Source organism: Xiphophorus couchianus, chromosome 17, assembly GCF_001444195.1.
Source record: "Xiphophorus couchianus chromosome 17, X_couchianus-1.0, whole genome shotgun sequence".
Taxonomy (NCBI): domain Eukaryota; kingdom Metazoa; phylum Chordata; class Actinopteri; order Cyprinodontiformes; family Poeciliidae; genus Xiphophorus; species Xiphophorus couchianus.
This window is the reverse complement of record NC_040244.1, coordinates 5,378,454-5,522,632: the sequence shown is the minus strand read 5'-3', so window position 1 is coordinate 5,522,632 and position 144,179 is coordinate 5,378,454. Positions and strand designations below refer to the sequence as shown.

The following is a 144,179-nucleotide window of genomic DNA, read 5'->3' as shown; positions in this document are numbered from 1 at the left end:
TGATTAAATCAAAGCTAAAGGAAATGTGAGAATGATGGTCCAAAACAATCCTAATATGTTACATATCCAGGCGTTATGTTGACTATCCAGGACGAAAAAGGGAAACCCTCTGTCCTTGTCACTCTGTGAAACCTCCAGGCTCATGTGTTGGTGCTCAGCACGTTGCTGTTTGTGTAAAGTGGCTTTACTGGGATTTACAGAGCAATTATGAGGTTTGGTCTTCTTTTAGATGCACAACCGTCTGGATGTTGGGGTTGGAAATATCAGCCTAGCCCTTTGATCCGGTGTCAAATATGTTGTTAACTAGCAGATGGAAATGAAATGGGAGATTCAGTTTCCCAGATGGATGACTCTGAGGATGACGACAATGAAATGTAGATTTTTTGCTCATAGATTAGAGCATTCAATTTATCCTTAAGACTAATAACAATGCTGAGTGCACTTTTTATTCCTCCAGTGATTATTTCCTAAAACTATCCAATAATTGAGATAACGATAATTTCTACTCCAGGATTTTCAACAACAACCCAGGAAATTCAACCAATTTAATTCACATTTATTCCTAAATCCCAGCTAAACATCCCCAACATTTGGAGTTGAATCATTCTCCACCTCATGATGAACTATGAACATTCAGAGAAGCAGAAATGTTTTTATGGTTAATTTTGCAGACACACACCTGTTCTCACTTTGTTTTATGGCCCAGATAAAACGTTGATCTTTACTTAAACCATCAGATAACGGTTTGAAGTTCAGCCACAGAAGTTCTGCTGGTAATAAATTTAACAACATCCTTGTCCTAGTTTTACATCCTGACTAATGTTTGTCTTTTCAACTGACTTTATGACCACCTGATAAAAGAGCTAAAAACATTGCGTCAAAAGGAAAGTGCATAAGTTACATGCGTAAGCAAGTTGAAACTTCAGCAACTCCAAAGCACTAAATCGAGAACTTTAATCCAACCGACAATTTAATCCTTTTCAGGTCTGGAGGAATTAACTGGATGCTTCCTCATCAAAACAAAATTACCTTCTTGAACAAATTGACCGGACAAAGTTTACACATCACCTGTATAAAGAAGGTGGCAGAAGAAAATACCTGAATCTATATTTCTCATTTAGCGTTTCTGATTGGCTGATCAAGCCACTATGACGGCTCCTTCCCCCAAAGTTCCTGGTTCTGCCGGCAGCCGAGTACCGGGACGGAAAGACAGAAACACAACCCAAGAATCCACAAGAAGCTTTTAACCAGCTCAATAAATGTTTGGTTGGACCTCTGGAGTTGCTAGGTAACGGGCTAAACCTTGTTGGGGTTGCTAGGTAACGGGCAGTACCTGCTGATTTGTGACGTTACATTCTGGAGGTTTTTGAAACGACTCATTTTCCAGACACCAAAAAATATTAATTTACTGCCAAATAGACGTACAAAAACATGCAAAATGTGAATTTTACATAATAGGTCCTCCTTAAGAGTATTTTATTCTCCTTCATAGCAACCAGTTATGAACTTAAACTGTAATAAATAATTTATAAATTATTACAGAACACTAAGTCATATCTGCATAAAAAGCACAAATCAGAACAGAAATTCAATTTGCCAATCATGGCATTTAACATTCACTGATTATTTCTGATAATCGTATCAAACTATGTTGGTTCTATTTTGTTTTGTTTTTTTTGGGGGATAATTTTAGGGTTTATTATGTCAGTGAGGTCTTTCATTGTTCAATTTATTCCCCTTTGGTCATTATTGTCATTAAAAAGCTCTTTCAATTGTAGTTCTTTTGTTGAGTTTCTTTCTACATTTTGTTTTACTCTCTTATTTGCATTTCCTTGTATGTCTAGTTCTGCTCCTTCTGTGTTAAACATTAAAATAATAATATTCCAATTCTGATATCAATAAAGCAGCTTAATTAGTCTCCTTCCTCCACAGTTTTCCAATATTCTCACTCAGTCAACCTTTCTACTATAATTAAGATTTTCATTTTTATTGTTCCAGGCTGGTTCTTTTCAATCTGTTCCCTCATTCCTTTGTATTTTCTGTTATTAAATCTCTCCCAGTTGCTCCAGAACTCCCGTCTCCAAGCTTCACAAAACCTGAAAAACAGCTTCCAGGTTTTAAAAACAAAGGACATCATTTCACATAAAAGTTACTTACACGGTTAAAGTGAAACATGTCAGGTTTCAATGTGGTTCTAAGACAACAAATGTAGCTCAAGTGTTTATAAAGAAAGTAAAAATAAGAGTCAGTTTGGTAATAAAGACAAAAATGAAACTTTTAAGTTACATTTCATCACAATAACATGATCCTAACTTATTAATTATGATTTTTAGAATATGCTGTTTCTCCAGACTATTTATGGTTATCTGCCCAGTTGCTGTTTTTTCCATTTGAGTCAGTTATCATTTTATTTCACTCGAATTATTTTATACTTCAGGAAGTTTACTGGAATTATTTGCACATTAAACCAACATCAGGAAGTTAGAAAAACAGAACCTTTGTATTTATGCTTTATTGCACTAACACACATTATATTTACAATCAATGAGAGTTTAAGTTTAACTAACTTATCAGATGAAGTTTTCATACTAGCCCTGCAGACGTTCAATAAAATAAGAGCACAATGTTCCTGTTACTTTACATCCTGCTTAATGTTTGAAATTTGCTTAAATCCGCCCATAAAATATTAGAATTACTCATCGTGCCTCGTGTTACCAAACAATGGCTCGGCTTATTCAGAGGCCCTAAAATCTCCTGCTGTATTAAGTCAAATCAATAATGATCCCATAAACAAGATAACATGCCTGGATAGGGTTTATTTAAGAAAATGTGTGTGGGTGTGTGTGAGTATGCTTCAGGTTGTTTTGTTTTTAAGGAGGCGATAAAACTGTAAGCGTCTTCAAACTCCAGCGGATTAAATCTTGAATGTTTAGAAATCCAAACTTTTATTTTCTATTTACTTTTATTTCCTGGGTGCATCTCAAGTAAAAGTGGAAGTACATCAACATATTTTTACACAAAGGTAAAAAAGTAACTGATAGTATCTGGTTAAAATGTTACTCAAGTACTAAATAACTGATCAGGACATCTGATTTAATATTAAAAATTATATTAGACAGAGAAAAATGTAAAGTTATGTCCAAATTATTATAGTTTAAATACTAAAATAAAAATAATAATACAAATAAATAACATGATTACAAAATAACAGATTCAGGCAACAGTCTTTAAAGACTATAACTAATACTGATACAAATATACTGTATGTTAATATTTCCTGTGCCAAATAACTCAGCAGGTGGAAAATAACATTAGAAAAACAAAAAGTCTTAAGGTTTAAGCTGTAGTTGTGTCTGTATTTCATGTATTTTTTGTTTTTTTATTCACTGAAGTTACTCAACTAACTGTAAAATGTACATTTTCTCCAGAAACTTACTCCAGTAAATGTAACTAAGTACAACCACTTCTGATCTTTAGAAAAGAGGAAAATGTAAAGAAATAAGGGAGTAGATTTTCTAAAATGACAGCAGAGCAAGAGGAAATATGACATAAAATAATTTATTTTATAAAACAGATCCGAATCCACCAAGAAATGAATCTGCTCATCAATCAATAAGTGACGGAGAAACTTCAGCACCACCAACACGTTCAGATCCTGACCTTTGGTTGACCTCACATAATTGACCGTATAAATAAAAGGAAGAGCGCTCTGAACCCTGGGGCAGGAATGACATCAGGACGGTTCTGACCCACACAGTATGTCAGTTCCATAATATCCTCGTCATGTACGAGCCAAGCTGACGCCGCAACAACTGTCACAACTGATACAGGAAAAAAGAATACCGATGCATTATTTTGGTTCTTTTTCCATTTTTTATACTACAAATAAAAATACATTTTCAGTTGATTGATTATTACTATTTAATTGGAGAAAATATGTGCCAATATATTTATTTTGGGAGTGAAATCTGGGATTTGTGATCGACTTTACTGACCTGAAACCAATTTATTAATAACCTGAGGGTCAGTGTCCACTGAAAGTTACAAACTTTAACTTCCTGGTTGATGTATTGTGATGTTGCTTCAATGTGTCCCCATAATGTTCTTTCCTTATGATGTCAAGTATTTTGTAAAGTGCACCAGTCCCTCCTGCATCAAAAAATCCAACATGATGATTTTTTGTTGCTGATAAACCATCTACACAGGTTATTTAGGGCTCTATAAATATGTTTCTGTGCAAATTTGGAAATTGTCATGTAAATTTGTATAAAGTTTTATTTCTAACTCCAGAGTGGTGTGACACTGAAGATAATATTCTGGTTCAGCATACCAGCGTTGAGTCATACTCCTCCTAAAACTGGGTCATTTCCTCAGATTTGCACCGTTTGCCCCAACATCTTGTGGTTAATTGAGTCTGGCTGCAGACGTTTGACCTCGTCTCTCTGGGACCAGGAGGCCAAACTCTTAACATCAGAGGACAAACGGGCTGCAGAAGCTCCGCCGTATAATCACACTCATGGACTCTGTGTGGCAAACATCTACAAAATCAGTTATTAGCCAACAGCCACTGCTAAAAAGTTACGTAAAGCATTAATCAGCTAATGCGCAGCATGGTATTTAGCAGAAGCTAATGCTAAAGTGCTACAGCGCTAAATTCAACAATATTAATATCCACCAACCTGAAGAATCCTTAACTGTCGCAAACCAACTTCAACACAAAAGTTGAACTTTATTCAACTGGAAGTTGACAAAACAGCCAAATAAATGAGAGTTTTAGAATTTACATGAAAATATTCATTATGGGGAATGTTAACTTAGCAAACATGCTAAGGTGCTAAACAAAACATTTATGAAATTGCGCCCACCACTGATGGACAGATATCAGATACCAGATTTTATATCGGAGCTTCCACAGTCGAAACAGTTGCTCACTTTAGGCCATTGCTTTCCATTTTAATGCAATAGTTTATAAAAAGGTCCAACATAAAACTGCCTTTTAAAAAAAATATTATTTCACGGCTAGAAATAGTCGGTCTCACCTCGACGCATGGCTCTGGTTCTGGAACCAGTCTCCTTGAGAGGGGCTGGACATACTTCCACTCTGGAGTTGCCCAGGGAGAGAGACGTCGGGCAGGAGTGGGCATACTTGTTGCTCCCCATCTCGGCGCCTGTACGTTGGGGTTTACCCCGGTGAACGAGAGGGTAGCATCCCTCCGCCTACGGGTGGGGGGACGGGTTCTGACTGTCGTTTGTGCTTACGGGCCGAACGACAGTTCAGATTACCCACCCTTTTTGGAGTCCTTAGAGGGGGTACTGGAGAGTGCTCCTCCTGGGGACTCCCTTGTTCTGCTGGGGGACTTCAACGCTCACGTGGGTAATGACAGTGAGACCTGGAGGGGCGTGGTTGGGAGGAACGGCCCACCCGACCTGAACTCGAGCGGTGTTCTGTTGCTGGACTTCTGTGCTCGCCATGGATTGTCCATAACGAACACCATGTTCAAGCATAAGGGTGTCCATATGTGCACTTGGCACCAGGACACCCTAGGCCGCAGTTCGATGATCGACTTTGTCATCGTTTCATCGGATCTGCGGCCGTATGTCTTGGACACTCGGGTGAAGAGAGGTGCGGAGCTGTCCACTGACCACTACCTGGTGGTGAGTTGGCTCCGGTGGCGGGGTCGAAAGCCGGTCAGACCTGGCAGGCCCAAACGTGTTGTGAGGGTCTGCTGGGAACGTCTGGCGGAATCCCCTGTGAGACGGAGCTTTAACTCCCATCTCCGGCAAAACTTCGAACACGTCCCGGGGGAGGTGGGGGACATGGAGTCTGAGTGGACCGTGTTCCGTGCCTCCATTGTCGAGGCGGCCGATCGGAGCTGTGGCCGCAAGGTTGTCGGTGCCTGTCGCGGCGGCAACCCTCGAACCCGTTGGTGGACACCTTCGGTGAGGGATGCCGTCAGGCTGAAGAAGGAGTCCTATCGGGCCTTTTTGGCCTGTGGGACTCCGGAAGCAGCTGATGGGTACCGGCGGGCGAAGCGGCGTGCGGCTCGGGCGGTTGCTGAGGCAAAAACTCGGGTGTGGGAGGAGTTTGGAGAGGCCATGGAGAAAGACTTCCGCACGGCTTCGAGGCGATTCTGGTCCACCATCCGGCGTCTCAGGGGGGGGAAGCGGTGCAGCACCAACACTGTTTATAGTGGGGGTGGTGTGCTGCTGACCTCTACTCGGGACGTTGTGGGCCGGTGGGCAGAGTACTTCGAAGACCTCCTCAATCCCACCAACATGCCTTCCACTGAGGAAGCGGAGCCTGGGGACTCTGGGTTGGGCTCTCCAATCTCTGGGGGCGAGGTCGCCGAGGTGGTTAAAAAGCTCCTCGGTGGCAGGGCCCCGGGGGTGGATGAGATCCGCCCGGAGTTCCTTAAGGCTCTGGATGTTGTAGGGTTGTGTTGGTTGACGCGACTCTGCAATATCGCATGGACATCGGGGGCAGTTCCCCTGGATTGGCAGACTGGGGTGGTGGTCCCCCTGTTCAAAAAGTGGGACCGGAGGGTGTGCTCCAATTATAGAGGGGTCACACTCTTAAGCCTCCCTGGCAAGGTCTATTCAGGGGTCCTGGAGAGGAGGGTCCGTCGGATAGTCGAACCTCGGATTCAGGAAGAGCAGTGTGGTTTTCGTCCTGGTCGTGGAACACTGGACCAGCTCTACACCCTCAGCAGGGTCCTGGAGGGTGCATGGGAGTTCGCCCAACCAGTCTACATGTGTTTTGTGGACTTGGAGAAGGCGTTCGACCGCGTCCCTCGGGGAGCCCTGTGGGGGGTTCTCCGGGAGTATGGGGTACCGGGCCCTTTGATACGGGCTGTCAGGTCCCTGTATGACCGGTGTCAGAGTCTGGTCCGCATTGCCGGCAGTAAGTCGGGCTCGTTTCCGGTGAGAGTTGGACTCCGCCAGGGCTGCCCTTTGTCACCGATTCTGTTCATCACTTTCATGGACAGAATTTCTAGGCGCAGCCAAGGTGTTGAGGGGATCCGATTTGGTGGCCTTAGGATCTCATCTCTGCTTTTCGCAGACGATGTGGTCCTTTTGGCTTCATCAGATCGTGATCTGCAGCTCTCGCTGGATCGGTTCGCAGCCGAGTGTGAAGCGGCCAGGATGGGGATCAGTGCCTCCAAATCCGAGGCCATGGTCTTGAGCCGGAAAAGGGTAGAGTGCCTTCTCCGGGTCAGGGGGGGTGTCCTGCCCCAAGTGGAGGAGTTTAAGTATCTCGGGATCTTGTTCACGAATGGGGGAAGAAGGGAGCGGGAGACCGACAGGCGGATTGGCGCAGCGTCTGCTGTCAAGCGGGCGCTGTACCGGTCTGTCGTGGTGAAGAGAGAGCTGAGCCAAAAAACGAAGCTCTCGATTTACCGGTCGATCTACGTTCCCACCCTCATCTATGGTCATGAGCTTTGGGTCATGACCGAAAGAACGAGATCGCGGATACAAGCGGCCGAAATGGGTTTTCTCCGTAGGGTGGCTGGGCTCTCCCTTAGAGATAGGGTGAGAAGCTCAGTCATCCGGGAGGGACTCAGAGTAGAGCCGCTGCTCCTTCACATCGAGAGGAGCCAGTTGAGGTGGCTTGGGCATCTGGTCAGGATGCCTCCTGGACGCCTCCCTGGTGAGGTGTTCCGGGCACGTCCCACCGGGAGGAGGCCCCGGGGAAGACCCAGGACACGCTGGAGGGACTATGTCTCTCGGCTGGCCTGGGAACGCCTCGGGATTCCCCCGGAGGAGCTGGAAGAAGTGGCTGGGGAGAGGGAAGTCTGGGCCTCCCTTCTGAAGCTGCTACCCCCGCGACCCGACCTCGGATAAGCGGAAGAAGATGGATGGATGGATGGATGGATTATTTCACATTAGTGTGCAAAAGACAAATGTTAATTAAGAACATAAACATCATGACGTGGTTGAAAGCTTCGGCTGATTTTTGCTCTTATTGTTGATCGTCCCCTCAGGGCCAATCAAAGCTTTAATTAGGCGTTTAATTAACTCAGCAGGTCCGCTGTGAGGGAGCATCATGGACAGTTCTCCTGACTAACAAGGTGAGACCTTCATCCCTGCTGACCGTCAGCCGGTCTGACCGAGGCGACGGGCGTCTATAAGCAGCTCCATCAGGCTGTAAATCAATGCGTGTAACGTTTCACAGCCGTCCTGAGGAGGCGACTGAGCATCAGGATCCCTGACGACTCAAAGTCAGAATCAACTCAAATCCAGCAACTAAAAATGGAAAGAGTAATAAACCAGCAGAGACTCCTAATCTGACACGTTGAAGACGCAAACAAGAGGTAAATTTATCACAACATAATTGTTTCATATCAGTCGATATCAATAATTATTGATTAGTTTATTTGTTTTAAATATGAAATACTTTTAAATACTGAAAAACTGATGACATAATCTTTTCTGTTTTATCCACAGTTTTCTCTCCACACCGATTAAGAAATTATTTACAATAACTCTGTTTGAATTAAGAGTTTGAATTAATGTAAAATGTTTTTAATTTTAAGGTCAGTAACGTGTTTTTGAAATATGAAATTTGAGGCTCAATGCCAAAAACTGAAACTCCTGGTTACTTTACAGGATGTTGCTAGGTAACCAAAGAAAGACAGAGAGAGATTGAGTGAGTGAGTTGTTGCTAGGTGACCAGAGAGTAAGTGAGTTAGTTGATGCTACAGTCTTATCTCTCAAACTCTGTGAAAAATAACTAAACTTAAATAAATGTGATTGCAACTTCCTGGAGGGATTTATAGATTACCACTGTTTACTAACAGCAAGATAAAGATGGTACACTAAAAAGCCTGAATCAAAAGTTTAAAGTTTGGTTCTTGTCAAAAAAAAATGTTAAAGAAGAAATGCAGAAATAGAGTTTGAACATAAACATGATGAAAGCTGCTTGAAGGAAGCAGTTTTGGGGTTTAAGGATGACATTCCAGCGGAGTCAGGAATCCTGCATGTCTGAAAGAGGCGATGGAGGATAAATCCTGATCCCTGCTTGGTATGCAAACACACACTCTGCTCTGTCTGTTTAAGTCAACCAGACTCCTAAAGAGATGTGACAAGCACCTCAGACGGTCGTGACTCATGGAGCTCTTTAGATAAAATCACGTCCGAAAGCAGAGGACGACGCAGGATTGGCCTAAACGTCCGATCGCAGCAACTCCATCACTTCCTGTTTTGTGTCATGCAGGAACAGGCAGCTATAGATACGTTTATTATCACTTAGGTTTTACTTTTATGGTCTCTACAGCGCTGAGATGAAATGGTGTTTAATATTGCCATACTTTGCTGATGTGAAAAACAAGTTTGATTTATTTAGGTTTGTCTGTCTGTATGTAGAAAGACATAAAGTGGTTAAATAGAAAATTATTCTCAAGGTTACACTTAAAAATTAGTTTGTAAAGTTTAATAAGTGTTTAAGGTTTTTACATTGTTCCTGACAATCATTAAAGCCTAACTGATAGTTCTAGGATGGATGGATGGATGGATGGATGGATGGGTGGATGGGTGGATGGATGGATGGATGGATGGATGGATGGATGGATGGATGGGTGGATGGGTGGATGGATGGAATGTTATTTTTATTAAATATTGACACTATGTTTCATAGTTTGAACATTTTAAAATGATTCACATCTATAGAAAATAAATGTAGAATTTAAAAATATTTGGAGTTTTTATCATTGGAATATTATTGTTCCATGAAGAACATTCAGCAGTCTACTTCCAATTTTAACCTGCTGGTGGCGCTGTAGCGCTCTGCCAGCCAGTCAGACAGATTTATCTTCAGGAATATTTCTACACATTTGGTCTGTTTCTGGTTTTAGTCCAGTTTTCTCTACTGAACTCCATCAGCGGCTCTGATTTGAGCTCGAATGACGGTCAATGTTTACATGTTTCCATGAAAGTGAGGAGGACTTTTGTTTTGCAACAACCAGCAGGCGAGTGGTGTCACACGGTGGAGGGAAAGGCTTTCCAGGATCTGTCATCCGAGCCGGCACATTGTTTTCCCCGTGGCGACGGGAATGCTGCACTGGTGCTGCTGGGAGTTGTGGGAGTCTAAACTTAGAGGACTGAGCGCATGCTGCACCTGTCCTCCGCCCGTCAGCCTGCTGGTCACACCTACGAAGAGCTGAGGAAGCTGCTTCGTCACAGCTGAGACGCCGAGGCGTTCGTGGGCCGTAGGACGTTACAGCAACAGTCACCAACCCAAACAGACTCTATAATCAAACCACAAATCGTCTCGATGTTGAAACTACGGCTGAAAAACTTATTACGATATAAGTGTTTCATATCAGTCGATAGCAATAATTATGTATTATTGTTTTAAATATTTGAAATACTGTTTTCACTTAATCCAGTTTTCACTCCAGAGGTTGCTTTTTTTAAATTTATTTTTAAGCTCCAATGAGGCACAGTGGTGAATTGAGGCCTGTCACAATAATTAATAAATCAATTAATCACTTGAAAGATTAAAACAAACTCAATAATTTCCATTTAAAAAAAGTCTTAATTCTGGCGCTTTAATGTCAACTTTTGTTGAAGGAATATTTTGTTTGCAGATTCTTGAAAATGCATTTTGTTTGTTGTTTCTGTTGGTTTGTTTATTTATTTTGGATATTTAAAATGTATTCCATTTCCAGTGTTTGATTCCATTTCCAATCTCTGATAAACATTATTATGTCATTACTACCATTCTATTACATGAAGATGATTTCAAAATAACAATATTATCTTTTATTGCGATAAATTCTGGAAGAATTTATCATCCGGCAAAATTTACTGTGACGGGCCAAAGTGAAACCTTAAACTGCTGCTGCTCAGCAGGGTGTTGCTAGGCAACCGAAGTTGTGGGGGAACTTGAAACTGCTTTTTACCCAGCATATCGTTGCTAGGCAACCAAACAGTGAGAGAGTTAATTGATGCTACTAACCCCATTTAGCTACTAAATAATTAATTACATGATAAATTAAAGTAAATGTTGATGAATAATATTTTTTAAGGGCAATTTTGTCTACAAAGACGTCATAATACGTTTTATTTATGGTTTCTGTTGTGTGTGTGTTTTTTGTTGTTGTTTTTGGCTGTTGTGTTTTATTTTGGATGTGTAAAACATCTTCAGGTTCTAGTGTTAACTTTGCAAAATGAAAGTTTATTGGTCTCTAAGTGATCAGATTTCCATTGCATCAAACCAACAACATTATTATTGATTATCACAATAATTCTGGGACAATTTATTATCCAGTAAAACACGTCATTGTATAAGTAATGATACTTAAAATGAGCAGAAGCACTTTACTAACCTTTATCTGTTAAAGGTGTTCTTTAATACCACCAGTTATGGTTTTAATCATGTATTTTTATATTTATTCTTAGATTTGGTATCTCAAAAGGGATGCAGATGAGAAAAATCAGTTTGGTTAAATCTGTTTGATTATACTTCAGAGAAGATTAAATTAACATGAAAAAAATCACATGTTAGACTTTAATCATAACTATTAACAGAGCATCAGCTCTATTAGAGGACGAGTTATTAATGTATTTCTGACAGGTGTGTGAGTTTCACGGAAATGAAGTCGTTCATATTAAGACAATATAAATAGTTTGAATTTGCTCTACATTTTGGGCCAAACATTACAAATGTTGACAATAAGTTTGGTGACAGAACCAATTAGGCAGCTCAGCGCTGAGTCATCATCGCCTCAGCAGTAACAACAGGCAGCCAGAGGCGCAGAGCAAAGATAAAATTAGATGATAATTGTTGTGCTAAAGGCTTCCCATAAGTGGCGTCATACATCTGCTGTTATTTAACCTCCCTCTGCTCATATGCATGACAGCATGTCGCTGTGAATTACTGCGCCGCTTGAAGGCAGCAGACACCTGGCTGCACCTGAGCTGCAGCCTGAGGGAAGCAGGGACAAACAGCTACAGGCAGGTTTTTACATCAACGTGGGCATGACTGTTTTAATTCAGCCACATTGGAGGGTTTTCCAGCATGAATACCACAGGATCTCAACTAAATTCAAGTCCAGACTTTGACTAGGCCACTCTAAAACCTTCTTTTCAGACTGCAGAACATTTTTCCTGAGGAATATCAAGGTGTTTTTTTGGAAAATGTGAGACGGGCCTTTGTGTTCTTTTGGGTCAGCAGTGGTTTCAGCTGCTCATGAGTGACATGGATTAAAAATATAATATTAGTTTTTAAAAATATCAGATCCAATTTCTACAATGGAGAATTAGGGCCAAGAAAACCAAAATATATATAATTATGAAAATAAAGTTGAAATAATACAAGAATAAACTAAATAATATATTACAATTGTCATAATAATATTGTTCTAATATTTTGCCTTTATTCTCATAATTTATTTTTTTATTATTATTATTATCACCTTAATATTGCGTCGTAGGTTACCGATTTTAATTTTTTTTTAAATTCTTGCTTTCTTTTCTGAAAAGAAATTACAAATTAAGAAAAAGATCTTGAAGACGTGGTTTTTATTTCAATCATTTCTTTGGTAATTTTACCTGAAAAAATATCTTTAAAAATATTGTTTTAACCAGAAAAAAGCTTCTGATGTGACCACTTCATTCCATGCAGTCCTTTCTTCCAAACAGTTGTTTGCATGATTGTTTCAAACTCCAGCTTTTGTTAATAATTTGATGCTGATGTCCTAAAAGGTTAATTTATTAATTATTATCTGCAAAAGTTTTACCAAAGTATAACTTCACAAGATGCTCAAAATTCCTTGTTTTATTTATTTTTTTGTGCAGGAGTTCTCGGAGAATTACTACCTTATCCTCCTAATTAAAAAGAAATTAATAATCATAGCCTGGCCCTAGTGTTACATGACAGAATTGACATGAATTCAAACTCCAAATAAATAGAAGCTATAAAAAAAACGCTTGTCAAACAAGATGGCCGCCCATGAAACGTGTTTTATGTTGAGTAAAATGTAAGTAAGTGAGACAAAAATCAGAAGCTAAATCTGTCAGTGTTTTATGAGAGCATTTAAAGGGGAACCATTAGTGTTTAATTAAAGCTGATGTGAGAATCAGTAGATCAGATCAGACATATGTCTGTTTTTATTTTCTATAACAGAGACAAAGGCTGGTTTTAAAAGGCAAAATGCTGAGTTATTCCCCAGGATCAGTGCAGGAAATAAAATGAGGTCTCAGTGTTATCCCCCCTCCCTCCACTTCAGCTGCACGTAATTAGGTCCTTGACAAGGACGCGGAGTCCCCCATCTGAAGACTCTCCGTCCTCTCCAGCGTAAAAACGATTTGACTGCGTGACAATAAAAGCCTCCACACATCGTCCTCCTCCTCCCGACTCAGCAACATAAACCTTCATGTTCTGTTTGGCCACAAACTCCTCCATTTATTACAAACCCTTCATCACATCTGTCACTCTTCTCCTCTGCTGCAGAGGCCTGGCCAGCTGTCCATCAGCAGCAGCTAAGACAGAAAGACAAACGCTGCTCATCACCAGACGCAGTTCCGGCTCATCAATCAGACATTCTGCTCGCCTACATTACCCAGAATTCCAAGCAGAAATGCCATGATGAATTACATCTTCTAAGTTTTCCTTTTTCCCACAAATAAATCAACTTTGTTAGCTGAAACCAAGCAGAAACTGACTCTGATGTAAACCCAATAGTTGGTTTATTTCATCATTCTTGGCCAATCAGAGTTCAGCTGCTGGCCAAGCAGTAAAACAATGTTTGGCCTCAAGTTAAAATTTACAGAGGATAGCATTCACCTCTTTCAACATGCTAAACTTCTCACTAAATTTCAATATTATTGTAAATTACAATAACTAATTATTACAATTTGTAATAATTCAGCAGGCTAGGCTTGCTAACATCACTTAGCATTGCTAACAAAAATTGAATTAGCATTCTCTCCTTGTCTAGTGTTTAAAAACGACTTAAGTAGTAAAAATTTCTCGAAATAATTTCTAATGTCATTTACAAATGTTTCTGAAGAAACAAAATGAAGCACAGCTTTGTTAGCATCAGTTAGCATGTTTACAATGTTAGCAGTGCTGACTCAAACTAAACAACAACTGGCAACAGAAATTAAAATTAGTTCATTGGGGATCATTTAACTTTGATCCCTGTAAAACTCTATAAGTTCTTGAAGAAATGTAGATTTTTTTTCTTGTTGTTAGTAATATTAGCCTCAAGCTACAGTCGTCTGCAAAAGTTTGAACAGCATTCACACTTAGCAGAAGCTAAACTTTATTTATAGTAAATTTGTTATTTGAAAAACGTTTAATATTTTTATCTTTATCAGTGCTATTAAAACACACTAAAACTGCAGTGCAATGCATTCTGGGTAAATACAACCAAACAAACATGCTGGACTAGCGCTAACAAAAGAGAAATCCAATAATCGCTAAAATCTGACGCCATCCCATTCTCATTTACATTTGGTGAAGAAGGAAGTTGCGATCAATGTTTTCTCCAGAAGTTTCATGTTATTTCCTTCAGTAGTTCTTGGTGCAGCGCCCCTACAGGCGAGGAGGGGAACAAGTTTCCCAATGTGTTTGGTTGGTTTGACAGTGCATCATGAAAGAGAACCACAGCAGCTGAAAATGTAACAAATTTTGCAAGTTTGGTCCATAATCAAACCAAATCTACTGGACTATTGAGCGTGAAATTTCAAGTTCAAAAATACTTTATTTAATTTTCCTTTGGGATCAATAAGTGTTGCAGGACGGTGGACTAGAGTTGGATATCTCTGGTCTGGTGTTTCTGGAAGTCATCAAGAATACTGGTCACAACCAGCTCAATAATGATTGGTTCAAATGAAAAATTTGTTGGATAATAGTGCACAGATGCACTGTGTATTGGAGTCAGCTGTAAAAGGCTTTTTGTGTTCAATGACAGGCAGCTAAAAGAAATATATATATTCAGTGAGGAGGAAAAGAACTTCAAGGTCATTTCACTGAGTGAGAAGAGGAAAACAATTCAGGGATAAAAATTCCTTACATGGTGACGCCAAAGCTGCTCAAGAGAGGACAAATAGTGCAAGTTTCAGCTGCAGGAGACCACAGGAAGTCCTGAACGTCAGCGCTAGCACAAAGGGCGAAGAACTGTGACCTGAGGGGACCCTTCAATATGTTTCTCTATGATCTGTTCGATAAACTGTCATTGGGATATGTGGGATATTTGCGGAGCAGTCAGCAGACGTTCTGCTCCAAGTGATTCCTCCCTTAAAGACCTTGAACTACATGTTTGATGCTCTCCTCCTCCACATGCTGCATCGCTGCGGAGGACTTAGGTCACCTCTGATAGGTCCTCTGTGTACAACCTGTGTACAATCTATAAACAGGAACACAAAGAGACTAGATGCTGACCTTAAGGTACAAGATGTGACGTTGTTATCAGAAGTACAGGAAAAGAACCTGAGCCAGGTTTTGGACCAGTTCAAGGACAACAGTTTCTACACAACATCTGTTAAAACGTTTGAGTCTTAGTTCTGAGAGAGCATCGGGTAAGTTAAAAAAATTAACGTCTAAATTCCAGGAAAGTACCTGAAAGTTTTTATAAACAACCTCTTACTTTGAAAAGCAGAAAGCAATTCAGAAAATCTGTCATTAAACCTCCATTCAGGCCTGAACAGCTCTCAAAGTTAGTGCGCCATCTTGGATTTAAACCACAGTCTCCATCTGCATCTCCAACCAACTTCAGCTTCACATCCTGTTGCATTCACTGAACCTTGGAAACTTTGATTGTTTTCTGCTTTGGCTTTATTGACAGTAAATAAATTAACTTTTATAAAAACCTAAAACTTCCAAGCAGATTATCTGATGTTTTTCTTTAGAACAAATGAATCCTAATTAACCGGGTCCATTTGGGTCATAACTCATCCAGCTCCGTCTGTCAGTGTGACCTTCTTGTGGAGACATTTTATGAGGTAATTAGTGCAGCTTGCAGCTCGGCCTCTGCGCTGGAGAGGAGGGAGATAATCCACCTGAGTAGGTCTGAACTGTAGAGATTACTTTTATTCAGAAAAAAGTTATTTAATGGGAGTTCTGGACCAGAACTCCCATTAAATATTGAATATTATCTTAATGTTTCTTTCTTAGCCACGTTTTAAATCTTTTCAGTTCTTTCAAAGTGATTTCTGGTCCAATGTTTCTCCATCCTCCAGAATCGATCCTCAATATTTTCATCAGAAGGAAAAATATTGTCTCTGGATACTGGATTGTGATTCTCCAAAATAGACAGAGGTGTTCACACCTCTTAAACATTTTCACATTTTGTCACATTTCGACCACAAACTTAAAGTATTTTGGCAAATCAATGCAAAAAAATGCAAATACGTGAAGTGGAATAAACCTGGATGATTATTTTCAAAAGATTTAGTGAACATAAACAAAGTTGCTTCATTAAACTTTGAATCTCAGGTGATTGGAATAAATTAAAAAAAATTAAAATATTGGCATGTGAATCAGGATTGAGAGTTGGGAGTCAAAAACTTTACTTGCATTAAACAGCTGCCTCAGCCTTAACTGATGTCAGATCTATACAGCGAGTCATTAAAAGTCGCATTTACAGCCATAAATTAGCACAAATATCGCAAATATTTCCAAATTAATACCACAAACACTTTGATTTTTATTGCAAAAAATCTAAAAGTATCGCGAAATCCTGGAGGGACTGAAAAGATAAAATATTAATTTTAGGAATTCATTGATATTTTAACAGTTTGTGAACAAGTTTTATCAATTCATTTTGGCCAAAAACAGAAATGAGTTTGACACCCCTGGAGTAAATGCAACCCAACTCTGCCAATATCTGATTGGTAAAATTGGTTTTTATATGTTATTCACTTAATCTGACTGAGTTTGAATTACTTTGCAAAGAAGAAAGAACTGAATTTCAGTTTCTCGATGTGTAAAGTTGTTAAAAACCCAAAAGATTTGCAGCTGTAGAGCCGATTCCAGAAAACACCGACTCTGGAGAATGGAAAGAAATAAAAGCCACACGGACGGATGGATAGGTTGAGATTTTTCCTCGTGAAAAAGCAGGTCACAACTGTTTTTCCAACTATTTAAAAGGAAAGCAACAAACAGGGTTAAAATCAACAGTTTTTCCTAGAGCATGAATGCAGCAGGAGATGGAAAAATCTGGTCAAATAAAACTGTTAATGAGGAAAACTGTTCAGAAGTGACATTAAAGGACCTGCGCGCTGCGCAGAGGAAATACTCAGTGCAGTTGTGATCAGAGGTTTATGTGTCTACTACCTCTTTATAATTGCCTCTGACTGGGGTCATCTCACTGCGGGTAATTGCAATAATTACCTTCTTTCCTGTTTGTTCTGCACCAACTTTCAGCAGAAACAAAGAAAAATATTCATATCTTCTTCTTCTATTTAATAGCTGGGAGTTTCAAGTACAAAAACAGCTAAATTAATGTTTTATATTTTAAAAACTGAGACAACAGAACAACGTTAGGATGGTGACGCTTTCAGTGCAGCAGAGGAAACTGTTATTTTTCATCTCTGAAACATTTCAGAGCGCGGATAAAAACTCCGCTTGGCTGCATCGCGTAGTGCTGCTACCTCCGGCGGCATTTTACGTTACCACGGTAACAAATTAATCAAAAACAAGAAGCCAAGAGCGGTCATACAGCAGAATAAAAAAAACACAAACAATGTGGCCGATCCGTAAGGGCCAATCTGTTCAGTCTGATTCTACGCTTTGTGCTTAGTATCTATTTTAAATTATATTTTTAGAATTTATAATTGCACTTTCTGAACCATTTCAAATGTTTGTCTCAGTTTATTTTTACATGTTTGACAAACCCATTGTTCTTGTCAATTTCAGTTTAATTATTTTACATTGCTTAGTTTAGATTATCTTGCACTATTGACAATAATTATTAATAAAATAAGAGTTATTAAAATGTTGCTAATATTTCCTATTGGAAAACATTAATTAAAAGCAGAATGAATAAACTTTTATCTCATAAAAGGAGAATTATTGACCAGATTAATTTTTAAAATGTGGTAATATTTGACTCATTCATGATTCTTTTAGTAATTAAATCCTTTTGTTCACCATAACCACAGACTAGTAAAATATGGCTAAAACATCAAACAAGTCTAAATGTAAAACTTCTCATTTCCTTAAATTATTTTAAAGAAAATTAGTTAGGATATTCCAATCAAAGTTATTGTAGACAGTGATGGCTGTTGGCAGGAAAGATCTCCTGTAGCAGTCTGTATTACAGTGGATTTCAAGAAGCCTCTGACTTAAGACACTTTGCTTTCCCAAGACAGTTAGCAAATAAATTTATAATTCAGTACATTTACGTCCTGAGTTTAAAAAATGAAATGTTTTAAGTCAGTTCAGCTGTTTTTCTGTATCGGTATCGGCCGATAATAAACCTCAGGTATCGGTGCATCCCAGTCTAACAGGAATATAACAGAAATCACAAATGTAAAGTTAAAGTTTTTAAATGCCAGAGGAGCGTGTTTTTACGCTCTGTTTGTTTCTGAGCTGAAAGCAGAAACATCCTGGCTGTGATGGGATGTGACAGGTCAATCTTTGCCACTCAGCATCCATCCCAGGGAGGTCCGCCCCAGGTTGCCACGGATACCGGCAGTCTGGCACGGTAGGAAAACACCTCCTCCTCTTCCTCGCCACCTGAGGGAGCGAGGCTGAGAATTAATTTTCCTTTGGACCTTATTTCTTCTTCCTGCTCGGCGGCAGGAGACGGAGGCGATAAGCCGGCCTCAGTTAGCCGCTGCGGCCGTGATGCAGCGCTGGAATTACCTTTAACTGCTCCGCTAATGTGAAAGCGGGATGATGTATGTGAAGGTGATGACGGGGGCAGCAGCGGCGTCAGGCAGCTCTTTTACCCCCATGCAGGGTGAATAATAACCACTCAGGTCAGCAGCAGCGCTTTATTTCAGCTCACCTTGCAGCGTCCTGCTGCGGCCGCCTGAAGCCCGCAGATAAAACCAGAACTGAGTCAAACAAGGACCCATCCTGCAGCTCACCGCACGCTGCTACGAATCATTCAATCTGTCAATTATCAACTTCTGTTCTTCTTTATGGTCTGTAGATTTCACTCAGAGGTGTTTTTGGTTAACTTGAGCTGCAAAAACACAAAATCTTACCATTTGTTGTTGTTTCTATTTCAAATACTTCAGAACCCTTCAAACTAGACAAAACCAACTCAAAGTAACTTTTCAGCAAGATATGGGAGCTGGTTTAAGTCAATAAATCCAAAACATTGTTAAAAAAGTACAAGTTGCCCTAGCAGATTATTTAAATGATCATAAGAGATTTTTCCCATAATATATGACAGGGCGTCAAACTCCTTTTCGTTTTGGGCCAAATCAAGATCATGAATTCTCTTAGAGGGCCGGTTGTGCCAGAATTGACAAAACCTGCTTAAAACAGTTTCTTAAATCCATTTCTTAAAATTAAATAATATTACTGAACATCTTTTCAGTTCCTCCAGAATTTTACGATTTTTGTGAATTGTTTGCAATGAAAATCAAAGTTTTTGTGGTACTAATTTGGAAATATTTGCAATATTTGCACTTATTTATGACGGTAAATGCGACTTTTTATTACTCGCCCAGCCCTAATTTCACACCAGGGGCCTCCATGTTGGTCTCGTCTGTCTGATCCCAGCGTTCCCAGAGCGTTCGGATGCTGCCGCTCCAGTGATTGATGGAGCTATTCTTGCTGTGATGACCCGTTACGTAAAACCCAGTCAGACCCTAAAAATAAGAGCTGGCTTTCCAGGACGTTCATTGTTTGTTTTAGTGCAGCAGCAGCAGGAATCCGAAGCCCCCCGACTGCCCGGCCTGCCATCCAACGCGCGACCCCTCCCACATTAGTCACATTAGAGCCGGGCACGTGTGGCGGTGCATGAAGGTTATTGACGTTTGGCTCAATGTGACGACGGAGGGAGGGAACCAGGAAGTGCTCGGTTTCCAAACAACAAATAGGAACCAAGCAGAGAGCCAATTAGCAGACAGCGATCCAAAAGTAAATATAAAACGACGACAGAGTTCACAGATCTGAAAGTTTGCAGAACTTAAATGAAGAAACCTTAAATCTTTATTTTTCGCATTTTAATTTTCTGTTTTATCAGTGTTTACTCAGATTTTAGACTTTTTAAGACCATTATGAATGACATTTAAAACCTACATCATGTCAGAAATTTCCAAAAAATATTGTATATTTCATAAGTAGTGCCTTTTTGCACATAATGGATGTAGCATCAAACGTGAGTCAGTGGCAAGACAGACACAAAAAGACAGAACCCTCTAGTAAGCTAGCTAGCTAGCTAACAAGGGTTTATTAGCAGCTAGTTAGCAGTAGCATTAGCCGCCTCCAGTCACAGATATATTTGTGTCCGACTGAAACTTTTGCCTGATAGCAAAATCCAACAACAAAAATAACAACATAGAAAATATGAGATTTTCTAAGTAATTCTGCCAGAAAACTGCAAAACTGCTGAAACACTGAAAGCGTCAGAGTTGCTCTTATGTGTCATTGAGCAAAAATTGTCAACCGACAGCCCGCAATATACTGTCTTCAATAATCTTTTTTAATGGAAAAATATTATCAAGGATAGAGGAGAAGCAGGTCGATCAACATGTCAATACTTTTAAAGGGGCAGTAAAATGTAAAATCTATTTTTTTTAGCTTTACATCATATTATTTACATTTTTCCCTCATCCGAAACAAACCTGGAGTGCTGCTTTGATTTTTTCAGGCATGTTTGAGAAATCCTTTAATCTTCACTGCAGCCATTCAGTTGTGCAAAATGTCTAGGTGGACTTAGCTCCGCCTTTGAGACGTAGCTCCTCCCCCACTCAGCTCCTTCAGACTAGCCAGGAGCAATTAGCAAACACCTGGGGTAACTGAGCATTTGATGAGCTCATTATAGGAGCTACATCTCAGAGCAACGCTGGTATAAATGTTGTTAAAGGGTTAATAGAGGAGCCAGATTATGATGACTTCCTGAAGGTGGAGTTTCAAAAAGAGACGGAGCTTTTTAAAGAGACAGAGACCCAATCTCATGGCGTTAAATTACAATGTCAAATTTCTTTTAAATCATATTTGATATATGCAGCATTTTTATAACCAATGAAAGCAACACAGTTACTTTATTATGCTATAAAATGTGCCTAGAAATGACATATTACTGCCCCTTTAAGGTTTTCATCAGTTAATATTAAAATATGTTGGGTTTTTTCACGACCCACTCAGAACCACTTTAGATTACGTTTTTAAAGTGAAACAAGAAAAACAACCCAAAGCAAAATTCATATTCATCCTTTCAGGAACAGGAACAAACATGATCCAAATGTCTGTTTGTGTGGAAAACCTTCAGTTCCTGAGGTCGACGGCGTCTCATTTGGTCTCTGAAAAACCCGTCTTCAAACCTGCAACTCCTCACATGAATAATCGCCTCCATTAAGGCAGGAAGCTGAGGCGCAGTCATTGTTTGTGCTGCTTCCTCTTGAAAACACGGTAATGACACCCTGACAGTGAATCATGAGCGCATTGAGCGTGTGATTACAATCTTCGCCACGCATTCTAACGAGCCCGCCGTTACGCCGCAGCGCTGTTTCCATCGGTTGTGATTTTATACGATGGCGCACGCGCTGGTCTGATGGCTTCACCGGCCGTGCTAACGGAGTCGGGAGAGAGGTCACGGCTGCACGTGTGAGGAAGCTTTTTATAACAGCAGCACACACTGATTTATTTCAGGGATTTGCAGAAACAGCAGGGCTGAAGGTGAGGACGACCAGACAGAAAACATGATCCTTTTCATTGATAAAGACTGGATGGATTGATCGGAACAGCTTTGACCGATTGGTAAAATGATGCAGATCTGAACCCAGAAAAATCTACACAACTGAACCTCAAATGTTACCTGATGCAGCAGGAAAATATGTCATCTCTCTGCATGCCGGCAGTCTGTGGGTGACCTGGGTAATTTCCTAATGTGTCCCAGTGGAAAGGAGCGATTCCTTGGTGAGCGCTGAGGTCACCTTCACCTGCAGATGTGTCCAGAAAGCAAACAAGGAAAACCAGTTTACTGCTGCGCCACAGCTGCACAGATGTTGAGAGGAAAAAACACTTGAAACTGAGATTCATCCACAAGTTAAAGTAAACCTTAGATAGCAGAGGAAAAGCAATTTTTAGTTTTTGGAAGTCTTTATGCTTCTGTCATGATGCCTGTGTTTGATGGTGGACCCAAATGCAGAGGTGGTAGATGAGGAATGTTTTAATAAAAAAATGATCAGAACTTACAAAAAACAAAGAACGTAGGGAGCCAGAGAAGAACAAAAACATAAATCCAAGGGAAAACATGAGCAGAGTAAACCAGGGAAGAGACGGTTTACCCAGGAGGAACCAGTAACTGAGAATGAGTTGAATATAAACTGGGAAGGTTGATTACTGAACAAGGAGCAGATGGCTGATTAGAAACGGATTGCAGGTGTGAGGAGAGAGAAAGAGAAGAACTAAAGAATAACTAAACCTAAGGAACATAATAAACCAGAATCATGAAGGAAAGACTGAACTAAAGTAAAATAGGGAATAAACTAATCTAATAAAGAAAAACTAAGGAATACAGAATAAACAAACCTTAAAACAACACAGGATCCTAACAGCTTCCTGTTCTATAATGTTTGTTGCTGCTATGAACTAAACTGAAATATCTGGAACTGCAGTTGAGATGCCCATCCATCCATTGTCTTATCCTCTGCAGGAACATGAGGGGCTGGCGACTATCTCCAGCAGTCATTGGGCGAGAGGCGGGGTACTTCCTGGAAAGGTCATCAGTTCATCACATACGCACAAACTCACACCTAAGGGCAACTTTAGAGAGACCAACTGACCCAACAGTCAGTGGCTTCAATTGAACCTTAACACCAGAAGAGACAAAGTTTTTCTAAACACAGCTGTGATAACAGGAAATCCTCCTGCAGGCCTGAGTTACTGATACTGAACAGAGAAACTTTAAACTTCACAGGACAGCAGACTCTGACCTCAGTATGGATTATACTGAAAATAAAAAATATAATTTTTCGATAACACTTATATCCATATTTGGTTTCTATGATAGGAAAACTCTTTTTGTGATGTTGTAGATACCAGGGGCCATGTATGGTGAATCAGTGTAACAAACCGGGACTGTATCAGATTTTACTCAAGGTCTGTGTGCATCTTGGTTAAATTATTTTTTCATTACTATTATTATTTTTACAGATTACAAGCAGATAACTTGGAGTAAACATTTGTTAATGGAGAACGTTGTTATTCCCTACTGTGATTATTGTTTTCTAACAACGTTCAGTTTGTAAATAAAACATAAACTTTTTTATTTGTTATAATTATTAATGCTGGAGTTCCACAGGGTCGTGTATTCAGCCTCTCCAGCTTTTTAACTACCATAAAGCCAGACTGATAACATAAATGTTTGCTTTATGTGGAAAAACATATCCATAGTTAACTCATGAATAAATGCAAATTATCTTAGCCCTATTTGAGTACTGCATTTTACCTATCATGGAGGAAAATTAACAAAATCAAAATATTTTGAATGGGATTAAAACAAGGGAACTAAGCAGAATGAAATGATGAGGAGTTTAATGTAGAACTATAATATTCTATAAATGTAATGTAAATTTAAAAAGACTTATTTGTGTGCTGTTTTTATGATTTATTTGTTTGATACAAACCTTAAAAAAAACAACAGAAACGTCTGACCTTACAACAAGTTTTGTTTTCCTGGGGAAGATTCCTTCAAACCACAAAGCCTAAAAGTCTGTAAACATTCTTCTCTAATTTTACCTGATTTGATTATGAAGTAGCTGATCCCAGATCAGTGTCTGTCAGCAGAGTTTAAATGAAATCAAAACGAGGGAAACCGCTCAGCTGCGGCGGCTCATTTACACTGGAGTGTGGGATTTCACCAGTGGGGAGGTGTCCCACTTTACGTCCAGTGTTCAAGTCATTCATGTCCTAATTCTATTTCACGCTAATTCAGTCTCATGTATGAAGCGTCTTCACAGCAGTCAGCATCTGCTCCTGACACTCCTGAATTATTGCTCAACATCTCTGTTGACGACGTTTTCTAAAGTAAATCTGGAAGTCTGTTTGAATTAAAGCAGCTTTTTATGAAAGACCAAGAAAGCAGCACTTATCTTACCCTGAGAAATCATGAACGAACCTTCAAATTCTGCCTAAATATTAATAAAATGTGGCTGTGGCACAGCTGAACCTTCATCCTACATAAGCTGGAGTTCTGCAGAATAAACACAACAAGCTTCTGACCATTTTTCAAACCCAACTCCTCTAAGTCACCCAGAACAGCATAGTTCAAACCTCCGGCTCTCTAACATCCATTATGGTGACAAGGATAACTTTTTCAGGCTGGGAAAGTCCTCTCTGCTCTGTTTGGATATGAAAAGGGGCAGATTTAATATTTTAATCCCAGAGGTGGGTGAAACAGTCCAGGAACAACCTGAAGACGAGGTGACTGTGTTGGAGTGTCCCATAAACTTTAAAGAGGCCAAAATTATGATAAATCACAAAAATAAAACGAGTTCAGGTCTTATCTGTGGACAGAACGAGGAATAATCAAGAGTCATGGCTCAGCTTCAGTTATTACTAGAACCTAGAGATCAGGCCCAAACTCTGGGTTTGAACCTTCACAGACGCATAAAGACAGTTACAAAATCAGCCTTCTGTCACCTGAAGAACATTTCCAGGGTTGAAGGACTAATGTTGCAGCAAGATCTAGAGAGACTCATCCATGCATTTATAGTTAGTCGCACTGATTACTGTGACAGGTCTGCCTAAAAAAACAATCAGATCCAAAACTCTGCTGCTGGAGTTCTGACTAGAACCAGGAAGACAGAGAACATCGGCCCAGTCTGAGAGAGCTTCCAGTAGACTTTAAAATACTTTTATTACTCTATAAATCACTGAACAGCTTAGCAACCTTCCAGACTTCTCAGGTCTGGAAGAAGCCGCATGGAGAAGCTGCATTCAGCTTCTATGCACCACAAATCTGGAACAAACTTCCAGATAACTGCAAAACAGCTGAAACACAGAGCACCCACCTGTTTAGAGCTGCTTTTGAACCATAATAAATGGAACACTGATCAACATATTTGATGTGTATTGATGATTTTCATGAAGTTTTCTCAGATTGATGACTGTATGACGTTTTTATGACTCTTTAATTTTATGTTTTTATGATGTATAGCACTTGAACTGCAAAAATGTGCAACACAAATAAACTTGACTTGGTGTTAAGAGTTGCCCCTTTAAGGTTTAATCCAGATGTTTATCGTTTCCCAGCGACCTGAAACATTGTCTGAGCTGGAGTCCATCAGGAATGATGGACCGGAGTGATGTTTCACCAACATGTGGAGGGAAATGTTTCAAACGGCCAGCTGGCACGTGTGTGTGTGTCTGTGTCTGTGTCTGTGTGTGTGTGTGTGTGTGTGTTGATGTTGCTGGCGATGAGCTCACAGGATGCTGGGAATGAGCCGGTGTGTTGCTGCAGTGGCTGCAGCCAGCTGGGGTTGGGATTTCACCATGAGTCAAACGATTTGGGTCGGAGTAATGAGACAGACACACGGAGAGAGGATGAGTAAGAAAGATTTTAAAGTGGACTTGGAAACAGGAAGACAGGTTGCTGCACCAAATTCCCTTGAAGTTTCCAAAAGGTATAAAGGAGCTAATAAGCAGCCGGAGCAACCAGCGAAAACTCTCAGTTTTGGTTTTCCGTCTGGCTTTAACAGACTCCTCATTGGTTTTGGTTTCAGTGAAGTTTCTGCAGATTTCACCAACTCAAATTTAAGACTTTTTAAGAGTTTAAGGATCATTATGAATGGAATTAAAGACTTATATCTCCATAAAAATGTGAAAATACTTTTTAATTTACACATGATAGAAGCTGAGTTAGTTAGCTAGTTCGCTAATTAGCAAGGGTATGCTAGCATTGAGTTAGCGGTAGCTTCACTTGTCTCGAGTCAAAAAACGCAATGCAGATATCTGAGTGCAACTCGAACTTTTTCCAGACAGAAAAGTCCCATGAAAAAAAACAAACATAATATATACAAGATTAAATAGTCCTGTCAAGACAAAATGTATGTATTTAAGGTGAACTTACTTCTTTTTTAAGAATTTAAGTCCCTAATTGTAGATAGGTGAAACCTTGAGATTTTTGCAAGGTAGCATTTAAAGCTCTGCACTTGAGAAAAGAAACTTTAAAACCAATTCCAAAATGAAATGTAGTGAATATGGAACCCGGTGATTTGACCAGACTGGTAAAAAGAGCATTACAATAGTAATAGTTGTAATGCTAGTAGACAGTAGTAGGTGCCGCGACACAAAAGCATAAATAATTTTCTGTACCATTACAGAAAATGGTACAGAGCCTTGTGTCGTATTTGGGAAATATTTTATCCCCAATGTGAGACGCAAACCCTGATGATGAGTTAAATGTGACTCCTAAAGGGTTTAAACTGAAATTTACAGGGAGGAAGGGAGGAAAAGTAGGAGGGAAAACATGAAGGGAAACCTAGATGACAGACAGACAGACAGACAGACAGACAGACAGACAGACAGACAGATAGATAGATAGATAGATAGATAGATAGATAGATAGATAGATAGATAGATAGATAGATAGATAGATAGATAGATAGATAGATAGATAGATAGATAGAGGGAAGGAAAGAAGAAAACTATTTACAGTGTGATTCTGAATAAAACCTGGAAATAAATTTTTTTTTCCAAACTCTTTTCCAGACAAAACCCCAAACTGGAAAACAATAAAAGATACTACAGATTTATATTTATACAGATTTATATGTATATATCCAGTAACATAAGCTACACTAACACTAATTAGCCACATAGTTCAGATTAAAATCTAACATGATGCATTCAAGTCTGACAGCATGTGTAAAAGTTTCAAGGGTGTAAAACCTTTTGCAGTGGCAGTATCTGTATTAAAATGAACTTGATGCCGTTTGTGTCTCTGTTCCTGCTTCTGCTCGTTTCTTCAGTTATTTTCTGAATGACTCCCCCCCTCCTCGGGGTCAATCCATGGGAAAAGAAAGTTTTCCTGCAGCCCTGAGAGAAATCCAGTTATTTTCGGACAACACGTCACCGGTTTTAGTTGCAGCCCAGAAACTTCTTTCCATCATCCAGCTCGCTTTCTTCCCTCTCTCTCTCTCTATGAACTTGTTGCACAGCTGTGTTGTTCCCCGTTCTCACGCACGGCGCCGCACGCCCGCAGCGGCGCACACATGAGCGGGCAGCTTGAGGAAACGTCAGCAGGTTTCGGCTCGCTGCGTGACATTGCGGTGCCCGTTTTCCTTTCAGCGAACGACTCAAGGATGGACGCGTGACGCACCGAGCCACAGGTATTCATTTAGCGGGGGATCGTTGAGGATTTCTGCGGGATTTTTTCAAAAAAATGTTTGCATGAAATCTCTTCCATTTTTGGAGGTTTATTCCTCAAGATGCATGGTTATTTTTTGGAGCGTAAACAGCGACCCATGTGATAACCTTGAACCAACAGGTTCATTACGCACGACACTTTATGTCGGAAAATACAGTTTTTTCTCAATTGTGACTCATTTATGGTCATGAAATCAGATTAATCTCGAGCATATGTGCTTGCATGTGTGTTTTTATTTCCTCCTCAGTGAGGGAGCGTGCACACACGTCAGCTCGGGGAGGGCAAAGCCTGCTTAAAATGCAGCGAATGTGACAGCCGAGCCCACAGTCCAGACTACAGCAGCGCCTGGACTGGAAAGGTGAAGCGGGGCGGGGGCGGGGGGCACCAGCAGCATGACCGTGGTGCCCGGGGAGAACCTGGATGAGACGGTGGCACTGGCCGCGCTGTCCGCCCAGGATGTGTACGACCCGGAGCGAGCCGACAACCAGGAGTGCTGCGAGCGGGTGGTCATCAACATCTCCGGGCTGCGCTTCGAGACGCAGCTGAAGACCCTGGCCCAGTTCCCCGCCACTCTGCTGGGGGACCCGCGCAAAAGGATGCGGTTCTTCGATCCGCTCAGGAACGAGTACTTCTTTGACCGGAACCGACCCAGCTTCGATGCCATCCTGTACTACTACCAGTCTGGCGGACGGCTCCGGAGACCCGTCAACGTGCCGGTGGACATCTTCATGGAGGAGATCAAGTTCTATGAGCTGGGGGAGGAGGTAATCGAGAACTTTAAGGAGGATGAAGGGTTCATCAAGGAGGAGGAGCGGCCGCTGCCTGAGAACGAGTTCCAGCGGCAGGTCTGGCTCCTGTTCGAGTACCCCGAGAGCTCCGGACCCGCTCGGGGCATCGCCATCGTCTCTGTGCTGGTCATCCTCATCTCCATCGTCATCTTCTGCTTGGAGACCTTACCCGAGTTCAGGGAGGAGGCCCGGATCTTTGATGGGATGATTCCGACAAACGGCACCGCGGGCGCCGAGCCACAGAACCCGTTCACGGACCCATTCTTCATTGTGGAGACGCTCTGCATCATCTGGTTCTCCTTCGAGCTGCTGGTCCGGTTCCTCGCCTGCCCCAGCAAGCCCGCCTTCTTCAAGAACATCATGAACACCATCGACATCGTGGCCATCATGCCCTACTTCATCACGCTGGGGCTGGAGCTGGCGGAGCACCAGGGCAACGGCCAGCAGGCCATGTCGCTGGCCATACTAAGGGTCATCCGCCTGGTCCGGGTCTTCCGCATCTTCAAGCTCTCACGGCACTCCAAGGGGCTGCAGATCCTGGGGAAGACGCTGCAGGCCAGCATGCGGGAACTGGGCCTCCTCATCTTCTTCCTCTTCATCGGGGTCATCCTCTTCTCCAGCGCCGTGTACTTCGCGGAGACCGACGACCCGGAGTCGGGCTTCAGCAGCATCCCGGACGCCTTCTGGTGGGCCGTGGTTTCCATGACGACGGTGGGCTACGGCGACATGTGTCCAGTGACCATCGGTGGGAAGATCGTGGGCTCCCTGTGCGCCATCGCCGGAGTCCTGACCATCGCGCTTCCGGTTCCGGTCATCGTCTCCAACTTCAACTACTTCTACCACCGGGAGACCGAGCACGAGGAGCAGTTCCAGTACACGCACGTGACCTGCGGGCAGCAGCAGGCGCCGTTCGGCGAGTTCAAGCGGAGCGACAGCCGGCCGTCGCTGTCCAAGTCCGACTACCCGGACAGCGAGGACGCGGACTCCGTCAAGTACACGAACTGCAGCCCGCACAAGGCGTACGGCGGGAAGCTGACGGACGTCTGAGGCGCCTTGTTTCCGCCATCAGAGGGAATGTTTTCAGTTGGATCCCCTCTCCACTCCCGACACGGTCTTCCATCCAGCAGGACAACTGATCAGCCTCTGTAGCACTTTACTGTCATTAGTGAGCAGCTTTAAGGTTTACATTCTTCTGACACGGGACCAAATTAAAACTCAGTTTTAAACTTAAAAAAAAAAAGCCTGCGAGACAACACGCAGGGTTAGGAGTAAGAAAAAACAAAAACAAGAAAACCCTCATTGAATTAAACACAACAAATCTGACGTGAAGCTTTTTCCAATACAACACCGCCATCGTGTGGTCAAAGCGGCTCACTGCGCCGCCGTGGCAGATGCAGTTTCCATGGCAACCTTCCAGACTTTTCTGTTGTTGTCTGGTGCAGGAGCAAAAAGTGAGGAGGCTCCAAACCACCATGTTGTGGAAACATCCATGTTATTAAAAAAAAAAAAACAACACAAAAACTGAGATGCTCAGCAGCTAATTACTAAAGACAAGTTAAAAGAAATTATTAACTACAATAAAATACTAAGATTATAGTTACAGCAGCAATTTAATACATTAACAGTTCAGTTTTAGATGTTTCAGAGCTCAACCTCGTCTATCGTGGATATAAATATGTTCAAAAAGATAATTTAAAGAAAAATATATAAAGTAAGACATTAAAATAAAAAATCAAGTATTAACAGAAAATACTAAATTATATTCACGCTTTATAGTTGTACAGTAGCACAAAAAGGTTAAAAATAGAAACATAAATTGTAATACGTAAATTAAAATGAAATATAATTTTTTTTAGGGGATTTTAAGATAAAATGCAAATCAAGAACTAGTTTAAACTATTAAATTTAATCTATTTAAATGAGTTCAAGTCTGAAAAGCTATCAAACTTTTCAACAAATCATTGCACTGCTAAATATTTTGGGTTCTAAAATAATAATGAATAATAATTTAAGTTTAATGCACAAAAAAACAAGAATGCATGAAGAAATTGGGAAACAAAACATCATAGGATTTTCCTTTAACGGAGTTAAGAAATAATATTTTTTTAAAAATCCCAAGCTCAAATAGTTTTTCAAAAATAAATTTAAAGTATTTAAAATAAAAAGATCAGTCTCTTGCTTTCATAGAGATCCCCAGCGGTTCTGATCCATACCTGATCCAAGCTGAAGGCCCTTCAGTGTTGGAGCTTCCTGGTCCAGCTGCACCTGGACTCACCTGGACAGCGGGCGGAGCAGGCGGAGCTGCTGGAGACAAAAACAGAGGATTTTTAACAAGCTGACGGAGTAAAAACCTTCGCTGGAGTTTATCAGACTGATGGATGCTTGAAGGAAAAGTCCGACGGCTCTTCAGCTCATACAAACATTCGGTTCTGGTCCCACAAGGTGAGCCATTAAACGTTGTGTTGTCACTTCCTGTCTGGCCAAGTGACAAATTACAAAAAGACACAAAAACAGCACACAACATTTTAATCAGTAAGCAAATTTAGACAAAGATTTGGTTTAGAAACCCAGAATCGGTCCCTTCATTTGGCCAGATGGGGGCAGTACCAATTAATTTTGATCAGTTTATTTTAGTTCCTCCTGTTGTGTGAAGAGAAAATCTGCAATTTTTTCATTATGATTGTTTCTTTAAATACTGTAAAGTTAAAATGCAGAGAAAATAGAAATTAAACCTGATATTAACCAAGTTTCAAAGACAAAACAAAAGCACAACTCCAGTCTAAAACATTAAGATCTATCATGGAAGTACTTCAAAATAAAGAAAAGCCACCGGAGCTGGTAAGAGGTTCAGACTTCCTTTTATACGCAGATGTTCTGATCAAAACAACAAAAACAAATAAAGATTATCGTTATTTCATGAAAGAAAATAGCAAGAAATAAAAGCAGAAAGAAAAAGAAGTTGTGAAGTTATGCAACTCAAATTCATTAAATTAAAAATGCAAAAGGAGTTTTTTGTTTCAAAAGTTTTACGAAATCTACAAATTCCTAAAAATCCAAAACATTAAAAAAAAGAAAAAGCTTTGGACTGTTGCCTTAGTAAAAGAAAAAACACAACTTCAAAATTGGGGGGCATCAGTTTATTTCTGGTTGGTTGGTCAAATTTTTACTGTTTGGCCTTGTAGTCAGGGGGCCGGTCAAAGTCATTAGAAGGGCCGCAAATGGCCCCCAAGCCACACTTTGGACACCCCTGACCAAAGGGATTTTCCTACAGGTTTAGTAGTAATCAGGACTAAACTTCCCAAAAACACAGTTAATCCATAACTTAACAAGAGCTTAATTCTGTAAATTAATACTAGCAATAGAAACTACTTTTTTCTTTTTTATTACTATTATTAGTAGTTGTTGTTGTAGTAATAATAGTACTATTGTGCAGCGGTAAATATAAAGTTTGCAGCTTAGCAACAGACAGGCATTTAAACATGTAAATACTCGTTTATCATCAGCTAACTCTGTAATCCAGCCAAAACCAGATAAAAAGGGAATCTCAAAATGTTTACCAACACAGAGGATCAGCTCAGCAAAGATAAAACTCAGCAAAATGACTCCAAACACAAAATTACTTTACTACGATGAACGGTAGATACAAAAAGACACAAAAACAGCAGAAGAAGCACAAATGAAGTTTGACCGTCCAGTAAATCCATTAAAACATGAGAAAACAAGTTAGTAAAGAACCGAATACAGAGCAGGATGATATTAACTGTTTGAATGATGTTTTATTCACAGCTGAAAAAAGATTCATAGAGCTGCATTCAGATTTAAAATCTGGACAAACAGAAACCTTCAAAGTTTCTGCTGATTGTTGTTGTACTACTGTCGGCCTGCAGGTGGCAGCAGAGGCTCTCAGCAGAGTTTTTAATTCTGTTTCAATGTGAACACTTTTTAAAGCCTTTTTACGCCTCTATTTAACTTAGAATAATTTTCCAGCAACATCAGCAGACCTTAAAAATCCAGTATAATAACATTATTCATACTAAACAGTGAAGTTGTTGCAGGAAATCACCAGAGTTGTGATTTATAATGCTCCGAGCTGTGATGTCTGTCCCGTCACCTGACCTCATGGCTCATTAAAAGTCATGCAGAAGTTTCAGAAGTTGGATCTGAATCTGCAGGATGATGAGAGGAAACAGGAGCCGATCAGGTGGAAGATCTCAAGTTCAAGTTAGACGGAGAGGAAATGAGGAAAAGAAGTAAAAGTGACAAATTGCAGAAAGACAGAAAGAAAAGGAGGACATCAGTCGGTCATGTTACGTAACACAGCGTCTCCGTCCTGACAGCTGCAGACGTGACAGCTCCAAGAAATATTAAACTAACTGCTTCCACCTGGAGGGATTTACTGCAAACCTCTTCCTCATGTGAACCAGAGCAGGCAGCTCCGCTCTGACAGCTGTTGTTAGTGTCCGTGTCCCCGCTGTCCCAAAGCCTCAAGGTCTCACCTGGAAAACCTCTGGAGTCCAGAGGAGACGATGCAGGGACAGACAAACACACGTTTCCACATCCAGCTGATAAAATTCATCATCAGAAGCTTCCAAACTTCATTTCTACTAGCAAAATAAATACATTTGTAAATATATTCAGAAAAATCACAACAACAGGGTTAATTCTGGTCTGGATCACGTTATTAAGCAAGTGTCTCATTAAAAAGCACAAATTAAACATTAGAAAACAACCTACATTAACTATTTAATCCTAAATATGAAGCAAATCTGGGAAAAATTAGGAGAAACTAAAATGTTCCCATAAAAACTTAAGAGGAATATCACATAAATATTCTCTAACAGGAAAAATAAAACCAGAAAAAAAGGAAGAAATGGCAGCAATTTAAAATAATAAAAACAGCTAAAATAAGAATCATTAAATTTATTGTAAAACACAAGAAAAAAATATTTAATTAAATAAAACTTAATTAATAAGCATTACAATGGTAAAATAAAACAAAAAAAAATATAACAAAAAATTAGAACCATGAAGATATCAAAAATAAATTTCTTTTGGCTTTACAAATTCTTTTATTTTTTATTTATTTTTTTATGCAGCAATTTCAAATAGAGATCTAAAATATGGGGCAAAAACATAAAATTTTATTTAATTAAATATAATTTACAGGAAAAACATTAAAATAGTCAAATAAAACAAAACAAAAAAGAATCTAATGAAATAATTTTTCTAGAAATGAAACATTATTTAAAAACATTTTCTTTAGGCTTTACCAAAAAAAGGAAAAATATTTATTAAAAAAGCTGCATTTTTCTCAAGTACAGAAAAGAAAATTATGAAAATTATTTAATGAAATAAAATTATCATTAAAATGTTTTTTAAAAGTGTTAAAACAGAGATATAAAGTACTGTAAAAAATATTTTAAATTATTTAATGAAATATAATAAAATAATAATAACACATTTAAAATAAAAATATATTTTTAAATAATTTTAATTTGTTTTATGAAAAGAAAAATCAACCATTTTCCCCAAGATCCTAAAAACTTTCTTTGTAGCTGTTTTATTGCAGATATCAACGTTAACTTTTAACTAATGATGGTGCAAAGAAAAACAGAGACAAAATCTGTATTTTCATCACTTTTTAAAAAGGTTTTAAAAGACAAATCACAACAGTGACATAACATCAAATGAATCAAAAATCATTTTTCTTGATTTGTAAGAAAGTTCAAACTTTTATCCCTTTTTTAATCTGCTAAAATGTGATTTGTTCCAGTTTTTATTATAAACATTAAATAACTTTATTTTAAGAAATGTAACACAAATTTATACTAAACTTAACTGGACAAACTGCTGCTTTATAAACTGCATATATAACATCACTGTAATTTAAATGTTAATTATTATTTATTTAACATTTTAACAAAGCAAATTACAATGTTTGCTTAGGTTTCCTTTAATCTATTTAAGGAAAAAACAAAATAAATGCAAAACGGTGCTCAACTTTCTCTGCATCACCAAATGTTTCAGTTTCCAGTCAAATTAAACTTTTCATCTCCGTTTTTTCCTGCTGAGCCTCGTGGATTTATTTCAGAATAATTCAGAGTAAAATCAGACAGACAGTGCAGAGCCTTCAGTCTGTGTTTCATTCAGCCGCTGTTATTTAAAGGAGGCTTGATGAATTACAAACACGCAGGCTTAAACTGTCTGAGCAGCTGCTTAGCAACAGGATCACAATAGCATGTTGTTTACATATGCGGCTCCTGCAGGTACAGACTGAGTGCAGCGCCTCCTGCTGGCTGAAAAGTTTAGCTGTTTCTTTTTTACACCATGAATAATATTAAAATCTAATGAAAATCAGAGGCAGGAGTCAATTTCCTGGTTTAGAAAAATGATAGAATTCTATTCGCTGTCTATCTCCATGGCAACAGTGGACACTCCAACCTGATTGGGTGATTTTCAATGCTACTTCCACCATATTGTTTTGCTGTAGCGACGAGAAAAGACACATTGAAAGGATCAATTAAATGTTTTTATGAATTGATTAAAGAAAAATCGATTGAAATCGATTAGGAAATATTTTTAAAGATGGCCGACAAGAACTGGGTGAATCTGAGCAACACGTTGCAGGACGGCAGAGAGGCAGCAAAACCCAAGGAATGGAGGGATGAAGATTTAAACAAGACAGGAGAAGATAGAATGAACGAAAAGGTGAAATAAAAGTCTAAAGTTAACAATTAAAGAAGAAATGGGAAAAAATGACCAAAATTTCAACAACAAATAACCACAACGCAAGTAAGGAGGGGACAGAGGTAGGACAGGAGGAAGGAGAAATGGAGGAAGGAAAAGAGGGAAGGACAAAATGGAGGAAGAGAGAAAGAGAATAAAAGAAGGACAGTGGTGGAAAGAAGGAAGGAAAGAAAGGAGTGATGAAGGAAGGAAGAAAGTCATAAGGATTTAGGAGGAAAACTTTGAGGCATTAAGGACATAAAGAGGCATCAAGAAAGGAAGGAAGAAAAAGAGACAAAGAAAGAACAAGAATGAGAAAAAAATGACAGAAATATCTTTCCATGCTTTAAAAACACAGAAATATTTGCATATTAATCAGATAAAAACTTGATCGAGTTCAGAAAGAATGGCAACTATAAAGCTTTCATCTTTACAACCAGCAGCAGCTAAAAGTTAAATTAAAATATTAAACACATTAAACAAAGCCGACGTCGACGTCTTTCTAAAATATTAGAAATCGTCTCAATCGATCGTATTTCAGCCTCTGCGTGTTCGTCTCTCAGCATCTATTTTTAGCTTTACTACAAAGAATTGGTGCAGCAGTGCTTCAAGATGCCAGCAGATAAAACCTGTCTGCAGTGGAGCACACGCAGCGTACCGCATGGAGCATGGAGCACACAGCACCAGCACCAGCATGCAGCACCAGCACAGAGCACCAGCATGCAGCACCAGCATGAAGCACCAGCACACAGCACCAGCATGCAGCACCAGCACACAGCACCAGCATGCAGCACCAGCATGAAGCACCAGCATGCAGCACCAGCATGAAGCACCAGCATGCAGCACCAGCATGCAGCACCAGCACACAGCACCAGCATGCAGCACCAGCATGAAGCACCAGCACACAGCACCAGCATGCAGCACCAGCATGAAGCACCAGCACGCAGCACCAGCACACAGCACCAGCATGCAGCACCAGCATGAAGCACCAGCATGCAGCACCAGCATGAAGCACCAGCATGAAGCACCAGCATGAAGCACCAGCACGCAGCACCAGCACGCAGCACCAGCATGCAGCACCAGCATGAAGCACCAGCATGAAGCACCAGCATGAAGCACCAGCATGAAGCACCAGCACGCAGCACCAGCACGCAGCACCAGCACGAAGCACCAGCACGCAGCACCAGCATGAAGCACCAGCATGCAGCACCAGCATGCAGCACCAGCATGCAGCACCAGCATGAAGCACCAGCATGAAGCACCAGCACACAGCACCAGCATGCAGCACCAGCATGCAGCACCAGCATGAAGCACCAGCATGAAGCACCAGCACACAGCACCAGCATGCAGCACCAGTATGCAGCTGGTTTCCGGCTCGGACCGCCGGCCGCCAGCGCGTCCCGCTGCAGAGCTGCACTGACCTGGGATCAGTCTGACAGGACGCAACAGAAAGCGTCAGTAAACGTCCTGAACTGACGCAGCGTTTCACAGAAACAGCAGAATCAACGTCTGATTTCAGGTTTTACAGATAATCCATGGTATGTTCGTCAAAATAAAGACAAATAAAAGCCAAAAAATGTAAATTTTTTCTCCATTTTAAAGAGTTAAACATGCAAACAAGATGAGAATTAATTTTAGGTGTAAACAGCAGAAATAAGAGAAATAAATAAACCTGTCACAATAACGCTAAACTGTCCCAGAAATTATTGTGATTAATTAATAATAATAATTTTGTTAATTAAAAACATTTAATAATTTAAGTAATAAAATAATTTAATTAAACCAATTTAATTATTTATTAAGTAAATAATATTTATTTAAACAGAAAACATCATTTAATCTTCCATCTTTAAGTCTAAACCACTGATGATGATGTCACTGAGGACAGCCAATAGCAGCACAGCTGTTTATTTCAATACATAAGACTAATCAATCCAATTGATCTGGAGATCAGAGGAGTGTGAATATTGGTAATACTACCTCAAAAATATCCACAATGACCAGAATATGAGGAGAAAATATCCAAATGGCGACACATCTGTGAGGCTCGTTGGCGCCGCAGCGTCAGTGACAATCAGTATCAATAAGTATCAATAAGTGATTTGATCTAACGAGGAGGATCAATTCATCAGCTTCAGCTCAGATTGGCTGGATTCTTAGAGGAAAAGCTCTGCATGTCAGATCATGAGTCATTTCCGAGGGTAAATTTTTAATCAGTGAGTGAATTCAATAATTAAGCAGTTTGAGACGACAGTTTAACTGTCGACCCAATCAGACTTTTCTGAATGTGAGAACAGGAAGTGAATTTTTCACTATTCCTGAGATTATGACTGGCTGTGGTGAGGAACTCACAGACTTTTCTAAACTCAAAATATCAGATATCAACACCATAATCGTTTGACCTCTTTGCACCATAATGTTGTTGCAGATATTTGCTTTGTGGATTAAATGCAGAAATCAATCAGTTTGCATTAAAAACTGAAAGTAGGGATATTAAAACTGGCACTGACATAAAAATGACATCCGATATTAATACTACTTTCTAGGGCTGCAACGACTATTTTAGTTATCAATTAATCAATAATTCTGGCGATTAATCAATAAATCAGATAAAAAATTTACATTCTACAGATTTTCATGAACTGCTTAGGCCTTTTTTATACAATATTAGAAATACATGAAAATACAAGAATAAAAAATAATTCAATACCTATTTTTAAATAGAAAAATAAGCATTTTAATACCTAAATTTTAATAACATACCGTTCTGAACTGGGTGAAGCTAAAACTATGACATTTGAAGAGTTCTGAGTGTTTTTTTCATCTTACATGCAAAATATTTTTGTACAGTTTTGGTTTAATTACTGCTCTAAATATGTTGGTGCCTTTTTTGAGTCTGTATTCTCCAGTTTATGATTAACTGATTACTAAATAAGTTAACGATTATTTGAATAATCGATTAATCACGATTAATCCAGTTAGTAGTTTCAGCTCTTCTGCTTTTCTTTCCTGATATCATATATGTTATATTTTCTTACAATTTCAACTCCTTGTACAAGCTTTAACTGTTCATGCTAATTTATTGTGCATCACTGCATAAAAACTAATTTTATTTCATTTTTTAGTTTTTTAATTATTATTATTATTTTTCTCCTGGTCGAACTGTTTTTAGTCCATTCCCACCAAGAACTTTTATTCTTTTTTTGAAACTTTGTATTTTGTAAAGTTTAAAGTCCAAAGTTGCTGCAGCAAAAATATAGCTAAGAAAGTTGATATGGAAACTTAGCGACCTTCAAATCTGCCTCCTTTTGCTGCAGTTCTAATAAGATAGAATATTTACCATCTTTCATTAAATGATTCTCTTTCCTCCTCTTTTTCAGGGAAAGATTGACGAACCTCACTAACCCACTCCAGCTGCCACCATCCTCCTCATCCTCTCCAGCTTCTCTCCTCGGATGAAGAAAAAAAAAAACAAAGCTTGGATTAAATACAAAAACAAAACTTCACGAGAAACTCGGCTTACTCTCGGATTTTTACAGAGCACAGACTCTGAGGTACGAATCAAACGTTACTTGAATCATCAGCTATGTCCTGCGTATACTTAGATGTTGTTTGGGAGGTTTCTCCTGTTGCTGTAGAGAACAAGAACTTGTTGTTGCTGTCTGTATGTCGCATATCATATCCAAACCAAATCACTGCATGCTTGGAAAGTAGAGCATGTAAACAGAAGAAACGTGGGAACAACATCGACAGCTCGCAGATACGGAGAAGTTATCCTGTCAGACAGATGACTTTAGTTTTTTAAAGTATCATACTATATATGTTTTATACTGGGAGGTTGACATGGTGAATTATTTTGTAGATTTTTAACTTTCTTTTTTTTTGCCTTGGTGAAAACAAAGCAGCTCCAGCAGGCAACTCTGATGAACATGTCTGCACCAGTGGGAGGAAAAATGGGGGTAAAAGTGTGAAAATGCATTAAATCCAGACATCCGTTTATATCTGAATGTTTCTGTTTGGATCTCTGATCAGAATGCTGTATTCCTGATTTATCACTACCTCAGTGTCATCTCACTGAAAAAATAAGCTTTAACACCTGAAGGACTGATTATTGTCACGAACACCGCTCAAGTTATCTAAAATGTTCTCAATTTAACCTCTAAAATATACAAAGAACTAAACTATAAAGATGTTTTCACCTTGATATCAGGTAGAAAAGCACATTTAGAGAAACTTAATGAGCCTCAGATGTCCAGCCTGGGTGAGAAAAGTAGCTTTTTTGCACATTGTTTTGTTTTTGCATTTTCTATTAGGTTAAAAGGCAATAAGGTCCTGCAGAGTGGCTCTGCCTGTCTTCAACATTTAACAAGAAATCAGTCCAGCACAAATTTGAATTTTAAATATATCTGAAATTTGGGAAGACAAATAAACTGGGGAACTGTAGCACTTTTTAATATTGCTCAAATTTCTCTCAAATTATCTAAAAGATTCACATTTATTTGGAGCACGATGAGCTGCAGGTGGAAACAAACCCCCAAGATGGCAGTGTTTTTCTTTGTGGTTCATTTTTAGCTTCTTAACTTTTATTTCAAAATATTTGAGATTTAAAAATATAAAAACAAAACGACTGACACATTTATGTGTCAGTCATAAATGTTAACTACTTTCGGTTTCCCTCTGCAACGAAGCTGAAAATAAATAAAAACTCATTTGAGAAATATTGGATCTAAAATGCTGGGAGAATTTTAAGCTTTTGTTAATTAAATCACTGTTTCTCAGCATAATACTGAAAATCAGATTGTTACCAGGGATTGGACGTCGCTGCTAACCCATCACAGTGATGCCAACATTTTGTTTTGGATAAAGATCCCACCCAGAAACTGCTGACACTCAAGAATCACAAAGTTACTAAATTGTGACGTTGCTGATATACATCAGTGTATCATCAGCGTAGAAGATGTTTTGGTTTTACAAAATCAACATTAAGGGTTCCTATTTTAAAGAGCTTGGGATATTGCAACACATGAGGAGTTGCTATGGTAACTTTAACACAGAATGACGTCCATACTTTGACACCAAAGATAGGCTGCACCATGGGGGGGGGGTCCTTGTAGGTTGTTGGAAATCCAGTGGGATTTATTAAGAAACACTTTCACAGTTTAAATTTTATTATCATATTGGTAACCTATTTCTGAAGATGGGCATCTGAAACAGGGCGGGCCATGACGGCCTCGTGCCTGGGCCGAGACCCAATCATGGCCGTAGCTCAGCATGGCATGTTCTGGCATGTAGCTGCATTTTGATACAGTTTAGGACAGTTGTGTTAGCTTGTGGTGCCAACATGAGGATATGTGGTAAAATCAATGTGGAACAATGCTGCTGATGGTTAGCCGAAGATCTTGGTAGAGCATGAGTGGTTCTGATCATCGTCTTGGTGAGGTCACACTTTGGGGATGCAGTGTGAAGCATTATATCTTCGTTTGTAGATGTTTTAAGCATCTACAAACTTTTTCTGCAAGGCTGTGATGGTTTATTGTCGTGATGTCAGTGTATCCTTGAAGTCCAAGCATGGCTTGGCTATTGTCACATGAAACAGAACTGGCCACGATGGCTTCATGCTAGGCTACAACCAAAATTACGGCGATGTAACAGTGGTGAAGTGTGAATGGGAATCTGAGAAAGTTGTGCAAAGTCACAGCCCAGAATGTGTAGCAATCATCAAGGTTTCCCCCAGAAAACCTGGTAAGCCCGGTTGTTGTGGCGCTTGGCAGTCATAGTCAAGTTAGGCTAGGTTATGGCTGACAAGATAATGAAGACCATAATAAGATCTTCATCCAGAGCAAAGTAGCCCTAAGGGAAGTGAGCCAGCATCTTCATTGACCAAACACGTTTAGACACTGATTAATGTCAAAGTTTGGTTGAAAAGTTGTTGGGATGAACAAATAGTTTTCCAGATTTTCTAAATTTGAGTTGAAGGAACGATAATTATACAACCATAAAAGTTGCCCAAAGACAGCAGCTTCTCTCCAGAGAATCAAACATTGTACAGAAAAATTGTAAACTTTATTGTATTTTTTTCTGTCAAAAATCTGAGCAATTGTCACGCAAAGTTTCAAAGCTGTGCAGAAATGTTATCACAAAGTTTTAATGGTAAATGTTGATTTATGTTAGAATGTTGTCTTTAGTTCTGGATGTAGGAATAGCGCCACCTGCAGCTCATCAGCTCAACTTTTCAAACTGCTAAAACCAAACAAATTCAGGAGTTTCTTATATATACAGCTGTGGAAAAAATTAAGAAATCACTTAAAATGATCAGTTTGTCTGATGTTGCTATTTATAAGCATATATTTGAGTAAAATGAACATTGCTCTTTTATTCTGTGAACTACTGACAACACGTCTGCAAAATTCAAAGCAAAAATGTTATATTTTCTTGCAAAAAATGAGAAATAGTCAAAATAATGAAAAATATGCAGTGCTTTCAGACCTCAAATACTGCAAAGAAAACAAGTTCATATTCATTTAGAAACAAGAATACTAATGTTTTAACTCAGGAAGAGTTCAGAAATCAGTATTTGGTTGAATAACCAGCAGGTTTTCAATGGGGTTCAGTGCAGTGGGCTCTTAATTCTTCCAGAGATGGATATTTGCTGAACTTTTTGGATTCATTTGGACTGAAAGGCAGGTGCTGTGGGTTGAGACAGCGGACTGAATCCAAGCTCTCGCTCTCTTGTTGAAGGTTTGGTGTATCGACAAACCTGCGTCACTGCAGCCCACATAAACACAGAAGTTCATCCACTCTGCAGCGTTCGTCTGGCCGTCCCTGCTTTTCTGATGCATAAAAACAGCCGAGGGAGATTTCAGTTGGACTGAAGCTCTGACTGATGATTAATGTGTTCTGCATACTGTAAGTGCAATAAAAATGCGACGTTCCCCCTGCGCGTGCGGCAGCGTACCGATTATGACAGACGGCCGTGGCTGCGGTCAGACTGTTCATCCTGTAAAACAGCTGCTGTTTCGTTTTTCAGCTGAAAACTTCAGGTTCATCACCGAGTCATTCTCATCCTCCAACAGGAAGCAGCAATAGATTCCTGCAATGTGGGAACTTTGAAGTGGAAGGAGTGTTTGCAAAACGCTTTACTATGATTTCTTCAGTTTTTTTTTAATTCCATTTGTTGATGTTTATTTTTGTGATCTATGTTTGATAAAAATAAATCCTTAATTCTGATAAATCTCCATGTGTTTCACATGACAACACATGAATTTTCCGTTTTGTGTGTGCATTTTCTTTTGGCATTGATGTGTAAATGAGTACGGCTGGATTTAAAATGGTTTGAATCTCAGTTAGAGTCATTCGTTCTGCGGTTAGAAGAGTTTCACATTTGGCTGGAAACAAGGCAGAGTAATAGAAAGTAATTTATTCCCTTTAAAGGGGAAACTTCTTTTCACCAACTATTAAAAAGTTTAAAATATTATAATTATGAAAGAAAATGTAACTGAACCAACACAAGAGATTAAGTCATATTAATGCAATAAATCAGCTCTTTTTCTTTAATTACATAGACGGACTAATTGGAGAAAATGGTCAAGCGATTTAGTTTTTAAATTATCTGATCAATACTACTTAGTTTTGCAAATAGGAAAAAAGCTATAAAAACCAACTAGGCTCTATGTGGAAAAGAAACTGTCCTCTAAACCAATTACCATAAACTACCACCAAGAATTTGTGACTTTTACATTTCTGAAGAGGAATCCTGGTTTTAATTCAGCCACAATTCAAAAGGCAGCAGTTTATTTAAGTTTATTCTCCAGTTCCACCAAACTTTTCAACCACATTGAATTTGGCATCTCAGTTTCCCAGGTTAACTTTTTTTTTTTTATCAATGTCCATTAAGGGAATGCTGATTTGTAAATAATTTAATTAACAATCTAGTAAACATAAAAATCTTTTTTCTGAAGCAGAACTGAATTTGAAAAAGTGTTTAAAGTGCTTCAATGAGCTGAAATTGAAACTTAAAAACATTCCAAAATAAGATAAATGAATGAAATAGATACAAATTTAATTATAAGAAGAAATATTTTATGGATTAAGCATCTCAAATTTAATATTTCATTTAAGAATAAATATTTAATTTGAGCACTGGTAATGATTTTCAGACAGTTTAGAGCTTAAAATGATGAAAACGTTTTCAATTCTTCTTTTAAGTTTCTCTTCTCATCTGTGCTACATCTACTCTGATTATCTGACTAGCATAGCCTAGCCTACCCTAGGCTAGCTAGCATAGCATATCGTAGCTTAGCCTAGCCTAGCCTGTCACATATAGGAATATCTAAACCATTCCCAGGCAGATCTCCACCATCTCTGACTGGTTTAGACCATAAAATGGATCTGGTGTGTGTTTGTTGTTCATCTCCATGTATCAGTGACTTTTTTTGGCTTTCGATCTTTTGATCGCAGCGGTGCAACCTCTGATTGTTTTAGCCGCAACTTTGAGAAATTAGGTTGCAACTCCAACAAAATTGGTTGCACTCTAGAGCCTTGACGGTATATAAATTGACATTACGTCAGAACTTAGACTAGAACACTTCAGAATCTCAACTGACTGCCTGTTTATTCTGCAGAGTATTTTAGCAAAGTGTTGAGGATCAACATGTTTTCTAGTAAATGTCACAAAGTTTTTTGTTTTCTTCTTTTGCAGAAGTTTTCACCTTTAAGCCATTTTCAGTCTAATTAATATTAATAAATCAAACAGTGATCTCAACTCAGGCAGGTTTATTTTGGATAATTTGTTGATGCTATCTTGGAGTAATTTTGGTAATTTTTCACATCAATGGATGGCAAATATTTTTCTCATCTTTTTGCACATTACTTCAGATTATTGTGTCGCTTTTGAAATTGATTAATCTACTTAATGTCGTCATGATTAATGCTACAGTAGGGAAAAGATACTGAACCAAAATGTGATAATCACATTTTCTGATTTTAAAGGAGGGCAGTTACTTTTTTCACATCGTCACGTTGGTCTGGATAGCATTTTCTTTTAAAAAGGTAATAATTTTTTAAATAATATCCTTTATTTACTCTGGCCATTTTATCAAACTTGGCATTTTATTTAAAATGAAGCTTTACCTCTGGATATAGATACCCTCTGATTTATTCAATGTAAAAAAATTTGTTAAAACAACCATAAAATTCAAGCATGAATGTTGAAACCAACATATCAGATGTAATTGAATTCACATTTACAGCATCAGATATTGCTTGATGGGACTATGGTGCCTCCAATGCAAAATGGACGACTTTAAACTCCTTATTTAAACTGAGCTGTTCATTAAGTGGCCATTAATGCATAAGGTAAGTTAGGTTTGTACATTTATTGTGTGGTTATGGAAAAGACGCCCCTGATAAGAAACCAGCAGTGCTCCATCTATATGCAATAACACATAATGAAAATATCATCAGTAAATTTGTCTGGTTGTTTTTAACTGTGCATAAAACCTTTATAGTGCCTTAATCAGAATCTGTTACGAATATTTTTAATTTATCTCAAGTACTATAAATAATAAAAGTGCATCATGTTAGCACTACAGTGATGCAACCGACTGGTTGAACATAGAAATAATGTATCGTCGATAAATGTTTGAATGTACAGTATTCAGTCTTCCTGTGTGACAAAGTACAGAAAAATTAATCGCAAATACTTCCCAGAGAAAATGACAGTTTAGGATAATTTTCAGGATATCTGATTATTCTAATTATACGTAACTTTTTATGTTTAATTGACCTGAATAAAAAAATAATTAAAAACTGCCCATATTTTGGTTTTTAACAACATTGTTCTATTGCTTCAAGAAAAACAATGTTAGACCCATGCAGGCATGAGTGTAACAACTTCAGTGTATTTTCATGTATTTAATGATGTTCTCATGCTTTGGTCCAATTAATGCAACAGAAAAAAACATACATATTAATATTAATATGCATATACATAACATATAACCTGTCTGCAAAATCTCAAATTGCGTCCTCTGTGTTTTGCTCTAATTATAAATATTTTTGTTAACCTGAGTGTCTGTGTATGTTTCTGTATGACAGCTATAATATAATAAAAAAAAAAAACGGAGCGTTTCAAAAATGTAATAAATGCAAACGGCTTCAAACAAACTGTATTATGCACAACAGAGTCATTCTGAATCCTAGTTGTGACTATGTTCAATGTGGCCTTTACTTTCTCTTTCATGTAATGCAATGTTGTAAAGGGTTTGTATAATATGATGTTTATCAAAGTTACCAAGGCTTTATGTTTTTAAAAAATATGTTTAATAAATAAAACAACTGTGATAAACTGTAAAGCATCTAAGACTTTATTTTCACTAAACAGTTTGCTACAGTGCCTTCAGGGTTTTTTAAAATTATGTAACTTTACAAGTTAATTGTGTTAAACGCAAAATTTTGTTTAAAAAGTACAAAGTATCATGTAGAAATGCAATTAGACATCATATGTAGCAATGTCACACACATCTGTTATGATCCATTAAGCTATAAGCTATTGCTCCTACTTAGCACCTTTTAGCATGTGCTACCTTACAAACTATTAGTACCACTTGTTAGCTTGTTAGTACCCATTTGCTTTATCGCTCTTTTTATCATGTGCTCTTGCTAATTATTAGTGTTAGCTTGTTAGCATTTATTGACATGTAGCACCTGCTAGCTTGTTAGCAATTAGTGACATGTAGCACCTGTTTGCCTGCACTAGTTTAGAAGCTACTTACACCACTTAACACTTGTTAAGATCGTTTAGCTGATTAGCTTTTTAGAGCCATTTTCTCCATGTTAACACTCATTAGCATGTTAACTATTGGTGCTAAGTAGCACTTTTTATCATGCCTAGTACCTGTTAACATCTGCTAGCTTGTTAGTTAACATAGCACCTGCTACCATTCATTCGCTTATTAATTATTGGTATGGAACATTTTGTATAATGTGCTACTTTGCTAATTTTTAGTGACACCTAGCACTTGTTAGCATCTGTTAGCTTGTTAGGTAATAGTGGCATTTAGCACCTGCTAGCACCATTAGTTAATTATCTCTTGGTGCTAAGTAGCACTGTTTGATCATGTGGTGCCTTGTTAGTTACTAGATCCACTTAGCATCCGTTAATTTGTTAACAATTAGTGACATGTAGCACCTATTTTCCCCCTCTAGATTATTAGCTGCTTATGCCGCTTAACACCTGCTAGCTTGTGAACTATAAATCTACTGATTCCACTGCTTTTATTCTAATGTTGTGAAATAAAATCAAATACATTTGATTATTAAAAGAATAAATAATCTAATCCAACCAAAATATGAGTGGGATATTGAGATTAGTTTGACCAAAAGAGGTGGACAATGTTACAGTAAATAAGTGAAATTACATTTCCACATTTTTAACATCCTACCAGACAAAATGTGTTATCTATAAACCCACCTAAATGTATCTGTTTATTAGCTGCATTTGTGGACAGCTCTGCAGTCCTGTGGCCCATGAGAGCAATGAAGTCATTTTGTATTCTAACTGCTTGACTCGTGTTTTCAGAGTCAAGTAGATCAAGCTGATAACCTGCTTCCCTGCAACCGCTGTCGTCCCTGTCCTCATTCAAAAATAATGACTCCGCTGCAGGGAAACTGATCCATTACGTAACAATCGGGCGCCGAGGGACTCTGAAGATGGCAAGTGAAAGGAAAAAACTCTGCACAGCTGAGGCTGAAAAAGAACCAGGACTACTGACCAAACATGGAAGGAGGACCTAAAAGTACTGAGCAGTTTTCATAAAATATTGAGTCTTTTTTGTAAAAAAATAAAAATACTTTCAGTTGGATGTTCAGATTTTATGTTACATTTAGTTTTTTTTCATTATTCTTCCATTGAAATAGAAAAACATCCATCCATCCATCCATCCATCTTCCTCCGCTTATCCGAGGTCGGGTCGCGGGGGTAGCAGCTTCAGAAGGGAGGCCCAGACTTCCCTCTCCCCGGCCACTTCTTCCAGCTCTTCCGGGGGAATCCCGAGGCGTTCTCAGGCCAGCCGAGAGACATAGTCTCTCCAGCGTGTCCTGGGTCTTCCCCGGGGCCTCCTCCCGGTGGGACGTGCCCGGAACACCTCACCAGGGAGGCGTCCAGGAGGCATCCTGACCAGATGCCCAAGCCACCTCAACTGGCTCCTCTCGATGTGAAGGAGCAGCGGCTCTACTCTGAGTCCCTCCCGGATGACTGAGCTTCTCACCCTATCTCTAAGGGAGAACCCAGCCACCCTACGGAGAAAACCCATTTCGGCCGCTTGTATCCGCGATCTCGTTCTTTCGGTCATGACCCAAAGCTCATGACCATAGATGAGGGTGGGAACGTAGATCGACCGGTAAATCGAGTGCTTCGTTTTTTGGCTCAGCTCTCTCTTCACCACGACGGACCGGTACAGCGCCCGCTTGACAGCAGACGCTGCGCCAATCCGCCTGTCGATCTCCCGCTCCCTTCTTCCCCCATTCGTGAACAAGATCCCGAGATACTTAAACTCCTCCACTTGGGGCAGGACACCCCCCCTGACCCGGAGAAGGCACTCTACCCTTTTCCGGCTCAAGACCATGGCCTCGGATTTGGAGGCACTGATCCCCATCCCGGCCGCTTCACACTCGGCTGCGAACCGCTCCAGCGAGAGCTGCAGATCACGATCCGATGAAGCCAAAAGGACCACATCGTCTGCGAAAAGCAGAGATGAGATCCTAAGGCCACCAAATCGGATCCCCTCAACACCTTGGCTGCGCCTAGAAATTCTGTCCATAAAAGTGATGAACAGAATCGGTGACAAAGGGCAGCCCTGGCGGAGTCCAACTCCCACCGGAAACGAGCCCGACTTACTGCCGGCAATGCGGACCAGACTCTGACACCGGTCATACAGGGACCTGACAGCCCGTATCAAAGGGCCCGGTACCCCATACTCCCGGAGAACCCCCCACAGGGCTCCCCGAGGGACGCGGTCGAACGCCTTCTCCAAGTCCACAAAACACATGTAGACTGGTTGGGCGAACTCCCATGCACCCTCCAGGACCCTGCCGAGGGTGTAGAGCTGGTCCAGTGTTCCACGACCAGGACGAAAACCACACTGCTCTTCCTGAATCCGAGGTTCGACTATCCGACGGACCCTCCTCTCCAGGACCCCTGAATAGACCTTGCCAGGGAGGCTTAAGAGTGTGACCCCTCTATAATTGGAGCACACCCTCCGGTCCCCCTTTTTGAACAGGGGGACCACCACCCCAGTCTGCCAATCCAGGGGAACTGCCCCCGATGTCCATGCGATATTGCAGAGTCGCGTCAACCAACACAACCCTACAACATCCAGAGCCTTAAGGAACTCCGGGCGGATCTCATCCACCCCCGGGGCCTTGCCACCGAGGAGCTTTTTAACCACCTCGGCAACCTCGCCCCCAGAGATTGGAGAGCCCAACCCAGAGTCCCCAGGCTCCGCTTCCTCAGTGGAAGGCATGTTGGTGGGATTGAGGAGGTCTTCGAAGTACTCTGCCCACCGACCCACAACGTCCCGAATAGAGGTCAGCAGCACACCATCCCCACTATAAACAGTGTTTGTGCTGCACCGCTTCCCCCCCCTGAGACGCCGGATGGCGGACCAGAATCGCCTCGAAGCCGTGCGGAAGTCTTTCTCCATGGCCTCTCCAAACTCCTCCCACGCCCGAGTTTTTGCCTCAGCAACCGCCCGAGCCGCATGCCGCTTCGCCCGCCGGTACCCATCAGCTGCTTCCGGAGTCCCACAGGCCAAAAAGGCCCGATAGGACTCCTTCTTCAGCCTGACGGCATCCCTCACCGAAGGTGTCCACCAACGGGTTCGAGGGTTGCCGCCGCGACAGGCACCGACAACCTTGCGGCCACAGCTCCGATTGGCCGCCTCGACAATGGAGGCACGGAACACGGTCCACTCAGACTCCATGTCCCCCACCACCCCCGGGACGTGTTCGAAGTTTTGCCGGAGATGGGAGTTAAAGCTCCGTCTCACAGGGGATTCCGCCAGACGTTCCCAGCAGACCCTCACAACACGTTTGGGCCTGCCAGGTCTGACTGGCTTTCGCCCCCACCACCGGAGCCAACTCACCACCAGGTAGTGGTCAGTGGACAGCTCCGCACCTCTCTTCACCCGAGTGTCCAAGACATACGGCCGCAGATCCGATGAAACGATGACAAAGTCGATCATCGAACTGCGGCCTAGGGTGTCCTGGTGCCAAGTGCACATATGGACACCCTTATGCTTGAACATGGTGTTCGTTATGGACAATCCATGGCGAGCACAGAAGTCCAGCAACAGAACACCGCTCGAGTTCAGGTCGGGCGGGCCGTTCCTCCCAACCACGCCCCTCCAGGTCTCACTGTCGTTGCCCACGTGAGCGTTGAAGTCCCCCAGCAGAACAAGGGAGTCCCCAGGAGGAGCACTCTCCAGTACCCCCTCTAAGGACTCCAAAAAGGGTGGGTAATCCGAACTGTCGTTCGGCCCGTAAGCACAAACGACAGTCAGAACCCGTCCCCCCACCCGTAGGCGGAGGGATGCTACCCTCTCGTTCACCGGGGTGAACCCCAACGTACAGGCGCCGAGATGGGGAGCAACAAGTATGCCCACTCCTGCCCGACGTCTCTCTCCCTGGGCAACTCCAGAGTGGAAGTATGTCCAGCCCCTCTCAAGGAGACTGGTTCCAGAACCAGAGCCATGCGTCGAGGTGAGACCGACTATTTCTAGCCGGAACCTCTCGACCTCACGCACTAGCTCCGGCTCCTTCCCCACCAGAGAGGTGACATTCCATGTCCCAAGAGCCAGTTTCTGCAACCGAGGATCGGACCGCCAGGGTCCCCTCCCTTGGCCGCCACCCATCACACAGTGCACCCGACCCCTATGGCCCCTCCCACGGGTGGTGGGCCCATGGGAGGGGGGGCCCATGTTTCCTCTTCGGGCTGAGCCCGGCCGGGCTCCATGGGTAAAAGCCCGGCCACCAGACGCTCGCCATCGTGCCCCCCCTCCAGGCCTGGCTCCAGAGTGGGGCCCCGGTGACCCGCGTCCGGGCGAGGGAACGCCAAGTCCAATGTTTTTACTCATCATTGGGGTCTTCAGGCTGCACTTTGTCTGGTCCCTCACCTAGGACCTGTCTGCCTTGGGTGACCCTACCAGGGGCATGAAGCCCCAGACAGCATAGCTCCTAGGATCATTGGGGCACTCAAACCCCTCCACCACGATAAGGTGGCAGCCCATGGAGGAGAATAGAAAAACAAACAATGAAAATAGATCTCTGATGAGTAAATTTATAAAATACAACTAGTCAGGTTTCCTGAACACAACACTGAGATTAGAGGATTTAACTGCCACCACAGTCACCAAATCCAAATCCACTATAATGGTCCTGGATGTTGTCTAATGGGGTGAAAATCTAAAGCAACTTGTGAAAATATGATGTTAATATGGATTAAAATCTCAGAGGAATGTTTTCAACAATTTGTTTACTATATCCTAAGAAGAATGCAAAGGTGGATTTGAAAGGAAAATGGCATCCAGTGAGTGAAAAGAACATGGAAATGGCTACAAGGGAGAATAATTGAGAATAATTAATTCAAAATAATGAGGGTGTTAATTCTTAGTTATTATTTAAAATATTGGTTACTAAGAGTATGTTTACGCTGCAGGTCTTGATGCTTAATTCCAACTTTTTTTTTGACGAAGTCGTTCATACTACTAATTAAATGCGACTGAAACCAGATCCAAAAACGAACCGCATGTCACAATAACAAATGTTGCTCAATAAATTGTCATAAATGTTGTAGCAATAAACTACATTGAAAATAACCATTTTCAAATAATATAATGGTATTAAAGGCATAAAAATGCAAGAACACCTTCCCAAATATCAATAAACTTTAAATTCTAATCAACATTTAGCACTAAAACTGGAAGACATTTTAAATATCCAAAATAAATAACAATCCAACAGAAACAACAAATACCGTACATGGATTGTTTCTTAGTTGAGACCAAAACACCAGGCTGAATCTTCAATCATCCAGTTTTTGGGAGACAGAGAGAAAAGAGAAAAACCATAAATCATGCAAATTGAAATCGTTGAGGGTGTTTTAATTGATTAATAAATTGATCAATTGCTTATTGAACAGTGACAGAATATTTATCTAATGCTACTGCAGCTTATGATTCTATGTTTTTAGAGAAAATAAGCAAATCTCATCACCAGCATCTGTGCTGAGACTTTTCTGCTTTTCAATGAGAAGCAAATTGAAACTTTTTGACTTCATGTTAAAAACATCTGGAAATTTCTCTAATAGAGAAGCTGATAACCTGCTAATCTCTAATAGAGAAATTCACAGATTATTTATGTTTTAATAATCTGTATTTTGCTGTTTACCAGCCTGCAGGAGGAATTCGTTTCCCTGTTCTCCTGTTTAATTCATTACTTTTCTTTCCTTCAGGTGTTTCTGTGATCGGACCCGGCTGGAAAACAGAGGCTGGCCGTGTTAAACAGGGAAAAGCTTCATCCTCCTGCTGCATGACTTCATGTACCTCACATGTTTTATTCATGCAACAAACTCACAATCTGCACAGCGCGCTCACTCCTGCTGCTCCTCTGCCTCAATTTAGGCAAAGAAAAATCTGAATATCGATATTTGACACAAACATAATTAGTCTTGCTACAGATACTTATAACTTTAAGACCTAAATAGCAGCAGAAGAAGAATCTGTCTGACAATAAATCAGATTAAAAGAAATCAAACTAGAGGTCAGTTGGGATTGCTGAAATAATTCTGGCTTTGTTAAACATAAACAAAAATATGTTTTGTTATTACTTTTTTAAAACTTATGATGTTAAATACATCAAGATTACTAACACTATCATATAGAAATGTGTGAAGATGTTGGATTAAACTGAAAAGAGTCTTTATTCACAGGAAAACAAGTCCTGTAACACTAAATATGCAACTAGTAATCAATTATTCAGACGATTAATCAATTAATCGTATAGAAAAATTGGCAGATTCTGCAGCATGTAGCCATTTAAGCATTTTCTTATACATCAGAAATACATTAAAAGATGCAAACGACATTCCTATCGGCATCAGGAATGCTCATCTGAAGCTTATCGCTAACGCTGCGATAACCGTTATTCCCAGCCGTGGCCCGAGCGCCAAAGACTTTAATTCCTGTATGTCAATAAACTCTTCTAATTGTCGTCTTTTCTCCGTCTGAGTCTCTCCAGATTGAATTGACTATTTCATTTCCAATACTGCAGTTAATGATTAATCGATGATTAAATTAGTTGACAATTATTTCAATGATTGATTAATCACGATTAATCACAATGAAACTGATTAATCTTGAGAGAATTTCATTTAAATAAACAGCTGCAGCTGCAGCAAGTGTGTTATCCGGTTGCTGCTGGGTGATCCGTGGTCTGACTATCATCAGCTGTTCTAGATGTACCATTTCTCTGCCCGTCTTCCCCACGGTTGGCGTTGTTTAGCTTTTTTTTTTAAGCGCTGATCAGCTGTCAAACCTGCCAGGACGCCTCTCCTTCATCTTCATCCTGCTCGGATCCTGGAGGAGTCTCCTGCGGCAGCGTTATGTCACCCTGACATCTAAAGTGCCTGGATCGATCCGCCCGCTGACACCCAGCCCCATTCAGGTCAGCGTTATGGTGATCAAAGTGTCGTTTCACCACCGATGTGGCCATTTTATGGTTTCTTTATTTACTCAGAGCTGTGAGGGTGTTAATTTACACCCTGCTGATGGGCTGTAAATTATTTTTAACCCAACAAGCCGTGCGGCTCTCTGGGGGACACATTGTTTGGCACATAATGGCAGGATAAGTGGATTTACTGTCTGTGGGGTTCTGATAGTTTGGGATTTTTTATTGCAATTTGACATTTTGACTAATTTAATCAGTTTTAATTTAGGTTTAGAGTAGGTTAGCTAGCTATTATTAGTTAAATATTGTTAAATTAGTTAAATTCAGTTTTTTATATCTTGGTTAATTTTTAGGTGCAAAGTTCAAAAGGATCAAAGTTTTGTGATTATTTATACATTGATTGGGTGTTCAATAATCAACAGAAGAGCAAATTTTATAAAAAATGTATTTAATCATTGTTGAACCAACTGACTGTTTTTTTTTCTCATAATTTTTACTGTTGCCTTTTTGCACACTAGCGTAAGAGCAACCTGACAGACACTGATGTAAACTGTGTTTAGTTTTATTTCATTTTGGTATTTTCTTTGTCTAATTTAGTCCGTTTTAGTTAGTGTTTAGAGTTGATTTGCTAGTTTTATTAGGTAATATTAACTTAATATTGTACAGACTTTTTTAGTTATCGTAGAAGTTTTAGTTTTTGATACTTTGGTTAATTTTTAGGTGCAAAATTGAAAAATGTCAAAGTTTGTGATTATTTATACATAATAATTGGTGCTGATTAATCAACAAAATATAAATATAGTATAAAAAATGATTTAATTATTGTTGAACAACCAACTGATTCTGGTGTTTTATCCCAACTTTTGCTGTCGCCATTTTGCGGCCTAGCAGAGGTACCGCCATAATTTGCAGACAGTTGACCTAAACTCCTTGTCTGAGGAAAAAATATATATTTCATATTAGTACCAAAGGCTAATAAATAAATTTATAAACACAAAAGCAAAGAATATCATCTATAATTCGAGTGCGTTTAGTTAGTTTTATAAACACATTTCATTTGAACCATAATAAATGATAGTGACCAACATTTTGATGTGTAATGACAAAACGTGGCAAATGTAATGTCTAAATTTTTCACTACTATGTGACTTTGTATTTTTATGTTTTTATTATTTAAAGCACTTTGAACTGCCTTGTTGCTGAAATATGGGGAATTAACTTGATTGATTGATATAGTTCCAGCTTTAGTTTTTACCCATTAATTACATTTTTATTTATTTCAGTTAACAAAGATGTCTTCTCAATTTCAGCTTTCATTATTTCTTCATTTTTAGAGCCTGCATTTTCCAGAATGTCAAGGCGTCTTTTAAATGTTGCGTTTATGATGAAACATAGTGACCCCTGCAGAAACGGCTGAAGTTAAACCTCAGAAACACAAACCTCCATCATTAGCAGCTCAGCTCGGTTAATGTCCCCATCACCCCCATCTGTCACTTCGCCTGCCTCTCCCTCTTCGCTGGCTCTTCCGTGACGTGACTCTAATTATAGCTCCCTGAAGTCGGGCCCCGGCGGTCCCTCCAAGGGCCATGTGTTGGTCTTGAAGGGCGTTGTGTGAATTGGCCTCGCTCTTTACCCGCTGCATGCTACGGGGCCTATAAATAGTGCAGAGAGGGCAACTCTGCATAGGTGTTATATAAGCATCCAGTGTGTTTATGAAAGAAGACAGGGCTTGCTTGGTACATTCATAAGTCTTGCTGCAGCTGCTGCTTTGTTCACTCACCCATGTGTGAAGGGAATAAAACTTTGCATGAATAAGAGTTTGGCCAATAGTCAGATATTATTTAAAGGGGATGCATCACCTACGGAAGCCCTGAAAGGCAAATTAAAATGTTTTTTAAAGGCACATTTTCTGTTATCTAGAAGCAAAAAAAATCTAAAATACTTTTAATATTCTTGTTTATTCTTTTCCTCACTGAATCTTTTTTCTGAAAGGCAAATCAAAGTTTTTTTTAATTTAATGACATACAGCATAAAGGTGCAAAAAAAATTTAATAACTCTCCTAGTTATCCTAGGACTAGGATTCTAGTCCTGAATCAATTCAAAATTCTCAAAGTTTGATTTTAAGCCCTATATATGGTTCCCACAAGTCTGAACTGGAAGTGATCAGCGCCATCTTGGTAGGCAACTGAAGCACAAAGCATAAATGAGGCATCATGGCTTCCAGACCAACAAAAAGAAAACATATTGACCCTCTTGATCAATGTGCAAGAGAAATATATATAAACACAATGGCTGCTCTCAAGATCAGCCCGTATGAGACGGATAATGGAAACATGTCAGACGATGCTGCCTCCGATCTCCTACTATCCATGTTGTTCTTGTGTGTACACCATGCAGGAACTTCGCAGCCTGAAATCCGTGGACACATAGAATGAATGTTTAAACGGATTAGTCAAGGATGTACGAACTCTTTGTGGGAATAACAAGGTTCTGGTAACAGGCAAAGAAAATAAATGTAGTAACAAATAAGTCGGCTACATGGCTGTCTTAGCTAGCAGATAAAAGCTACATCGCCTAAGCTAATTTTGCTAGTTCGGCTGTAAGTACTATAGTAAACACCACAGATATTTATCTTAGTATTACATAGAGGTGGGTGGAGCACTAGAAAATTGTAACCAAGTAATACATTGTTTACAAGTTAAATGGGAACAAGGTGAGAGCTAGTTCTAAGCTTGTAACTTGTTTATTGTTAACATAGCAACTCCATGGCAACTGCCATGACAGTCAGTTACAATACCTACCAAAATGGCTGTGAGCTATAAACCTCCCGGAAGTGTGACGTCACATGAGAGCTATATATTCACATGGAATTAGTTTTACCTGGGAATCACATGCTGCACTGCGTTTGCCTACCAAGATGGCGGCTCAGTGGTGCAAATCACTTCCTGTTCAGACTTGTGGGAGCTCTATATTTGTAATTATCGCGGAGAATATTTGCGTTGGTAATTCCATCCGAATTGGAAATGTCAGTAAATGACCCACCTACTAGATTTAATTAAAAACTTACTAAGTAAACTTACTTAATAAAAAAATGATGGGATTCAATTTTTTGCAGCTTTGAAACACACTGATCTGGTTTCTCTTTGCCTGTCCTGTGGTCATGTTTGGTCTCACTGGAGTGGATTTTTAACTCCACCTCTCTTAGCTGCTTTCCGTCTTCTGAATCAACATCTGCTCTTCAGCATCTTCATCAGATTAATATTTAACAAACCGCCATCTGATTTTTCTCCCGTCACCTTCTGCACGCCTCTCCACTCGGCCTCCTGGGGTTTTCCTGAGCAGAGCCGCGAGCGAGGAGATGACGGAGTAAGGAGGACGAGTTGATGGCAGCAGAGAGGAAGAGGAGGGTGATGAAGAGGGGAAAAAAGGGCTTAATGAGTGTGTCGCCCCTCATTCAGTGATCCAGGCACGAGGCAGGAGATGACAGGGCTGCGTGTTGCCACGGGGGATGCCTCGCCGGTTTGCATGAAGCAGAAGCAGCCCCTCTTCCTCCTCCTCTTCCTCCCCTCTGCTGCTCATCTGAAGGAGAACAGCCCAAACCATTAAAACATGACACTGGGAACACTGGAATCTAATCCAGAAACAATTATGTAATTATGCGTTAACGATTAATGCAGCAGGAGAATAAGAAGTCAGAAAGCAACATGAAGGCTTGTCACCATAACAAAGCTTAACAAACACTAAACTGTCCCTGAAGTTATTGTGATGAACAATAATATGGTTAATTTGAGACCATTTTTAAGTAACATAATGCTAATAGCATAACAATACAAAATCAATAAACTGTAAATTCTAAAAAACATTTAACACTGGAACTGGAAGACATTTTAAATACCCAAAATAAATAAACAAAACAACAAAAATAAATAAAATAAATTATAAAGGCTCTGTAAACAAGATAGTCCTTCAAAGTAAAGATCTAGTAGAGTAAATTGACCAGACTTTAGACTTTTATCCTCTGGTTTTAGGTAGAAAGAGAGAAGCTATAAATCATGCAAATGGAAATTATTGAGCTCCTTGTAATTTATCATTCAATTAATTGATTTATTGCGACACATAAATAAGCAGTACAAACTAAAATAAATAATAAATTGTTGCTGTACTTAATGACAAGTGATCATTTTTTATCCTGAAATGTTAACTGTGCTTAATAAACTTGTTCAGTCGAGTTATTACCCTACTAAATTTTCTTGATGTAGTTAAGTTTTCTGCAGTGTAATTACATGTTATTATGTAGTAATTACATGGTGACTCCTGATACAGACGGGTGTCCAAAGATGGCAGAATAAATATATTTCTTAAATATTAAATAATATATATTATCTGATATGTAATTATTGATATCAATGATATGTTTTTCAGCCATATTGTCCAAGCCTAGTTTTTCTTGTGTCCTAGTCAAATTTAAATAGTGTGGCCTGACCTTAAGCAGGTTGTGGTTACTCAATAATGTTACCCTCTAATAGAGCTGAATTAAAACAGTTCTGCTTAATAGAGCGGGTTGAAAATCCTCCACAAGGATATAAACTGTTAATTTTCTCCCATTTTTACCAATGAGTGCCTCTCAGGTGAAGAATCTGCAGCATGGAGGAGATATTAGCTGAGTTATGTCAATCAATCAATAAAGTTGATTTGTATAGAATATTTCAGCAGCAAGGCGGTTCAAGGTGGTTTACATAATAAAAACAGAAAATTACAACATTATGAAGAAAACACCACACAGTCAACAATTGAACAAACTTTACATTTTGATGAGTCCCATCACCAAAATCATTTGAATATTTTGGTCAATGTTTCATTTTTATGGTTCAAAAGCAATTCTAATTTAAAGGAAATCATTGTTTCGGCTGTTTTTCAGTTTTCTGGAAGAACTTTGTGGTGCACAGCAGCTGAATGCTGCTTCTCCATGTCATTTCCTTCAGTGGTTCTTGCTGCAGCGCCACCAAAGGCGAGCAGGGGAACAGGTTTTAAAAATGGTTTGGTTTGTTAGACTCAATCCACTATGGAAACAAACCACAGCAGCTGAAAATGGAACAAATGTTTAAATTTTGGTTCTGGTTCTGGGGATGCAGAACCAGAATAACTGAGTGGTCTGGAAGGTTGATACAACAACAGCCAATCTTTAATGTATTTTGGTGCTAAGCCGTTCTTTTAAAGTCTATTCTCTGACATCAGGGATATTTTAGAACTGCTCTATCTTCCAGGTTTTATGTGACGATGCTTTACAACCTTAGAGTTTCCATTTGTTTTCAGGGATTTCAGGCATCCATCTTTAGTTTCAGCAGCTGTAACCCGACACTCGGCCGGTTAAAGCAGAGTAAACCTCTCTTTTGTAGAGCAGCGAACCGACCGGATCATATGACTGGAGATGAAGTCATGGTGTGTGTCTGTGCGACGCGTGAATATGTGTGTTCAGCACATTGTCGGGTTGCGGCGCTCAGATGTTCCCTTCCACCACCTTGTCAAGTTTTCACATGTCGTCATGCTTCCCTTCACAGCTGAGTGTGAGCAGGTGCTGTCCAGCTGCTCTGATCCCCGGTGTTTAGAAACTACCGCCATCAGCTGTGACTCCCCTCCAACCGAAAGCTTCAGAACCAGGAGAGCTCAGCAAAAACACTAATTATGATAAATACAGACGCTGGGAGCAAGACAAAAAATGCAAAATAGCAAAAAAATAATGAAGCAAAGACCAACTAAACATGTGCCTCAATTATAGTAGGCAGGGCAGGATTTAGACGGATGTGGGTCCCCAGGCTGGAGCCAGTTTTGGTCCCATATCCACCATAAATATATTTCACAGATGCAAATTACAATACATGAATAAGTGCACCAACACGTAATAAACGAATTAATGAAATGTTGGTTTCAAATGTCTGGCAGATGGCTTCATGCTAAAGAATGTATTATGACTTCATAATCTTGGGTCTATGACTTTCCTATGAGTTTGCTTGCAAAATATGCATTGGTAAAAAAATAAAAAATCTTAGGCTCCCTTAGGGCCACTTGGGGCCCTGTAGCCCCTTTTGAAAGTCTGGCCCAGATGTTGGACCCCAGTAGAGTCAATTTGATTGGGGACACAAATAGAAACATTTGTTTCATTTCGGTTCGGTTTCACACTCCACTGAGTCAAATGAACCAAACTATTTGAGAAATCTATTCCCCTCCTTGCCTGTGAGGGTGCTGCACCAAGAATAACTCAAGGAAACGACACAAAAACTTCTGAAAACACTAAGAGCAACTTCCTTCTTTACAAAATGTAAACAAGAATGGAGTGTAGCCGTTGTAGGATTTCTCTTTTGTCTTTGATAAAAGATCACGGGTCATTTCTCATGTGCTAGCACAAGGCTAGCACATTTGTTTTGGTTGTATTTACCCAGAATACCCTGCGGTGCAGTCCGTTTCCTGCTGTTGGAGCAGTCTCCAGTTCGCTTGGTGTTCACATATGCATTCAAATCGCAAGAGTTATTTTTAACTGAACTGACACTGAGGTATGTAGGTGGACCAGAGTTCATTTTTTTGTTTGATTAGCATTCAGATTTTCTCAAACGAATGGAACTTTCTAGACAAAAAACTGGAGTTCTATTAAAGCGAACTAAATAGTTCTGGTGTGAACTAGGGGTTGAACGACTACATATTTTTTAAGGTCGACTACATCATGATAATAGTCGAGTCGATGTCGACTAGTCGCGGTGACGTCATAGTGACGTAAGCGCAAAAACCCTTCACAACTACTTGGAGGTTTTATTAGCTATTTTCACGGCACACACACACACACACACACACACACTCTCCCCTTCTCCTGCTGTTACTAAGTCTATTATGGAGATTCTTCGTGAGCAGCGGGGAAAAGTTTGTTGCACAAAGTCGGGTCTGACTTTTTTTTTCTAAACACCGGCTGATGCTGATGATCTCTGGATAGTTACTATAGGAGTCAAACTATCACACTGACTACATGGTGCTTTTGGAACATCACAAGCCAAACTTGTTATGAACGGATCCCGTTTGGTTACAGCTGAATTCAACAAAACCACCTGCTTCTCCTCCGCCCGATGCGTGGCAGGAAGCTCTGCTGACTCAGCAGATTGAACGATTTAAGATATTTTCTAGTCAACGTCAACATGATAAAAGTCGAGTCGATGTCGAGTTGACTAGTCGTTGTGACGTCATAGCAACGCAAGACGCAAAGCTTTGGAGTAACGTACAGGCTTTATTGCCCGTTTTCACGGAAAAATACGGCATTTACACAGAACAGCAACAAGTGAAACAACAAAACATCGGGATAGTTTATGATAAATAATAAGTTGCTGGGAAACCAACATTCAAAAGGAAACGCACATCTTTTAGATGGCATGTAAAAACAATAAAAAGAGGTGGCACGGGGGCGGTAAATAAAGTTCACTCGCTGTCAATATTCTCTTCGCTAAGAGTTGTTGGGGTTTTTTCTTGGTTGACATGTAGGAAAACAAGGGCATCAACATGAGCTGGATGAAGGCTTGCCCACTTTCTCGTAATGGTATTCCCAGTGAGAGAGAAAATCCTCTCGCTGGGAGTGCTGGTTGCCGGAACAGCTAAATATTTTCTGCTGAGGTTTGCCAGACGGGGAAATCTGCCCTGGTTGCTGGCCCACCACTGCAGCGGGTTCGTCATGGTGGGGATCTGCGGTAGCGAAAAAAAATCAAGGATTTCTTCGGCAGCAGTGGTGCTGTGTGTGTAATGTATTAGTTAGATCGTCGTGACAAAGACACTCGCGATCCAGCTAAGTGACATCCTTAGCGGGAAGGGGGCGAGTTTTAGACGGCTCGTGTTTTGTAGTGGACTGCAGCTGCAACTCCATCTCCTTTTAAAAACACTGTAAAACCACAAATATGCATCCATCTACATATCATTTAAACTAATGTATTAACTTATTTTTCTTGTGTCTTGTGACGTATACTGTGCTGTCAGATCAGCACAGGCTGTCACCACCGGCAATCACATGACTGCGACTAGTCGACATGAAATGTAAAAACTCGCGAGACGTCCTAGAGTCGACTAGTCGACTAATTGGTTCAACCCCTAGTGTGAACGCACCTTGTTACATGTTTGTCCTGTTACACCTGGCTTAAAACCAACACTGCATGTCAGAATTACAATATACTGACAGTCAAATACAGCAGTGGTAGCATGATGGTGTTGGGTTGCTTGCTTTAATTGACGGATCCATGAATTCTCCATCCAGCTGACATTAACCTTAACATTAATGTCACACCTCAATGTTATGACATTAAGGTCACAACTTACGTTTGTGACATTAAGATCAAGCTCACTGAGGTAGTCCATAAGGAAATGATTCCAAATAATAAACAAAATGGAGGCAGCCTAGTCAAAGTCCGGACATAATTCTGATTTAAATTTTTAAATAGATCATTTGACACTGAAAACCCTCCAAGGTGGTTGAATTCAACAATTCTGCAAATGAATAGTGGACAAAAGATTTATTTCTCCAAACTATAAATTTGAAAATTAGTCGTAGATACTTCTACTTTTGTCCCACCGGAACGCTGTGAATTCAGTTTTGAGGAATGTTGTGGGTGCAGCCGCATGGCAGAAGCTCAGCCAGCTGTCGGACACTCGGAGTGACGAACGCTGGAAGACCAAATATAGAGCGGTCACCTTTCATCCCCGGACAAGGACGTGCTGAACATTCCCCTCGATCAGTCAGGCAGTTGATTCGACAGATATTTTGTTACACTCAGTGTAAACGCTTTTTAATTTTCACTTCCACAGAAATCTGACAAACATTTTATTCAAGGAAACATCCGCGCTTTGCTCAAATAACACAAAAAATCGTGTGGGTGTTCGTAACCAAAATCTTTACACTATCAGCAAAGGAACAGTAAAAGACGGTGGTGGCAGCATTATACTGGATAATGTGGATGGAAGAAGGGTTTTATTTTTTTTTAGCACCACAGTGACTCTGAGCATCACATCAATAAAAAATATGCATAAAGTCTCAGCTTTCTGTGCCACTGCATCTTTTCTCATGTTAATTTTAAACTGTTAAATGCAAGAGGTTTAATTTATTGAGACTGGGCTGAATTATTAATCCATGTTAAAGCTCCAACATGCAGAGAAGTTCATCTCTTGGTTTGCAAAAACGAGATAAGGCTGCAGCTTCCCAGAATAAGCCTCAACTTCAGCTCAGAGTATTTCCAAACTGCAGGTTTGTCATCCAAAGCTTATATCAGAATATACAAAGCAGTTTCTGGATATCTGAAAGTGTACCAAGGCAGAAACTTCATTTAAAAATTATTTCCACATGTTTACAAAATTATATGTCCTTAAAAGATGTTTTAAAATCTTATCGTTTTACAAAAAAGTCACCTTTCTAAAATTAAATTACTCTATATTAATATTTTTCAAATTTACATAAATATTTATATAAAATATTACCTATATTTTGGGCGTTTTCACTCTTTAAAAGTGTAAAAAAAACTAAAAAAAATTATTTCAGTTATTATTAAGCCCAGAAATGGGCCAATGAAGGATCAAAAATAGCCGCGATGCATTATCCGGCATCCTCATATAAAGTATTTGTCATTTTTGATTATTTATTTAATTTACAGTTTAAATGAACATGCAACATGTTGATATTAACAAAAGTTTTGAATTAAAAAAAGTAGTTGGAAGAAAAAAAATCTCAAAAATCAACTTGCTATAGCATAAGCTATTAATCATCAACTGACTGTTCATATAGATACAGTACATATGCAATGTATTTAAAAAATACACAAGACAATGTATATAAAAAATTTTGTCATGTATAAAATCTCAAAATCACTGCATATATTTGAATTATCTTTTTAGTTTTCACGCAGTTTTTCTAAATTTTTGAAGTTTTTTCTAATTCTATATATTTTAATATATAAAGGACTGAGAAATGGGCTGGACCTCCTGCATTACGGCTTCCTATCAGCGCCTCTGTTTGGAACCACAACAGCAGATTTTATACCTGACTCCATTATTTGATTGTTAAAACACAGAACCTGGGTTTCATTAATATTTTTCTATATAAATGTTGTTTTTGTGCTGGTTCTGACAGACTCGTGGGTCAGTTCTGATTGGGCTGATTTTCCATGTCAGATCTGGACTGTTTGACACCTGCAGGAGAATTACGTTGAGCACAAAGCGTCCCTCAGTGTTTTCCTCACCGGGAAGTCTATCCCTTCGGCTCCTGGCAGGAAAACTTTCCCCGGCGGGAGTCGTGCGGCTGTTTCTGCTGACACGCAGCCGCTACTGTAGCTCTCTCTCTGTGCTGTACAGTGTGTCTGCATTGCGTCGAATCCTCCCCCCACTCCCCTCCCTGTTTTCTCTCGCTCCCTCCTTTCCTGCTTCATTCACTCCTCTTTCCTCTCCTCATGAAATCCTGCAATATGCTTCCAAATTAAAGGACACATATCGGGTCTCCGCAGCAGGATCCTCTGCTTCATTTTCCCTCCTCTTCCTCACCAGGTTTTTTTTTAAGTGGTTTTCTCTTGATGCAGCAAAGTCCGGTCCTTCCCGTCAGAATGTGAGCTTCGTCCAGCTCATTATTCCTCCTCTCCCTCCTCCTCCTCCTTGTTTTCCAGTATGATTTTAAGAAATAGTCAGTCGGGATTTTTGCTGCTGCATTCAGAGCCATCAAAAACCTCCTCCTCTTCCTTCTCCTCCTCCTCCTGCGGGCTGCACCGACTGGCGCTGAAAATCAACACCAAGAGGATACGGATGTTGACCAAGACAACATAGTCTATTAATATTTCAGAGACACTGTAAAGAGATATTTGCTGGTATTAAAGCCAGAGTTGAGGTGGGTGGCTGGAGAGAACGACCAGTTCCATCTGCTGCGCTCCAAACTCAGGTACGTCTCATCTCTGATGTCCATCACTCAGAGGAGATTTTATTGTTCTGTTTGTTGTGTGGATGTGTAAACGCTTGTTTGAGTGGGAAGCTGTTGGATGAGTGAGAACTGTGGGTGCAGAGAGAGGCAGTGCAGCAGGGCTGCAAACTTGAATACTGATGTATGCGGTAAAATCCAGCAGATGCAGCACATGCTTTTGGAGGTGCTGCGTCCTTTCTGGACAGACGTTCGCGTTGAGAAATGTCTCCAGGCGAGTTTTAATGTCTCTTCTGAGGACATTGGGTGTTATTTACCACTCTGTTCCAGGTGTGAGACGAGGGACTGCTGAGGGAACGTTCAGTTCAGAGACGATGGCGATGATGAGGATGATGATGGTGATAGGGAGGGAGGCTCTGCGCATCTCCTGGCATCTGTAGGAGCCTCTCCACTTCAACCTGCCCCCACCACCTACGCGCCGCTTCCCCTTCCTGCCCATCATCCCCCAGGAAGGATGACTGTGGTGTCCACGGAAAACATGGACGACACCTCCACCCTGCCGGGCCACCCGCAGGACCCCTACCCGCTTGACGACGACCACAATGATCACGACTGCTGTGAGCGGGTGGTCATTAACATCTCTGGGCTGCGGTTTGAGACCCAACTTAAGACTCTCGCCCAGTTTCCTGACACGCTGCTCGGGAACCCCAAGAAGAGGATGCGCTACTTCGACCCCTTAAGAAACGAGTATTTCTTCGATCGGAATCGTCCGAGCTTCGACGCGATCTTGTATTATTACCAGTCTGGAGGTAGGTTGAGGAGGCCGGTCAATGTCCCACTGGACATGTTCTCAGAGGAGATAAAGTTTTATGAACTTGGCGCAGAAGCTATGGAGAAATTTAGGGAGGACGAAGGATTTATCCGGGAGGAGGAGCGGCCTTTGCCAGAGAAGGAGTTCCAGCGGCAGATTTGGCTCCTCTTTGAGCATCCGGAGAGTTCGGGGCCTGCCCGGGGGATCGCCATAGTCTCAGTGATGGTAATTCTTATTTCAATCGTCATATTTTGTTTGGAGACTTTACCGGAGCTAAAGGAGGATCCCAATGACCGCATTCACCAAGTGGGCAACACCACCATGTATTACAAGGCAAGCGTCCTGACAGATCCTTTCTTTGTGGTGGAGACACTCTGCATCATCTGGTTTTCATTTGAACTGATCGTTCGCTTCTTTGCTTGCCCCAGCAAAGCAGCATTCTTCAAAAACATGATGAACACTATTGATATTGTGGCTATAATCCCATACTTCATCACTCTTGGCACAGAGCTAGCTGACGACCAAGGCAGCAGGGAGGGGAGAGGAGGAGGGGAACAGGCCACATCTTTAGCCATTCTCAGGGTGATCCGTCTGGTGAGGGTATTCCGGATCTTTAAACTGTCCCGACACTCTAAAGGGCTCCAGATTCTGGGGCAAACTCTCAAGGCAAGCATGAGGGAGCTGGGGTTGCTCATTTTCTTCCTCTTCATTGGTGTGATTTTATTTTCCAGTGCCGTTTACTTTGCTGAAGCTGAGGAAAAGGAGTCATTTTTCACCAGCATCCCGGATGCCTTCTGGTGGGCTGTGGTGTCCATGACAACAGTGGGCTATGGGGACATGTACCCCGTGACCATCGGAGGTAAAATTGTTGGATCTCTTTGTGCCATCGCCGGTGTGTTGACCATCGCACTACCAGTACCGGTCATCGTGTCCAATTTCAACTACTTCTACCACCGGGAGACGGAGGGTGAGGAGCAAGCACAGCTGCTCAACATCAGCAACCAGAACTTGGCATCAGAAACCAACTCAAGCCGCCGCACTTCTTCTGTGGTCAGCAAGTCAGAGTACATGGAGATAGATGAGGACTTGAACAACAGCATTGATAACTTTAGGGAAGCAAACCTTAGGACTGCCAACTGCACCGCCCCCAGCCAGAACTGTGTGAACAGGGGGAAGCTGCTCACCGATGTGTAAGGCAGCGCCTGCACACTGCTGTAAATATTGTAGAAATATCTGGATGCTTTAAACTCAATAGGTGCATTTTATTCTCTTTTTTAAACATTATTCTTTCAAACATATAAACAAACAAACACAGTGAGGCAATCTTGAGCAGATCTTGGCAAAAAGTTATGTTAAATATTCGTATCCATTCCAAAATATTTAACGTGTTTCACTGCCAGTTTTACATATCAAATTCAATTCTTTTGGACCAGAGACAGGATGCAGGTGTGTCTTTTATCCTGGACAAACCCCCAATAATCTGGTTCCTAGAGTAAAAAAATAAACTAAAAAAGACCCTGAATTTTCTACATTGTACAATCTATAGGGGTTGCTCCATCAATTTAAGATGCTTAATCTGTTAGATTCAAGAGCAAACTTTAGATACAAGAGATTTTTGTTAGGTATACCAGACAATATTCAATTAATTATGTTGCTTGAGATAAAAAAACAATATAATGTTTTCTAGTTGAACTTTAAAGTGTGTGGTGTAACATAAAATAAAATAGGTTACCCTGCTCATGTTAGTTCAATTATGAGATATGTTTCAGGTCAATTTTTGTCCCCTACAAACAAACATGAACGATGTCATGACCTGATTCCTGCACTACAGTTTATTAGACCTCTAGCTTCAGGATATCTTTACAGGTACTCAAAGTCTTATTTTGAATTCCACTCAAACCCATGATCATTTTTAAAACCTGGCCTCCAAGTTTAGTATTGAATTGTCAGGTATTTCTTTTTTTGTTATGGGGTTATTCCACTACTTTTATATATACTGAACCCATATAAGTGAGAGTAAAAAATTGTCCCCAGATAAGTACTCTGAACATTGTACTATTATTAATTTAAGGATATTTCATTGCCAACTTCAAACATTAAATGTTTTTCTTTTTGCCTCAGGACATAACAGGTGAGCTAGAGGTTCTAAATTTGTATCCCGGACAAGCCCCCAATTATTTTAAAACTAGGCCATGCAAGACAACAGTAAATTTATCATAATTCATAGATTTTTTTCATAAAATGAAAGGTGTTAGTCCAACATCTTAACAACCTCAGTTAATTTTGTCCAGAGACAAGAACTAGGTTTAAATGGGTTAAATTTGAATCCTGGATGAAACGTCAAATAATACTAATCTTAAATTCTTGGATTTAAACCACCAAATGTACTTTATACAACTAAGGAGGTTACACTGCCAATTATTGACAGCTAGCTTTAATTATTTTTGTCTGCAGGAATGTTTGGGGTGCTAGAAATCCTACTTTTGTATCCCTCACAAGCTGCCAAAGATTTTACAACCCAGCTCCAGGAGTTTGACATTTGGTGAATTTCCTAAATGTATCCCATTCATGGTCAGAGACCTACAGAAATAAATTATAGGGGTTATAGTTGTGGATGGAATGGGTCTTGGTTTTATTAATTAAAAAACATGTCACCTATTACTTAATATTTGATCTTTAATATGTCAAATGTCACACTGCCAATCTCAGACATCCAGCTACTAAGTTTTGGCGCAGAAGCATGTCTAAGGTACAAAAAGTCCTGGTTTTGTATTGTGGAAACGACCCCAATAATATTAAAATCCCATCCGAAAAGCTTAGAAACTGTTTTAGAAAAATATAAAAATATATCTCAAGTTTAAGAAATGCAGAATAAAAAAAATTATGAACAAAAACTAATGATCCTGCCACCACTTTACATGCATTACTTATAATCCACACCCTGACAGCCTTTCTGCCATGGTTTAAAACATGTATCTTATGGTAAAAATATAATATTACAAATAGATGCATGTTTTTAAAGACCAAGTTGATCTCTGGGAAATGTAGTATTCTTATTACATGCCCATTAACTAGAAAAGGGGTTTTTCAGTCTGTGTCGACTTAGTGTTCACTAATCAATTGCTTTTTATTCCTAAATGTGCAATACTAAATCGATGGAGTGCCTCATTAATAACATGCAAAGATCTGCTATAATTGGAGTATAACTTTAAACCTATGTACTACAACATTTCACTGCCATCTCCTTTTGTCTTAGTATGTATTAATTTAGAGCATTTTAAATGTTCCAGCTCTTAACAGCTGAGTAACACAAATCCAACATTTGTGAAAAGAATTCTGGTTTATTCAGATTATTAAAGCACTTTATACTGACTTAAAACACATTAAAACATTTAGGAAATTTATATTAAATATTAATAATAAGTGTTTTAAACTGAATACATAAAACAAGAAAGATGAGGACTTAATTGGAGGACAAACAACAAAACTGGACAAAACATTTTTGGTGAAAAGGGACAGCTGCCTGGTTTGGTGCAACAGACTCAACTTTGTGGATGACAGCCCATCTGAGATTCACAAGAACAACTTTCTCCACGACGGTTGGATTACAGTTACAAACGTTTGTGCTTTCTGCAGCACATCCAGGAAAAATTGAGAAAAACATTACATGGCGAATTTTTCAGGCACTTTAAGAGAAGCAAACAGGAAGTTTGTGGAGCCTTTGTGGAGGGACGATCTGCACCGATGCTGCTGCAGGTCAGCTGAAGGTTCCCTGTTTGATGCCATGCAACGCTCCTTTATATAAATGCATGTGGAGACTCTTCTCTTTTATATCAGCATGCACACAACGTTACCTCATTTTCTTTTTGTTGTTGTCTTCTTCAGCCCTCATCCTCTCCTCCTGGATTATGTTTTGTTTTCACCAGAAGTGCTCTGGCTGTTTACCGTCAAAGTTGTTTCAGAGCATTTCCGTCTTGAATGTTTAAGGAGAACAGCAACATTTCTTTCTTCGGAGATCACGGCATGTCAAAATACTTCAGCATTATGGCCTAAACAGCTATGATATAGCTACGTATACTCAATGCATGACGTCAGTATTAAATTGCTTGCAGTTTTCGGATGGAGCGCGGGAAAACGGAGGGGAGACGACGATTCCCGTTAAGTTATTCCGTGGAAAAATGCATGACGGAGGAAACTGTTAGAAGGAACTAATGTGCTTAAAACAGAAGAAATCTTAAAAAATAATTACTTTGAAGTTTTTTCCTCCTTTTTGTATTTCCTTAAAGCTTTGACAATTGAGTGCATGGGAACGTTTAATTTAATTTGTGAGCCCATTTTTCTGTTATTTTGAAGAAGAAAAAGTATAATATTGAACAAAGCTCGTAGAGTATATATCTAAAAATCAGTTTCCAGTGCCTTGAAGCCCGTCTCGTTATAGAATTGACTAAAGTGCCTCCTGTTATAAGAGCTTACGACGTGCAGCTTAACCTCTCCTGCTATAAAGATGCACTGATCCCACATATCTGCCACTGAAGGGACAGTTTACTCACTCCATATTATCGGGCCAAATAAAACCACTTTCCTATCCTGCTCGATGACACAAAGCTGCAGCAGTTAGCTGGTAATGTTAGCAACAAAAAGACAACCTCATTTGGTCAAATCCCGGTCAAACACATTTATGTGAACTGTATAAACAGAAACATTTAGACTAAACTACTTGTTTCAGATCAAGGATTATCAACATTAAAGCATTAGAGTTTTTCTTAGGTTTATTTAAACTCAGGTGTTTACATACACTAAGATGTCTTTAAAGTATTTGGAAAAGCCCAGATGATGATGTCAGAACTTTGTAAGCTTTTGAAAGGTTTAAATTAATAATGTGGATATATTTTAAAGTCACTCCTCAAACATGTTGGTTCCTTGCATGTCATCAGAGACAGAAGACCACCAACCAGCCAAAAAGTCAACAAGTAAATAGTGAATTTGAAAGTTCTTCATTGGTCTGTTCAAACAATTGCCAGTATAAACACCATGAGAACGTTCAGGTGTCTTGTTGTTCTGGAAGGAGACGGGTTCTGCGTCATTATCCACAGTGATGCAAGTTCTTTACTAGTATTGGCTGATAAGTCACTTAGTAAGGAAGAAGCCACTGCAGTTTGCAAATGCACTTTTTTAGAGACGTCCCTGGACTTGATGGAACTAAAATTACAGTCCATTGTCCAAAGTGGAGGAAGAAGGAAGAAGGAAAAAGCCTACAAGCTCAAAAACACAACCCAACTACTAACTATGGTAGTGGATCCATTGTGTTATGCAGGTATTTTGCTTCAAGAAGGACTGGTGCACTTTGCAAGATAGATGGCATTACTTTATCTGGTCTTCCAAAATGGACAATGACACACCAACCCTGTTTAGTTGGCTTTAATCAAACTCTAGTTTGTTTGTCTAGAAAGTCCAGTTTGTTGAACTCTGATGCAGACCAAAACAGCGACCTCTGGAGTGTTGTGAATGCTACAAGAGATTCACAAGAGATAGTGCAAGACTTTCTGGGTAAATACAACCAAAACTATTGCGTGTGTCTAGTGCTAGTGGGAGAAATGACTTGCGGTCTTTTACCAAAGACAAAACAGAAATCTTACAATCACTAAAATCTGATGCCACTCAATTTTTGTTTACATTTCATGAAGAAGGAAGCTGATGTTTTTTCCTTCAGTAGTTCTTTTTTTTTTAAGGTGTGGTCTGTTTGGCACCATGCAGTGTGAAAGTGAACCATAGCAACTGAAAATGCAACAAATGTTGCAATTTTGGTCCCAAATCGAACCAAAACTACCAGACTGTCAGGTGTGAAAATAAGGTTAGCATACCACCACATTACTACAATGTGGCTTCAGGTCAATAAAGTTAATGTTTTGGAGCTTCCAATACAAATCTGTGATCTCAGTTGCATAGAAAGTATGTGGGCATATATGGGAAGGCAAGTCCAATCTAGTTACACCAGTACTGTCAGGAGGAATGGGCCAGAACTTTAGCAAACTATTGTGGGAAGATTGTGGAACGTTTGACCCAAGTCAGATAGCTTAAAAGATGACTTTACCAAATACTGAGAAATGTCTGATGTAAATGTCTGAATTAAAAAAAAAAATTGGTAATTCTAATTGAGCTAAAGCAGGACTAGTTTAGTCTGACTTAATCTCAGATAGTAATAAAATGGCAACGCATGTTGTCATACAGTGTATAGAAACATCTGGGTTTAACTTTATATGCAGGCGATTAGTCTGGGAATCTCTTATTTCCACGCTGTTATTCCAGGACAGCGAGTAAAAGTTTCCACACGATCAACAAGAGTCCAGATTACTGAACACCAACAGGCATCGCTTAAATCCGCTGCTCGGGGGGTTTAGGGTGGGCTATGTAACAACAGATTTAATTAGCCAACTCATTAAGCGCCTGTTCCGACGTCTTTGTGTCGTTGTTGAGCCTGAATCAAAGTAATGCACAAATTTCCCCTCTGGATGAACTGTTGTAGACAATTTATCTGCTGATTTATTGGTTACTGAGGCAAGTGACCCATTTAGAGATAAGTCAGGAGAATCGGATCCAATTGGGGAGAAAATACCAGAATTATACTTCAGAACAAGTCGGTTATCAAAATGATATGGGGTGAACTTTAAGCCTGGTTTTATTAGGAGTCTACTAAATTATTTTCATATAAATATAAAGTGGTGAGGTTTAGTTTTTGCTTCTAAATTGAGCCAAATAATGAGAGCGCAAACATGGCCACTTTTCAGCAGGACCAAAAATAGATTCTCTCCAGACTAAAACCAGAGAGAAATGAAAGCGAGCCTGTTTTATTTTGGCTATCGTCCCTCATCAGGCCCCTTCGCTTTCTCGCTCTGATGTTTTCAGTGAAGAGGATGGAGCAGGGAGACGATTCTGCTTCGTGTGCCTTGGAGCTGTGGGACGTTTCAGTTCAGGGAGGGCTGATGGATCTGCAGAGGCACTCAGTGTTTCCTCTGCAGAGCAGCATTAGTCATTCTGCATGCCAGTAAAATGGCGCTGCTGCTGCTGCTGCTGCTGCTGTTGTTTCAGGACGGGGGAACAGAACCGGGGGAGCAGCGGGTTTTTCTCCGGGACAGAAACAATCAACTGATGCAACAGCTCCAAATGAGACGTTATGTTCTGAAGACTCAGTTTTTAGACCCAATCTTACAAGGCAGAACCAGGAGATTTGCTAAAACGCCACCTGGTGTTTAGACAAGCAAATGCTTCAGTAAATGTCATGAAACATGCATGAACTTATGCACATTTTTCAATGTATTTTAATGGGATTTTACATGTTTTCTTATTGTTTTCACAATTAAAAATCTGCACTTTTTAGAAAAATGTTCCACTAAACTTGCAGGTGTCTGAACATCTACAGACTGGAATTTTATACGTTTTGTAAAATAACTCACGCTTAGATCGTCTGGTGAATATTGATTTTGAAGTTTTCCCACAGATTTTAAGCTGGAATCAAATTTGGACTTTGACTAGGCCATTCTAACTCTTCAATCTTTGCTCTGGCAAAGATAACTTGTGAGGAATTAACCATGTTTTCACATGGGGATGCTGTGTGGTGCACAGTGTTTGGTGTGTTGGCCACAAGGCTTAGTTTCTGTCTCGTCTGACCACAGCACCTTGAACTTCTTGGTTGCTTCTCTGATTAACGCTCTCCTTTAGATGGATGTCCATGTCTTGGTAGGTCTGCAGTCAGTCCAGAGCTTTGGGAAATGTCCAAAGCTTGGGATATTGGATTTCTCTGTAATTCTTCTATTTAAGAACTATTTAAGAAGTTGTCAGTCTTGTCCATCTCAAAGGTTTTCCCTCTTTGATGCCTTTATTGGCTAGCATAAAGTTCATTGCCTCTTTGAAAGATTCAGACTTCGTCCTGTATCACTGCTTGAAGAAAATGTCTTCTACAAACTGGGAGAAGGCTCTGGAGTTGATTTGGAGCCCATCTTCAATCAGAAGAGGTCCAATCAGTTGATCTTTCATAATACCAGCTCATACTTCTTGGCCCAGCTTAGATGCCTCAGCTGATGTGTCTGGTTCAGTGGTGGTCGGGTTTCAGTCTTCCTTACCTTGGCCATGTAGACCAGCGCTGAACTTCTTGTACTTCAACTAGGTTGCAGTTCTGGAAGATGACAGAACCGGAAGATAATGGCTTCCTGGTAGCTTCTCGCTTGATTGTTCTCAAATCCTTTACAGTTTATCTGTGTTTTTTAATCTTAACCCATTCCTGGCGACACTGTTGACTATTTGCAACAAAACGTCAGATGGTTCTGTGATCACGCTGCAATATCTTTGCAATTTCAATAGCATCCTTCTGAGAAACTTTTGGTAATTCTTGACTTATCATTGTTAGTTAAATATCTTTTTTTTACCAATTTTGACGAAACAAAAGAACACTACCTGCTACGATTCATCCAGCTTGGAGTTAGAAAACATGCCTAAAAATGGTAATATGATAAAAAAAAAAAACTCCCTTGGCTCATAATAGTACACATTCCTTCCTGTCTTTATTATACATGTTGATCTATATCACATTAAATCCCAACAAAATACACTGAAAGTTATGGTTATAACATGAATCTATTTGCACTGGGTATTGCTGTAAGTGTGAAAGTAACTGAAAACTTAAAATGTTGCAAAAATGTTGTGAAATGGCAAAACTCGGCTATTTTTCTCTTAATTATAGCACAAGAATCTCTTGTTTAGTAGAAAAAACCATCAGCAGGGGAAACTATCAAATTATCACTTTTCCATACTTGTTTTTAGACCATTCATTTAAAAATAGGATCACTTAAGAAGGTAATTTACATAAAGATATATAAGAATGACATCCCAGATTGACTTTTACATAAACAATTGGAAAAAAAAACTTAATTTGTTTTGTATTTCCTGTTCTAATCCAGCATAAAGCTTCATGGCTTCACTGACTTTTCCGAGTTGCATGATCGTCTGGTGATGCGGTGTTATCAGACGAACACTTGATTCGGCATGATTGGGGTTGTATTGTGGCTGTACATCAAATCGGGTCGGATCATTTTCTTCTCAAAATGCAACCAGATGATACGGAGTGCCTGGGTGGCCATAAAGCCTCAGAGACATCTGTACACCTATTGGCCTGTTAATGGATCCAATACCTCCGATTACTGCCCTCTGGTGGCCGTTTAAGACATTTCAACACTTCAGAAAGTCACCAAAATGAAATTTATTTTTCGAAAAGAATTCAAAACCAAACTCACTTTTGACACAGGCATTTTTTGGGGGATTGATTATGGTTTATAGATTATGGAAAACCATAATTAAGTTATTCAGAAAATTTGATTATTGCAAAAAATGATCAAAAAAGTTACTTTTATGACAGAAATGAAATGCTATGGCTTCAGTTGTTCACCCGACAGTCATGAAAAGTCTCCACAGGGTGGGTCAGTGATGCTGCTATATCCAGGAATATTAACTTAAGGTTTAGCGGAAGGAAAAAATGTGGTGCACAAAAGCTCAACTCCGACCAAAGGTTGAGGGAATATGAGGGGTGAAATTTCTAGATTAAAAATCATTTTCTTCCCTACAGTTCTGATGCAAAATTCAAATATTTTAATAAAAAAAAAACCCTTTAAATATATTTGAAAAGGTTATCCAAGCCTAACGCTGCTGCAGCTGTGTGTCATCATCAAGTTTCTTAACCGGCGCTTTGAAATCCCTTTAATTAGTCTGGAAAAAATACATAAAAGTTACGAAGGTGCTAAGCGGTAAACATGCCGAAGGATTGAGAGAAAAATGTTAATATTTTACTTGTTTTTTAAGGTTGAATCATATCAATATTAGTTTATTTAAGATGGATTAAAAGCATAGATAAGAGTATTCGGTGTTTTTTAATTGGTTTGTGTTTATATTTGGAGGCCAAAGTTGGAGTTTTCCGCAGCAGACGCCACTAAAGGGACCAAATGGTGTTTTGTAGGAGTTTCATATACACATTTTTAATGTTTTTACCATCTGATCAGCAGTAAACAGGACAGAACTGTTTCATTTCCAAAATAAAATCCAGTTTTTATCTCTCGAGTAAACACGATTTAATTACAAGCTTCCAACTGCCAGAACCGGATTGATTTCCAGTAGATAAGCCGTAAAATTAGTTTCTGATGGAAACTTCCTGCAACTGCCGATGTTTTCCAACCTGGATTTATCGATAAGCGTAATTTGATTTGTTGCTGCCTTGAGGCATCAGAACGGCCTGAAAAGTTGCTTGGTTTCAGCAATGAACTAAAATCAGCTCCGAAGTGTCTCATCGTTACATATTCCATGCAATGTTAAATAAATCAGTCATTCAATGAAAGAAAAAAATCAGGATTTGCTGCAAATTTAAGTTGCTTTATGTCATTAAACTGCTGAAACTTCTTAAGCAAAAATACAGAATATTTTCTGCTAATATCTATATTTCGAGCTTTAAAAGTGAAATTGAAAACAAAATAATTGATGAAAATGCAATTATAAAATTTATTTCAGATCAAACAAGCAGAAATTAATCTCAGATGTTTTTTTGCTTAAGGGTTTAGGCAGTTTGAGGGTTCAGGTTTTTTTACTGAATCCTTCCAAAATGACGCATTTTTATCATTTCAGTTTAAATGTTTAGCCTCAGATGGATTTTTTTTTTCAACTCTGTGAAAAATCGTGTTTTACTATTTTTTATGTCTATTTATTTTGAATGTATTTGACATTTATTTATTTATTTTATTCCAGTTTTTTTACAGTTTGACAACGCTGAGCTACTTATAAATAAGGTTTACGGTTCAGGTGATGATGGTGAGACGTTTGCAGAGTTTCAGGTGGATGTAGAGATTATTTAAATGTCCCAACATGCAGGGATGGCTGCAGCTGGTCAGACTTTCTGTTTCCTGTCAGAAGCCAAAGTGTCGTCTAGAACGAAAGTCTCAGTATGAATGGTTTTTCATACCAACTACAACAACGGTGAAGAACTGTGTTCGTTTTCGTTTTCTAAAAACTTGTTGGATGTTTCTGTTTGTTTTCTTTCTGATTGGCTGCTGCTTCCGTCTGCAGAGCTTTTCATTGGCTGCTGAGGCAGAGTCTGTAACCTATGCAAGGTTAGTCAGCAGTTTCTGTCCATTCTGGTCTCATCATATAACAGCATCTTCAATAAACCCTGGAAAATAAACAGTAAATTCAACGTTTGCCAGATTTTTGGGTGTGATTTCACTTTAATTTGTACCAGGTGTTGCAGATCACTCTGAGGACTTTCTTATTGTTTTCACCTCTGGAGAATCCAGGTGTGCTAACACAACCACAAGGTGGAAAGACCTCAGCAATAGCCTGCTTCCCGTCAATCTAGCAAGGGTTAAAGGTCATTTTCTAATCATTTTCTTTTAAAATTTTTTTAAATGTTTCATCCAACATTTTTTTTAAGGGTCGAAAAATATTTTTAATTTAATTCTTTTCCAACACTCTAAAGTTTCTGTTTAAATTATGCGAATAAAAAGAGGAAAAGACCGTGGAAACAAATATACAATTTATTTAAAACAATTTTATACGGTTCAATTCTGTGTCAAATCTAAAAACAAAAATAGGTTTGTGCATAAAATTATGCTAGTGTTGGGTTAGCTTAGATGTCTGGCTTTTTCTTAAATAAAAAAATCTAAAAGAATTGTTCAAAATATAATTTTACCCAAAAATTAAGCAGATTAAAGTCTTAATTGAGCATTTTGAATCAATTCAGAACTCCAAAGGCTAGGAATTGCTATTCTCTAAAGAACCAATTTCTTTCTTTACCTCTAATTTTAATGTCACACAAAGAAAATCAGATTTAATACAATAAATGCCAGATCTGTTGAGTGATGGAACCAGTCTAGCATCATAAATTACTCTAAAATCTCTCCAAAAAGCAACAAATCATGACCCAAAACAAAGAAAATCGACATTGTGAAGCAAAGTCGGTCAACATTTATCAAAACGGTGAGCAGTGTTGAATGTTCCCAGTAGTTTCTGGCCTATTTAAATTCCAACAGTTCATAAACAAATCATTATAAAACCCTCCAGGCCTCACTCACTTGCCTCACCTAAGGTCAGAGTTCATTCAATTATAATAGTGGTGGAGAAAGCACTCAAAAATGTACTTAAGTAAAAGTACAAATACACAGACAAAATGTACTCTAGTAAAAGTAAAAGCTCTCAGTGAGGCTTTAGTCCCATAAGACTTAGTAAAGATCCGTCCAGAAGAATCGGATCGTTTGTGAATGTTATATCACTATACAGCAGACTTTGGTCACAGCGTTGTCCCATATAAGCGACACCTCAGTCAACACCTCCACACAATAATTCAGCGCATGAGTGACAACTTTTTTTAATCGCAGATGCAACATATGAGTCTCTGTACAGCTAGCTTTGCTAATATCACGTCTACAGAGCTTAACTTTCTTTAAGCTTCCTTTCCAAGTGACGCTAAACGTTGGATGAAGCTCTGCTGATTTTACATGTTGCCAAATCTTATGATTTATGTAGCGGGATTCTATTTCTGACGATTAGACAGACATCTTCTCCCGCTCAGAGGAAACCACTGCGCATGTCTTGGAGCGCCGCGTGCGAGTGAAAGGGGGAGGCGATGGGCGACAACAGACACACGTAACTAGTAAGCCACGTTATTGCTTGGATTTTACAGCGCCTTGTTAAGTCCCTGAAGTGAACATTTTAACGGGAAAAAAAGGCGCAATGCGACTTGGATGTAACGAGTGACGCGACGGTTTTGTAGAAATGTAGAGAAGTAGAAAGTACAGATAGTTATTGTAAAATGTAGTGGAACAAAAGTCAAAAGTATCCATTATTAAATCTACTTAAGTAAAGTACAGATACATAAAAATTGTACTTAAGTACAGTAACAAAGTACTTGTGCTTTGTTACTTCACTGAATTATAACAAAGAAACTGGTAAAAAAAAAAAAAAAGTGCCTCAATTGGAGAGTTTCAGATTTAGTATTTTTGGTAAAATATTTGGTGGACGGAAAACATAAAGTGGAAATTCATCAACAACATAACTTCAGTCAAACAAGATGGGGGTAACGGGCCTGTTGCAATAAGCAATAAATCCATTAATCGCATGATAAACTAAAACGAGCTCAATGATTTCCATTTGGAGTATTTATTATTTTTCTCTTTTTGCTCTTTTCACCAAAACCTGGATGACAAAAGTCTTCAGTCTGGTGTTTTGGTCTCAACTTGATTACAGAGACGTCATAATTCATTTGGTTTGCTGTTTCTGTTGGTTTTTTTGTTGTTGTTGTTTATTTTGGAAATTGAATGTCTTCCAGTGTTAAATGTTCATTAGCATTTAAAGTTTATTGATCTTTGAGGATGTATTATTATGCAATTACCATTATATTACTTGAAAATGGTCTTAAAACAACACTGTCATTGATAGTAATGACTAATTTATATTTGCTATTGCTTGTGTTCATTAAGTCATAAATTCTGGCCTCTACCAAAGAAATCTGCATATGACGTTCACCACAATATAGTGAGAAAACATATTCAGAACAAGAAGAATTTAAAAGTCACCAATATCCCAAGAAGAAAACCAAGATCTCACAGTCTACAGAGCAAAGTGTGTAACTTGGTCCAAACTGGGTCAATAACAGAACAATTATCCCAAAAAGAGCAACAAAATACGACACAATGGCTGAAAAGGACAAGAATTAGTGGCCTACTCAAAGTCCAGTAAGTAGGCCGATTCTGACGATTAGACAGACATCTGTCTTTCTAATCGTCACGATTCTGTCCAGAAACTAATTTGTGCAAACTGAGTAAAGAGTGAACCAAAAAAAACAACTACTGGGAGCTTTTTCAGCTGAAGGTTTCATTACTAAAAGTTGCCAAACCACTTGGTGAAATTACTTTTAACCAAAACAGCTTAAAAAGTTACAAATAATAACGCTAAACGTTTCCTATATGACACCCAATGACGAGCTCCTGCTTTTTATGATGTGATTTGACGGGATCAACGTGGGCAAAGTCAAAGTGCAGAACAAACGGTGAGCAACAACAACAGCTACAGCAGCACATGTTGATGTGACAAGGCTAAAATAATCTGGCATGTGAAGCAGCTCAGAGAGTCCGAACATGTTGATCCTGCCGGACATTAATGTCACTTGGAAAAGCAGGGTTAAAAGGTCAGAGAAAACTGCGAACAGGAGTTATTATGTAAAATTCATAAACCTTATTTATGTCGGAAAGAAAAGAAATGGCATGAACAATAAGCAGAACATATTAAATTAAAGATGACAGAAGGAAGAATAGAGGTTGCTACAAAAAAATCAAAACAGAAAAAGGTGAAAGATGAGAATTTTAAAAAGCAAATGAAGGTTAAAATATGAGGAAATCACTAACATGACCTTCAAAAGCAAAAGTAGAAGAAAAAAGATAGAAATGAATAAAGAAATCTTAAAACTAATTGCAAAACGAAAGGTGGCAAAAACAAGATGGACAAATGAAGGATAAACGACAAAGGTAGAAGAAAATGGAAACAATTTTCCCACGACAAAAAAAAAATGTCATGAGGATCTCAGAATGCTTAGAAAGCATGAAGCAGAAGAAAAAACTAAGAAAAAGATGATAAATAAGGAGGAAAAATCATGGGTAAAAGGGAAGAAGCTGAAAAAATGTAAGAAATTTACAAAAAAAGAGAAAATAAGAACATCATCAAAAATACACAAAATAATGAAAGGAAGCTAATGCAAAATTTCCATCACACAAAAGCTTTTCTTTTTGTTGCTATTGTCTAATCCAGGGGTGGGCAACTCCAGGCCTCGAGGGCCGGACTCCTGCAACTTTTAGATGCATCTCCACTTCAACACACCTGAGTCAAATAATGAGGTCATTAGCAGGACTCTGGAGAACCTGACTGCACTTGGGAGGTGATTCAGCTGCTGGATTCAAGTGTGTTGGACCAGGGAGACTTGCAAGAGTTGCAGGACACCGGCCCTCGAGGACCAGGATTGCCCACCCCTGGTCTAATCTGAACATAGATTGTCTCTAAGGCATCAAAGAAATGTAATAAAAACGACAAAAAGAATCATAATCACTGCTAGTTTGAACCAAATTACCATGCACGTGCTAATGTTAGCATAGTTACACTAGCCTCTATAAGCAGTAATCATGATTTTCAGACTCAGGAAAATCGACCAAGCAAAGCTTTGTTCATTTTTATGTGCCTGAGAAGCTCTGGGAAGAAAAAATGACGCCACATCCTACTAAACGGTTTGTCAAGGTAAGTCAGGAAAACAAAAGAATTTGCTAACTGTAGTCTTGCTAATTATGATGTTGACAACGTTTATTATTTGCAGTATTCTATTAAACTGAAAACTACAACAACATTTATACTCACCGTGTTGGGGTGTTTAAATAAGTAACTGACCACTGAACAAACTCCGAATCAGACTTTACAAAGGGTTTAACGTGGCTTAACTTAAACTACACTCAAATATTTGAAAATTATCTCTTTGGGATCAACATGGTCCCACCTGCCAGACGTTACAAGCTAACAATTTGTACTCTGCAAATGTGTAGGCATACTTCTTACATACATACTTCTTACATACATACTCTGTAATTTGTCCGAGTAAAAGTTTTATTTTTTCTGAGGTAGGGCACCAAACCAGATCCAGCCCATGGGCCCTTACTTTTCTAAATCCACCTCTGCACCGTGTTTTTGCAGATCAGCTAAACCTTACTTCACATCCTTCTGATAAGAGTTACTATCATAGTTTAATATTAAGGTTTAAGAGTCTGATATGTGAAAGGTCAAAGTTTTCTCCAGGGTTTATAAGCCTGGCGGGCCACCAGGCTTTATTTGCACCCCCACCAGGCTAAGCATTGTTTAATTATTTATACAGCAATAAAAGTGATAGGAAAAGATGGGTTAAACAATTGGCAACATTGTATGGTTAATATGTGAACACAGAGGGAGACTGAAATCTGGTGTTTTATTTTTTTTATTATTATTATTCACAGGAAATCCTTAATCACTTTCTGTCTCTACCGGTCTCCATGCTAGCAACTTCAGCTAATAAAGTTACAAGTCAGGGGTAAAGGATCAGAAGATTTTGGACTTTTATTTAGGATGGAACAGAAGAAGTGATGAAAATAATTGATATTTTGAATGTTTGGGGGGGGGGGGTTGCATTTTTTAAGACTTTATAGTTGGTGTTTAGGTATTTTTAATAATGTCTTCCAATAAAAGACATTTTATTGGAAGATTTTTGGACATTTAAGTTGAAAAATGTCAACATTTTCCCACTTAAAAACATGGCAGGTCGCTGGATGTCAGCCTTAGCGCCTTTACCATCAGGCTTAGCAGGTTTTCTGGGGGAAACGATGGAAAGGCCAGAAGGATTTTTGAAAATTAGTGTGTGCTTTCTTTATAAGAGACATTTAGACTCCAGCATCATCTTGTTTTAATATTATTATACTTTTATTCCTGTCATTCAAAGGGGATATTTTCCTGTCTGCCTGTTAGTGTTTGTGTTAATCCATCACATTCTGGGTTTGCACTACAAGCATCATCTCAGCCTGAAAACACAGAAGTACACAACTCTAAAAATATCACCTTCAACCAGACGGTTGTCATATCTGCAGAAAGAAAGAAAGAAGGAAAGAAAGGGTGGACAGTGCAGATTCCTTTTACCCTAATACCTCCGCTCTTTTTAAATATGTAGATTTTCCCAGTTTTGCTCTGTGTGAATCACATTAAGGCTGGACTGTAAAGGAGTGTGTTGTAAACGAGAAGAGCTGCTCTGTGTTTGTGGAAAGGAGCGGCAGCCTGGAGCAGAGTGCATGTTGGGTTAGTGTGGGTGGATGCACAGGGAGATCCACAGGAGGACAGAGGAGGAGGTAGACAACCAAACATATGGAGGCTTTCTATTTAAGGAAAGAGGAAAAGTACAGAATCAGAGGAGAACAGGCTTGTTTACTGAGGATTTACTTTACAAGGTGGTGGTGAAAGCCAAACTAATATCTTAAGCGTTTCAAGTTTTCTTAGTCTGCTAATCTGCAGCAAGTAGGAGTATGAGAAAAGTGTTTAGATCATTGTGAAATTGTTTTTTTATTATTTCCCAAATTCCAATTAAATGTTTTCAAAATTCCACTTTTTAACCCAAAAAGTGGTAAATTGTGGAGTGTCATTTCAGTTACCATTAAGTTTCCCAACTATAACAAAGTGAAGGATTTTATCAAGTATTTAAAGATCTAAAATAATGTTAAAATGTTCTAGAAAATGTTTTAGAGTTTAAATCAACACCATAATACTGTATGTATAAAAAAGTTAAATTATGTGTACACTTCCATATAAGTCAGTCTTTTGGTGTTTGACCCTCACATTTTGGAATTGCTTTACCAAAAATTTGTTGTTGTGTTTTTTACTTTCTTTTCTACAGAAATATGTTTATTGATATCTTGAAAGCGCCTAATTGAAATTCAAGCATTTTCAAGGATTTTAAGCACCCGTACAAAGCCTGTAAAAAAAGACTAACATCAACCATGAGATTCATAACAATTTGAATGCAGAGCATGTAAGAACCTCATATCCGCTCTCAGGTATTGTGGTACGGGGCTAGTTGGGTTTGTTTTGCACCTGGAGAACTTACGCAACCATGAGTCGTGTATATATCAAAATATTCCAGTCAGATTTTATGCCAAATAATCCCAAGAACAAACAAAAATCTACAAGAGAAAGGCTAAAAAAAGAAAAGCGTCTGCTTGATCCACATCCTATCAGAATCATCTGAATTTCCATCACAAGCATCAAGAAAGGTCATGTATCAAACTATTATACACGAAACACATTTCCTAAAAGGGCCTCAAAAACCCATTCAGCTCTGACCCGACGTTGACTCCAAGGTGTTGTCCTTTCTGCTCGTCTTCCTGCCACCTTTAGCTCCTGACATCCTCTCATGCAGCGTCTCGGGTGTCTAAATCAGCTGTCTGGTTTTGCACTTTGCACCTTGTAACCCAAGAGTTCGTGCCGATCCTTCTGTCTGTGTTGGCTGCACCTCACGATCATCCATCATTTAAAGGGCTGCTTTAGAGAGCTTTGTTTGGTATCAATCATTTAGCCCTGCTGTCCTCGCGCCAGAAGACTGACCGGGTGCTTCTCTGCAGGACTGGAAGATCTTTAAACAAGTTTAAACTATGAGGTTCAGAGTAGAACAGGAAGTGACTGAGTCTTCACTTTTAATTAGACAGTTAACACTAATTAATCTGGATTATTTTATGTGTGCTGTGATAAAATTGACTGAATGAAATCTTCGACCAGTCGGGGCTGCTTGGCGGCAAAAAGGGGACAGTTCAGACATTTGGTCATAATGTTATGCCAGATTGGTGTTTATGTTTATACAGTTAAGACCAAATTTTTTAAAAACTGTTTTCTCAAAAGGTGGGGCAGAAAATTAAATGGGCACCTTTCAAGCCATTCTTATGATTTCTGAGAAGCTAATTGGCTGCTTCAGAGTGGAAGGGCTCTGAGTCATCACACTAATCTTTAGCTTTCTCCATAGATTCTCCAATGAAAGAGGGAGGGGGGGTGATGGAGGGACAGATGCTTGCTTGGTTGGTTGCTTGGTTGGTTGGTTGGTTGGATGGTTGGTTGGACTCAAAAAGGTTGGTTGGTTGCTTGGCTGATTGGTAGGTTGGTTGGACTCATACAAGGTTGGTTGGTTGGATGGTTGATTGGTTATTTGTTGGTTGGTTTGTTGGCTGGTTGGACTCAGAGGTTGGCTGGTAGGTTTGTTGGTTGGTTGCTTGGCTGATTGGGAGGTTGGTTGGACTCAGAGGTTGGTCGGTTAGTTAGTTGGTTGCTTGGTTATTCCTTGGTTGGTTTGTTGGCTGATTGGACTCAGGTTGACTGGTTGGTTGGTTGGACTCATAGAGGTAGGTAGGTTGATTGCTTGGTTACTTGGCTGATTGGTAGGTTGGTTGGTTGCTTGGCTGATTGGTAGGTTGGTTGGTTGCTTGACTGATTGGTAAGTTGGTTGGACTCACAGAGGTTGGTCGGTTGGTTAGTTGGTTGTTTGCTTATTCGTTGGTTGGTTTGTTGGCTGGTTGGACTAGGAGGTTGGCTGGTTGGTTGGTTTGTTTGTTAGTTGGTTATTCGTTGCTTGGTTGGTTGGTTGGTTGGTTGGTTGGACTAGGAGGTTGGCTGGTTGGTTAGTTTGTTTGTTGGTTGGTTGAAATAGGAGGTTGGCTGGTTGGACTAGGGGGTTGGCTGGTTGGTTTGTTTGTTGGTTGGTTGGTTGGTTATTCGTTGCTTGGTTGGACTCATAGAGGTTGGTTGGTTGGTTGGTTGGATGACCAGTAGAGGTCAGAATGACGCATTCAGGGTAAGTTAATCAGATCAATAAATAGGTGAATTATTGTTTGGAAATCAGAATATTCTACTTCTCTTCTGAATAAGTTGTGATAATTCCCTCCTTTATTTTATCTGAATCCCTTCTTTCTCTTCCTCCATCCCTCTGTGGATGAATCCTGCGTCTCTCTCTCTGTCCATCTCCTCTAACAACCACTTTCATTCTCCCCTCTCAAGGTTTCAAGCAGCTTTTTCAAAGTGAGCCGGCTCCACTCTCTCCTTTTTCTCTCCTGCTTCTGGATAAATAAGCTGATTTTCTGGCCTTAAAATAGAAATCCGCATGACATATTTTTACATTACTGCTGGTGATGAGCATGATGGGCTGTCGATGGGTCGCCTTAACGAAATGTAGCCTCCCAAATCCCCTCTCTGCTGCACTTAATCTACTGTGAGAAGAGGGAGGGGGGCTATGAACCAAAAGACTGACAGAGGAGGTGACTCCCCTTACGTAACGTCACGGAGGAGGGTGGAGCGCCGTTCAGGACAACACACACATTTTAGCTTTTAATGTCCGTCTACAACCACGTTTGCTGAAAAATATGAACCAAAAACAACAATAGCATCTACAACTTCATCAGAAGCAGCTGAAAGACAAGTGTGGAAATCACCAAAATTAGCAAATACATTGCCTTCAAGTGGGCAATAAATTAATTTTGTTAATTTGTTTTTTGAAGATTGAATTTTTGGAAAATCTGGAGGTTTTTCAACAATGCACTCCTTCGCCTATTACCAATCTTTAAAAGCCTGAAATGCCAATTCTGATTTTGGCCGATACCATTTTCTTGTTTGTCTGAAATGTTGCTAAATGTAGAAAGGAAGTCGCTGAGTTGGTAACAGTGGGTGACTGTAAACATTCAGACATGACCAGGTGGAGATCCCCTGATCACATGTACGACCAATCATCAATCTCCCAAAATTAAGGAAATCAGCACAGATAAGTCGCCTGGCCAATAAATCAGCGCACCCTGGTGATGTCACCACGCCCAGGGCGACCATCTTGTTTTACACCTTCTATTTATTTGGACATTAAATTCAGTTCAATTTTACAATAAATATAAGAGTCAGGAGGGCTGCACAGTGGCGCAGTTGGTAGCACTGTTGCCTTGCAGCAAGAAGGTCCTGGGTTCGATTCCCGGCCGGGGTCTTTCTGCATGGAGTTTGCATGTTCTCCCTGTGCATGCGTGGGTTCTCTCCGGGTACTCCGGCTTCCTCCCACAGTCCAAAAACATGACTGTCAGGTCAATTGGTTTCTCTAAATTCTCCCTAGGTGTGAGTGTGTGTGTGAATGGTTGTTTGTCCTGTATGTCTTTGTGTTGCCCTGCGACAGACTGGCGACCTGTCCAGGGTGTACCCCGCCTCCCGCCCGGAACGTAGCTGGAGATAGGCACCAGCAACCCTCCCGACCCCATTAGGGACAAGGGTGACCAGAAAATGGATGGATGGATGGATATAAGAGTCAGGCTAAGATTTTTTTTATTACGAGAATAAAGTTGTAATATTTAATGATAACTTGAACACAAACAATTTAATGAGTAATGTTGAGCATCTTGTTAAGGTATACTTTACCAGTTGTACAAGTAAGGAAATATTAAATATTTTAAGCCATCATCATCAAATTATTATCACTAGCAGGATTATGAAACTATTGAGTCTATTTTGTCAAAGACCATAAAATAGCCCATTGAACCGCACCGGCCCGTGACATCCTGCCACTCTGCTCTGGAAAGTCCTCAAAGTTACCAAAAACAAAAAAACTAAGGTCTAAACAAAGCAAACAGGTATAACATAAAACTTTAAAGAAAAAATATCTGTGAAGATTTTTATTCAGGAATATTTCCCAAAACATTTGTGCATTTTTTATTTAATAAATCTAAAGATCTCCAGCTACGTTCCGGGCGAGAGGCGGGGTTCATCCTGGACAGTTCGCCAGTCTGTCGCAGGGCAACACAGAGACATACAGGACAAACAGCAATGCATCATGCTGGAGATAGGCACGAATGAACGAATGAATGAATGAATGAATGAACGAATGAACGGATGGATGGATGGATGGATGGATGGATGGATGGATGGATGGATGGATGGATGGATGGATGGATGGATGGATGGATGGAGAAATGGAGAAATCTAAAGATTTGTAATTTGTTCTGTATAAGATCTTCACTAATGGACCTTCTTCTCAAACATGCAAAATAAAATAAATACCAGACAGAGATTCACAAAGGAGAGACAAAAGCAAATGAGGTGGATAAGCAGTGCTTGCTAAGAGACAGAAACTTTTAAACTACATTTGTAGGACTTATAGGATCAGTTCAAATGTATGTAGGATGGATTGTCATATTTCAAGAGTCTTCAGTCAGAAGCCTCCTCAGATTGTTGCAACACTGACTGCCACTGACTGCTAAGTTTTATCAGGTAAATGTCTTGTAAATGCACATAATAATTATCAGCATTTTGTCTTTTTTTCCCAGAATCTATAAATAAAGGATGAGAAGTTTATAACTGTGAAAGCATAAAGAGTTCAGGATGAAGATGTTTCGAGGGGGAGGAGGACGGTCCTAACATGACCATCAGGGGACAGGTGGCGCGTTGAGATGTGGCCAGAGCAGCAGACATGTGAAAATCACATGCAGGGACAAGAGATAAGCTGCTGCTGGCAGACATGCTAATTATAGACAGATTTAAACACCAACAAACAGCTCTCCATTACACTTTAATCAGGCTGGTTTTGTTGTCCTTTCTCCTTTTTTTTACTCTCACATTAACTGTAAGAGTCATCACTCTCATGTACTGATCCCTGCTTTATTTTTACTTTATGAGCTGAAGATTCATTTGGTGATTTATACAAAAAGGTAATCTAGTAAACTGGCATTCTACAAGAATGTCTAAAAGTGCTCCCTCGGTTTTGTCGGTATAAATTTTGCTGGACAATAAATTGCCCCAATTGAGACCATTTTTAAGTAAAGTAATGCAAGAACACATTCTTCAACTTTAAATTCTAATGTACATTTAACACTGGAAGTGCAAGGCATTAAATAAATATCCTAAATAAATAAACCAAACAACAGCAACAACAAATAAAATGAATTATGAAGTTTCTGTAAACAAAACTGTCCATAAAAAATTTGACCAGAACACCAGACTTAAGACTTTTATCATCCAGTTTTTGGTAAAAAGAGAAAAATAATAAATCATGCAGATGGAAATTATTGAGTTGGTTTTAATTTATCGTGTGATTAATTAATTTATTGATTATTGTGACAGACTTAGTGCTTCCCATCTTGCGACTGCTTGTAACAAAGACAGTAATTTGAGAAAAATTCAGGCAGAATTTAAATAGACGTTGCTTTTTCCCCAGAATATCCTACTGTGTCTGAACAGGCGATGCAGGGATTATTTAAGTCTCACTTTTGCTTTCTATAGTTTCACTGAACAGCAATGTAAAATCAAAATCCCAAGGACAGTCTGTAAGTTCACATAAGCTAAACAAGTTTGAATATGTGGTTTTTTTGGTCCAAAGAGCTGCAGTCATTTGGCTCAGACACTGAGAAAAAAACAGCTAAAGCTAATTACAGCGTGTAAAACAGAGAAAACTAATTGAGATTAGATCAACCAGCTATTGATTGACATTAGCAGTTGTTTTCTACTGCTGGAGAACAGAAAAAAAGATTTTCTTACCAGATTAACTTTTGCTCACAAACAACAGGTGCTGTCGCTTTGGCTGCTAACTTCCTGTTCGAGCTGTGTAGTGTTTTCCTTTCCCCGCTTTGGGTTCCTTAAATCCAAAGAACAGATCAGATTATTCTATATTTCAAAGGCCAAACGTTGTTTTCTACAACACACAACAGAATTTTCTGCAGAGACGTAGAAGAAGTGATAACTTCATTATTTTTCTGTCACCTATTAGCATAAACAAATCAATTTCAATTGTAAAACTTTTTATTAAAATTAAGAATATTTTGGAGCAGAATTGCTTAACATGGACGCCTTTGGGTGGAGCTGAGTAATAAGGATAACATTTGTTTTCGAATTGAACCATTTAGATAATTATCGCAAAATGGGTTCAAAGTAAAAGTTTAGTGTCAAAGAAATCATCGGTTTCAATACAGAATTGAAGAACCAATGAAATAAGCAGTAACACATAAATGTATTTTCAGATATATTCCTAATCTACACTAAATCCTAAAAAACAATTACAGGACTTTATGGATTAATAATGACACTTTCTCATATGTTGTGTCATGCAGTCAAAGCCATACAGTTACCTAAAAAAGGAGTAAATAGTTCTTATCGTCACTTTTATCGTTATCACAATAGTACCACAAAATATTGTGATAAAATTTTAAGTCTATGTCGTCCACCCCTAACTTAAGTGAAGATATAAAAATCAGATCTTGTTTAAATTGCATAACTCTTTGTTAGAGCACATCATGACGTTTTAATGATCAGAGAAATAAGTCCGCTCCGCTGGAAAGATTTCCCCTCCCTGTTTTCGCTCTGCTTTGGTCTCCATCGGCTACCTGAGGCTCTTTAGCGGCTGATATTTTGATAACAGCACTCCGTCTCCCTTTACAGACTCTTATACAGTCGACTGTCTGCTCAGGAAAGTGGGGATGTTAAAAATGCATAAGATCATGCGATACATAAGAGGAACAAAGAAGAGTCTGGGAGGAGCTCCTGACTTCAAATTAAATACTTAGAGCTTCTTTTGTGTCCAAATGTCATCATTTTTAAAACTGATAATGAGTTTATGTTTGGTCAGTAAGAAGCTAATAAAGAGGAGGCAGCCCAAAGAGGAGAAATAAAGCTTTCTGCTTCTCTGGGAGCCACTTGGGCTTCCTGCTGGGAGTCCATATGGCTGCAGATTCAGGAAGACCTGAAACCCAATCGGGTTGACCGCTTGTTGCTTTGCTGTCTGGTGTTTTGTGTTGGAGGAACCCGTCTGGCTCGGTTCATCCTCTCTTCGCCTGAATGCGTCGACGTAAGAGTTGGAACACTCCAGTGGAAAATGAAACTCAAGGAGGCAGGTGAGAAATTTCTGGATGAAGCGGCATGGGTTTCTGCAGCTTGGAGGTCAGGAATTTCACACCAAATTTTTAAAAATCTGAAACTAGACAACTTTCATTTTGACTTTAAATATACCTAAAATTTCCCAAATGTTAACTCATACTGATAAAAAAATACTCAACTTGGGATAACAAAAATTAAAAAAGATAATTGTATAAAACTTTAAGAATAAAGCAAATTAAACACATTAGTCCTGCTTTTATTATTATGACCAACAGGGGGCAGTTTATACAAACTGTACACAAGAAAATGCACTTTTGTTTATATTGTGCCATGGAAGAATAAGAAAAATAGCCAACTTATTTCAGTTTATTACATTTAATAAAGTTCAGTATAATTTCAGTTCAGTAAAATCAGGTGTAGCAAAACAAAAAGTGTAGAAGTCACTTAATTAAATCAAGTTTATCTTCTAAATCCCAGTTTTCATTTCATTTAAGTACCATTGGAATGATTTTTTGTGTCCTGAACTATAATTCAGGAATGATACAAGCCCCAGGCAGAGGAGAGAGGCTGTTTATTTTTAATTAGGCCAAAAACATTACAGACAACTTAAAATCTTCCTACAGTGGATAAGAAAAAGTATTTATTGCATTTAATTGGATTTAGTTACATAAAACATGTGTTTTCAAATAAACCTGTTGTTACAGCGGAGAATAGGACAAATAGATACATTTTTGAATTATTTTTATTTATGAAACAGAAGATAAAAGCTTCTAGGACGGTGGAAACACTGTGGGATGGAAACTAATGGTTGTTCAAAATTATATGTCAAAGTTACATTTGTAAGAATGGTTTCATATTGTGAAAAAGGGGGTAGGAGTTTGTGGGAATATGCAGCAAAGATATTTTTGAACTCAATTTTATAGTCTGTTTTAATCAGTAGCAGCATTAATAAAATAATCAATATGCTGAGAATGAATAGTGTACACTAATGGTGAGTGGAATGCTCAATTTAATCCTGTCTAATTAAATTAGCGTCTGATTAATAGCAAAAACAACAGTAATATTTTTGTGTACAGTTAAATTCTGGCTTATTGTTTTTTATACATTTTCACCCCATCACTACATTTCTTTACAATAAAGCTTCTGTTTATGAATTAAACCACCAAAACGTGTTTATACAAAAACAAAAAAAGTATCTAGAATTGTTTTGTGGTGTGAAATTTGTATTTTAAATTAATAATAAATAAAGTTCCAACATAAATGTAGTAATTTTTGTTGAATCTGACTTTGTTTATTTAACACATAATCTCCGTTAGCATTAGCATGGCGTAGCACACAGAATATCTCGCTATTCTCTTCATAAACCGTTTCATTTGGCGCATTGTTCAACCAATGACTGAATAACAATTTTATCTTTCAAAATATATCAATGTTTAAGTTTTTGAAGAGTTTGTACTGACCAGAACAGGTGAAAACACGTAGCGCTTCCGTTAGCATTTCAGAATGAAGCGAACTGTACTCCACCCGCGCCCTCTAGTGACTGCATGTGGAATTACGCCAAAGGAAAGCACAAGTAAAACCGCTAAAGTGACCAAAATGAAGTATAAATATACATTTTAAATATAGAAAATATATATTTCTGTGCCTGTTCCACAGTTTTACATGCTTTTTTTTTTCTTATACATTGATCACTTTATTTCCCAGTCACCACTCTGATCAAAATACATTGGAGGGCAAATAGATCAGCATTTCTTGCCTCAAGAAGAAATATTTTAACAACAGAAAGCTAAATATGCAATCATATATTTATTTATTTAGTTTAGTCATCCCCCATATGTACATGATTTTTTTTCTTCCTTTGGTTCCTTTAGTTTTGGCATTTATTTCCACACTAATTAGAGTTTAGACATCTTTACCTGCCTGCCAGCCTCACTTGGCTGCATGTCAATCCTCCTTCCATCCCAAAAATTGCAATATCTGATGATCAAAACCTGCAAACAGTGCAAAAAAATAAAGGATGTTTTTACAATTATGAAATAGATACACAGAATAAATTAATACAGCGAAAAAACTATTTCCCGTTTTAGCTAAAAATAAAACAAACTGGACCAAAACCTATTTCTGTCAAATCTGAGGCCGTAAAGACCCCCTGATAACGTGATGAGAGGCAGGAGCGTCACCCTGGATGATGCTCACAGTGATTCAACACTCTGCTAATACAAGTTATTTCTATCAAACTGGCATGAAGAAAAGGTGAAGTCACTGAGAGGAATTCAGGAGCAGACTGGTGCTGTTGATGCCTCAAGCTGCAGAGGTGACTCTCTGGTAAAGACCACGTTATGAAGTCGTGTATTTAAAGTGTGCTCAGATGGATGAACGTGCATCTCGTCCTCTGGGCCTGTGCATCATTTACATAAGCCTGCCCTTTGTTTTTTGTTTTTTCTTTCCCCCTGTGTTTGTTTTTTTTGGTGCTTTCGTCACACTGAGGCTCACTGCCCCGCGGCGAGGCCGACCACAGGACGGGACGGCGTGTCTTTAATCCACACTGACAGTGGATACTGGCTCTCTGCTTGTGTGAGTGCACATACTGTAAGGACTCGGCTGCCTTTTAAGACCAGAGACCCAACCCTAAAAATGGGAGCTGTGAATAATACGTCAAAACAATCGTCTTCAGGACAAAGGCACATTTTGTAGACGCGTCTTTGGAGTACGACAGAGCTGATTGGGCTTATGTCAGATCAGAGTCGGTCAAAGAGAACGTAGATGCTCAGAGGTCATTATGAAGAGAAACAAAACTACAGTTGGAAAAATGAAACACTTTCCCATGGATCATTTCGTAAAATTTGGTTTAGCATTAGTTTGAGGTCTGACCTTTAACCCCGAAGAATTAAAAATACCCCTGACAGTTGAAATAATCAATGCAATTAAACAGAAACATGGATTAGTTTCTCAAGATCTTTTTGGGATTTTTTTATTCTTTTAATCCTAGAAATGTTCTTCAGGTGACAGAAGGCCGACTTTGAAACCGTCTTTATGTGTCTCTGACATTCAGATGTGAGTCCATCACTACATCCTGGTTTCAGCCTGTAATAACTGAACTCTAGGTCATTTCTCTTTGGGTTCAAAATAATTATTACTTTAGTTTTGTCTGTGTTCAGGTGAAAAAAGTAATGGCACTTCCTCGCATTGGTTCATGGTCTTCTGGTGACACTGTAATGCAGACAGTGTTTAGCTAAACTTAAAATTTAATTTGCAAGTTAAATATAAAAATATTTTAATATTTTGCTTGCAAATTAAATATGTAGTTTGGAGCTATGACATTTATAAACGTATAAACAACATGGTGAATAAATGACTTTGAAAAATGAACACATTTGTTTCTTCTAAAGACTAAATAAAACAAATTTTGCTGTAAATATTTTACTGTGTAACTTTACAAACTGCAGTCCATAGATTCTGCCATAATTCATGTTAATGTACACACCTACATAAAGTCAGGTGGATTTATTGTAGTTATTCTGCTGAAGGATTCCAAACTGTATGTAAAAGTATATTATTACTAAATGATAATAATATTATTATTATGATATTTATATGATCATAATAATGATATTATTATGATCATAATGTTGTGTGACATATTACAGTCACAACAAGACTGTAATATGTTGTGTATTTCTGCTTTCTGCTAGATGGCACAGAATTATATATTTCAGTCAGAAATTGAAGTAACAAAAACCTATTTATAATGTGACAAGTTCTCTGTATTATGCAAAATATCAGTTGGTTTATTGCAGTGGCATTAATAGTGAAATAATGAAGCAATTTATTATTTGCATTGAATGTTTCATGCAATACTAAAACCTTTCATATATATATGCTAATACATATACATACATATACAGTGCAACAGACTGGTGATCGGTCCAGGGTGGATATATATATATATATCTGTTGCGTCATTTTATCCATTTAATTGATTAGTTTTATAATTAAGTCGATTTTTTCTTTTTTTACTTTGTATTGCCATCAGTGTTGGCAATACAAAGTGATGTGTGTATATATATACACACAGTACAGACCAAAAGTTTGGACACACCTTCTAATTCAATGGGTTTTCTTTATTTTCATGACTATTTATAAGGCAAGAAATCCCACTTATTAACCTGACAGGGCAGGTTGACCTATGAAGTGAAAACCATTTCAGGTGACGACCTCTTGAAGCTCATCAAGAAAATGCAGAGTGTGCAAAGCAGTAATCACAGCAAAAGGTTGCTACTTTGAAGAAACTAGAATATAAGGGGTATTTTCAGTTGTTTTACACTTTTTTGTTTAGTGCATATTTCCACATGTGTTATTCATAGTTTTGATGCCTTCAGTGTGAATCTACAATGTCAATAGTCATGAAAATAAAGGAAACTCATTGAATTAAAAGGTGTGTCCAAACTTTTGGTCTGTACTGTATATATATATGTGTGTGTGTGTGTGTGTGTGTGTGTGGGTGGGTGTGTGTGTTTGTAGGAATGGTTGTGTGTGTGTGTGTGGGGGGGGGTCTGTGTGTGTGTGTGTGTGTGTGGAGAGAGCTAGCTAAATGAAATATGGTGGCTAGATCTAGCTACATACACACATTGCTAGATAGAATCTGAAAAATACTGATGAATCCTGGTCTAAAAGGTTTTTTTAGGGACAAACCATCACACATGGTGAAAACCCAAATAAAACAAGTATTAGTTTGACAGTTAAGATTGGTACATTGGTACCTCATAGGGGAAAAGCTTTAAATGTGACCTGCTATGCTAATTTGAACAGGTTAGGATAGGTTTACGGTTTATACAAAACATGTTTGTTACTTTTTACATAATGACATTTCAGTCTGGTCAGTACTGATGTGCAATTGTACAACTGTACATCTTTGAAAAGCAGAAGTGGAGCCTCCTGCACTACCAACAAGAAAGCAGCAACCAGTTTCTGGATGGTAAGTCGACAACAAAACACTTGTCATTTCCAGCAGCCATTGTACAGCGCATGCAAGCGTGCTGGAGCTCACCTTGGGTTGCCAGGTATTGGTTAGTAAGTAATGCCACAGTGCCTGTCGACTGTGACTCACCAATCGGGAGGTTTTTGGGTTTACATTAAAAACATTAACCTATTGTCAAAAAAACAGATAGGTGTGCTTTTAATTCTTCTGATGTTTTAAAAGCAAATGGAAGAACAAAAATGTGCTAAACATCAATTTTGCACAATGAGCTCCCTTTAAATGGAACTTAATGACCAATTCCATGTGATCAGTTTTGTCAAATCAAATGAATCTGGTCTGAAGTGTGTTATGTATAATTTAGATCTGAATTATCTTCTCATTGTTCATCTTATGTTTAATTCAAATAGATCTCATTCATCTCATCTGTCTGAGGCTCAGAGATCAGTTCTTCTTTTTGTGGCCTTTATGGTTGCATCCACAGGTGCAGCTTTTCCCTGAGTGAGGATCTTCACAGATGCTCTCAGTGACGACGTCCTACTCCTGTCCTCTGGCTGCTTTTTCAAGGGCTTTTTCTCAGCTTTCTTTAAGAACAAATTGCACATCTGTTCCCAAACGCCCTTCATCGTCGTCTCTTTTTCCTGATTCGTTCTCATCTCTCCTGTTTTTCTTTCAAACGAACCTTCTGCTTCACACCTCGGCTTTCCAGCGGAATAAGAGAAGCCTTCTTTGTTGCTTTTCTTTTTCATCTGGACTGAACTTTCTTCTACAGGCGTTGGGATTTTTCTCTCCCGTTCAGTTTCTTTCCTCTTCTCCAGATCAACCATCAAGTTCTGCAATGCTTCCATGATTCCCTGGAGGACAGTAGAGCTTTCTTTCCACTCCTCTTGATATTTTCTTTCAAAATCTACAAACCTGTGCTCTTGCTCTGGCGTTCTAATCTGCGCCTCCGATTCTTTTTTGTCTTTCTCCAGTTGTTCCATTTCCCACTGATCCTGTTGCTTAAAAATAGCCTCTAGATTTTGGGTTTTATTCCATTCACCCCTTTTTTCTTTCTGCAGAAGTTTTTGCTCCATCTTTAGGACATTTTTGGACTTTGTGAGTTTCTTCTTCTTCTTCCTCGCGTGCTTCTCCTTCTCCCGCAGATTTCTCCACTCATCGACTGACAATCTACACTCCAGTTGGAAACTTTCTTTTTCTCTCGCCAGCTTCTCTTTTTCTTCCTTGATCTTTTTCTGCATTTGTTGTATTATCTCTTGCCGCTCGTCCAGTTTCATCGTAATTTTATGCAGGTTTTGGGATACGTTATAGAAAGTTGCTATCTCTTCATGTATTTCTTGTTTCTCTATCTCCACTTCCACCTTTGACTTTGTTAGTTTGATTTCTTCGGCCAACAGTTTTATGTCCCACTTCTTCAAGCACTCCCACTCCTTTGCAAGTGCTTTCACTTGCAAAAGAATAATTTCTGTGTCGTTATCTAAATTTGGTATCAGTTCCTTTATGTCGCGCTCCATTTTGTAGATATTTTGCTCTTTCTCGTTTTGCTTTTCCTTTATCTTCTTAAGGAAGTCATACTTCTTCTTTAGTCTTTTCCTCTCATTTTCCAGTTCTTCCATCGCTGCAATAAATTCAAATTGTTCTTGAACTTCCTGGCATTCTTTTGTCTTGGCTTTTTCCATTTCCTCTTTCTCTTGATTCAGATTTTTCCTCGTTTCCAAGGCTTTCTCATCTGAATGTTCCTCTTGAAGAGCCGCCATTTTTTCCTGAATCTCTGGATTTAGCTCTGTGTCAAACATTTCTTCCTTCTTTTCAAAATCTCTTTCCAGATCTGTCATATCTCTGGACGCGTCTAAAATATTTGTATCAACTTGATCTCTTGATACTGAATGGGCTTTCCCCTGAATCTTCCAGTCAGACGAAGTCTTTTAAGACCGTACTCTGTTCACTCTAGTGATGATTGTTCATCAAAGTTTACATGGAAACTCTGATCACAGGTAACTGATGGCTTTGTGACATCACTGGAGACACTTATGACATCATAACGGAGGATTCAGCAGCTGCAAACAGTCTCCACCTATCAGGAACTTTCAGACTCAGTTTATATTTACGTAAAACCAAAATCACTTGTAAAACTTCTAAAAGATATGATGGTATTTTCTTCTACGGTATTTTATTTTACATTATGTATACAGTGGGCCCACTATCCAAATTATTTGAAGAAAATTTACTTAGTCACAGATTTTTTTCATTTAATCTATTTAAAATATTTGAAAGTAAAAGCTGGAAATGCACCTCACACCCTACTGACTGGCGTTTGCAAAACAGCCAATACAGAAGCACCATTTATTTTCCTTGACGCTGATTGGCTGAACCTCCAAAAGCAGAGACAAGACTGCGGATGTTAGTTTCTGCAGTAGAGCTAAGATGGTTTCCATTGTGTGTATTAATGCATATTAAGGCATTTTTGGTGTTTATGCTATTAAAATAGACGGTTTTTACCAGGAGCACACAGTACATCACATTTTTAAAAGCGTTTCTATCATAAAAAAATATCAATATTTTTTTGTTCTTCATTTCAGAAAGTGAAAATGATTATCAAATAGATGAACTACATATAAGGTCAACTATTAAACCCCTTTATTTATTTCAATTTGGATTATTATAGCTTACAGATAATGAAAACTGAGATTTCACATTCTATACAGTTAATTTATCCCAATCATAAAGTAATAACAGATTTAATTTATAAAGCTCTTTAGCTCTCAAAGGGCAAAATGCAGAGGTTTAAGAAAGTCGTTCAAATCATCTCTTTCATCAATCATAAGGATCATATCCCCAACTCCAACATCTCTCCGCCCGACTACAGGCTGAACACCTATATTTTCATTAAACTGATGAATTTTCATTCAGTAAGTAAGAAAGAAGTAACATAACTAAAAATAATTGTGTTATATATTTTAATAAGTTTATGCTTAGATAACCTGAATAAAATATTTTTTCTCTGTTTATGTCATTACAGCTACCTGTGTTTGTTTCAGCTCTTCTGCATTCGGCAGCAGATTGCTGCCTTCATCCCCTAGAAGGACTCCGGCTCCACCTGGTGGCACATGAGCGACACTGCAGGTCAGTTTTTCGATGTAAGAAAAAAAAATAAAAGCAACAAAAGGCAACACAAATCCCCGCTTCCAGAACACAATCCATCACATCGCAGTGGGAGGGAGGCTGCGCTCGCGTGGAGACTCGCCTTGGCAACTGGTGAGTACTACCCTGGAGTCGCCATGGCAACCTGTGAAGAGAGGAGGAGATGTCAAAAACTGAGGGTGGAAAATGGAGGGAGAGGAGACACAAAGTAACAAATAGCTGATATGACATGATGCAAGAAAGAAAATCCCCCCTCAGGTTGTGGTTCCTGCTAAGCATAAATAAATCTTCAAACCCGGCAAAAGCCTCCAGGAAGGATTCAGTTTTTCCCTAAATTACAGTTTTCCCTCATGTACTGTTGTTTTATTGCTCTGTCGGAGTCGGGTCCCTGATGTGCGACCTGTTTTAATCGGAGATAAAGTAGGACAGCCTCTTCCTGCCAGGCACTTCTCAAACAAATGCAGCTCCCTCCCACAACGCAGCGAAAACACGACCGAATGGAGGAGCAGCAGAGGCGCTGCTGCAGAAACCAACAGCAGACCAAGCTGCAGCTCTTCCAACACAGAGCCAGACGCTGCACTGACGGCCTGGTTAGCTTCATAACTGAAGAAGTTACACTTTAAATGCATTGGGAAATAAAACGTTTAGTTGTTCCCTCTCAAACAGTAAGCAGATTATAACTCCTCAGCTGTATGTTTCTGGCTGGATGAGGTCAAGTGTCTTGGTGTCCTTGAGTGACGGATAGACAGATCAGAGCTTAATGTGCAGTAATGAGGGTGTTGCTTCAGCCTGACTGAAAGATGAATCCCTGGTTGTTTTTACGTGGTAGTTCATAACCCACTACATTATTCCCAGAAGTCCGAACAAGGGATGGGCGATATGGCATAAAATTAATATCACGATATATGAGGATTGTGATATATATCACAATATGATTTGTATAAAATTTACAATAGAATCGAAATAAATCACATACTAATTGAGTGAAATGCATCTTTATGTATTAAAACTCATTTAACACTAGTTTTTTTAAGGTGGTGAAACAAAATGCTTGTATTTCCTAACTTCCACACACTTTGCAGATTACATTTCTCTGCTCCTGGTCTGAGTGTTTAACCCTTTTGCAGTCCTAAGAGACCGTGACATCTGCCGCGCTTGTCCTGAGCGTCGCGCGAAGACCGCAGAAGTTAAACCCAAAACAGGTCGAGATAATTGATGTCTTTTGAACCGGCCTTTTTGCTCTCTGCCACGCTGGTTCCCGCTTACTGTGTTCTGATGCCAGCCGGTTACGTCATCAACAAGCATCACCGCGGTTAGCCTGTAGATATACATCTAACAGATGTGCAGCTTATATTCTTATAAAAAAAACATAAATTTGATGGGGTTTCTGGGTAATTTGTACAGTTTGATGTCCCTTATTTATTTAGTATATCTTGATATGTTTGTTTAGCAATGTGTCTATATACCAATAATTTTTCTATTTGTTTTTTTCTATTTTTGGAAACATTTTCCTGCCTTAATTTCTACTGTTTCTACAGCATATATTGCACATTCCTAGTGTAAACTGGAAGAAATCTGCGCCATCTTGTTAGGCAAGTGCAGCACAAAGCGAACAAGAAAATATATTGACACTCTTGATCAATGTGGAAGAGAAAATTTACAACGACAGAATCACTGCTGATTCGACCCATATGAGATATGGGTGGAGCCATAATGTAAACATGTCAGACAATGTGGACAAGCCACCTCCTACCTTGACGTAGTTCACTACTTAGTGAACATGAAGAGTGGGTACAACCTGGAGGAGCTTTGCGACCTGCATGGGCAGAAGAAGAATGTAGACGTCACACAGCAGCGGACTGTTCACGGATGTATTAATGGACGCCACCAACAACCTGGAGGAGTTGGGTACAACTCTTCATGGATTGATTTCAAAGCTTATTCACAATTCGCTTTGATGTTGGCACAATCAGTGTTTGTGATATGTAGTAACAAGCATGTAGGCTACATCTCCATCTTAGCTAGCTGATAAAAGCTACTTTAGCTAAGCTAACCTCCAGCACCTGTGCACGTTTTGTTTTCACTTAAATCAATAAATATTTCAGGATTTTTCTTTCCCAGAATCTGTCAAAATCACCTTTTTTGAGTTAAATTAAAAACAAAAACAGATCCCACTTCGATAAATTGATGTTAAATGTGAGTTTTGCGTTTGCGCTTGTTCAGTGGGAGAAGACTCATAAATCCTCACTCTTTCTAATGCCTTTCACTCTTAATACCCTCAGCGGGGGGCCACGGGTGACCTCACAGTGAGTGATGGGGGAGGATTGAAAGTGTTGTCTATTAAAATCTTTGCTTAACGGTACTACTGACACAACACCAGAGACCTCCTATCCCCCATGCATCTGACATGCATCTACGTGTGCGCACGTGTCTGCAGAGAGCAAGCTGAGGCCGCTGTTATTATTTCTCCCAGGCTGTAATCCCTCCCCACCTCCTCCTCTTCCTCCCCCACTCCTGCAGCTCTTGTTGAGTTATTGTTGCTGTCATGCACGTGCATGTATGCATGCGTGCGTGTGCACCAGTGTTGTTAATATCCTGCGTAGGCTGCTGTGAACAAGCAGAGATTTTCTTTGTGTATCTGGTGATCTGGGATCCTGAGGGCTTTCGAACACATGCAGACGCTCCGAGGTCGGAGGAGGAGGGAGTGAGGTCAGAGTGGGAGGGTGGCTGACGAAGGAAGGGACGGATGGATGTAGAAGCTGGAGGTGAGTTTCATGTTCATCATGGACTGATGACTGGCCAGCGGTTCTTCCTGTTATTTTCCAGTTCAGTGAACACAAACAATCTCATTTCTATTCTTCTGAGGGAATTCTCTTCTTCTAATCCTTTTATTTATTTTTCCCCAATAAAAACTGATTTTCAGCTAGAAACATCAGATTAATTTACCCACGTAGTTGGTCAGAGTTGGGGGATGTATCTGACCATCCTTAAGCAGGCAGTGATAACATACAGATTAAAATGAAACAAAAGCAATATACCCTATATTGTACCAGAAAAATGTTTCATGAAAGTCACATTTGACTCTATTGTTTTGGTACTGACCGTTTGTAACTACGTCAGTTTCTGGAGGCGCCATGACGGACATTGGAAGTAAGGGGCAAGCGTACTGAACTGAGCAACTGAAGTTGTTTTCCAAAGTTGTTTTTGTCAGTTTATTCATGGCTTTTACTTGTTCAAGTCGAGCTAATTTATCTGTGAACGTAACACACCTGGTTGGGGGTCACAGACGGCGGTATTTACAAAAGTTTGAAATAGCTAGCTTAGAAACTGACCCGTACCTCCTCCCTCCTGATGTGTTGATCAAATTATAGACTTTGCATACTGACACCATCTCCCACTACAAAGACAGAAGTGCAGAGCCAAACAAGATGGCTGTTAATGTTAATTCAATATTTGGAAACGTGCCCAACACGGACTGAACGGCTTTGTTCACTTCCTACAGGTAAACTATAATTCTAAAACAGAGCAGAAAATTGACATCATTCACAACTTCTTCTGTTTTCTGAATGAAATTCTACTGGAGACAATCCACTTCAATGGGAGAAATCCCAGATGGAGCACTGAAGAAAGATGAGAATCAAGTGGAACGGTGTACGGTGACAATGGTCAGGCTACAATATTGCGCTACTCTGTGTCGTTTCACAAATGAAATAAAACTGTGGTAAACTTCGAAGTTTGTGGTTCAGGCCATATTTTGAAATAAAATAGCAAAGAAAAAGCACCATTATTCAGTTTGATCCAAATAAATTTATAAACTCAAGACAAATTAGTAGTTCACTTTAGTATTTTTTCCCCAGCAAATCTGTATACTGGTGCATTAAATTCATATAAAATCATATTTATTTGCATATTTATATGCTGACTATGTGTACATATTTTTGCTCAACAGACAAAACAAGCAAAGCTTCTGCATGGAGCTTGTTTGCGCTCGTCCTGCAGAACCTCAGAGAATAAGGGCTGAGACAACAACAGTGAGGAAGTGTAAACAGCACCGTTCAGCGCCTGCAGCTTCACTGAGGTAAATACCACCACTGAGCGCGCAGCAGAGCACGCCACGGCCTTATTTCCCAGAGTCAACATATGTTAGAGGTGCAGAAATGCAGCTGCAAAATAATCCCCACTTCCAAGTCCTGAGCAGGTCAGAAGCTCATGCACAGGGCGAGCTCTCTCTTCTCCTCTAACTATGATCACCACCTTTATTTTTTGGATTCTGACTCAGAAATGTGAATTTTAACGAGCCTCTGCAGCGTGCTCAGAGCTGAACTTGGCCTCCTCCTACACATCAGCATTTGCTCATCCAGAACTCTACCTAGCAACACCGCCTCGGCCTCATCCAGGCGCGCAGAGAGTGTTTTAAATCCCTCCTCAGATTTATAAATCCATTTAACAGCATCTGCAGCCTTTTCTGCACATAATCTGTGTTTTAAGCTGTGAGAGGAAACTGTTACTTTAAGTGACTGGCACGCATGACGTGCTGTCCTTGATTTTCTTGCTTGCACATGTCCGCTCTGTGTGTTATTATGCAGACATCTGCTGTCAAGACTTCTTAAACTCATCGCAGCATTTCCTCATGCATCCGCCCTGAGCCCAGAAACACTCACACACACCGGGCGGGGAGAGCGCGGGGTCGGATGGCGGTGTGAGGCACACGCAGATTTAGTGATGGAGGATGCTCCCGCAGGTGTTGTACAGTCTGAGTCAGACTGTGCAACGTTTTGGCCGCCACAGTCCCGTCTAACGTCTGGGAACATATCGATGTTTTATTTACCTCTACTGGGACTTTAATCCACTTTGACCTTTAGGATCTGCAGCTCTGGGTTTAGCTAAACAGGTTCTGTTGGGATCCTCCCTCCAGTTCCTAAAGCAGAGGAACACTGACAGACTTGGGCTGTCCTCTGCAGTACTCAGTCTGGTCTGAGCAGCTGGCAGTTGTCCAGGGCGGCATTAGAAAGGGGCGGGGGAAAAGTAACAAATAAATCTGAAATATTTTTGATTTCCTGGATTCTGACTGATTGTTCAAAGTCATATTTTCACCATGTTATTCATTCATTTATGTCAGTTTCAAATAAAATATTTAACTAGCAAGCTAAACAATGACTGTACAAAATAAACATCCATCCATTTTCTGTTCACCCTTGTCCCTAATGGGGTCGGGAGGGTTGCTGGTGCCCATCTCCAGCTACGTTCCGGGCGGGAGGCGGGGTTCACCCTGGACAGGTCGCCAGTCTGTCGCAGGGCAACACAAAGACATACAGGACAAACAACCATTCACACACACACTCACACCTAGGGAGAATTTAGAGAAACCAGTTGACCTGACAGTCATGTTTTTGGACTGTGGGAGGAAGTCGGAGTACCCGGAGAGAACCCACGCATGCACAGGGAGAACATGCAAACTCCATGCAGAAAGACCCCGGGCTGGGAATCGAACCCAGGACCTTCTTGCTGCAAGGCAACAGTGCTACCAACTGCGCCACTGAGCAGCCCACAAAATAAACATTTGGAGTTAAATATTTAGTTTGAGCCTCAATACATGGCTTCAAACTAAGTATTTAGTTCGCCAACAAAATATTTACCTCCAAACTAAATATTTAGCTCCAGGTTAAATAATTAGCTTTGAGCTAAATATTTAGCTTGCTCATTAAATATTTAGTTTAGAGCTAGACAGTTAGTTAGCAAGCTAAATATTAGCATCAAACTAAATATTTAGCCTCAAAACAAATATTGAGTTTGAAGCTAAATATTTGGCTTTTATTCAAATCAGGGATTGTTTAATAAAAATGTAGACACTCTGATCATCCTAAAATAATAATAATAATAAATAGTTACATTTATTTAAATTGCAAGTTTCCTTGAATGAAATCACATTTGCATTAAAGTCCCTGATCTGGATGTGCTGCTGTTGTTTGTTCCAGGATGGAAAACACTTGAGGAGGGTCGGCTGTTATCAGCTGCAGCAGCAGCTCTGAGCTGCATCTCTGTAATTAGAGAGCTAATTTGTGAGCTGCAGTCGTGGTGGATGCTGGTCGTTAATGGTTACCTGTTGTTATGGTTACCGTCTCCCTCTGAAACCACCAACAGGACCTGAAGCATCACAGATGATGGGATTCCTCTCAGTCTCCCACACATGCTCACATTCACTCCTGACGTTTGGGATGTTGGAGTTTCACCTCCAGCAGGTTTTTTTTTTTTTTTATATATTTTCCCTTTTTAGTTTCTCATTTTAAACTGAATAAACATTTCATTTCATTACATAAAACTCACTGAAAAACAATGTTTAGGTTTATGTTCTTTTTTTCCCCAAAGAGTGGAGTTTATGTTGTTAGTTTTCTATTAGAAGCAAATTTTACATCTTTTATTCCAAAAAACGTCTCACTAAAAGAACCCAGGAACAACGAAGAAGCTTAGTGTTGACTACATGTCAAACAACGGATGAATCTTTAACGCTAAATGAAACATATTTAGTTGAATCTTTTTCTGCATCTAAAAAAATTTGCAATATTAAAATCTTAACTTTGTTTCAGAAATTTAATTAATAACTTGTAAACAAAATACATTCATTAAATAGACTGACATATCTTCCTAAAAGTTAGTTTACTGGAGATGCACCAAAATCTGGAACAAACTTCTAGAAAACTGTAAAACAGCTGAAACACTGAGTTCCTTTAAATCAAAACTAAATACCCACATGTTTAGATTTGCTTTAGAACCATAATAATTAGAACACTGATCAAAATATTGGATATTTATTGATGATTTTGTTGCTGTCAATAGACTGATTTCTCAGTTGGTGTTTTTCTGACTTCTTATTTTTGTGTTTTTCTGATGTGGAGCACTTCAGACTGCCCTGTGAAATGTGCTGCACAAATAAACTTGATTGATTCTTTAGTGCTGGATTTCTAGTTAAAACAGGGCTGTCCAAACTTTGTGTCACATCGGCTAAAATCATCGAGTCAAAAAGACTTGAGGGCCAAAAAGGTTTTTTTTTACCCACTCAATAATAAACTAAACATGCAATATTTAAATTAAACAAATAACATAATCACATTTGTTGCTGGAAAAGGACTTGTAAATTATTCTAGATCCAAAACTTAAAAAGGGCTCTGCTGATTTGCCTTATTAAAAATAGTTTTGCTAACTTGATAGCTGAAAAAAAGACCACAGTTTAATCAATTTTTATGAATAGAACGATGTGATTTGTTAAAATTTGTTTTATTCTTTGAATGTGGATGTTATTTTGTTTAGTCAAGAAGTTGTTCCTTCAGACTTTTGTTGATTTGATTTTAAGTTCAGTTGGTGGTTACCGTAGTAACCAGTAACCAGCCAGCTCCTCCCCTTTTCTGTTGCCATCGGTAACTGTAGAACTTATTAGGATCAGCTCTGTGTTCCCTTTACAAGTATTATATTTTAACACATATTTAAACAAATGTAATCATATACAGTGTTTTATTTGTAATTTTGCTATATTTTGTATATGTTTTCAACTGTTATTTTTATGAATGTTGTCCATTTTAGCTATGTTTCAGTTTACAAATGTCAACTGCTATTAAATGCCCGTTGTTTAGGGTTATTTATTGCATTTTATTTAATGTATAGGGGCAGAAGCTGCTGGCTGATGTTAACCACTAACTTGACTTTCAGTTTTATTAAAAAATTAAGTGAACCTGAATGTGTCTGTCGTGAAGTCAACCTACTGGACCTGAGACGAACATAGAAGGGTTACAAATGCAAGATTAAAACACCATATGTGAAACTGGAAACATGAGTTTCTGTGTTGAACATTTGGCTTTTTCTCCTCTACCAACGTCTCCTTTCATCTTTTTTGTACCCAAAACCATGAAGCTCCAGTTTCACATGCTCCACTCTGTCGTTATCTGCATGACAAACTTCATGAAGTTTATTGTAAAAGCGCCCTAATGGCCGTATCCAGTGCGTGAAATCGCTGCGTTGCCAGTGGCCAGTCACACAGTGGGATGGATGGGTGATAACGACTCATTATTCATGGCTGCGGCAGTCTGAGGAGAGTGCATTTAATCCAGGGGCGGGAAGATGCACATATTTCTTATCATGATTAGGCTGCAGCATCAGATAAGGAACAGGATAAATTTAGTGCTCGCGCTTTGTTTTCTAATCCAGCCAGGGGGCGAAGAAAGTAACCTTTTAAATAGGTCACCTTCTCTGCTTTTAGAGACAACTGAACGAGCTGCCAGCGAGTGTCTGCGTGTTTGTGTCCTTTACAAGGGGAAGAATACATTTCAGACATCCAGCGGTACATTTAGAGCGGGCCTCAGCTAAAGGGTAACCCGGGTTCTGTTTTTATTTTAAAAAATATGAAGCAAATGAGGAAAAACTACATCTTCGTTTGTAGTCGGAAAGTCCTGAGCGAAGCAAATGAAGAATAATTCAGAGGTTAATGAACCGATTTCTGAACTATTAGCTGTATTTCCATTAACATATCATATCTTTTGCTTTTATCATTCAGATCTGTAGTTTCTGATTTTCTTTTAAAGCATGCATTGCTTGAACTTTAGCAAAACATCTAAATGCCTCAATGCATTGAGTTGCTGCAACTGGAGAGGTACAGCTAACGCAGTATGTCCTGATTAACTGAGCTCCAGAGTGCTGAGTACTACTTTCAAACTGGAGAATGAAAGCAGTTTGTAATTGTAAAGAAAAGAGGAGGGTCTTCAAAGCAAGAAGGACAAGAAACATTGGGACAGGGAGCAGAGTGTGGCCCTGGGCCCCGAACTTTCCGCCAGAGAAGAGAGGAGGACACAAAGGCAACAAGGAGGCTGGAATGAAAGAGTCACATGGGATGAGATAATCTGAGCTCAGACTGGAGAAAGGTGCATTTTAAAAACAGGAAAGGGTTTGGAATAGGTAAGTCGAAATATTATGAAAAAAAGTTGGAATAATACCAGTAAAGTCATAATAATCTTAGAATAAATATGACAAAACGTCTTGCTATTATGAGGATAAAGTTGTTATAATGTGAGAAAAACAGTCGAAATATCAGAATAAAGTCAGACAATAAGGTCATACAACAAATGTCAAAACATTACAATAAAGTTTAAACGTTACGAGAACAAAGTCGTAAAATGGTAGCAAAACGTCGTAATAACACCATAAGTCACGACATCAGCAGAATGGTCATAATATGAGATTAAAGTCAAAATTCTGAGATTAAAATAAGAATTTTATTACTATTACTATTGGTGGCCCTTATCCTCTTCTGTATATACATACTTCATAAAAAATCAATGACTGTGTACAAATAAATGTGAACAAATGTGAACAAATTTAAAGAACTATGAAAATCTTCCGATGTGCTGTTCAGTAAATGTTCTTTATTAATCTGATCATCAGTCAGTTTGACTTCAAAATTGGTTAATTTCCAAGAAATAAGAAGATGTGCGATGAATCCTGCAAGAAAGCAGAAAGCTACTCTTGGATCATGAAAACTGTCAGTGCGCGCAACAAAGAGAGAGAGAAAGAGCGAGAGAGAGGGAGGAAAATAGAGAGAGAGATTTTCAGCGGCGGCTGAGCGCTTAAACCGCCCAGGAACATTTATCCAGCCAACTGTCTCATCCGGGTCTTCCTCCTCCTCCTCTGGGTTTAGAGTTGACTTTCCTCTGCGCTTCTTGGAGCGGCAGCAGCAACACATGCCTGCCTGTGCAGCGGAGCCGCGGCTGTGATTCAGAGCGCAGCTCCGTCTCCATCACCGGCTCACCGGGAGGATGTCCGCCGCGCCGCTCAACAAGTCCCCGCTGTTTTTCCCCCGTTAACCGTTGATGGCGGCGGAATGGAGATAGCCTTGGTGAGTTTTGAGAACGGCGGCGCTAAGGGGAGCGGCGGCGGCGGCGGCGGCAATGCCGAAGAGAGCTGCCGGAACGCACTGGAGGTCCCTCAGCCGGGGTTTATTCAAAGTGGACTGGGAGAGGAGTTCGGTAAGGAGCTGAACACCCGGGGGAGTCCCCAGCAGCAGCACCAGCAGCAGCAGCAGCAGCAGCAGCGCAGCCCCTGGAAGATCAACGACATGAACAACACTCTGAGCTGCAGCGAGAACGCCATGGATGCGCTTTTACGCGCGGACCACAGTCCCCACCTGTTCGACGAGGACATGCTGGACATGGACATGGACACCGAGAGCAACGAGAGGGTCCTCATCAACATCGCCGGGCTTCGGTATGAAACCCAGCTGGGTACCCTCAACCAGTTCCCGGACACTTTGCTGGGAGACCCGGCCAAGAGGATCAAGTACTTCGACCCGCTCCGGAACGAGTACTTCTTCGACCGCAACAGACCCAGCTTCGACGGGATCCTCTACTTCTACCAGTCCGGGGGGAAGATCCGCAGACCCGTGAACGTTTCGATCGATGTGTTCGCGGATGAGATCCGGTTCTACCAGCTGGGAGAAGAGGCCATGGAGCGGTTCCGAGAGGATGAAGGGTTCATCAAGGAGGAGGAGAAGCCGCTGCCGCAGAACGAGTTCCAGAAGCAGGTCTGGCTCATCTTCGAGTACCCGGAGAGCTCCAGCCCGGCGCGGGGCATCGCCATCGTGTCCGTGATCGTTATCACCATCTCCATCATCACCTTCTGCCTGGAGACGCTGCCGGAGTTCCGGGACGAGCGGGAGCTGGCGGTCAGCAGTCGGCTGGACAACAGCACCGCGCCCCGGCCGTCCCTCACCTTCACGGACCCCTTCTTCATAATCGAGACCACCTGCGTCATCTGGTTCACCTTCGAGCTGATCGTGCGCTTCTTCGCCTGCCCGAGCAAGTCCGAGTTCTCCAAGACCATCATGAACATCATCGACATCATGTCCATCATGCCTTACTTTATCACGGTGGGCACGGAGCTGGCGGAGCAGCAGGGCCAGGAGCACCAGAACGGCCAGCAGGCCATGTCGCTGGCCATCCTGAGGGTCATCCGCCTGGTCCGGGTCTTCCGGATCTTCAAGCTCTCGCGGCACTCCAAGGGGCTGCAGATCCTGGGTCAAACCCTCAAGGCCAGCATGCGGGAGCTGGGTCTGCTCATCTTCTTCCTCTTCATCGGGGTCATCCTCTTCTCCAGCGCCGTGTACTTTGCGGAGGCCGACGAACCGGAGTCCCATTTCTCCAGCATCCCGGACGCCTTCTGGTGGGCCGTGGTCACCATGACGACGGTGGGCTACGGCGACATGCGGCCGGTGACTGTCGGGGGGAAGATCGTGGGCTCCCTGTGCGCCATCGCCGGCGTCCTGACAATCGCACTGCCGGTTCCAGTCATCGTCTCCAACTTCAACTACTTCTACCACCGGGAGACGGACCAGGACCAGTCCAGCCTGAAGGACGAGCCCAGCGGGGGGCCGGAGAGCCCAGAGGTGAAGCGCAAAGGCAGCAGGACGTCGGTGAAGTCTCAGGATGTGGAGAAGAACGAGTCCGACGGCGCTTCGGTGGAGAAGGCGAACATGAAAGCCAACAGCAGCATGGACTTCAAGAAATCCCTTTACGCGTTTTGTCTCGACACGCGGGAGACGGACCTGTAGCCCCGCCGGGTCGGGCTCCTTCTGACCCATGAACTCGGTTCTGACTAAAACTTTCCTCCCACATCCATCAGTGAATGCATGCAGCAGAGTGGCCCTTTAAACCTGCAGGAAAACATGAACTCTGCGGGCTGCAAGATGAATTAGTGGGAAATGGGACATCAGGCCTCAGCAGAGGATAATCAGGGACAATCAGGACTCTGGATAATTACTGGACATGGCGGAGGATTAACCACACTCTGTGTACATAATGTAGGAAGAGAGAGGGGGAAAATACTTTATTACTTCCTACACTTAGTCATGATGTTTACATCAAGCAGATGTGTACATATTCCCCACATCAAGCTGGAGATTTTTGGATTCGGTGTTAATTTCTTCTCTTTTTTGGAAGGATAAAAGTCTATTTTTGAGATGCAGACACTCAGGTTTTATGGAAGAGCTGAAATATTTTTTTTTCTAACTGAGAGTGGACCTCAGCCTTGTCGTTTGTGTCCGATTCGTTTAAATTAAAGAACTTTTTATTTGCGAGGGGGAAAATAATGGACAGAAAACAAAGAACAGGAGCTAAGAAGAGACGACAAAGCAGAAAGGATGTGGAGAAATCAACTCCGAAACCAGGTTAGTGCTAAACAGAAATCTTCTTATTCACGCTCAAAATGAACATTGTTGGCACTCTAAATAAAAAACATAAGGACATTTGCACTGTATTTATGGAAAAACCTATTTTCTTTTGATTTACTGAAACTAAATACATAACAAAACAATAAGAAACATTTAATTCTTACAATTTAAGTTAAAATAACCAGATTTTTCTTAAACGGTTCCATTTACTCAAATACCTCAAATTAAAATTAAACAACTTCAATCTAAGTAGTTAAAAGTTTTAAAACTTTTTTAAAAACACAATGGATTATTAACAGATGTTTTAGTGGTTTACTAAATATAAATCTTCATTTAGCAAACAGTAAATGAGAAGAAAGAACTCCAGTTAGACGCTCCATCCTTACTGTGGTGCAGCATGGTGTTGGCAGCATCATGATGTGGGGATGATCAGTGACAGGAAAGCTGGTTAGAGTTAATTAATGGATAAGTACAGGAATAAAACTGGAGTAATAGTTCATCTCTTTTAGCTCAGTGGTTCCCAAAGTGGGGGTCGAGACCTCACTTTGGGACGTTAAATAACAAATGTGGGGTCATGAGATCCTCAAAACAAATTACAATAAATACAAATTATAGTGTTAAGTGATACTCATGATGTCTTAAATGAGATTTAAAAAACAGTATTTTAAATAGATAAATCTTTATGTATCAGTGGTTGAAGCAATTTTTTTTTTTTGTGATTCTGTTCACAGAAAAAGTGTGATTTTTTTGCCTATGTATCCGACTTTTTTATGGCAGTCTTAACGACTCAATTCAAACCCTTTCATTTAAAAACAAATCTGATTTGTCCCACTTCCACATATGGGACTAAACTAGTTTTCAAAAGCATCTGCTGTCTGGACCGTCACGTCGCATTTCATCCGACATGCGTCATAATTCTGCACCAGAAGAAGACAAACGAGGTAAACCCAAATGTAAACAAAGTTTATTTCGTCTAATGATCTTGTCACAATACTGTCGGCTCCCACTGCTGAATCACTTTAAAATGGCGGCGACCATTATTCATAAACAGTGTGTTGCTGTGTGACGTCTGCGTTCTTCTTCTGCGACTCACTTTGTCGTTGTAAACCGTTCAGAGAGAGAAGTCTGATTGAAACCACATTTCATTATGAACAAATAAAAACAACAGATTTCAGCAAATCTGCAGGTCATGATATGAATAGTTTAATTCATACTTAGAAATCTTATAACCCGAGGGACAAATCCCATGAAATGGTTTAACAGTTTCAGATCAAACAAACAAAAACTCGTTATTCTCCATCTAAATATGAAAAAACTGCCTTTTATTTTGTTTACTTCAGACATTCCTGTATCTGAATTGGACACTTTAAATAGGCTGTAGTTTAATTTATAAAAGAATACAAACTTAGAAATTGAGCATAGGTAAAATCTATGTGTTAATATTTGTTCCATACTGACAGGTTTGCTCATTTAAATCAATTTTTTTGCTTCTTTGGAAGAACATTGCATAAATTTTGCATGTTTTAAATTCTGTATGAAGTTAATTTCATGCATTTATGGCTTTAAACTGTTTTTTAAACATTTATCCTTTTTCTTCCACTACCTAATGCATAATGTGAAAAAAAATTACACCATATATATTAGTTTTAGAATGATGATTTCATTTCATAAAGGAAAAATATATCCAACACTGTTTGTAATTAAATTTCAGTTCACAAAAAATCCAAAGAAAGTCAAAATAAACGGAAAGATGGTGAAATATTGCTAAATTTTAAGCTAACAACTCTGGTCTGCCTCATCTCTGCTCTTGAGTTTACAGCCAATCAGCTCCAAGGAAAATAAATGGCAATCCTGGATTACCTGCTTTGGCAAACCCAACCAATATCAGGTCAAATAGCGTTGAACTTATTAATTTCAGCTTTTTTACAAATAATTTGGAGTCACAGTCCACAGAAAAATCTGCAAACACAAAACAGCAAACAAGTGGGGGCCAACTGTACCAGCAGTCAAACATGGTGGTGGCAGTATGATGGTCTGGGGCTGCTTTGCTGCTTCAAGACCTCAACAACTTGCAATAAATCCCCAAATAATGTATTCCGCTCTCTAGCAGAAAGTCCACCTCTGAAAAAGTCTAATAAAATTTATTTGTTGGAGTAGTCTAGTCAAAGCCCAAACATAGATTTGCTACAAAGCAGAGTGGGTCAAGATTCCTCCAAACTTTTTCAGATAATCCCATGGTGAGTTTGTTCTCCCTTTTAAGTATAAGTTGTATTATTTGACTCACTATGAATCCCTGAGCAAGATGGCGGCCACAAAGTCAAAGAGACAAACTCAGACTGGATGAAAACCTGAATAAATCTCACCAAAGCACCAGAAAAGTATCACTGCTACATCTTGGAATTAAAACCAAATCTATAAGTTGGTAACTGTAGGAACAAGACAAACTTCGGCCGGTGGGAAGTGGATTTGTTTTTCCGTTTCTTTGGTCAGAAGCTGCAGAGGACAGATGGAGTCTGCAGGCGCGTCAAGCCGTCAGCTGTCACAGCGTTTTCCCTGCAGCAGATGGGAGCTTCCTGCACTTTTGTCCCCAGAAACCCCGAAGTGCTTCGGGCTGAGGCAGAAGCGTCTTAAAACCTGAAAACACTTTGGATATTTATAGAGCATTTAGCGAAGCAAGCTGCTGTCAGAAATGAAGTTCTCTCATTTAGAGACATTTTAGTCGTTCACACAGGAGATTTTCTTCAAATTGTTCTTGAAGGAAAAAGTGGAGATGGACTCAGATCTTTGGTTCCAATCCAGCTTCGATTGTTTAAATGAAATTTGAGCTCTTTTACTGTTCATCACTACAATCACAAGGCCAAAGCGACAGAATCAACCGTGCTGTAAAGATAAGTGGAACGTCTGCAGCAACATTCAACTTTCATTGATCATGAATCTGAACCAAAACATGAGTCGGTTACTTTCCCAGAATTACAGTTTGCCTTGAGAAACAGACAGGTTGCTTTCAGGGAATTTTCCAGTTGCCTTGAGAAACAGGTTACTTTCCCAAAACTTTCACGTTGCTAAGAGGAACAGACAGGTTTCTTTTCCAAACCTAGGGTTAAGGTTAAAGAACTTCCAGGTTGCTTTGTGAAACAAACAGGTAGTTTTCTGAAAATTTGTGGAGATGGACTCAGATCTTTGGTTCTGAGTCCAGAACTTGTGGAATGGATAGGTTGCTCTCTGGGAACTTTAAGGTTGCTTTCCCAAAACTTTCAAGTTGCCTTGAGGAACAGACAGGTTACTTTCCCAGAATTTACAAATTGCTTTCCCAGAACTTTCAGGTTCTCCTGCAGAATGGTAAGACTGCTTTCTCATAACTTTCAGGTTGCCTTGAGGAAGTGCTTTCCAGAATCTATACTTTACCTTCCCAGAATGTACTGAATACTCTGCTGAATCCTTCAGGGGAAATTATGAAACATACAGAATACTTTAACAAAAATAATAGATTACTTTCCCTGGATTTACAGGTTACTCCCAGAAAACTAGCATGTTGCTTTCCTGGAACGTAAAAGGAAAACCTGAAGGTTTTATAAAGGTTCACCGAAGGTTTAATAAGCATCAGAACCAAATTATAGGTTACAATCAAGGCATTGAACTGAAGTTTGGTCATATTCAATAAATCAGAATATTCACAAAGTGAAACATCACAAACTGATATTTTTAAGCCTTTATTTCTGTTAATTATGAGGATTTTCTGCTGAAAACATTTAAGTCCTGAAATGTGGACTTAATACATGCTCAAAGATTATTTTCAAAAAGTGTGTTTACTCCGACAAACCGACCTCATAGGAACATATATTATATATGTTATATTGAATATGACTGTATATGATGAATATTCATTTGACGAAATGAGTAAAATCTCCCTGTCAGGCTGTTCATCTGTCTAAAAATGTCAACCTGCAGTTTAATTTGCCTTTAATCGTCTCGGCAGTTTTCGTCTTTCTGTCATCATCCATCAGCTGCCTCCACCTCCATCTGAACCTTTCAGGGACACTTCTGTTAGTTTCTGGGAGCGATCCAGGTCCCCTCGCTGCCTGTATCCGGTTGGATTATATAACGTTCCCATTTACTCATCAAGTCATCCACTTCCAGCTGTATGAGCTGCTTTTTGCATAAAGAAAACAGCCTTTGAGCTTCATGGCTGAACAGGAAGCTGCAGGATGAAAACCTGTCCTGCAGATCCATGAAGCTTCAATATAAGGCGCCATCTTTCAAGTGAAAATCACAGAGTTAGCCTCCAAACCTTATAACTTATTGCTGTTCATCCATTTTTAGCTGTTTGGAAGTAAATATTCAAATTTTGTCTCGTTATCATCCCAAATGTAAGCTGCTTCACACACTCCTAGGAACATTAAACATCCCTTTCTGTCAATTCAAGCCTAACAGTAGACAAAGTTTTGCCTGGTTATGTATGCAAACCTACAATGCCCATAAAAATAGGCTGTTTTACACGTTTTATTGCTTCTACAAATCCATTATGATCAACAAAAACGGACTCTTTTGACAACAAAATGACAGAAGAATCCCTTTAATGTCAAACTGAACTCTAATTCCTCATTAAAATACAAGCTAGAAAAGGGTAAGGGGCCTAAATGGTTCCCAGTGGAGTTCCAGTTTACATTTTGTCGCAACAACAAAAAAGGTATTTTAGTGAGAGATGCGGATATTTTCAATGCATGAGTGTAGTTTGTAAATATTCAATTCTTTAAATGATCCACTCAAGCAAATTGATTGATTTCTACTAAATAACGACAATAAAAATATTTTACACAAAATATGTGAACAATTTCTCATTAAATGTTAAATTTTGTTTTGGTAAATGTTTGTAAAACATCAGGATGCACATTTGTAGAGTCATTAAAATACAAAAAAAACAAAATGGCAGAGGGCCTAAAATGGTTCCCTGTGGGGCTCCAGTTTAAATTTAGTCACTTGTGGCAAAAAAACAAGTATTTAATTATGAAATGCAGATATTTTTAATGCATCAGCGTAGATTGTAACTTATTCACTCAAACAAATCACTGTTACCTAAAAATCCAAAGTACATTTATCTGAGTTTTCTTTTTTAAATGTTTTAGGGGGTAAATCTTTATATAACCTTTTAAAAAAAAGTTTTTCGGACTAAAAAATCGGTTGTTTAAGAAATGTTGCAAATATATTTTTTCTAAAATTATCACCATAGTTTTAAAATTTATGTTTATTTGATTTATTTGGGTTTTCAGTCATAAATTTTTCTGCTTTAGTTGAAGCAGAATTTCTTCATAAACTTCACCATAATGTGGAACTTTGTCGTTTATTTCAGGCTCCAACAGGTTTAAACGTAAGACAAAGTTCCCCACGTATAAAGCAATGAGATCTAAAATGAAATGACTGTGTTCTGCTGGACCTATCAATTAGCCAGATCTAACTGGACTTTCCAGGAGGACCGGACAGCAACCAGTCAGCAGGAGTTCTGGCAGAGATCCGGCTGCCGTGTAATCCAGTGCTGATTCAAATTAGTAGCAGCCGTCTGTTGCTGGCAGCTGAATAAAAATCAACCCAGAGAGGCTCAGTGACAGAGAAAACGCAGAAAATCTGATTCATATCTCAGATTTCTGATCATCTGAGAGATAAAAAATCCTCTGGATCATTTTTACTTAAACTGTTTTAGATTTTTATCTAAAACATTCTCTCCCATTAGTTCATTTTTCTGAGTTTTCTGTAAATTTGCTCCAACTTTAGCTTGACAATTGAGCCAAAAGTTTGTGGCAGTGTTGAGATGTTTGCATGTTGGAAATGGATTTTAATTGCTGCTCAACAGACGATTCAATATGGGAAAGAAAATACCTTTCACTATCTTATAAACCAAATAGCGTAGTTACTTGCATAAAACCATCCTGGGGAAAAATCTGACCAAAATGCTAAATGCTGTAGCAAATTCAGCACTGCGATAAGTTCCCTCTTTGATTAAATTTTTTAACAGATTCACAAAGTAAATTGCACTAAATTCATGTAGGAGAAAACTCTAAGCAATTTGCACCTATTTTTCATTCAGGTTAAAGTTATTTAGCGACAAATAAAACTGAAGCAGTGAAATAATTAAATGAAAAGGAACCAATTATTTACTTTATTGTTATCAAAACAAAAACTTACTGTATAAAATTATGCAGTGCTTTCACACTTTATGCTCATTAAACTGAAGCATTTAGGGTAAAATATCCTCACTTTTCTCTATATTTATGTAAGTAATTATCAGGACTAAATGTGTCAGATTTCAAATGTTTAATATATATATACATTATATATTTTTAAATATATTTTATAGATATATAGTATACTCAAACTTTTAATTTTAAATTTTTAAAACAACAACCATTTGATGTGATGAACATATCTGGTTAAAAAAGTCAGAATCTCCTGTTAAAATATGAGTTTTAACATAATTTAAGACAGATTTTTATGTATTAAGTGAAAATAATTGAAGCGGGAGTTCCACAGGGAATTATTTTAGGCCCCATCTTTTTAAATAAAATTTTAACAATCTCATAGATAATATCTTAATATTAGGAAAAAGAAAAAATAAGAAATGTCAATAAAGTATTTGAGATAAATAAAAAGAAAGACTTTTCTGATCTTCCCACAAAGTTATTAATATCTTCTATTTTTCACTAACTGTTTTTTTATACTAAATCCTGCATGCACAGTTGTGGCAGCAGTTTGATTAAAAGTGGATCTCATTTTGAAAGGTTTATCCCTTATTTACACTTTTCCAAAGTTGTGTTTTCTGATTGACTTTTCTGACCCTGAAAGCCTCGTCTTGGTGCCACAGTGAGATCTGAGTCTGAACTTTAAGCCTCGTCCTCCAAAACTTGTGAAAGAGATTATAAAACTTTTGCATGCTCACAGAAATCCACATCTGCGGCTGTCAGGATGAGCGACGTCTCATTTCACTGAGAGCTGAGCGACGGTTGGAAAGCATCCATGACTAAAATGAGACGCGGTCCGAGCGGCTGCTGCATCACACACGATGCCTGCAACATTTACGCACAGTGGGCCATAATTTTGTTATTTTTATCCACATTAATGCATTTAATCCGACGGGTATCTTCTGTCCTGCGTGACGGAGGAAATATCAGCTAGTAATTACATGCTTGTACACACAGACTGATTAAAACCATTAAAACTGTCAGAAATAAAAACGTGACAGTGAGGATCAGCTGGAGACATGACAGAGGCTGGATATAAAGATGGAGAAGAGGCTTGAATTCACAGAGATGATTAAAGCGAGCTTCAGTCTGCAGCGACCTCTGACCGCACAGGGCAGCAAAGTGCTGCGAGCGCATGAGACAAAGCAAAGAGGAAGTTACATAATACACACATTCATAGAAAAATATAAATATATATGAGCACACACACAGAGAGAGCGCCAGTCCTCAGCTGCAGGCTTCAGTGCAGCCTGAAAAAAGAGGCAGAGCAGCCAGAGAGCAAAGATGGGACAGTATGAACCGGCCATGACTCCGGAGGAAATGCTGCTTTCAGCTTCCATCATGTTCGTCCAGACGAATCAGTCAGGGCGGTTTATGGAGCCGCTAAACCGTCTTCAGATGCAGGTTTTCTTATCACACCATCATTAATTTATTTATTTTTTTTAATCAACTGATTTTCTGCAGGTTTTAAAATGAGGTACATTCCTGTAAAAACTAGTTTCCTCCTTAAAATGTATCCTATTTTTATGTCACACAAATTCTGAATATTACAAAGGAGTACTACTACTAGTACTAGGCTAATAAAAAATATATAAGTAAAAGAGTCATAACACTGAGAGAAAAAAACTCATGAGAATAAAGTCACAATAATATGAGGAAAAAGTCATAACAACACCAGAATAGTCAAAATACAAGAAGAAAATCATATTGCAAAGTCAAACTCTGAGAATAAAGTGTAATAATAATACAAGAAAAAAAATTTATAATATGAGAATAAAGTCATAATTTTAATAGAATGAAATAGCAATTGTGTTTTTGTTCTTTTTTTATAACATTATTGAGGAAAAAAGAGCGAGAATGTGAGTAGAGGAAGTGGAACTGCTGCGTAAACAGTTTCCACCCCCTTCAAAATAAAAGCATGAATACAAACATCAAACTACTTGAACAATTTGATAACCAAAACTTCAACACTGATGTCAAATTTTATTCAACTGAAAGTTTACAAAACAGCCAAGTAAATTAACGCTTTAAAATGTATCTGGAAAATTTAGCTAAGTGCGCTAAACGTTTTCAAAGTTAGCAAAAACGCTAAACGAGAAGCTATCTCCACTATAAGCGCATTAACAAAAGTGTGTCCATATCTGTCGATAAATATAATAATAATTCAATAAATATAATAATAATTCAAAGCATTTTGGGAAAACGTAAGAGGAGATTTTGTTGACTGTTACTGGTTTTAGCCTCAGAACTTTTCTGGGTTCTTTATGATTCCTCTTTGAGTTTTTGACCCATTATTGGAGTAATTTTGATTGGTTGGCCGCTCCCGGATCCTGGAAGGTTCTCAGCTGTTCATTGGTTTCTATATTAGTGGATAATGAGTCCAAAAGCCTTAAAAAATTGTTTTAAACTTTGTTGTCCACTTTTCTTTAGTTAAAGGCATAATTTGTTTCTTTTTGAGATATTTATCTTCTACTTCGTGCTGTCAGGTTATATTTAAAGGATTTTTTTAATACTGCTGCTCTGGTAATTATGAAAGTGACCATAAAAATTGTGGTTTATTGTGTAGGCTTTCATTTATCGCATTAAGCAATAAGTCAATTAATCAACTAATCGCATGATAAATTTGTGTGATTGATTGTTTTACCAAACAACTTTTGTTGTAAAAGTCTTAAGTCTGCTGTTTTGGTCTCAACTGATTCTTTTTAAAGACAATTTTGTTTACAGAGACTCCATAATTAATTTTATTTGTTGTTTTGTGTATTTATTCTGGATATTTAAAATGTCAGTGTTAAATATTGATTAGAATTTAAAGTTTATTTATATTTGAGAATGTGTTCCTGCATCATTATGACATTATAATACATGAAAATGGTCTCAAAACAAGAATATTATCATTTATCGCAATAATTTATCGCCCAGCAAAATTTGTTGTCGTGACAATAAATTAGATTTCTATGCATAGTCTGGTTGGTTTGTTGGTTCTGGATGGACCAAAATCCTCTCAAATTCAAATTAAAACTTGTAAATATCTGGGTACATCTGTATGCTGTCTGCATTGATTTACTGAAATAAATTAACTTCTCAACGAGGCGTAAGGAAAGGACTTCACAGCGCAGGGAAAAGTCCTGGATAAGGAGGTGAATTCAGACAGTATATATGGACTAAATGGGCGGTGAAGCATAAATAGTGCAGCCTGTACACACAGATTAACATCAACCAGCGCCTGATGATTTTTACTCTACATATTTACATTCAGCTTCATGTTTACTGAATGGTGGAACGTTTTGCGTTAAGCTGCATGTCGTCCATCAGTCGTCCACCTCTGCTGTAGTCAGAGGTTTCATAAGAACCAATCTTCTGTATGGAGGAGCTCAGGTGTGAACTCACCTCACACTCTGAGTCACCGTTATGCACAAACACGTGTGCTGTTTGGCTCACAGGCATTTTTATATTACATAAACCAGAATTTGGGTTTATAAATGTCCAGATGATACTGTTAAAACCAGCTGGAAACTGATGATTTATTTTCTGAATAATTAAAATGCAAGGAACCATCTGCAAATCAAATCAACTTTTATCTGGATGGATTATCAGATTTACCTTTGTCTCCCCAAGGTAGCCAAAGGTAGCCAAAGGTAGCCAGGAGAAACTACCTTTAGAGCCAAACCTTTAGGGCCAGAACTCGCCGGCCCAAAAAAAACACTAAAATCAAGCAAATAAAGTCTTTCAATTTTTTCAGAGTATCTTCAGTCAGGGGCTTCTTCAGATTTGCTGTAATACAGACTGCTACAGCCGTCACTATGTAATTCTTTGAAGACTTTGAATTAATGAGTTACAACAACATTTAATTCCTCTTTGGGATCAATAAAATATTTCTGAATTTGAAGGAAAGTTTTTCATTGCTGCGAGATATGATTTTTTTCAGAGAAACACGGTAAAGTTTTTTTGATAAAGAAATATTTAACTCATCTTCAAAAAGATGAAAAAGTAATTTTTGTACTATTGTTATCTAACATTTTTTGTTTTGCATTTTTCTTTATGTTTTATTTTTCTTATAGTGTCTATCTTATTATTAATATCGCATCATTTTTTTGATTTTTAAATATTTTTTCTTTACTCTTTTTTCTCTATTTTTAAATTTTGTTTCTTTATTACTTATTTTTAACATTTATTTATTTTAGTTGGTTAAGATTTCAAACTTATTTCCTTGCTTTTCTTCTGGTGTTTAAAAATCGAAATTGTACCACATAGCGCCCCCTGCTGTTCATCTCAGTTACCCTTTTATCAACAAAATGATTTCTCAGGATATGGGAAAATTTCCACACATTTGACAAACTGTGATAATTTTTTTACTAACATAAAAGATAAAAAATATACATGTTTGAACTATAGCATCTAATTAGTGATGTATAATAAGATTTTTTTAAATTTATTTTATGTAATAAGTGGTGGGTTTTATGCAAACCCCCACCATGGAGTCATAATCCGGCTTATTAACTGGAGCCGTGACAGTAAAACAGAGAGCGATCTTCTCATCAGAGTTTGATGATTCCCAGTTTTCAGCTGCCGGCTCCGTGACGTGGAAACATAAGGACTCGGATGAGCTTATGTAACGGCTGATTGTTTGGCCTCGGAGAAGAGCTGTTAACTTTAAAATGGAAATCATCGCGAGGGCTTGAATTAGTGAAATCTGTGTAAATTCCACTCAGAGGGCTAATTAATCCCTCTCACTGTTCCCAACTCGCTCTGCTTCAGTGGGATCATCGGAGCCACCGGAGGGATCGACTTAAACATCACACGTTCATAAAACATCACCTCCATCTTAAAACTGCTCCTCCTGATTAATGATGATGGATGTTTGACAGCCACAAACGCTGATTCCTGATCAATCATTTTGTTGATTGTTGCTGTTAAAAGGGTGACTGAGATAAACAGCAGGGGGCACTGTGTGGTGCAATTTTGATTTTAAAACCCCAGAAAAAAAAACAAAGAAGAAAGTTTGACCTTTAAAGCAAAATAAATGATAATCAATTTTAAAACAAATAAAAACAAGCTCAATTTAACAAATATGGAAAAAGGAGTAAAGAGAATAAATATTTAAAAAGTAAAAAAAAAATACAATATTAATAATAAGCCACTACAAGAAATAATAAGAAAAAAGCAAAATGTAAAACAAAAGAAAAAAATTTAAAAATGTAGAAAAAATAAATAAAATCTAAATAATATAAGTCAGTTATATTCATTATTTATTAGTATAAAAAAATGAAAAATAGAATTAAAAATTAAAATAAAAGTGATATTATAGGTACAGAAAAAAAACAAAAAACAAATCACTCAAAAAGACAAAATACAGAAAAATAATGAAGAAATAAATGGGCATTAAGAAAAACACCCATTAAATATAAACAAATATAAGCAAAAATTATATAAAAACCTGATAACTACATAAAAGTATAATAATTAATGCTAATATTAGTATAACATATTATCAATAATAATAATACATTAAAAAAGGGAGAAAATATAACTTTTTTGACGACATGGCTGTGGGAAACAGAATAAGCTTCCTGTTATGTAGCTTTTTCCTTTTTTGTAACAAAGGCACTTCTGGCATTAAAATCCGTCCACAGGCATTTAGAATGTGTTGCATATATATTTTACATTTAAAACCAAAATATTCTGAAAATAGCATCAACCAGTCCTGTTTCCGGTGTAACAACATGGCGCATTTACTCGTTTAAGAGGATATTCTGACCTGTTTTTATTCTGGTGCAGCTTCATTTGAACTTCAGCTCCGTTTCTGCAGTTTGACTGCGCTCCTCCTGAAAACCAAGAGAAAGAGAGGAATCAAATAAGCAGAAAACAAGCAAACAAAGAGGCATGAGTGGAGCGTTATCTAAGCAGACAGACTGAACGCAGCGTTTCCACATGAGCGGCCGCCGCCATCGTTTCTGCATCAGCGGCTTCAAAGCGTGCAGCACGGCGCTGCCCACAGTGACCGTGATGGTGCTCGTATGCAAACAGGAGCCACATCAGGACCAAACTGTTGCTGATCCAGCTGCCATTAATGCAGCTGGAACAAGTGATTGGCTGTAACATGCTACATTCTGGTCCTCATTGGGTCTTTGAAATCATTATTTCTCTTTGAAAAATCATTTATATAAAATCACATTCTGGGTTTTCTTCACTCTGGAGTCATTTTGTGCAATTTGGTATAAGATTATGTCTCTCTCTGGGTAGATGTAGGTCACTGTACTCTGTTATCTCCTGCAGAGACACCACCTTTCAATATAAAGAGAAAGAAATTGGCTGAGTTGTTCTTGAATAACAGCTCAGATTCAATCAAATTGGATGTAAAAAAAAATATAAATTCAAAGCCTTTTTTGTCATCATATGACAAAATTAGAACAGCGCTTGTAATACTAAACTTAACTTGGATTAAAGTCTGTACTTTGACTAGACTGTTGTAACACACAAAATACGATTTGACCTAAATCATTCCCCTAGCTCTGGTTGTATGTTTAAGGTCAAAGGTGAACTACAGTGAGCCACAGCCTCAGGTCTTCTGCAGCCAACATGACTTTTCTGGATTTCTGCCAAAATATTCTTAAAAATATTTTACTATTATTTGTATTCATTAACAATTCTACACAAAAACAATCACATTTTCCATTTGTGTGGTGCTTAACTGACTTAAACGCTTCACATTCGCAGAGTGAATGAGTGAATGTCCGGTTAGCTGGTGCTTGTCTTTACCTGTTATTTTATTCACAGAGCTGAATAACAAAAAAAGCAAGTCACTTTCATTTTAACACAATATTATTAGCTTGTAGCTTCCTTTATTAAACAAAAGTTTAATAAAGATATCCTCACTAAACAGCGAAACCGCAGAAAAGCACAAAATGATCACTACACCGGAAGTAGCTAATTAGACAAACTTTTGTCGGAAATGACTTCATAAATATTGACGCAAAGTCAGCATGAAGATGTCTGTTGTTGTTGTTAATCGTGTAAAGCATTATTTGGGGATTTGTTCACGGTTTTCTGACCTTTTAAAAGCAGCTGAAAGCAAACCAACTCGGACAAGAGCAAAATGTTAGCGTCCGAAGGAACGGACGACGCACGCATCCTTTTACTGGTCCCCGGAACATAAAATGCACAACGAAAGTTCCGCCCCGAAATAAATGTTTACATAAATCTAAAATTATTACAATATTAATTACTATTGAAAATACATGATCCAAATGATGTAGTATCTTTCTTAATCCACATTATTTCCCAGATATTACATTAGATGGTGCATTTTAAACCGAAAGATAACTTTTAAACCTTTCCACATTTTTTTTTTGCTGATCTGGCAACTTTATCACACAAACTAAAATTTAAAGCTGATATTTTTTTTTACATTTTCTGGTTTTGGATTTATTGCATGTGTTACAATGCCTTCAGCACTTTAAAGTGTATAACAGCAAATTTGTACCCGTCAGCAACATAAATGACAAAATATTAAATGTATACTTGCATAATAACCCATATAAAGGTCACCTGCAGATGGCTGAGGTGAAAAGGCAAGTTATAAAACTCAGATATTTGACCTGATGTTAGTTTTCAGGCTACTAAAACACGCAGATTAAAGGATTAACACAAACATTATGTGATATTTTTCTCGTTGTCAACAAATCTCATGTTCAGAGCCTCTCAGCTTCATCTAAATCTACTCTATTCCTCGTGTTAATCTTTTTTTTTAATATATGATACCTTTAACAAAAATTGCTCAGTAATATTGTTGAAAATACTGCAGACATAAAAAAAAAACTATTTTCTGCAGTAGATCAGCTGATATTTTCTGATTTATTGGGAGTGAATGTTGCTGAAGAACAGAGAGTAAAGCAGGGCAGATTTGTGTAATAATACAGGACATTAAGAATCCTATGAGACATATTTTTCTGTGCTGATCGGCTTGTGTTGCTGTAGAAACGCATGAAGGGTGTTGCTGCATAAAATAAGTTTGTAAATAAGAGCGAAATTAATATTTTGGGTGAGAATCTGTAATGAGCATGATAAAAAAAAAAAAGGCTGTCGCTGTTTATCACCAACAGCAGAGCCAAAAAACAAAAGAACAACACAAGGGACCATAATTTAGGGACCATCTGCTCTCATAAAAAAGCTTTCATTCAGTATTAAAGTCACTGGTAAACCCATGATTCTAACAATGCTCTGCTGCAACAACGGTGCAGTTCATGGAGGGGTTACTGGAGCAGGTTGGAGGGATTGCAACACTAACTGGAAGACATCAGATGAAAACTTAAAAGACAAAATAAACAACAAAAGACACAATAGGTCAAAGTAAGGCAGAAAGAGACATGAGAAAGAGACATGAAAGATCCCATTGTCAAAAAAATCAGCAATCAAATGCTAAAATATCAAAACACTTTTAAGTTTTTTAACAAGATGTTTCCACATATTGAGGCAATTCTAGATTTTTGTTATTGCATTGTGACTTTTGACATGTAGCTTTTGTTTCTGTGTTGTGACTTCTGTTGTTCTTTGTGGCTTTTACGTTGTGGCTTTGCATTTATTGACCCTTCTGGGCCGCAGTACATACTGGACAGCACCTGATGATAACCCCAAACATGCAGCTGTTGTAACTTTGATGTGATTAAGATGTTGACACACTGTGAAAGGTGGAATCTGTGAGCGAGCCAAACCAGATGAAGGTGTGATATTTTTAAAACCAAACGCCGTTAGATCTGCTTGTTCCAATAGTTCTGACATATTAAAAGGAATTTAAATATTTTGGGGGGATTTTTCCTCCTCTTTTAATTTGTTTATGGATACTGTGGTACTTTTTCAGTTTTTACTGCCTGGGATGATGTGTAACCATAGCAACGAGGAAGTTGTTGACAAGCACAAGCAGCTGATCGACGTTTGTAAAGCTGACTTGTTATCCAGAATCTTTATCACTTATTGAATCAAACAATAAATCAGGAAACATTACTGTTGATTTAACCTGACAGATAAATCTGGGATAAAAAAACTTGTCAGTAATGGATTCCCTCACCTGAGTTTGTGAGCTATTTTAGGAGGCGAAAGAGGGAAAATCCTGATTTGTTATCCCCACGGCTGCGTCACATAACTCTGTTTTTATTTACATTTATTTTTATGTTTTTTCTCCCAGCTGATGGGTCACAGCAGCACGTTTTACTCCATGTGCCACAGGAGTCATGCATGAACACACAGATTTAATTACTCAGTAATAACGTTCAGCATGTCTCACCCCAGATATAAATAGATGCTGTGGGAGTGCGCGTGGACTGGAGCTGCTGATGCTGAGGTTGGTGTTCGCACGCCGCGGTCACATGCTCCCAGCGGCCAATCAGAGAGCTCCACTGAGTTTCACAACCGCTGATTGTGAAGAATTTTATTTTTTATTGAAAGACCAACGTGAAGAAATTTCTCAGTTCGTCTCAGTTTGACTGGCTGGAGAAGATCTGTAAAAGTTGATTTTCACATTTTGCTACAGTTTCTGGACTTTGACTGGGCCATTTTGACATATAATTAGCATAATGCTACCACCACCGTGTTTTTGGAGTCTTTTCAGAGCAGAACAATTTCTCACTCACACATTTTTGCTTTATCCCCTTGATAGCTTGATGAAAAACTGCAAACAGGACTTACTTTGTCTTTTCCTCAGCAGTTTTGTTGCCACTTTTAAAGAACAGATTTAGAGTAAACGACTGACAGCTGATCAGATTCTCCCACCTGAGCTGGGAATCTCTGTTGCTCCTCCATTATTGCAATTCAGTTCAAAAGTACTTTATTTATCCCAAAAGGGAAATTAAATGCCATTCAAAGTATCTTCAAAGAGTCGTTGTGGATGGTAATGTTGTGGGTAGCCATAATATTATTAGAATAAAGATGCAGTTTTACCAGAAAAAGCCTTAAAATTACAAGAAATAGTTATTTTAATGAGACAAAATGATTAATTTAATTTTTTTAATTTATTGTATAGTTCTCATGAAATTACTGTTATAGTCCATGATTGATATGGCAATTAATAAAAAGTAATGTTTAATATCATACATTAGCACAAATATCATAAAATTCCTTACAGATATTTCTAAATTAGCACCACAAAATCTGTGATTTTGATTACAAAGAAACCAAACACAAAATCCTGGATAACTGATCAGTGTGAAAAGATGTTCAATATTATTTAATTTTAAGAAACACGTATCGAATGCTGAAACAAACAGCTAGTTATTGATATTTTAACAGTTGGTTTTAGCGATACCTTCTAGCTCTATCGGCCCTTTAAGAACATTCAGATTTTTGATTTGGCCCAAAAAGAAAACTAGTTTGACATGCTTGTTTTACAGTGTAATAGCAATAATATTTAAATCAACATATTGAGCGATATGAAGTAGCATATCATCAAATCGTCCAGTGAAGGAAATCAGCATAAAGATGGAATATGATAAATTTAATGTAATTTAAAGGTAGATCTGTGTATTCTGGTGGTTTTGCTGCTTGAATAAATCAGAGGCCTTGACTCTGCAGGTAGCAGACCGTCTTCCCGACAGCTCATCACCATCACACTTCGCTCTCCGAGAGGACGCGGGTGTGAAGTCGTGGGCTGTGAGCAGCGCCGAATGTTCTCTCATTCATCTCTGACTGTTAAATAACCAGAATGAACTGGAGCAGAAAAGTTGTCACAACAGGGGAACATCTCTGCTCAGCCAACAGGAACATTTTACAAACCAAATGTGAGCTCGCGCTCACCTGCAACTGACTGTACGTTACGCACGAGCACGCCAACATGATGCAAGACGTTTTCCTTCCGCCATGAGGTGCAAAACGGGACAGCAGAACCAGCGCAGTGGAAACCAACACATTTTAGTCCAACGAAGAGCCACCATTTTATTTTTATTTAACCCCATTCTGTCTTGGACATTCCAGCAGTAAACCAACAATGTTTGAAAGTTTATGTCTTTTAAAAACCTGGTTTATTTTATATTACTGGTTATTGGTTCTATTCTTACTTCTATAGTTTTATTTTTGGTAGTTTATTATTATCAAAATTGAATCATTCTTTCCTTTTTTAGTAACTTTCTGAGTCTTTTGATTGAACTGTAAGGTTCAATTATTATTCATATATTGGAAAAACGTTTTGTTTATACAAACTTTTTGTCACATGGACCAAAATTGACAACTCAGAATTACTTGGCAGAAAAATAAGAACAATGAAACAATTTAAAATAAAATTCTAAGCATGCAGATATTAAAATAAAGTAGTTAGACATTTTGTCAGAGTGGTTGTGTAAATCAATGTATCCCCCACAATTAAAAACATTTTTGCACATTTGCTTTATTAAAAGAAAGCCATTCAAATTGTGTGTTTTGGGGAAAATATATATATTTTAAAAATGGATTGTTGTCACTTTTTGTACAAAACTGGACCAAATTCAAAATTGGTAATTTTACTTTTTAAAAATAATAATTTTTTGACCTGCCAATACTTTAAACTGAGTTTTTCCAGTCCCTGAAATTGTTTAATGGGTTTACCCACTGCGTGTAAAATATTCATTTTAACATCTTTTTATTTTCCTTGATAGTTTTGCTCACTGGGGAAAAGTTTGTGGAAAATAATTTTTCTAGATTCCTTGCAAACAGGTTTGAACACAACCAATAAGATAACTTAATGTCTATATTTTGTTTTAATGTTTAAACTAATACGATATGGGGACTTATAGCAGCAAAATGGCTGTAAAATATTCCTCATATTTGCTGAATTTATTGTAACTGTCAAAAGTTTCATTTATTAATTAGATGCTAGTAATAAATCCTGAAAATCCCAATAAGAAAAAGTGGAATATTTGGTTTTGTTTGGAAACTCTGAGCCTTATTGATGGATCATGTTCCAAGCTGAGCATTATATCCTTAAAAGCAGACGTTCTAAATCCCAGCAGGGCCGGCTACAGCCACCAGGATTTAGCCTGATCCAATTGGCTTCAGGAATCATTACACAGATATGACCAAAGTAAAAGGATCTGAACAGATTTTAGAAAGTGAATGCCGACGTTTTAAATCTGGATCCCTCAGAAAAGTATTCATAAATCCAATACTTTACAACCAGAAACTTACATTAATTATGCTGAAATTTGATGGGATAGATCAACATAAAAGTTGTGCAAATGAAAAACGGCAGCAAAACTTAATTTAAAACTAATAAAAACAATTTCTCTCCATCCAATCTGACTCAGGTTGAACTATTTAAGAAGAATGTGAAGCAATCTCAGTAAAACATGGTTTTACAAAGAATTGTACATGTAAATGTACAATTTACATGTACACTTTTCAGATTTTTTGTAAATCAAAAGAACTTTGCAATTACTTTGTGCTTTGCGTTACAAATACCTTGAAATTGGTGGTTATAAAATGACAAAAAGTGGAAAGGTTTGTATGACTCTCATCCTCTAACTATGAAACTGAGGGAAAAGTGACTGTAACAAACCCAGAAATGAACACAAAGGGAAAATAACAACAACCAAAATATGAAAGACTAACACTAAGACAGAAATCTAAACAAACAAGCAAAGAGTCAAACAAAAGAAAGAACTGAAAAAACTGAGCACTAAAGGAAAGACTGAAGTATGGAAAACCACTATGGACAAAAAAGTTAAAACATTTAAATGTTGAAACTAATGACAGAAAGAGACAAATGAAGGATGAGGATGAGGCATGTTTAAAACAACTCAGTGGTGCATTTCAGCGGGTTTGTTTTGTTTTTCATAGATTATCTAAAGCTGATCCCATACATATGATGTTATTTTTTCTAATGATTTGGCAAAGATATTTGTTTTTATAAAGACTACACTAAGTCTTTATAAGGCTAAAAGGTCTTAATGGTACAAATCTGAGTTTTGATGTGGATAAAAGGCCCAAAACACATGAAAATGTATTTGTTTTCCCAGATATCTGGCCACATGTGGACGGGTCAAAGTCCAAACCTGAGGCTAATTAAATTATTTATTGAAATTGTCAGTATGTCGTGACAATAAAGTATGAGATAATCCATGAATAAAACCGAGCACCTCTGTCTTCTGCCAGTACTCCCAGTGCTAACTAGACACAACCAATCAGAGCCAGGAGGCGGGTCTTAGCGCTGTCAATCAGGACTGTGTGCACGCTCTGCTGCAGTGCAGCTTCTCCCTGTCGGCTGAGCCTGTACGGAATGCTAAGGCTAGTTAGCACTAATTATGGTTTTCTTGCAACAGCAAGTTCTTTTCCCACCATTAGCACAGTTAGCAGCGCCTTCGCAAGGTTGATTGACAGCGCTGAGACCCTCCTCCTGGTGCTAATTGGTTGTTTGCAGTGCTTTTCTTCAGATGACAATAGCAGGTCAGGGAGGACTTGGAGGAGGCCGATTTTTTCACAGATTATGTTTTAACAAATATGTGAAAAATCTCTAAGAAAGCAAAAAAAAAATAGCATTTTCCCATGATGGGATGGTTATTCCTCCCTGCCAGTGAACTGAATGCATCCAGTTACTGTTGGGACTCAGTGTATCGTCGCTGTCATGTTTTATTTTTTATTTTCAGCTCATTAGCCTCGCTGCACGACTTCACGACGCTGCTGCAGAGCCGAAGTGACGGCTGCAAACGAGCCTCCAGCAAAACGCTTATCGTCCGAGTCAGAGGATGGGGGGGAGCGGGGTCAAGGTCGCGAAGGCCTGCGTGCAAACTCAGCTGTTTCAGGTGTTAGGAAGCCGTCGCCGTGGCAACAAGGGACAAGGTGGAAGCAGAATCAGAAAACGTGTCCTCCTCTGTGAGCTGACAGCCAAAAACAACAAAACAAAACAAAGCAAGAAGAGCCCTCCAGGTTAGCGCGATGTTTCACAGCCTCAGCAGTGAATCATCACATCCAACTGCTTCGTTCTGATTTTAATCAGCGTCAGTAACAGGAAGAACACGACTTCATCTCTGCAGCCTGCTCCCAACATGCAAACATGGAAAAAAAAACGCATGCTGTCTTCAGAAAACACCACTCTGCTTCATCTTTACGTCAGTTTAATGTGACCACTGGAGCATAAACACCAAAATGTCACAGCTCCAACATCTGAAAAAGGTCAGAGAGAGTGTGTGTGAGAGAAGCGCTCAGTTTCAGCCCAAATATTTAAGGAAGCGGATCGGTTCTGATCTGAGGGATTCTGACTCCCAGAGATCTGTTTATCAGGAACCACATATCAACTGGAGTCAACAGGAGTGGACAGTAGAGATCCTGCAGCTCCTCCTAGTGGACACAAAGTTAGGCAAAGTTAGGTACAGAGCAAGCTGCCAATTAAAACTACACTGCAAAAAATACATAATCTTACTATTTTTATCTAGTGTCTATGCGAGTGCACTTTAAAAAAGACAAAATTAACTTACAAGTAAGTTTTCAATAAGATGTGGAAGCTTGTTTTAAGTACCTCGTATAAAATATCTTATAAGTACAATAATCTGCCAGTGGAACTAGTTCTTTTAAGGAATTATTGATTTTTTTAAACTTCTATGTTAATTTTGAACATAGAAGCATTGCAATTAAACTAAACAGATTTTGCAATTTTAATAAAAGAAAGAAAAGAATTCAAAATTTTGTTTGAAAAGTTTTGAGTTTGTGGCATCCTGGTCATAGAGGGACCAATAATTGGATAATTGATTTAGGGATTTTAGGGTTTTCCCATCCAATTGAAACAAGAATTGCAACATTTGTTACATTTTCAGCTGGTGTGGTTCCCTTTCACATTGCATTGTCAAACAAACCAAACACTTTGAAAAAAGTGTTTCCTCCTCGCCTGTGGTGGCGCTGCAACAAGAACCACAGAAGGAAATGACACAAAAGCCTCTTCATCTTCCTACGTCACAAATGTAATCTAAAATGGAGTAGCATCAGATTTTAGCAGTTGTTTTTCTTTTGTCTTTAGCAAAAGACCACAAGCCATTTCTCATGCTAGCGTCAGGCTAGCACGTTTGTTTTGGTTGAATTTACCCAGACTGCCCTGCACTGTAGTAGACTTCCTGCTTTTGGAGTGGTCTCTGGTGTTCACATATACATTTGAACCAAACCAGAGTTCACTTCAGCTGAACCAAGACCAAGGTTTGAAGTTGGACCAGAATTTGCTGTTTCGGTCGGAATCAGAGTTTGATTACACATTCACACTTCCCCAAACAAACTGGAGTTGGATTAAAGAAGGAAGTGTGATGGCTGCCACTAGTTTATATTATAAACTAGCATAATTACTGCCTACCTGAGCTAGGAAGACGCAGAATGGACTATTGATGCCTTGATACGGTGATAAGTGAGCATCAGAGGAAAAAAGACGAGCCAACCTAGCACCTCCTGACCTTCTAGGAATTTCTCTACGGAGGGAAATCAACGAAGGAAAGTCCTCCTCTCCAGTGGATTTGGCTGCTGCATATGCTGCGATGGATTACACTGATCCAACTTAATGCCCACAGCGGCGCAATCATTCATAACTACAGGAGCTGCTGAGGGCTGAGGATGCTCCCTGGACCATCTGCCGCGGACGGGAGGATTAACTTGGAGGAAGATGGCGTTGAGGTGGGGGTGGAGCTGCATAAAGACCTGGTGAAACCTCACAGGTTACATCAATAAAGGGCCCTTCCTGTTACCAGCGTCTTGGAATTTGTTTGTATTTTGCTTCAAATTTGTGACAGAGACAAACTAGTTAATGATTCTGAAGAAAAGGGAAAGAGTTCAAATGTTTTACACATACAAATCTTAAAGGTGTGGTGTGCATTTGTATTCAGTCATCTTGTGCAATGAAACCAAAATTGCCCTTTCTTCTTCCCAAAACCGCTCAAACTGAGTGAGGTTGGAAGGAAGGAGTCACCAATATTCAACTTGTGCAGCAAATTCTGATTTGGGTTTATGTATGTACTTTGATTAGGACCTTTTCTCAAATCAGCCAAAATCGTAAAATCAAAAGGACTTGATGGCCAACAAAATGTTCATTTACCTGCTCATCACTAAACTACGTATTCAGCACTTTAACAAATAACATAGTTGGGAATTGTTAAGTCACATTCCATGGGAACTGCACCGTTACCAAGCAACCCTAGCCGAGTCCAGCTTGTTACCGAGCAACCCAAGCTGAGCTCCAGCACATTTGGTGAGATGTACAATGGCTGCTGGAAAAGACAAGTGCTTTATTGTTGACTTACCATTCAGAAACCACTTTCTGCATTCTGGTTGGTTGTGCAGGGGGCTCCACTTCTGCTTTTCAAAAATGCCTAAAACAGCTCATTCTGGAAGGAACTCAAAATAGGCAGAAATGAGCAGACTAAAAGTATCTAAGAATGATTTTGTGTAAATAAAATGTAATGAACATGTTTTGTGAGACCTGAAGGGGAAACTAAATCCTTGTGTTCCTCCGTGTTTCTTGTCTCTGCAGAGAGTCGAAGCCCTGCCCTCCGACCATCAGGGGAGTCGATCGGACCGCAGGAACAGAACCATCTGCTGCGCTTCCAGTCAGCATCAACAGTCCTGTTCTTGGAACTCTGTGCCTTCAACCAAAACTCATCCTGTGTTTTTGGGTTTTTACTTTTCCCTTGGAGCAGCTTTCGGATGATTTTTTCTTCCTGACGGATGAAGGAGGGCCTGGGAATCGAGCTGCTGTCTGTCTGTGGAAACGAAGAAAAAAGAAAAACAATCAAACACATCCAGGATTTTCATCTTTGGATCGTTTTAATGTGGGTTTTTTCTACAAATTGTGTCAGTGATTTACTTCCTATTGGAGGAAATCCCTCGCTGTGCAATATAAGTCCATATTTCTGTGAAGTTGTCATGTGGATGTAGAATCTGGACAAACATTTTGGTTTATTTTTGTAATAATGTTTTTCTGATTTCTATTTTTCTAAAACAATGTGAGACAGATGAAGGGGAAAAAAAGAACATTTTGAAGGAGAACGGATGCTTGGATGTGGTTTTTCCTCTGATATTCCCCTTTCCAAAGCCATCAGAGATGATGCATTCAGGGTCACACAGTCTGGGACGGACACATCAGCTCGTCTCAACTGGAGCTACTTTTTAGGTGATGTCTTCTGTAAATTCAGGCGCCTAAATCTGAAGTGTTTAGTATTCTCTACCTTTGTGTGGCCTGTTCTTCTTGCTGTCGTTTTGTACCTACATATCAATCAGGAAATGGGAAGTTAGAAAAAGGAACGAGAAAAGATGGAAAACACTCTGAGTTCTCAAACAGAGTCTAAAGTAAATGACAAAAAGCTTGAAGCTGAGTTTACACTGCATTTATTTTAATATTTCTTTTAGGTTTTTAACTAACTCACAAACTAACAAAAATATTTAAAAACATCCGTAGAAACATCTGCCTCCACATGTTATTACTTTCCTGGAACTTCCATGTTGCTTTCGTAAATCCTTAAAGTAATTTCCTGGAAGACGGTACTTTACAAAAACTTGAAGGTTACTTTCTTGAAACCCTAGATCTGCATTTCAGTAATTAACATGTTACCTTATGATTCTTTAATAACTTAAGTGTTTTTAAATTAGAAGATACTTTTCTTCTACTGTGCTTTCTAGTAATATTCAATTGCATTTCATCAAAAGCTACTATTCTAAAACCTGGGGGTTTCTGCCCTGAACTTGCAAGTTACTTTTCAGTAACATGTCATTTTCTGTAAGGTAACATGTAAGTTACAGGAAAATATCATGTAAGCAGCAGGTAAAAAACAAATAAATAGCCTCATTAAGCACATTTTGAGTCGCTGGACCATGCCCTTAAAGTTCTAGAAAGTTAAGAGAACATAACATGAAATCTTGGTTGTTCTCTTTAAGATACGGTAAAGTAATCAACATTCCCATGATAAATAACCTAAAAATCCCAATTAAAGTAGCCTGAAAGTGTCAGGAAAGTAATAAGTAAATTCTTGAAATCTGTAGAAAGCACCATTTAAGATTCAAGGAAATAAGCAGTGGTGGGCATTTAGCTTATTTGAAATTGTTTGGCAAATTTAGTTTCCTCTAAATTCTAAAGAGCTAATTTACTTGGTTGTTTTAGTGAACTTTCAGTTGAATAAACTGAATTGACATATGTCTTGATGTTTTGGTTATCGACTGTTAAGAATTCTCCAAGTAGTTAGACGTTTATATTCATGCTTTTATTTTGAAGTGAGTGAAGACTGTTTACACAACAGTTCCATTTCCTCTCCTCATGTTCTCCATCTGTGATGCGGTGCAGCAGTTGAGGTTTATTCTGTACCCAGAATGCACCATAAACACTTTAAAATCTACTGATGTCCTGCATGTTTTCTGACCGAAGTCCTACAGTCAAGTTAGCAACAACTATAAAATTTAAAACATGAGTGAAATATCTGCCCCAAAGAATCACTTTCAGAAGTGAAACCGGATAAGTAAGTGTGCAAAAACAAATTTGTCCCAACAGAGGGGGATAACATATGTCAACATATTAACATGGTTGAATTTAGCGCTAGCATTAGCTTCTGCTAAATACTATTGGTAGTGCTTCAACATTAGCAGAACTAATGTTTATGATTAGTGCTTTAGGTTTAGTGCCATATGCTTGTATGAACAAAAGTTCTTGTACTGGAGTGTTTTTTTTTTTCATTTTCTGCTTCAATAGTTATGCTAGCAGTTTACATTTTGATCAGATGCAGATTAACATGCAAAGACAGTGAAGGCGGGGCATGTAAAACATCTGTGCGAATAGCCCACCACTATGTGGGTCATGTTTCTGCTCATAATGGAACAATACTCGAACTTTATTCAGATAATCTGAAACACGTCTTCCACAGAATGGAAGAAAGGAAGCTTTTTAATCTATTACAACACAATGGAGAAAATGAGGTTTGATTCGCAGCTAACATTATTTTAAAAATCTAAGCAATTTTCATTAAAAGGGCTCTGTTTGAGAATTTCCTCCTGTTCTGTTACTTGTCTTCTGTTTTCTGCACTTATAACCTGTGCTCCATGTCTCCTTGATGCTGCTATCCATGTCCTGTGTAGATTGATGTTCAGCCTAAGTCCTGGCACAACATCCTCTGTTAGCGCTCCTGCTATGTTTTTACTGGATCCTTTGATTTGATCATGAAATCAAATCAATCGATCCATGGTAATTCTGGTTCAGTTTATGGCTCCAGTAAAGCAAATTCAGAGATGTATATTTATTTTTTGCGTAGTATTTTCGGTTTACAAGCAAAGATATCCCTTTGGCACAAAGTGTACATGGGCATTAAAATGTACAGTAATTTAGTAAACTGCTGTAGGACCTTAAGAATTATATGGATTATAAGCACGAACATCCATTAACTCAGGGGCCAATGTAATATTATTCTCAGTCAGGGCATAAGTTAGAAAAAAGCCAAATATATTCAAAACATTCAACATTTTATGTGCTATAAACAAACTTTCATCAACATCCAACTTTGAGGAGTTTTTATTATCTTGTTTTCTTAAGAATATGAAAAGATAGTTTAAAAGCCACCAATTGAGACTGATGCTAATGTGCAAAGGCAAAAACCTCCAAGGACTCGAGAGATCCTTGGAGGTCCTACAGAGATAACTCAGATTACAGAGATTCAGAAACAGGACAAACCAGAAGCCCTGTCCTCTAAAAGCTGGATCCTCTGTAGGCCCAGTCCTTCGCCATGTGGATATATACATGAGCTGCGTGCATATTTCAAGTAGAATATATTCAATCTATCACCACCTAAATCTGACTGTGACTGAAGTATGAGGTGCTCCACCAAACCGGTTCTTTCTTAGCACCAGTGGTTTTTAAGTTCCCACCTTGTCTGTCACTGTGGCATTGATTTAATACCAGCTTTCTAAAGACCGTTCACAAACAGAACACAAAACAGTGGCAATCAAAATGATGAAAAATCATGGACTGTTTCTCAATAACAATGAGGTATCTGGTGTTAAAAAACACAGTTAACTGAGTCACAACTCAGGAACTTCATCCTCCAAAACACTGACCCTTCAAGGGAATTGCCATCGAAAAGATTATTCCTTTCAACGATTAGTCCTCTCAACGAACAGGTCTATTTAGTGACAGGTTCTCCGCATCCAGGGTTTTAAGTCCAAGGTTTGGCAAAGGAGCCTAGGCTTTCAAAGGTCAAAGCCCAGAAAAAGATGTTACGTTTTAAAGATGATTTCTCCATAAGCCCGGCCCTCTAAAGGTTGGATCCCCCAAAGGGTCAGTCCATTGTCATGTGGCTTTATCTTTGAGCTGTATTGCCTTGACATAGAGAACATAAGTTACTATATATCACTGCCTAATTCATGCTGAGACCTGTGTATTTTAGGAAATTAGGGGGTTTCCACAAACTGCTACAACTGCTTTCCATTTGACAAATTCTTCAAAGGTCTTGCCCAAAAGATGATGCCTGCAAAAGCTGAGCCCTTCTAAAGACGAGTCCATCAAACATTGTGCCAAGAAAATAGCAGACTATCCAGTTCCACAGTACTATGAAGAAAATATCCCCTGAAGGCAGGCACTCAAAAAAATAGGTTTTTTGAAAGTTGATTCCTTAAAAGGTTTGGTTCAGGTATTTAACCTTCAAAAGACTAGTTCCTCAAAAGATGATTCCAGATCCTCTGAAAAAGGATTCTTTCAAAGACCCAATCCTTCAGATGACAGATCCTCCAACAGATAGGTTCCCAACCCAAAGATATTTCCAAAAGTTTGGAAGTTTTCTGAAGGATGGGTCTTTCTTTTTTAAGATGTCCTGTCTTTGGCAAGTCAGGGATACCATATATAGAAGGTAGTTGTCTCTATGCCAGGGAAAATTTGCTCTACACATAGAATATCCTAAGATGGCATTTTAATTGCATGATTAAACGTAAGAAAATCCAGACTGCATCAAGCATCAAAGAGGGCCACCAATCACATCGATGTGATAGTAACCTGTGTAATCTAGTAATATGGCTTTCAACCATCTGGATTATATTTGTGTCTGTCCGTGTACGTGTGTGTGTGGGTCAGTGTATGTGTACAAATAATTTGTGTTGAGATGGTGTATCTGAACGTGCCATCTGAACTCATAGGAATGTGCCAGGAAGGGCACATTACTGTCCCCCCTGGTGAGCTAGCCCCTAAGAGGTCAAGAGGGAGGGATGTCCACCAGTGACCATGGCTGGCCTGTCACATTCTCTGGAGCCATAGCCCACCCAGCAGGAGCCCACCACTATGGCTGTGATCCACACAAGGAAGTCCTCCCAGCCTCAATGGTACTGTCAGAGATCTCAGGCCACCCTACATCCCCACCCAACACCAAATCAGCATAGGACTGTCACATGGGCAGGATATGGAAAGGATGTCCAAGGTGCAATAAAATTGGGGTTGTGGCTGAGATGTGTGAGACTCCACTACTTGGTGACTTCAGAGTCTCCCCAATCGCAAAGCCCTGAGTGTCTGTAGTATACTAAAACTGAGTTCAAACATTGTAGAGAGGAAAGCACTCTACCAATGCTTTCAAGATCCATCTTCCCACAAAGATCCTTCTGAAGTGTGGTATTGAGAGAAGGTGCTGGTACGAGTCCCATTGGGAGATGGGTCCTTCAAAAGATATATCCTCTTACTGACACCCCCTCCATGAAATGAGTTATTAGAAGGACAAAAAGTCATAACCCTGTCCTGTGAATAACTGATCCAACAAACATTAAGCTCTGTGAGGGGTTGTGTGTCTGAAGACATTCGAGAGCTAATAGCCAGTTGTACGTTAAACTGGTGATTTGCTTTTGGTGCAAAAACTCCTTAGTGGGCTATGCTTTTATTTCATTGTTGATCGTTTGATCCCTGGCTCATCACCCAAATTTTTTAGTTTGGGTGATGTCCATCAACAGCTGTTGGAGAAATCTGCTTTACTGCACACATTTTTCTGTCGTCATACTAAAATAAACCTTAAGAGGTACAAACAGCAGAATCTGCTAACTTGGCTGCTTCAAAAGATATATTTTCAGTTTGTAGACTCACCTGCTCAGTGTAGATTTCCTTCTGCATGAACTTATGTGGATCCGTCCTCAACGTTCAGGTCCACCTGAAGACATTGTGTTCGGCCTTCAGTCATGTTTCATCTTCCTAGTGGAGTCGGCAAACTGCAGACCTCCAGGTACCTTCACTGACAACATCCCTCCTGAAAACAAAGCTGCCAAACTTCTCTGAAGAAGCCAAAAGTCTCTGTGTGTATCAGTGGTTTTACGTGTTTCACATCATCCTGTTAATGTTTCATTGTGTTTTTAACTGCAACAATCCTGTTTGTTACGTTGTTGGTCATATATGCAGAAGAGTTATCAAATAAACTGAAATAAACTCTTAAGACTCACTGAGAGTGAGCTTCTTTATTCCGCCACCAGATGGCGACAAAGATCACCTTTATTTAAAATCAGGCTCCAGAAGAAAATGTTTTAAAAGCGCTTTAACTCAGCATCTATAAGCAAAGAGAATCTTGTTGTGCTATTTGTGTCAGACTCATTCAGTTAAGTAAATATATTTTTTGTCTTTGAATAACTGATTAAACCCACCAAGTGACATGTTTCTGTTTTTCTGTAATGGGTTTGTTGATTTGGTTTTCTATAATACATCTCATGAAGCTGGTAAATAGAACAAATATAAAGTAAATAATCATATTTAGTAGTTGATGGACGCTGCAGTTTATTTCTTGGGTATAATGATCATGAAACATACAACTTGAATTTATTGCTTATTTTATTGTGCATTATGTAAAACCTTGACAGATGCAACAGTTTTTCAAAGTAAAATGGGATCATAAGATCAGACAAACTATGATTATTGTAAAGATTTCCAGAAAATATTTATGGGTTTAAACCCAAAATGATTAAAGAGCAAAGAGAAAATCAAAGGTGATTTCATGATGTCTGTCTGCGTCTGGTAGAAGTGGGCGAGTTTGTGATGTCACTCCTCAGACACTTTAGGTCCTTTCGCTGCAATGAGTCCATCTCCAATAAACTTAAGTTTTTTACCGAGCCAATCTTTACGGCAAAATTTGAAGGGACATTTTTTCTTGCCATTGCCACTCCTGGAAGAAGAACACATCCAGAATCAGTGTTATTCTCTGTACTAAAAAGTATATGCTAGGTAAATTCAAAGAAACTTTAATCAGAAGCAAGTTCCTTATGCCAGGTTATCTTCTAGTTGTGTGATTTAAGATAATCCTGATGAATCAACTCAATAAATCCTCTCCTATTTACAGAATCTACTAAAATGTATATGAAAATGACATAAATCATATCAGAAAACCAATCACAATCTGAGCAAAGAGAGAAAATACTCACAATGCCCTTCACCAATTACGTTTTGATTTATTCATTTGAATATTGCAAAGAGCTCCAGTTTCTAACTCAAGCAGGTCATGGTTAGAATCGGGATCAAAACATTCTCAGATATATATTAGGATGGTGTATTTTTTTTCCCCTTTCGTAAAGATTTATTGATACCCACACAGTTAAACATTGCAGCACAACATACAAGTTAATCATTTTTCTCAAAAAAAATTGTTTTTAAATAAAATTAAACTGAAAGAAGATAAGGACATTAAACCTTTCTGTATGTATTAGGGTGGTGAGTTACAGAAACGTAAAGATGCTTCACTGGCCTTTAGTAGTGATGAGCTAGATTCTGTTCTTTGATAATTCTAAATTTAAACTAATAAAGATCAAATGTTGAGTACCTCAAGGCACTGTTCTCGAATCACTCCAAAAATACAGATGTAGATGAAACACAACTGTTTATTTTTTGCCAACCTCATAACCAAAACTCAAAGGCAAATACCTTGGTGTAGAAATGAACTTAAAACTAAGTTTTAGGAGCAAATGTTTTGATTACAGTCATAAAAACCTCCATAACGTTGACATGACTCACCCGGGGGAGTTTGCAATATTTGGAGAACGGTGAGGAATCTCAGGGAAGTTCCTGTCGTCCTCCACGAGTTTGGATTCACTGCAGACAGAAAACATCATCAACAACAACAAAAGCCTGATCTCATCTGTCAGAGCAGCAGAACTCCAGAGATAAAGTGAGGCTGACTGAGGTTGAATCTCACCTTACGTCCCCAGGTGGACCAAAAATAGGACCAGAGGATGTAAAAGTAGCCATCATCATCATCATCATCATCATGATTAACAGCATCATGGTGGGAAGTAGAACGGCACTCTGATGCAGCTCCAACCAACTGAAGAGATTTATATTCCCTCTGGCTGATCTGAGGTCAGTTTTGTGTTGTTCATGTGTAACTCTTATAGGCAGGGCCGGAGCTTCAGGGGGGCCGGGGAGGGCGACACGCCCCCGGTCCGGGCCTAGAGGATAGGAAGGAGGATAGGACTTCAGGGATACAAGCCACTGTTGTGATTGACAAGAAGTGAAGAAAGCCAGCCCTCCTCTCCTGATGAGCACGGTGTATATAGGGGTTATATAGGTTAGGATTTGGGTTATTAGAGTTATTGTAGATTGTAATGGCTGTAGGCATATATCATACTGTCTGCTAGTATGAAAGATCTCTTGTAGCAGTCTGTAATACAATAAATCTGAGGAAGCCTCTAACTGAAGATACTCCGCCTTCCCAAGACAGTCTCATGAAGAGGATGTTCAGGGTTGTCCATAATTTTCTTGATCCTATGAAGAATCCTTCTTTGCATAATCATCGCCAGAGGTTCCACCGTCGTTCCGAGAACAGAACCAGCCTTCTTTATCAGGCTGTTGGGCTTTTTTGTACAGTACAAACTGTTCTGACTGAGAACAGCTTCTACTTTCTGATACTATGTATCTGAGGTTGGTTTTCAGTGTTTATACGCCACCAACATCCTGTTGAAACCAGTTAAAACCGGTTCTGTACGTGACAAATGGCGGCACCGCACTAGAGGGTACGCCAAAAAATTTATTTCTTATGCATTTTCTGAATTTACTAGTAATAACTGTTGCTATGTGCAAATGATCATCTCCAGAGGTTCCACCGTCATTCCGAGAACAGAACCAGCCTTCTTTATCAGGCTGTTGAGCCTCCCTGGCTCTGATGCTGCTGCCCCAACAGATGACAGCAGAACAGATGATGCTCTCAACAACCGACTTATAGAAGATCTGTAGCATCTTGCTGCAAATCTTGAAGGATCTTAGCTTCCTCAAGAAGTCTAGTCTGCTCTGTACCTTCTTATAGACGGCTTCATTGTTGCATGTCCAGTCCAGTCTGTTGTCCAGATGAACACTGAGGTATTTATATTCCTTAACCACCCAGATTTCTCCCATGATGGAAATTTGATTTAATCTAATCCTGTTCCTCCTGAAATTGACAATTATCTCTTTTGTTTAGTTCACATTTAAGATGAGACGATTGTTCCCACACCATGACACAAAGCGGTCCACCAGCTCTTTGTACTCAGCCTCTTGTCCATCTCTGATACACCCAACAACTGTAGAGTAATCTGAGTGTTTCTGAACATGATTTGGACTGTAAGTCTGATGTGTACAGAGTGAAAAGGAATGGTGAGAATACAGTCCCCTGTGGTGTTCCTGTGTTGCTGACCACCTGGTTAGACACAGAGTCCTTCTTCAGTATCACAGACTGTGGTCTGTATGTGAGGTAGTCAGGCGATTGTTGAGGCCTCCACTTGTGTCTTCTGGAGTTTCTCACAGAGCAAATAAGGTTGAATTGTATTAAATGCACTGGAGAAATCACATAACATGATCCTAACAGTGCTGCCTGCTTTGTCCAAATGGCAATGGGTTTGTTGAAGCAGGTGTATGATGACATCTTCAACTCCAACTTCACAGTGATAAGCAAACTGCAGGGGGTCTTGATATATCCTTGTCTGCTAATTCAGGCGGGCCAACAGGAGTCTGGTATGTTTTCTTTTGTAGCGGACCAGGCAGGATGTCTTCCATAACAGTGGAACCTTCTCTCAGGTCAGGCTAATGTTGAAGAGGTGATGCAGAATCACACAGAGCCTTCAGGATTCTGGGCTGACACTATCTGGACCTGTAACCTTGTTACTGTTCAGTCTCTTCAACTGCCTCTTCTCCCGACTTCTAGATACAGAAAAGTTTTAGAACAAACTGTTCTGAGAACAGCTTCTACTTTCTGATACTATGTATCAGAGGTTATTTTTCAGTGTTTACACGCCACCAACATCCTGTTGAAACCAGTTAATACCGGTTCTGTACGTGACAAATGGCGGCACCGCACTAGAGGGTACGCCAAAAAAATTTTCTTATTAAATTTCTTATGCATTTTCTAAATTTCCTAGTAACAACTGTTGCTATGTGCAAATAATATGATCAATAACTGATCACACCTCAAAAAGTCGCCACTTTCTGTCACTAACATTTGGCTTTTATTGCATCGTTTTTAATTTATTTTGTTAAATTTCCTGATAGGAATTTTGATGTATTGTTTCCACAATAATGTTTAAAGCCAATCAAAACTGTAATTATTGTCGGGATTGTTTGGTTTACTATTTTCTCCACTGTGTTCAATATAAATGAGTGTTTTGAGAGAAGGCCATTGTTTTCTTTTACCAAAGTTTCTGTAGACTGAATTCCAGACTACCATGCAAGTCTTGAAATTCTTTATGCAATAATTCAATCAATGAAAGTCTGTTTTCAAATTTAGACATTTTTTGTTCAATAGACAATAAGATGACACTCATCTCTCAAAGTCTGGGATTGGATGACAATGTGGGTGAGTTATCCGCGCTACTTGGTGTTCCTGGGCGGGTTCTTTTAGAGGTTTGAGTTGGAGTGCTTGGTGTGTTCTTGTTTTTCTTAATGGTGCAGATCCGATCGAAGCAGTTGTCAATAAATTCCTCTAAAGCTTCCAGAACTTTGGAAAAGTACTAATCCACAAAGAAAAGCTATGCATCTTTTAAAGTTGAATTGCTGGAGACTGGGCCTGTGTGGCAACAGGAAGCTGGTGGTAATAGCTGATACATCGAGGAATCGCAGATTTAATGGATAACCCGGGGTTCGTACTTTTCCACATCGAGAGATTACAGTTGAGTTTGTTGTAGATATTCCAGCCACGCTGTTGCATACCAGCATGGGCTCCTGCTGGTCCTCTAAGCTGTGATCTATGTGGATCCTTCCTCAACGTTCAGGTCCACCTGAAGACATTGTGTTTGGCCTTCAGTCGTTTTTCATCTTCCTAGTGGAGTCGGCAAACTGCAGACCTCCAGGTACCTTCACTGACAACATCCCTCCTGAAAACAAAGCTGCCAAACTTCTCTGAAGAAGCCAAAAGTCTCTGTGTGTATCAGTGGTTTTACGTGTTTCACATCATCCTGTTAATGTTTCATTGTGTTTTTAACTGCAACAATCCTGTTTGTTACGTTGTTGGTCATATATGCAGAAGAGTTATCAAATAAACTGAAATAAACTCTTAAAGCTGTTCCTCAAAATGTTTCATCCATGTAAAATGGGTATTTTCGAAATTAAAAAAAACCCTTCAAAGATATTACTCTAATCAATTTCACCACTAGATGTCACTGTTTCATCAATGTCTGGAATTTCAAAATGGAAGGTCCACTTATAAAGTCAATATTGTCATTTTTGTGGGGGAAATATCTGAATACATTCAATAATTACATCTTATGGGATTAAAAATATATATTTATGTTAGATAGGTAAAAGGACAAGTTAGAGGAATGTGTTTATTTTGATATTCTAATACTGTAATAAATACTTAATCGCCCCTCAAATCTAGTAAACTACAACTGTTTTTATTTTTCTTTTTTATTATTATTATTATTATTTTTGCTGCCGAAAGGAACTTGGCTCACAAATCTTTTGGCTCTTCTTGGTAATTTAATCTGTATTTCAGCACAGAAAGGATGTAAAAATGCTAAATAAAATGGAAGAACAAATATTTGACAAAGTTTTTATAAACTACATTGTTTAAAATGCAGTTTTAAACACATATATTTATTACAGTGTGTTTCATTATTACAGTGTGATGATATGGTGTTTCAGCATCTGAAAAATTTATGTAACTAAATAAGCACAAGAAAATTGTAACTAAGCAAATATTTTCCACGGCAATGCCAATAAAACTATTTTATTTTCCACATAAAATAGTTTATTATGACTTGCAAAGTGATTCGTAGAGTTAAATTATTAAAATAATCTGTTATGATATTTTTTATAAACTATATTCTTTAAAATGTAACGTACATATAAATGTATTTATGTGACAAAAAAACCCTCAAAATTTGTAACTCAGCAAATATGTTTTTACATATAGGAGACGCATCTCTGAGGTCTTTGCTGGATTTTCTTGATTATCTGATTTTGCAGCTGCTGTTTGAATGATACTGTATTTTTTAGGCTTTATATTTCTTCTCTTGTCCACCTTGTTTCAATTCAAGTCTAGTTTTTAGGAAGCTAAAAATGAGAAAATTAGAGGTGAAAAAGCACCAAAATTATGAAACTAACACACTTGACACCAAAGATGATTGTTGTAAACCATAACATGCCATTCTGCTAAAGAAATAAACAGTTTACAATATAATATATGTTACTTATGTATAAATGGTATTGAATAAACGGATGTTTTCTTGAGTATTTGAAATATTACAGTATCAGTGTTTGAATTCAAAGGAAACCATGGCAACGTGACATCACCGTAGTGCAGTGTAGTGTAATGTCACAATGTGTGACATCACACTACCGTGTCA

At 39.0% G+C, this 144,179-nt stretch overlaps 3 protein-coding genes and 2 long non-coding RNA genes across 7 annotated transcripts; 4 read left to right on the top strand and 1 right to left on the bottom strand.

The window, feature by feature from the left end:
- The first annotated feature begins 26,857 nt into the window (after positions 1-26,857).
- LOC114161159 (shaker-related potassium channel tsha2) lies at positions 26,858-39,808 on the top strand. 2 transcript variants are annotated; one of them, XM_028044298.1, is made up of 3 exons: positions 26,858-27,462; positions 27,748-30,730; positions 38,395-39,808. In XM_028044298.1, the coding sequence occupies exon 2, from the start codon at positions 27,893-27,895 to the stop codon at positions 29,333-29,335; it is 1,443 nt and encodes a 480-aa protein (XP_027900099.1). In that variant the 5' UTR covers positions 26,858-27,462; positions 27,748-27,892; the 3' UTR covers positions 29,336-30,730; positions 38,395-39,808. The 2 variants fall into 2 exon arrangements, with proteins under 2 accessions (XP_027900099.1, XP_027900100.1); XM_028044299.1 differs by having other exon boundaries at positions 26,858-30,730.
- A 14,866-nt stretch (positions 39,809-54,674) lies between these two features.
- LOC114161168 (uncharacterized) lies at positions 54,675-90,819 on the bottom strand. Of its 2 annotated transcripts, none has more exons than XR_003598951.1 (4): positions 90,370-90,819; positions 87,578-87,674; positions 55,817-56,315; positions 54,675-54,720 (listed from the first exon to the last, which is right to left on the bottom strand). It is a non-coding gene; the product is annotated as an uncharacterized LOC114161168 (long non-coding RNA). The 2 variants fall into 2 exon arrangements; XR_003598952.1 differs by having other exon boundaries at positions 56,033-56,315.
- Positions 62,238-70,078, top strand: LOC114161158 (potassium voltage-gated channel subfamily A member 1-like). The gene is made up of 2 exons (XM_028044297.1): positions 62,238-63,672; positions 63,979-70,078. The coding sequence occupies exon 2, from the start codon at positions 64,163-64,165 to the stop codon at positions 65,651-65,653; it is 1,491 nt and encodes a 496-aa protein (XP_027900098.1). The 5' UTR covers positions 62,238-63,672; positions 63,979-64,162; the 3' UTR covers positions 65,654-70,078.
- LOC114161169 (uncharacterized) lies at positions 70,221-75,687 on the top strand. The gene is made up of 2 exons (XR_003598953.1): positions 70,221-70,601; positions 70,637-75,687. It is a non-coding gene; the product is annotated as an uncharacterized LOC114161169 (long non-coding RNA).
- A 15,066-nt stretch (positions 90,820-105,885) lies between the features above and the next one.
- On the top strand, positions 105,886-137,824 carry LOC114161153 (potassium voltage-gated channel subfamily A member 1). The gene is made up of 2 exons (XM_028044290.1): positions 105,886-109,227; positions 131,917-137,824. The coding sequence occupies exon 1, from the start codon at positions 106,888-106,890 to the stop codon at positions 108,610-108,612; it is 1,725 nt and encodes a 574-aa protein (XP_027900091.1). The 5' UTR covers positions 105,886-106,887; the 3' UTR covers positions 108,613-109,227; positions 131,917-137,824.
- Positions 137,825-144,179: the final 6,355 nt, after the last annotated feature.

Coding starts and splice junctions, on each gene's coding strand:
- LOC114161159 (XM_028044298.1), top strand. CDS start 27,893: ATGACCGTGGTGCCCGGGGAGAACCTGGATGAGACGGTGGCACTGGCC.
- LOC114161158 (XM_028044297.1), top strand. CDS start 64,163: ATGACTGTGGTGTCCACGGAAAACATGGACGACACCTCCACCCTGCCG.
- LOC114161153 (XM_028044290.1), top strand. CDS start 106,888: ATGGAGATAGCCTTGGTGAGTTTTGAGAACGGCGGCGCTAAGGGGAGC.